This window comes from Kogia breviceps, chromosome 1 (genome assembly GCF_026419965.1).
Source record: "Kogia breviceps isolate mKogBre1 chromosome 1, mKogBre1 haplotype 1, whole genome shotgun sequence".
NCBI classification, from domain to species: domain Eukaryota; kingdom Metazoa; phylum Chordata; class Mammalia; order Artiodactyla; family Physeteridae; genus Kogia; species Kogia breviceps.
The window spans coordinates 8,356,994-8,478,889 of NC_081310.1; the positions used below are offsets into that span (position 1 = coordinate 8,356,994).

General features: G+C 38.1%; 2 protein-coding genes across 5 annotated transcripts; one reads left to right on the forward strand and one right to left on the reverse strand.

Annotated features, from left to right (window-relative positions):
* Window positions 1-27,463: 27,463 nt before the first annotated feature.
* CDC73 (cell division cycle 73) lies at window positions 27,464-119,224 on the reverse strand. Its single transcript, XM_059041488.2, has 17 exons — window positions 119,033-119,224; window positions 116,473-116,578; window positions 113,452-113,521; window positions 111,370-111,432; window positions 111,234-111,286; window positions 107,818-107,906; window positions 104,039-104,255; window positions 99,907-100,005; window positions 97,794-97,872; window positions 96,087-96,151; window positions 51,982-52,039; window positions 45,433-45,468; window positions 45,038-45,125; window positions 39,702-39,863; window positions 36,953-37,053; window positions 31,746-31,887; window positions 27,464-30,823 (listed from the first exon to the last, which is right to left on the reverse strand). Exons 1-17 carry the CDS (start codon window positions 119,161-119,163, stop codon window positions 30,787-30,789), a joined length of 1,596 nt encoding a protein of 531 aa, XP_058897471.1. The 5' UTR covers window positions 119,164-119,224; the 3' UTR covers window positions 27,464-30,786.
* On the forward strand, window positions 67,749-74,659 carry B3GALT2 (beta-1,3-galactosyltransferase 2). Of its 4 annotated transcripts, none has more exons than XM_059041514.2 (3): window positions 67,769-68,380; window positions 72,300-72,439; window positions 72,859-74,659. In XM_059041514.2, exon 3 carries the CDS (start codon window positions 72,980-72,982, stop codon window positions 74,246-74,248), a length of 1,269 nt encoding a protein of 422 aa, XP_058897497.1. In that variant the 5' UTR covers window positions 67,769-68,380; window positions 72,300-72,439; window positions 72,859-72,979; the 3' UTR covers window positions 74,249-74,659. The 4 variants fall into 4 exon arrangements, with proteins under 4 accessions (XP_058897488.1, XP_058897497.1, XP_058897483.1 ...); XM_059041500.2 differs by having other exon boundaries at window positions 67,779-68,380; window positions 72,269-72,439; XM_059041505.2 differs by lacking the exon at window positions 72,300-72,439 and having other exon boundaries at window positions 67,749-68,380.
* Window positions 119,225-121,896: the final 2,672 nt, after the last annotated feature.

Genomic DNA, 121,896 nt, shown 5'->3' on the forward strand with positions numbered 1-121,896 from the left:
CCGGTCCGGGAAGATCCCACATGCCGTGCAGCGGCTGGGCCCGTGAGCCATGGCCGCTGCGCCTGCACGTCCGGAGCCTGTGCTCCGCAACGGGAGAGGCCACAACAGAGAGAGGCCCGCGTACTGCAAAAACAAAAAAAAAAGAAACCATTCTTTCCAACATTACATAAAAGTAAAAGATGAAGGGCTTCCCTGGTGGCGCAGTGGTTGAGAGTCTGCCTGCCGATGCGGGGGACGCGGGTTCGTGCCCCGCCCGGGAAGACCCCACGTGCTGCGGAGCGACTGGGCCCGTGAGCCACGGCCGCTGCGCCTGCGCGTCCGGAGCCTGTGCTCCGCAATGGGAGGGGCCACAACAGAGAGAGGCCCGCGCACCGCAAAAAAAAAAAAAAAAAAGATGAAACACATGTTCTAAGTAATTTGACAGTGGTGGAAAAAAATGGTCAATTATTCTGGTGTATTTAAATTTAGACTTATTACTCTATTATAAAATCACCTAGATAAGAACCTTTATTCTTTCAAGAATAAAAAAATAAATCTCTGACATGCTTTCTTGTTTTGGTAAATTAAGGTGCACTTGAAAAATAAAGCTCTAAGAAAAAGAGTGTGTCTTTCAGCTTACCAGAGAGAAAGAAAAAATATGTCAGTGAGTCAGAAAGATTGTCCTGAGATATTTGCATACCCTGTTATAGACAAAATTGGTTGGAAAAGGAAAAAAAATTTTAGTAACTTCTGTGTGAAGTTGGCTATAATCTCATGGATCAATATCGCTTTATGTAAAATTTTATTAAAATGTATTCATTATTACAAAGCATACTTATTTATTATAGAATAAAATAGAAAATTAATTTGTTTAAGAAACCTATAGTTTCACCACCCAAAGGTTAACCTCTAATCCTTTGATTTTTTTTTTTTTTTTTTTGCGGTACGCGGGCCTCTCACTGCTGTGGCCTCTCCCGTTGCGGAGCACAGGCTCCGGACGCACAGGCGCAGCGGCCACGGCTCACGGGCCCAGCCGCTCCGCGGCACGTGGGATCTTCCCGGACCGGGGCGCGAACCCGCGTCCCCCGCATCGGCAGGCGGACTCTCAACCACTGCACCACTCAGGGAAGCCCATCCTTTGATTATTTATTACATACCTTCCACATAATTTTTTAGCCAAGATAGTATCAAGAGTTATACTATTTTACCCAGATTTTAACTTGCTTTTTAATTCAACAGTATTTTGCTAACACATTTCTTTGAGATAAATCTGTCGTCATTATCATTCTTGATGGCTGCGTTAGTATTTCACTCCATGGATGTACCGTACTTTGTTTAACCACTAGGTACTGTTGGCCATTATACTATCTTGTTAAGCAATCATGAAATAAACGTCCCTATTTGTAACATTTTTGAGTCCTTGCCAAATTCTTTCTTTAGCATACATTCCTAAAATTAGAATTTCAGGATCAATGGTATACATTTTAAGTGTTTTGATACACTCTAAATTTATCAAGGGAGAATTTCTTTCACCTTAAAGGACATTTTCAGGATCCTTCTTGTTATTTGATCACTGTACTTTGTAATATAGACATCTCTTATTTCCCACGCCAATGCCTATCTTGGATGACCACTAGAGATCATCTAGGAAATTAAATATCCTACCTGCGACTCAAATTTTTCAGAGGTTGACCTTTATGTAAATCAAAGAGAAAAATAGTCTTAATACTTGCTAACTAGAGTAATGTTATTAAAGCCAAATCTCTTTCCTTCCGCCATACCACCACCTGCTTAAAAAAAAAAAAAAATGACTATGTTTGTGGAAGACTCAGCAGCGTCAGATTGTATCTTCTTTGTGGTTGAGAGGTAGTTTATGACCTTATGCTTAACACGTTTCTTTTTCACAGACTTCCCTGTTCCTTTCACGTATTTTGCTCTTTTATACTTATTTGAATTAGTTTATGTCAAATAGTGAATCTAAGAAATCTTGGAATCAAAATGCCTGGTATAAGGTATTTTGATCCTGTTTTATTAAGGTGGCAGATAGTTTTGTTACCGTATTCTTCCTACCCCTCTGCCATGATGTAGATTATGCATGGATGTGCCAGAGTTTGCTTAGCAATTGGTATTGTTCTGTTAATATACTTTCATCTTGATGGCTATGTCATCATCATTTTCATTCTTGAAGGCTGTGTTGATTATACTTTTTAAACCATTTAGCATACAAATTAAAAAATTGAAAACAAATTTTGTTCTAATCATCCTCTACGATTACTTCGAAGACAGACTAGAGATGACAAACTCCCCTTCAATATACATGTTATATACAGAGGTATTACTTTGTATGCTGAATATTTAGGTAGCTACTTACGTATCAAGAACGTTGCCACACTGATCAAGTGAACCTCTTAATTTTTCTTCTCTGTCAGACTTAACTTTATTAGATTTATCTATATACTATCTATATCTATCTCTATCTCATAGTACGTAACGTATCCTGATATAATATACATTACATAAAGATTTCATCATGGTTACGTTTTTATTATACACGTACACGTGCAATTTTTTTTAAGTTAAAGGCTATCACAGTTTATGGTAAGCTAAGTGCTTCATCCTCTTTCAGTGTACTCTGGAAAGGATTCTTTGACAGTCTTTTACAATATGGACTCATTAAAACGCATGCACCAAAACGTGATAAAAGCATTCAGCTTCTCACGTTCTAACTCATACTTCACTCCAACACAGTTAAAAAAAAAAAAAATCACACGGTATCACCTGACAATAATCCCTTGGAAGGTCCTGCTTCATGGAAAAGTGGCTTCAGTTTGGGTGGATGCAGGGGTGAAAATGACACTGACTTTCAGGGTACCCAGAGAACTGTCAGGCTAAATTAGGTGCTCATTGAAAACCACTGTGGCAGCATGGATGGACCTGGTGATTGCCAGCCTGAGTTAAGTGGGTCAGACACAGAAAGACAGGTGGCTTGTGATGTTGCTTATATGTGGAATCTTTAAAAGAAAGGGTAAAGATGAACTTCTTTGTAAAACAGAGGTAGAGTCACGGATATAGAGAACAGACTTGTGGTGGCCAGGGGCTGGGGGTGGGAGGATAAGCTGGGAGCTTGGGATTGACATATGCATACTACTTTATATAAAATAGATAACTAATAAGAACCAGCTGTATAGCACGGGGAACTCTACTCAATGGGCTGTGGTGGTCTGTATGGGAAAAGAATCTAAAAAAATAAGTGGATATGTCTACGTGTGTAGGTGATTCGCTTTGCTGTGCACCTGAGGTTAATACAGCATTGTAAATCAACTATACGCCCTAAAAATTAAAAACAAAACACACATTTCTTGTATGATCTTGTTTTCTCCCCTATGCTCTTCTACCAACAGTAGCATAATATTATGAATGTTCTTCAAAGTTTTCAAAATTTTTTTCTTAGGATCTCTCTAGACTCTTAAAAATTATTGAGGCCCCCCCAAAAGCTTTTGTTTATGTGTATATTATGTCTAGAGATTTTTAGTGTATTCAAACTTATATCTGAGAAAACTTTTTAAATATAAGGATAATTTGGGCTTCCCTGGTGGCGCAGTGGTTGAGAATCCGCCTGCCGATGCAGGAGGCACGGGTTCGTGCCCTGGTCCGGGAAGATCCCACATGCCGCAGAGCAACTAAGCCCGTGAGCCATGGCCGCTGAGCCTGCGCGTCCGGAGCCTGTGCTCCGCAACGGGAGAGGCCACAACAGTGAGAGGCCCGCATACCGCAAAAAAAAAAAAAAAAAAAAAAAAAATAAGGATAATTTATTTTAAAATAACAAACCCATTACATGTCAACATAAATAACATTTTAACGAAAAATAATTTGGGGAATATTCTGGCGGTCCAGCGGTCAGGACTCTGAACTCTCACTGCTGAGGGCCCAGGTTCAATCCCTGGTTGGTCGGGAACTAAAATCCCACAAGCCGTGCAGTGCAGAAAAAAAAAAAAAAAAAAGAAAAAGAAAAAAATCTTATTTTCTAAAACTACAAAAGTAACTTTAGTGAGAAGAGTAACATTTTTTTTTGCAAGTTTCTTTAATGTCTGACTTAATGGAAGACAGCTGGATTCTTATATCTGCTTCTGTATTCACTCTGTTGTGACATCACAGGTCACGCAGCCTCTGGAAAACTTTACTGTGAGCTCATGAAGGAATGAGAATAAGAAGACAAGGAATGTCTTTTTTTTCATTATGAAAATAGTTTTGACCTGGTGGTCTCCCCGAAAAGATCTCGAGCACCCCCAGGAGTTCCCAGATCACACTTTGCGAACCACTGTGCCAAATGATAAAAATACAGGCATCCTTGTATGTACATCTTTCTTGTGGAATAAGCACATTTCTGGGAGCCGTGATGGCAGGCAGGGCGGTATTGGAAAGTTACAGACTAGGGTATGAAGAGCAGCTCTGCCGTTCAGCTGCTCTGCTGTCATACGAGAGCCACACTTCTCAACCTCCGTTTCCTCGTGTGAAAAATGAATATCGTAATGTTGACTTCATGGAGTTGCTTTCAAGGACAGGCATCTCAGCTACCTACTACCGCCTACGTTTTTTGCTATTACTGAGAACCTGGTGGGCTCTGGGTTCATTGATCAAGACCCCTTTCTGGTTCTGCAAAGTGGAAAACCTGGCTCTGTACTGTGGTAAATTCAGAGAACAATTGACTGGCTGGACGTGTGACACGGGGACATCTGCGTACAAAGCGAGTGCTGCTGCTGCTACCTGCGTTATCCCGTGTTGGCGGGAAGACGCACAGGGGTCGCGCCCCCGGGGCGGGGCCGGCGGCATTAGAGGTGGAAAGAGAGTCTGCAGCTCACCACCCTGCAGAGCTCCTCTAGCTAGCATTTTGATGTCATAACTTCAAATGCTGGAACCTGAATCTGGAGTTTGATTCTTGTCATTTTCCGAGTACATTTTACGTTATGGAAAAATTGTTAAAATTTTCGTCAATCACTGCTTTGTGTACTTATGGATATTGCTGTATTAACTTTCACTGTAATTGCTTTTTTTTTTTTTTTTTTTTTTTTTGCATCTGGTTTGATTTTGTCCGAATTTTATGTTACTGAACGTGTAGCTGTCTTCTCAGGATGTTCTCTCTATAGAGTGTCTCACCCTCGATTGTGTAAGGCATCATTTTCAGCATGATTATTGTCCAACCAATATGAGGTTTTTTTAATTTTTAAAAATTTATTTTATTTTTCTTCCATTTTTATTAAGATATAATTGACATACTCGATAAGTTTAAGGTGTACAGCATAATGATTTAATTTATATACATCAGGGAACGATTACCATTTTTAAATTTTTTAAAATCAATTTTTATTGGAGTATAGCTGCTTTACAATGTTGTATTAGTTTCTACTGTACAGCAAAATGAATCAGCTCTACGTATACATAGATCCCCTCTTTTTTGGATTTCCTTCCCATTTAGGTCACCATGAGCATTGAGCAGAGTTCCCTGTGCTCTACAGTATGTTCTCATCAGTTATCTATTTTATACATAGTATTAAGAGTGTTTATGTGTCAATCCCAAATGACTTTATTACTTTAAATAAAGAGAATGTTTTTCATTTGTTGGATTTCACGAATGAAATATCTCAAACATGTTTTCATTCATTTAAATTAATTTTTAACTGTACTGGACCACCCTATGGTATCAGTGACATCATTCTCCAAAGCAATTGACATTAGGGCAATAGGTTTAGTTTGGTTACCTCCAACATATATTCGATACAAAATTATATTTTTACATTTATGTAGCAATTACATGGCTAACTCAGACCTCAGTGTTAAGACAGAGTCAGATTAATCTTTTCTGATGAGTTTTCTTTCATCAGAGAAGAAACTTCTGTGCAGAGCTGGACTGTTAATATTAATTGTTTTTCTTGGATAAAACTATGTGGCACCATTTAGGTGATAGGTGCAATTTAATTTGCATTAATAAGGGTCATCATTGCCACCTGGACCGTAAGAGAAGGCCACCTCTTGAGGAAAGAAATGATCTAGTTGCTAAGCTCATTTTAAGAGTTTCCTTTTAACCACATTTATTTAATTATGACATTGAAGGGAAATTTCATTCTCTGAGAGGCAGTTTTAAAAATACTTCATAGTTAAAGTTGGCACAGACGCTATGAAATCACATCGCTCTGGCAGTTTTAAGAAAGCACTGAACAAAGTGTGAGAAGTTAGACATTGACCGCGGTTCCTGTGCTTGCCGGATCCCATGACTTAGAGAATTTCTGGCTCTCTTTGTCACCCCATCTCCTCTAAGCATTTTGCTTTTAATTTCTTTTTAACCCTGAACTTTCTAAGTCTCACCTCTCCAAGGTTTCTCATTGATCAAAGGCATCAACTGCTTTTTCCTCTTTTACTAATCCTCTCTAAAAACAGACAGACCCCTACCGGGCTGAGTCTATAAGGTTTCCGGATCATTTGTTGCATGTTTCCATTTCTCAATGCCGCACCCTTTCCTTCCCAGCTACCAGTCCGTCTCCATCCATAGTGCTGTAAGGAAGCATCCCCTTTTTGTGTTAAAATTAAAACCCCATTTTATAATGTAGTTTTTTTTTAAATTGCAGTTTGAAGTATAATTGTTGTTGTAAACAGTAATCCTTCTGGTGGCCCCCCAGTGAGGTGACATAAAATCTTATCTCTCAGCCTCCATAACTGGTAGAATAATTATATATCATTCGTATAATTCTGGGGATTAATAAATCAAACGTGATTTTAAACGATTTCAAATATAAGTGATTTTGAATAGGGCAGATCTAAACATTCAGCTTAAAGAAATATTGAAAAATCTCCCTCTGATGATTTGGTTTACATATTGGTGATTGGTTTTAATTTTAATAAATTATTTCAGCCCCAGACTAGACAGTAAGAAAGACAACACAGACTGCAGGAGACAGGAGACTGTGCAGATGAACAATATTTTTGATGTCCTGAAAGGATTACTCATTTTACACCTGGGAAAATGACTAAGGATTCTTAAAGATCTCTTTTCCCAGGAATAGCAAGAAGCATTGCCTTTAAAAGAGCCATGCGGAAGGCAGGGGTTTTAGGATTTCTCCACTGAAATCCCAAGGGGAAAAAGGACACTAAGCACAGTCTTCTAAAAGTTATAATGCAGGTACAAAAATCACATCTTAGATTAACACAGCCTCCCATGAGTGGGAGTCAATGTCTTTAGTGATTACAATTGCAAACAGTTTATTCTGTCAGATAAATGCATTTTGACAGGGTGAGGTGTACAACACACTTTTCCTTTGGGTGGCTCCTTAACTTGTCCTGATAGGTCTGAAGTAGGAAGGAAATGAGAATTGTCACATAAAGACTGAATGACTCAAATGCAGTCAGTATAGTTCCTCCTAAAATACTTCCAGATTCATAAACTCTTTTGAAGTACGAGAATATTCCAAAGGGTCCTTTCTTCATCTCCAGTCCAGACTGAATTGAGTACATCCTAGAAGGAAACATTGACTCATTTTGGGGAGGAAAAAGACATCTATTGTTGATTCATCAGTTAATCTATTCTTTCAATCAACAGCTATCTAGTGAAAACTTACTGTCTACCAGCCATTTTTCTAGTACTGGAAGATACAGTAGTGGGTAATAGACAATACCTCTGCCTTCTTTTGGCTTAGCTGAGGTGACTGGATGCTTGATGGGAGAAAGACAATTGCGTTCTTGCCAGTTTCTGACTTTAATAAATTTTGTTGCTATAAAAATTCTTGTATGCAGCTTTTGGTTAACATATATATACATACATCTCTTTGGGGATTATAATTAGGAGGAAATGTTCAGGATTGTGGAGAAGATGTATGTTTAGCTCTAGTCAAAGGTAAGATGTTCAGAAATTTCCTCTTCAGTGATGTCACATTGGTAGCTTGAAATTGGCTATGAGGGGAGTATTTACATCACAGGCAGTATTACAAACCAGCAGACCCCCAGGCCCTCCCAACACTCCCCTGAGAATCAGGTGTTCAGTATTTACTGGCATTCCACTAGCTTTAGTAGCTATTTTCTTACAGTTTTCCAAATTTGAATTTACCAGTTTACCAATTTATACTCCCGCAAACAATACAGAATTCATGTTGTTCTACGTTCTCACCAACATATATTATCTTGATTTTAGTTTTAGCATCCTGGTGGGTATGTAGTAGAATGGCAGTTTGAGTTTAATGACACTTGAAAAAGTTCTGAGTTATTTAAATTAGCCTGCTACCTGGATTTGTGAACCTAGACGTAACTTTTGTGGGCAGATGTTTCTCAATGAAAAAAGGAGAAGTTGAACAAATCGTTGAACAAACAAAGTTACCTGAAACTCATGCTATAGGAGAAATGCTTTTCTTCTACAGAAGGTTAGAAATGCTCCTTAAGCTTAGATAACTGTCATTCATTTAGTGAGATTTAAAACTTCATTTTAAACTTTCTCACTACTTCTTTTACTTAGAAACTTCTGGATTTTTATATCAAATGAAAGTTACAAATGCCCATTTAAAAACAAAAAAAAGGCATGGTGTGATGTCATTATAAAAGATGAGTTTCTTCTTTACTCCTACTTGTGTGGTCCAGTGGGGTGGCAGATGACCTGAACAACAGTGAGCTATGGGCAACCGCATTACATTGCGGCTGCCAAACCACGGGACCTCAACTTTTTCATGGGTGTTTTGGGGGGAGAGGGGACTTCTCAGCCTGTGTTACGGCTGCAAGCCGCCTTCTAACTGGGGACTTGTGGTGATGGCTCCAGCTGCTTTAGCTTTCTCTAAGTTATAAGTTCTTCCACACGAAGCAACTGACTGGTGGTAGCAGAATTTAAAATAACTCAGTGCATTTGGATTTGAAAAGTTAAAAACTCTTTTAAACTAAAACAGCATTTGCTACTATATTTGAAAATGATCTATCTATCCAGTTGGACAAACACAGCATATGCTTTGTGTTACATCCCCTATTATTTCTTTCTTAATTTAGTAATGGAAAGTAGATGAGGAGATATAGGAATATATAAATATACACATTTTCAAAGAAGGGACACATTCCACAAAGCACTGGGGATATTATATCCAAGAAAGAATTTGAATGTCACACTGATGCGAAAAGTGGAAGTGGCGTGGATGGAAAAATAAGTCCCAAGACCCTGGTAATATAATAAAAAGATACTGAGGAAGAACGTATGGAAAAGTATATGTAGCGATTCTGGATCTTGCCACTTTCGGTGGGGGACACCTTTCATTTATCTCTTGTCCTAAAACGTTTTGCTGACCACATTATGTCGTATAAATAAAATTGCAGGACGACTCTTAAAAAGAACACAAAACCTCTATTGATTGGCTGTGCCATCTTGGCAAACACTCGCGGATTCAGGAAAGTAAATGATTTACGTGGAATTCTTAGGGATCTTAAAGCAGATGGGATGTGTCAATGGTTTGAATCTAGAAACAGATTCAGGAGGTAAAGTGTAAATGAGCACGAAGGCATAGCTCAGCGATTCTGAGGTAAGGGGACGTGAGGGTGGTAGAGGACAGGGTTTTCGAAGCTTCTACCAGTAATTGCACACCTTGACCTGTGTCCACACGATCTTTTTTCCCATCTTGTCCCTCATATCCAATCTTTCGCTTGTGCTCTGGGCCCCATCCGTGCTTCTCATCAATAACTCCTCTCCCCTGGACCATTCCCAATCCCTATCAAAATACAAACATGCTCTGCTCTTTCCTGTCTTTGGGAAAGAAAACCCAAACCTTCTAGGTTTCCTCCACCAATCCCCCCCTCTTAGCTGAATTTGAGTGAGACAGAGATGTGTCTTTTTCCCTGCTGGCTTTCTCTCCTACTCATCCAAAGCGGGAGTCGATATGGACTCTTCTGTACTATTTTCCTGAAATTAGCTATAGCGAGCGACACCCATTACATCGCGGTTGCCAAACCACAGGACATCTTCTGCCCTCATTTTCCTCTGCTTTCTCTGCAGGATAGCACAAAAGGCCCTCACGGTCTGAGCCCCGTGTCTTTCTCCAGCTCATCCTTTGTTCTCTCCTCTTTGCTCACCAGGCTCCAGCCACACTTGTTTTCTCTTAGACCTTTGAACAAGTCTGGCTCTTTCCCTCCTCAGAGCCTATACGCTGCTTTCGTCTTGGCAGGAGAGAGCTTCTCTCCGCTCTGTGCATGATAAGTTCTCACTCTTAGCTCTGAGCTTTAATGCCGTCTTCTCAGAGATGCCTCCCTAACCATTCTATTTAAACCCATCCCCCTAACTCTTCTCTCTCTTGGCTACTTGTCTCTATGTGGCACTTACAATTTACTTTATTTACTTGTGTATTTATAGCCATGTGCTTACTTCTCATTTTCTCTATCTTCCTTACTAGGACGTAAACTCCATAAAGGCAGGAACCATACCTATGCGTTGTTCACAGTGGTATCTTTGTTACCTAGAACTGTGCTAGGGATTATCTATGAATGAGTAAAAATGGAGCCAAGTTAATTACAGTTTATATTATCACCATGCTTTCAGTCCAACAAATAGGTCTTGTTTTGAATTCAAATAGTTAAATGAAAGATGGCATTCGCGACCATTTTTTAAAAGTTTCATTTTTCTTATACATGATACTGTTATAAATAAACTGTCTTTTCACTGAATTTTCATCCAAAAAATTTGGGTAACATTTTAAAAGCTTTGGATTGCATCGTAACACCGCACTTAACTGAATCTGAGTGCCTTCAATTTAAATTAAGTAAAAGTGTGCACATTTATACACTATGAAAGACGCTAAGATCCCCTCACTCTCAAAGCCTCTCCTCTCCACTTGGTGGCTTTGACTTCTGCCTTCCTTCCGAGCTTTAACGCCACAGGATTTGGGCCACCCCCCTAAGTCTTCCTAGCTTGCAGTTCCCGGTGTAATTGCAGCCAGAAGTGCAGGGTAATTTGAATGCTTTTGACAGGAATAGCTTTGGATAATCTTTTATTCATGTAATTAGCTTGGCTTAATTAAGGGTCAAATCTGAGGGGCTTTTCCGACCATTGCTATTCTATATCCTGCTTTAAATGCTTTTACTCTTTCCCAGGGCAGCTCCATTCCAGGACGGATAAACCCCAGCAGGACGTTCTGATCTGGTTCTGTCCCCAGAACACACAAACAGATAAATTCAACTTCAGCTCCACAGTCTTGGTGTTTTTGACTTAATCTTTTCCAAGGCTGCATTGTAGAGACATTGCTTCTGTCCTGTTTTCATTTTATTCTCTCAACCCCTGATTTTCTCTCTCTCTCTTTTAGCGCTAAAATCAAAACATTATCTTCAAAAGCTATTGATAACTACATAATATGTCCAGGAGGAGAGGAAGACTGTCTGGGACACAGGGATTTTCCATTCCTCCTCTCCTTGGGCACAGAAATTCTTAGAGAAGAGCTTCTTATCGATTAGGACTCTTAGTACGCGTAGACAGTTACAGGATAGGAAACACATGAACGTGTCTTCACTGATAGAGGGAAAACTCGGGCTGCTGAGAAAAGGAGAGCCGGTTGAAAGACCATTGAGAACGAGAGTTTGAGAGCAGTAAATTAATAGGAACACTTGGAATAGAAGAGAAGGTGACTTGCTGTGTTGAAGTAAATAAGGAACATGTAATATACGCATTCTTAGAGTTTCTCTGTCTTCATTTGAGTCTTACCATATACCTATGACAGTGCGGACCATGTCCAGATTTGGTGGAGGACTTCCTTATTTACGGGGAGAAAGAGAAATGTATGATCCTGATGAAATACTCCTTTTGCCCTCCTGTCTTTTCCCCTCCAATTCATACTGTACCACGGTTACTAAAACATGCCTTTCATCACGTCACTTCACTATTTGAGAATCTATAATGGTTCCTGTTGCTTCTTGTATACAGTTTAGCCGTATCATCTCATACTTTAATCGCATCTAGCATTATTTCCCGCTGCTTTCCAAATATACTATCTCCCTTAGAATATTTCCAAATATGCCATCTCCCTTTCTCTGGACTATTTCTTGGCTTTGTATTTTTAACTTCATTGCTGTGTCACACATACATGTTTACTACCAACAATAAGACCACTGCTAACCTACAGTGGATGACACAAATATAAATAAGATATGTTTAATAATTTAGTGGGGGTAAAAGTCCTAAAACTACACAAGTAACTATTTTCATGTAGTTCTTTGCCTGGAAGATCTTTCCTTTCTATTTATTATCATTATAATGTGAATTCATAGTGTTGACAGTTTTTAATCCTTTATGTTGTATGGTCTGTGATGGTGCTTCTCAAGCTTCCGTATGGGTGAGAATCACCCGGAGAGCCTAAGAAAGAAGAAATTCCTGGACCTTACCTCTGAGGATTCTGGGTCAACATGTGTGGGTTGGGAACCTAGAATCTGGATTTCTAACAGGTTCCCAGGTGATGCTGCCGCTAAGGGTGCAGGGGCCATACTTTGAATCACTCTAGTTTATCCAGTGACACTACGAGGCAGCTGGTGTTATCTCCAATACACAAGTGGGAGCGAGGTGCTCAAAGAAGCACAGGTGACTAATCAGTGAGCCCGTGACTGGTGAATGACAACACTGGGACACAGGTACCCTGAGCTGCGATCAAGTGTTACATTCCAGCAATTTCTAACTCTTGCTACTGCATCCTACCGCCTAGGCACAGTTTACACGGCTTGGAAAACTTAACTCTTATTCAGCTAGGCAAAAAAGTAAAGACTTTTGTTTGTGATCATTTTATCATTTATGATACCTACTGCCTACATCAGTCGTCCTCAAAGGGCAATTCACAGCACCTGTGGGCCATGGAAACCCTTTCTGGGTGTCTTAGAGGGCAAAGCTCTAATAGTAATACTAAATAATACATAAGAGTACTAAAATATTATTTGACTTTTTCATAGGGCTGACACTTGCAAGCACGGTGGAAAAAAATGGTGAGTAAGAGTACTGGCACCTAAGCATGGATGCAGGCAGGGGTACCAAACTGTACTAGTAGTCATTGTCTTTTTAATTGCCTACACTGTGGTTAAAAAATGCCAGGTATGGGCTTCCCTGGTGGCGCAGTGGTTGAGAGTCCGCCTGCCGATGTAGGGGACACGGGTTCGTGCCCTGGTCCGGGAAGATCCCACATGCCGCGGAGCAACTGAGCCCCGTGAGCCATGGCCGCTGGGCCTGCGCGTCCGGAGCCTGTGCCCCACAGCGGGAGAGGCCACAGCAGTGAGAGGCCCGCGTACCGCAAAAAAAAAAAAAAAAAAAAAATGCCAGGTATGCCTAAGAATATCTTTATAGAGCAGTAAGGATGATTAATTTTATTAAATCTTGACCCTTGAGTGCACGTCATTTTAACATTCTGTGTGACAAAATGGGAAATAGGCATAAAATAATTTGTGCTCCACTCAGAGAAACAGACAGTAGATTGGTAGATGCCAAGGATGGGGGGAATGGATGGGGGAAATGGGTGAAGGTGGTCAAAAGGTACATGCTTCCAGTTATAAGATGAATAAGTTGTGGGGAGGTCATGTACAGCGTGAGGATAACGATAGTAGTTAACGACACTGTATTCTATATGAATAATTTGTGTGGGGGGGTAATGTACAGCCTGGCAACTGTAGTTAATGACACTGTATTCTATATGAATAAGTTGCTAAGAGAGTAGATCTTAAAAGTTCTCATCACACACACACATATTTTGTAAGTATGTGAGGTGATGGATGTGTTAACTAACCTGATTTTGGTAATCATTTTACAATATATACGTGTATTAAATTATTACACTGTACACCTTAAACTTATACAATGTTATATGTCAATTTATTTCAATGAAGCTGGAAAAACATAAAATACTTTGGTTGCATACTGAAGTATGATGGTTGTCTCGAAGAAAAGCACTTACGTGTGTTTGAGTTACCAGCTGAACGAGCTGCTTTTTTCATGGAGCATCCTTTTCACTTGCAGGAACAAGTGCCAGGCAAAAGAGCTATTCTGATTTATTAAGCAGGCATATTCTTGAAAATATATGAAATGAGTATCATTTTAAGAAGCAATTGACATTGTTGACAATGAAAAAATTTGAGGTTTCACACAAAAATTAGAAATTTAGAAAACTTGTATTCATCACCATTAGCTATAGTTTGCCAATTCCTAAAGATTTTTCTAATGAGACTGGTAGTGATATTAATGAATGTCATCTTTTGAAACTGAGTAATGAAATGAGTCAGCATTTGGAAGATCTGCATAGCTCAGTGAACCAGTACTTTTCAAGTGACTAATGCATTATGTTACCAAATCATGCACAGTTCTTGAAAAGGTCCATTCAAAGTACAAGATAGACCAATGACTTCTAGTGTAACAGAATAGAAAAAGTTCATGGATATGACTTCCAATTTCACATTTTGGTGTTGTGTCAAAGAAGAATTACCACAATTATCTGAAAAGGCTATTAAAATACTTCTTCCTTTTCTCACAATGTATCTGTGTGAGGGCACATTTTTACCCCTATATTTCCAAACAACATATCACAACAAACTGCATACAGAAGCAAACATAAGGAATGAACTGAATTCTATTAAAGCCAGATATTAAAGAGAATTGAAAAAGTGTTCAACAATGACACTCTTCTCACTGATGTATTTTGTTTTGGAAAATGTAGTTGTTTTAAAATAAAAATATGTTATTTATCACATACAGTGGGTTTATTACTGTTATTTAAAGTCAGTCAGTAAACAAATATTTTAAGCTCTTAATTTTTTTAATTTTATAAATATCATTAACTGAAACCTATAGACTTTTTAACAGTATAATGAGGTTTTTAGACCAAAAAAATTGAGAATTGCTAGCCAATTCTATGAATTTTGGTCATTAATTACATTCAATATGTTAGTAACAGGAAAGTAGAAATATCCAAACTTAAAAAAAAATCACTTAGATTTAGTCTTTGTGAAAATTAAAAGGAATTTTTGGTTGTAATGATAATGGTCTAGAAAAAAGAATCTATTATGTAAAATACTTTTAATCATTTTTAAGTTTGTCTTTTTAAATTAATAACACAAACACATAAATTTAAAAACTAAAATTATAATTTGAGTCCTGTCCTAATCTTTACTACTCCTAATTGCATTTTTTAAAGGAATTTAGTTAATTTTATTATGATATATACTTGTAATAAAATCCTATGCAGCCATTAATGTTTTTCCTGTAGGAAAAAAAAAAGGCAATTAGGCAACAAGTGTTTTGCCTATGTTTTCCTCTAAGAGTTTTATAGTGTCTGGCCTTATATTTTTAGGTCTTTAATCCATTTGGAGTTTATTTTTGTGCATGGTGTTAGGGAGTGTTCTAACTTCATTCTTTTACATGTAGCTGTCCAGTTTTCCCAGCACCACTTATTGAAGAGGCTGTCTTCTCTCAATTTTACATTCTTGCCTCCGTTGTCATAGATTAGCTGACCATAGGTGCATGAATTTATCTCTGGACTTTCTATCCTCTTCTATTGATCTTTCTGTTTTTGTGCCAGTACCATACTGTTTTGATCACTGTAGCTTTGCAGTATAGTCTGAAGTCAGGGTGCCTGATTCCTCCAGCTCTGTTTATCTTTCTCAAAAATCTTCAACAGAATACTGGCAAACTGAATCCAAAAACATATTAAAAGGATCATACACCAAGATCAAGTGGGATTTACCCCAGGGATGCAAGTGTTCTTCAAAATATGTAGATCAGTGTGATACACCACATTAACAAACTGAAGAATAAAAACCATATGATCATCTCAATAGATGCAGAAAAAGCTTTTCACAAAGTTCAACACCCATTTATGATAAAAACTCTACAGAAATGGGCATAGAGGGAACATGTCTCAACATAATAAAGGCCATATACAACAAACCCACAGCAAACATCCGTCTCAACTGTGAAAAACTGAAAATATTTCCAGTAAGATCAGGAACAAGACAAGGATGTCCACTTTCTCCCCTTTTATTCAACATAGTTTTGGAAGTCCTAGCCACAACAATCAGAGAAGAAAAAGAAATAAAAGGAATCCAAATTGGAAGAGAAGAAGTAAAACTGTCACTGTTTGCAGATGACATGATACTACACATGGAAAATCATAAAGATGCTACCAGAAATCTGCTAGAGCTCATCAATGAATTTGGTAAAGTTGCAGGTAAAGTTGTAATTTTATACAAAACTAATACACAGATATCTCTTGCATTCCTATACACTAACAACAAAAGATCAGAAAGAAAAATTAAGGAAACAATCCCATTTATCGTCACATCAAAAAGAATAAAATACCTAGGAATAAACCTACCTAAGGAGGCAAAAAACCTGTACTCAGAAAACTATAAGATACTGATGTAAGAAATCAAAGATGAGGGCTTCCCTGGTGGCGCAGTGGTTGAGAATCCGCCTGCCGATGCAGGAGACACGGGTTCGTGCCCTGGTCCGGGAAGATCCCACATGCCGCGGAGCAACTAAGCCCGTGGGCCATGGCCGCTGAGCCTGTGCGTCCGGAGCCTGTGCTCTGCAACGGGAGAGGCCACAACAGTGAGACGCCCGCATACCGAAAAAAAAAAAAAAAAAAAAAAAAAAAGAAATCAAAGATGACACAAACAGATTGAGAGATATAACACGTTCTTGGATTGGAAGAATTAATATTGTCAAAATGACTATACTACCCTAAGTAATCTACAGATTCAATGCAATCCCTATCAAATTACCAATGGCATTTTTCACAGAATTAGACCAAATAACCAACCCCTCAGGGAAAAACACATGAAAGGGTCTGTTTTCTGAGGAACCCAGGTTAAGACTCTCTGTATTTCTAAATAACTTGTTCAAACATATATCTCCTGATTTTTCAATTTAAGACATTATGAATTGACTTTGTCATGAAAGATGAGGACCTAGTGGTTTTACATTTTCATTCACCACCCAATGTATTTTTCCCCCACTATCCCCTCTATATGTTCCATATGAATATCAGTGTTTATATTATTATAATTACCTAAATATAATTCATAGATGAGTCATATAGTATATTAGAATATATTTCTTTTCTTTTTAGTTACTTAATTTTTATGTACCTATAACTAATTAAAACCCACATTCTCTGATAGAATATTAAAACTAATTTCAATAGAATCAAAAACACCAAGGAATCTATTAGCTCAATTTGTGTGTGTGGGTGGGGGGGCTCATCCTTTCTGGAAACTTTCATATCTTCTTGCTCAAGTCAGAACTTGCCTCTAGGTTTGCTGCTCAGCTGTCAGACTGGAGTATCTTTTCATCATTGTTATTAGAATTCATTTCACCCTTGTTTCTTAGATACTCTGTTTTCTGAATTTTATGTTGTCATCTTTCTTGGATTCTTCTCTTGCTTTTGTAGAGCACATTTCCAGTAACTTCCTGAGAAAGTATCTGGGAGGTAAGTCTTTTGAGATTGCACAAGTCTGCATAAGTCTATCTACATTTACATGTTGATGGTCTGGCTAGGTATAGACTCCTAGGTTGACCATCCAGAATTATGTAGGCTTTCCTCCATCATCTTTCTATATTCCTCTTGAGAAATTTGATGGCATTCTGATTACTGGTTCTTTGTGACTATTCTTCTCTCTCTGCAAGCTTTTAGAATCTGCTCTTTACCTCAGGTGATTTGAAATATGGGGGTATGGCTTAGTGTGTGACTAGCTGTCTACCAAAATCCGTTCTTCCCTTCCATGTATAGAGTCGAAGCTGCAAAGAGGCTGCTAGATGAGAAACCTCACTTTCCAGTTCTTTGTGAAACTAAGTGTGGCCATATGACTAATTCTCACTAATGTATATGTTAGCAGAAGTGATGTGTGCTGTCTGGGAGCCAAGGCTTTTATGAAATAGGTGTACTTTCCCTTTGATATGTCCTTCCTTTCCCATAGGCTGGATGCAGATGGCAGTGGTGAACTAGGGGACGGCAGAGCCACCAAATGGAATGACCATGGATTCCTGAATCACCCCATGGAGGAGACCTCCTCCCCCTCCTTGGCCTCCTATGTGACCAAGATATAAACTTCTATGTGTCTGAGCCATTACATACAAGGCTCAGAAACATACAGATGGTCCTTGACTTATGGTTCAACTTATGATTTTTTGACTTCACAATGCTGTGAAAGCGATACACATTCATTAGAAACTGTACTTCGAATTTTGACCTTTCTCCAGGTTAGTGATGTGTGATGCAATCCTCTCTCGTGATGCTGGGCAGGGGCAGCCGCGGGTCCCAGTCACACACGCAGTCACGAGGCTGATTAACCACTACACTGAACAGCCTCTCTGTTCCTCACTTTCTGTACAGTAGTCAATCAACGACATGAGGTGCTCAACACTTTATTATAAAATAGGCTTTGTGTTAGATGATTTTGCCCGACTGTAAGCTAATGTTTAAGTGTTCTCAGCACGTTCAGGTAGGCAAGGCTAAGTTGTGATGTTTGGTAGGTTAGGTGTATCCGATGCATTTTAGACTTACGATATTTTCACCTTAGGATGGGTTTATCAGGACCTAACCTCATCGTTAAGTCAAGGAAGATCCGTATGTATATTCAGTCCGGAGCTCTTCCTGGGCTACTCATTCTTCGTGAAAAAACTTTCTGTTAACTTCTCTGGAAAGTAACATTAAACTTTAAGATACTAAATTCTTCACTTAATCTATAGAATGTATCGCTCATATAAGTTGGAAACAAACTATGTGAATCAGAGCCATCACTAAATTAATTGCGGAAGCTCTCCTGCCAGTTGGAAAAACCTCACACTCCTGGACCTAGTTTTCCTCCTAATTCAAATTAAAGAAGAAGAATGTTGGCTGTAGTGGATTAGAACCCAAAACACAACTCGTCTTTGTCGTGTTCCACACACATGTCTTTTCTATTAATTCACATTAAGTTCCTCGAGGCAGAAGCTATGTTACATACTTCTTTTGAAGTATGTACCCTCTCACCCCTCCAGGAGTAGTTTTTGACGTTCTTTTCTATCCCATCAGCAACAGAATCTCCTGTCAAATATGCACATTTATTGAATCAGAATATCTGTGGAAGGGCCTTGGAATCAGACTTTTAAGGGTCATCCAAGGTGATTCTCATTACTCTAAAATTTGAAACCCACTGCCTTACAGGGTGCTAGGTAGTTTAGATACTTTTGAATCTTTGTTTAATTAAGTTAATGTTAATCCTAACATATATATCATTGAAATCTATTTATGTAAAAAGAATTATGACAATTAATAATCATTAGGCCTTGATAAGCAAGAGTCTTCCATGATGCCTAAGTAATGATTTATATAGCTTCAGAGAACATTCTTCAAAAATTGGGGCGGGACCATTTTATAAACGTGAATAATTGAATCTCGCTATTTCATGGTATCTGTTCTCACATTTAAAGTATTCAATATGAATGAGCCCGGTTCCTTCTTTCCTTTTGGACTATTTCCATGATTTCGTGGGTGTTGCTGCTCCAGCTATGTGTTGCTCTGTCATAAATCACCCCAAACTCAGTACACAGACAAGAGCCATCTCTCTAAGCTCACAGGTTCTAAGAGCAGGGATTTGGATACAGCACAGTGGGGTGGCTTTTCTTTGTGCCGCAGCTGAGGCCTCAGCTGGAAAGACTCAGAAACAGCAGGGGCTGAATCCGGTGGGGACTCCTTCACGCATATGGGAGAGCTGGGGAGGCCAGGAACCTGGGCTCAGCTGAGAGTACTGACCAGGGCTCTGGTCTCTGCATGCAGCTCAGGCTTCTGCCCCATGCGGCTAAGTTCTGAGGGGGGAGCTTCTCCAAGGGGAGGGCTTCAGAGGAACCAGGCAGAAAAGGCAGACCTTTTATGACAGAGCCTCATTTCTGCCCTTACTGTAGTTACAAGTCCACCCCCACCCAATCAAGGTGGCCACAGGGGACACAGACCCTGCCTTTTAAGGTTAAGAGTCTCAAAGAATTTGGGGGCCATGTTTTAAAAGTACCACAAAATTAAGAAGTACTTCTAATCATTTAATTTCTAAAATCCCTTCTCAGCCCTTTATTGGATCTCTATAATTTATATGAGTATTCCTCTGCTTTTCTCGTGGAGGCAAATAGAGCCAAACACTAAATCTATAGATCATATTTACATGTATAATTTTCACAACCACTTTAAAATGTTGATATTATCATTACCATTTAGCAAAGAAGACACCGAGGCGTTGCGAGGTTGAGTAGCTTGGCCAAGGTTACACAGTCAGGGAGGTTCTGAGTCCAGAGCAGTAACCCTTCATGATACCTAATTAGCTGCACTTTCATATTCATGTGAGATCCTCTCACAGTGAATCCAGGGGAAGCTTACATAATCCACATGTCCTTGGTGAGAGCTGAAACACATTTATAATCACACTCTACCAAAGAGCCTAAGCCTTTTAAAAAGTTGCTTTTGGCTAAATGATGGCTGGATCACAAACCTTATCGTCTTATGAAAGCACTCAGGGGCTACACATGTTTAAGGATTTCATTTCTTGTGGAAAAAAGAAAATGTTCTTAGTTGCACTCTGCTGCTGAATTTTGACCAGGGAGTAAGAGATGCCTTTCTCTGTGACAGGGTAGGACACTTTCGTTTGTTTTTCCCCGAGGGGTTGCCTATTTGGTCTAATATTTGTGATAAGCTGACTCAGGGTCAGGGAATGTCAGGAGTGCAAGAGGAAACAAAACCTTGGACACGCTGGCACGAGGTGGAGACCATAAACAGAACACCTGCCCAGGTAGGGTCAGACCCAGGCAACACAGAGTGAACTATCTTAAATCAGTTAGGACTCAGGTTCTGTACACCAAGTCGGGCCAAAATTTGGCGAATGAAGCTGAAGTCCTAATTGGAGATAAAAAGTTTAAGCTGAGGAAGCCGCAAAAGTCACCTTTTATAAGAAAAGTGAAGACGTGCCCGCTCACGCCTCCTCTTCTCCAAGGCCTGCTTGACAGCTGACGGAGGGAGAGGTGGGCGTCCACTCTGCTATGATTTGCCTACAATTCACAGACGTGAGAACAGCCAAGCCCTAAGGAGTTTGGAAGTAAGAAAACCAGGCAAAAACTCAAACTCATTCTAAAATTCCTTCTCTGTCTTTCTGTGGAGAGAAGATATCCTACTAATTCCTTCCTTAAGGATACGGGAGCAACTCTTCTTGACATTAGCATTTTCCCAAACCCACGAGTTATATGTTTACTTATTTCCCACTTCCCATATGTTGCTTAAATTTGCAGGATCAAATGATAGATAACTGTTAGCTAAACTTCGCTCTCATTCTGAGAAATCTACATAAGTATTACAAAGCTTCAAGTCAACCCATAATGTTTATTTAGCATCTATTTGACTAACTGCTGTACTGTACTTACTTCACACGTTACAAATTCTCTATCACAGAACACGGGTCTTTGTCCCTGGGGAGAAACGTTCTGTGGCTCCTCAAGATAAACAATCTTATTTGGGGAAGGGATTCTTAGCTGTAGTCATCCTCTAAAGCCTGGAGATGCGATTTCCCTTCTCCCTCTCTTTTTTTTTTTCCTTTATAAATTCCTCTCTTTACCCTGGAATTCAAGAATTTGAGTACCTTCTCCAGCCTGTCTGACCCGCATCCCAAAGTCAACATCCCAGTTAAGCCCGATTCCCTAGGCTTAACCGCTGCCGCCCCGCAACGCGACCCTCACACAGTCTGTCCGGTTCCAGGAAGGAGGAGCTCCGTGCTTTCCAGCTACTCAGGCAGAACCAAACAAGCAAGCAAACCCGTTGCCTCTATAACTATCACACACCACACCCAATCCATCTACTTTCAAACTATTCCCAGAATTTGACCGCTTGTCGCTCCTCCACCGACACCTCACTGCTCGAAGCCCTTGTTATTTCCTCATCTCAATTCTCGCGATATCCAGTGATCTGGTCTCGCCGCCTCTGCCCCTACTGCGTACAGAGCAGAGAGACGCTCTTGAACACGTAATTCACGTGGTGTCCCTCCTCTGCCCCCGAACCCTCCGGGCCTCCCGCGTGTGCCAAAGGCCTCCCACCTGCCTCCAGCGCCCTCTCAGGCCTGCCTGCGGCCGCGGGCCCCTCACCTCTGACCGTGCTCCGTGCCTCGTCTGCAGCCAAGCAGCCTCCGGGCCAGCCCTTCACAGAGCACGCAGGACGTTACCGCAGGGCTTTCCTGTTCGCCGTAAGGAGTGTTTCGCCCCAGATATTAGCAAGGCCAACTCCCTTGCTTCCTTCGGGGCGCTGCTCCCATGTTACTTTGCCTGAGACGTCTCCGAGCACTTGCACAAAATAGCACATCCTGCCGCTCCGGGATTACCCCAGCACGGCCTAGCCACGTCACTTCGCTTCCTTTCTTTTCCCCGTCCATCCCATCCCATTCGCTGAGGGATGGGCCCAGTGCTTTGTTCACCCTGTATTCCCTGTGACTGAAACCATGCCTGCCACTGGCACGAAGTAGATAATCAATATTTGACCGAAACGTCTGTCAAGTGTCTTTTACCCCCCCCCCCCCGATGTTGCCTGGAACCTACATAGTAAGAGCCCTTTCAAACTAGTGACATTTTCCTCTAGTATTTAGTGAGTGTGCCTTCCTGAGCCTGTTTCCATTTTCTTCCTTATGGCTCTTCACATTAAATATCCTAAACTTGTCTTCGAGGTGTTTGCATTTTTGCTACCATCTCCGTATCTTTGGGTTTTGCTTTTCCAAAGATAAATAACTACTACGACACATATTCCAGGCCACTAATCTGGTCCTCGAGAGGGGCCATTTCCCTCTTTCCTACCACACTTCAATGCGTCAGGCTTTTGTTTTAATTTCTGGAAAGTTTATCTTACACCGATTGAATTTCCTCACGTGCTTTTTCAAACTTGTCGTTGATCTCTACAGCAATTCTTTTTTTTACCACTACCCATTTCTGAGTGTTCCTTCTGTCTAGATACTGGCTACTTTTAAGTTTTATGTAGACTATTTTCCTTTGTCAACTCATTCACCCTTCGGCACAAGTCAAACTGGGATACTCCGAGTGCCGTAAACCTGTGAGCAATAGAAACCAGGGACCCGGGCTTCCGTGAGCTGATGGAGGGTCAGCCAGCAAGCTGCCAGCCCGGGGCAGAGGCAGGAGGTCAGTCTCCTCCAACTCGTCTCCTCCGTTTGCAAGAACCTCCTCCTCCCAGCCTCGCAGAAAGACATGCACGTGAGTCCGCCACGCAGCAGCCCAGCAGGGACTCGGGAGTGGAGTCTGCCTGGTGCCACCCGTGTGGACCACACCGCTTTCCAAGTCCAGGGAACTCTTGAGAGCGAGGCTCTCACATCTTCAAGCCCTACCCCTAGAACCGCCTTCACGTTGAAGATGAAAGGTGCAACCAAGTTTAAACGTGGGTGGCAAGGGGTTAAGTACAAGGTGACAGGATGAAAATGCAAACTCGGGAGTAAAGGGTACAACGCCAAACTCGCGACACTGGGGGAGGTTGTAGGAGAACACGTACGAATGGGCAGCTTCCCTGATGGGTGACAGGACGCTTAAACCATCGTTGACAGGAGGGAAGAAAAAAAAAAAAGGATGCTGATTATTGTGCCCACCTGTTTGTGAGCTACAGTCCCGGAAGTTCATGGCTTCTGCTTCCTCTATCAAGAACAGGTAGGGTCACTTCTGGGTAGAGACAATCAAGTAAAGCAGGGTCACAGCTGGATCATACTTAACAACTAAAGATTTGGTGGGAGAGTGAGGAAGGAGGAAAAACTTGCAATAATATCAAGAGAAGGCATAACACCTCATGCTAACAAAGAAACCGAGGAAACAAACAGATTCAGGCAAGATTTAGATTAGGCTCAAATGGGCATCGAACCCACTTCATTGCAGGAAAAGAAAGCTGACATCATTCGAAGAACCCTCGTCCAAAATCCATGACAAAGCGAACTGAGGAAATAAAGAGGCTCCCATAGGAAAAAAACAATGAAAACCCCTCAGGAATGAAAAACCGCTTCCAACCACGAGTACCCGCAGGGGTTCCTTCTCCCAGCACTCTGCCTACAGTTTGGGAACTGACCTCCGTGCTCTCCCTTAGTATGGAGCTGCCAGTACCACCGCAGGGGGTGAGGGTGGGGGTGGGGGTGACCTCGGAAGAGCGCAGAGCTCAGGTCTTCCAACAATGACTTTACCATGCTCAGGATTGCTGGGCTCCAGAAGAAGCTAGGAGAACTAGCCTCACAGGGGAGCAAAGAGGGAAGACAAGTAAGCCTGAGTAGGCAGGAAGGCCACGGGCAGAATTTGCACTTAGGAACATCAAAGCTCTCATCATCTGTGCTAATGGGACAAACACATAACATTTTTTTTAAAGCAACTTGGAGGGGGTGTTGAAATGATCTGTACCTTTTTATTTTAAATCTCAAAAAAAAAAAAAAAAAAAAAACCCTAAATGTACTTCACTGATGTCTTGATACAATGCGAAGGGTTTTCGTTTGCAGCGTGGATTCTTTAAAGCTCGTGCTATCTAGTCACGATCTTCTTGTCGCCATCAACGTGAGTCCCTAGCCTGTGGCTGTCCTCCCTGTCACCCCAATTCTTGTTGTCATTCTAGATTAGTTCAACACTCACATTAATAACCATTGCCTCACAGATCCTTGACTCTTTACCTCAAAGATCTCCTCCTAGCTCGGCCTCTTCTAAGGTCTTGACTTTTTCTCGTCAATATTCTAACACCTCTGAAATCGTGATTTCACACATCCCATCCTCTGGCCTTCTCATCTTCCAGGTTCACTTTTAGCCTCATTTCACTAAAGGTTTCAGTTCACGGTCGGTGCCACTTTCCCCAGTCCAACACCTCCTTTCCATCATTTATTCCTTGAAGGGCTTACTTAGATCCCATGTTCTGGTCCAATAATCATCAGCTTGTGAGCATCTTCAACTCCCTGGCCTGCTTTTACTCCCATCAAAAGTTGAAAATGTAACTATTTGCTTTCTCTACACCTGCAGGTAAATGCTGCTGGAGGGAGTTCCCCAATAATTTCTTCTTTCTCCTCAAATTCCTACATCAACTTGCTTTAAACTACATTAATGCTCAATTTATTTTATTTCATCATCAGTAACTCTTATTCTTCCTTTTTGTACTCAGTGGTGCATTATGGAATAAAAATAGATAACTAAGAATACAAATTCTTTAAAATCAAAACCACCATAAACATTAGCGATGCCCAACTGTACTGAAATAACTGAAGAAGCGCGAACAAGCTCATTTATCTCCCCAACCATCAACACTGACTTGACAAACCTTCACATTATTCCGTTTTTAAAGAGAAACATGTTCATATTATTTAACAAATTTAAAAAGGAAAATCGACGCCATCACCACATTTACATCTTTAACGCTGTGAACTGCAGGATGGCAGCTCTTCTGTGAGTATACATTACCATATTTTATCACAGTGAATGTTGTATGACCCAATGTGTTTCCATTTGGATTTTTTTGTAGCAAATGAAGCACAGCCCAATAAAATATCCAAATGTGATAAACAGAATCTCTCAGATGCCTTCTGTTTCATATGGCCTCAGCCCCACTGACATCAGTTACATGATATAAATCAACATTCTATAGATGAGGGTGAATTATAAACTATTAATAAATTCTATGCCAAAGGATCTTCAAATAATTATGAGACAGACTCAACAACACAGCCTCCTCCAGAGCTATTTTTAATGTTTTTTATGGTCCTTTAAGAAAACTGAGAGGAAAAGTCTAACCCACCATAAATGCTGATCATTATGCAATCAAATATAATAGGAAAAGTGTTTTAGAAAATGAGAGAAAAAAAGCTTATTTGGCAATGTGCTGTTATTTATATACTAGTACCTTTAAGCCCTAAAAAAGTTCAACATTTACAACTCAGGCTGTATCTATTTTAGTTATGTGAAAGCTCACCCAAGAGCAGATGATCAAAGGAACAGAGAGCAGAATAAAATACATATTTAGTGGGCACTTATGAATTGGATGGAAATTAAGCTCAAATATGGCCCATTAAACCCTTCATTAAAGAAATTTTGCTGCAGAAGATTCACACATTATTACTGGCACCACCAATATGCTGCTGCTGCTAATGATTTGATTATGTGGGAGTAGTTTGTTTTGAAACTATTAAATGTTAAAATCAGGATGCTCAAACTGTAAAGATAATGTAATTTAACAGGATACACTCTTAATTCTATGACAAGGATATAGGACATGTGACCATAACCAAGCTCTAAGTTCAGCCGAGCACACAGCTTGTTACCTTTACGAAGAACGAGTCTCTATGTTATTTAACTCATTAACAGAAAAGATGACTATAAATGTACTTAACTCAGTAGTTTTCAAAGTGAAAACTTATATACTGTATTTATTTCTGAAACAGAGGAATACTATGCCTGAAAAATCTAATGAATTATTTTATGTAAAGACTTTCATCCTCCACATCCTACCGCACAGTACAATCTCTGTCTTCTTGGCTGAATGTGATTTTTCTGGTGGGGCACGGGGGCGGGGGGTGGGGTAGTATTAAAGTACCATAAAATGTTTTATTCACAATTAAACCAGAGACTTAAAAATCCACTGATATTAAATCAGAATGAGTACAACACTTTATCAGGTTACACCACCCAAATTTAAACTCTACTCAAGAACCACTTTGCTTGAGAAGTAATAAAATTGGTGGCTAGAAAATAGTGCCTACACCATGTACATGAACCACATTACATATTAAAGCACTTTAATCAAACTTGGAGGTTAAGTAGCTTTTAGTAAATTTAAAGTGGATAGAAATGGCATTCAATGGCAAACAAAATTCTCAGAGAGATAGGTCATTTACTTAAATTTGACATAGTATCACCCCGCTTTTTTATTTTTGGCAATAAAACTGGTTTTATTTCATTAGCTTTACTCATTTAAATGGCACGTATTTATAACTCCCAAGATACTCGTATAAACACTACCTAAAATAATACATAAAAAACAGATCAATAACCTGAAAGTGTTATTACCTATTATGCATTTACTAAATATAATTCTTTATACATCTATTATACATTTTAAATTTTTCCTTAGCTATTATTCCAACATATTAATATAGAAACCATGCTGGGGTCAATATATATCCAAATGTGGCAATGAGTTGGCCAGAACATATAGGACATGGCATTTCAAAATTTCTAATGCAATTCTTATGTCAAATTCAGTCATTTCTCCCCTTTTTATTTCTAAAGTTAATATACCATGGTTAGAGTAATCAGTTGAATATCAAATCCAAGTGAACCATAAAAGTTCAGTCATGTAATATTAAGGCTAATGTGATTAACTTTATTTTTCATGTTTCCTTTAATTTTGACCAGCTTTTGTAATGGTTGCATTTGTAATACTATAAAATAAACTGTTGGTCTCAAAAAAATTTTATAAACGAATTAGTTTGACAACTAAGACTCATATAATAGTTATCTGGCAAAGTGGTACTTTATTCCTGGCCACATATGTATATCTTATCATCACTGTTCCTATTGTTAACATCAATAAAATGAAATTGTTATGTAGTAAGAAATATGGCAACTAAATACCCCCTCCCCACCCTCCAAAAAAGAACAATGTCATCACTTTAATTTTATTAGGAGTCACAAAATTTTTTATTTAGGAAAAATATTTCCTTCATGTTTATTAGATAATGAATCTTATTTAAATGAATAATTTACTTTTACTTTTCTGTGTAGACCAATTAAAAAGTATGCCTCTTTCCTTTCATAAGCAAATTCTATTTGTCTAATTCTGCATGGCAGATAAGAAATTAATACTTTATTTCCTTCTACCTTAAAAATTAATTATGAAATTTTCCTCATTATGAATTAGTTATTTCTTTATGGACTGTTGTCACGATGCTGTTAAAAAAAAAGTTAGAAAAGGATATGGACACATGGGAAACAAACCATAAACTATAACACTAGTTTATAAGGAAATATATTAAACATTGTTTAAATATTAAACAGCAAAATATTCGTATATTAAATAAATAAGACTTGAATTTGTCTTGTGGAACTATAGGCCAATACCACCAATAATGGGGATGGTCTAGTGCAAAAGGTGGCCACAAAAGAAAAAAAAAACAAAAACAAAAAAAGGAGGAGACGACACAACATTTAATACTGGCATTGTTTTCGTAACAAATTGAGCCAGTGATTTTCGATCCTTTCTGAACATAAAATACCTGAAGAACAACTTTTTAAAAATACTGATGAACAGGTCTCATCCCATACAAATTAAATCAGAAACAGGATTCAGGCAACGGAATTTTTTAAAGGCCCCCAAATGATTCTAACGTACAGTCACGGTTGAGAGCTGCTGACTAAAACCCACAAGCTTCTTACTGTTGCCTGACTCAGAAAAGGTGTCCTATGAATGAAGAAAAGGCGCTTTCTTTTACTGGTGGGACAAGACAAGGGTGTCTCCAGTTACTTATGGGTAAGTCAAACTTACTAATGCATACTTCCTTTCCACTAAAATATCTGCATAGGACTCTTCATTTCCTACAGGGAATTACAATTCTGTATTTTTAAACTCCAAGACCAAGTAGAGTCAAAGTACTTTTTTGTAATAAATCAGTTACACTGAGAATCCATCACTCATTCGTGCACATAAATATGTACTGAATGCCTACTGTGTGCAAGGCACTGTGACAGGTGCCGCTACAGGACCTGGAGCCATGAGAGGATGAAGAGTGATGGGCTGGAAGCTTTTTTCCTTAGAATTAATGGCTGTAAAATGAATTACATGGACCTAAATAAGGGAATGAAGGTAAAAAAAAAAAAGGAAAAGAAAAAGACAAAAAGTACATACTAAGGGTTTGATTTTCAAATACATGAAACAGCATATTTGTACTTTTCCTAATGTTATTTCCAGAGCCTCTGAATACACGTAAGGCAAATTCAAGATAGAAAAATAAACCCTGTTTAAAGTAGATGTTCCCAATTTTAACCACACTCTATAAATTTCATACATAAGTATAAATACTAAAAATCTTTATAGAAAGGTAGTTCATGTCCACTTGTAGTGGTCTTAACAAGTAACCTTACATGAAAATATTACAGATTCTAGTCCTTGACTATTTCATCACGGAGAAAGTTTATACAACACAATTTATTTTGAAAACAAGATTTATATGCTGAGAAATTCTAATGTCAACAAATTTAAGTTTTCTTTTCAAGAAGAGAGGATGCAGAGAAGGAAGAAAGGGGTGGGGGGCAGAGTCAGTTCAAACCTTATAAATATCCTAAAATCTAATAATTTAAAATGCTGACTGCTTTCTTCCTCAAGAACCTAGTGAATTCCACATGAATAAATACTTTTTCTGTTCATTATTGGCATGGACTTTTTTGGTTACTTAAAAAATAAATATTAAGTGCTTCTCATTTTTACGATAGCATTAAATTTCAAAATGAGGCTAGGTAATGTCAGCTTAACATAAGAAGGAGCTAAATGTATACATAAAATATGTTAACCTACGAGAGATTCCTGGGGTGGGAAATGACATAAGATGAATGATCAGCAACAATTCTAATGGCAAAAATTCTTTAGGGGAGTAAAGGTTCCAAGCTGCTTTTAAGTAATAAAAGATGGATCAAGACTCAAGAAAAATGCTCATTCATTGTACCTTGGATGCAACACTCTGTCTAAAGTACAGAAGTAGTAAAATATTTTACTAAGTTAAAATATAGGTTTTATATTTTATACGATATTGAATACGCACATAAAAATACCAGTGTTTTTAACTTGTTTCTGTTCAGACACTTAATTAAGCAAATATGTTCTTTGGTGTCTGGGAGAGTTTATCAATATTTAAAGATAATGGAAGATAAGAACATGCCTAGAAACAGAAGACTCAAAATCCTATACCATACAAAGAATCAAAGATGGACTTATGAGAAAAGACAGAGTTACACTGCAGTAGGACTAATACATTTCTTTCCCCCAAATCATACTCTGGCTCCCAAAATAAAAAGTACTATAGCCTATTAGGTTTTTAATCTGTGTTTTGAGATTTTTCAAGTGGAAAGATATCACAGATAGAAATATATCATTCTAAGTTTTAAAATTACCAAAGTCAGTGAGAAGAATGTACATTCATTAAATGTATTCATTGTAAGTAAAGAAGTCTTGAAAAGCCGAACAGTTCAACCAAAGGTGATGAATTGTTCTTGATTTTTCATTATTCCTTTTTAAATAAAGAGAAAGTACAGATATAGTACACATACAGGCTGACATTTTGATTCATTCAAAATAGTCACATCCCTTTGCTTGGTTTTGGAAGTTCCAGAGACTAAAATTAATACCATTCATAACACAGTATTTTCAATAAAAGGAATTATAGAGCAATGAAAAATCAGAAGCAACATGGCTTAGAGAGCCTTATAACCTCTACATATACACACTTTTGTAACCTGTATTTATTTTCTAAAGAAACAAATTTTAAGTAATGCTACTTTAACCAATGGAGAAAAAAATTCTATCAAAATATACAATTTCCATTACAGACTAGAAGGCTAATATTAAAAAAATAGTTGTAAGCCCAAAAGTTTGCTTATATGACAGGCATCATCCCTTTGAAGCATAAATCATCAAATAAGATTTTATAAAAGATCGATCTGTGACCTTCTTCATTTGTTAAGTTCTTGATAAATTCATAAAGCTTGAGTCCCAGTCTCTAGATCACGGTGTATCCATGCTTCTTAATCCAGATTTCCAGAAAAGTGGGAAAACAAGTAATTCAGAATCTCAAGTGGGATTTGTGCTTTACCATGTACCTGAAAAATAATATTATAATAGGTTATAATGATTATAAGAATTCTAGAATTTTTAGAATATAACATGTAAAAATAAGTTGACACTTTTTAAAACTTAAAATCAACACTGGAACAGGATGTTTTGCTTTCTAAAAAACGGATACTGTAACCTTTGGGAATATAAGGATTTCTGAAGTAAGCCAGAAAAAACATTCCTCTTATTAATTTCTATAATCTAAGAGCTTCTGGCTAGAATAATAAATGATTCTCTTTAACATATTATCAATTATAACCACTGGGTTAACTCAATCACCTATGACTTTGAGGAAACCATAATATTTGGTGAGAGACCAAGAAAGTTACAGATTTTACAGAGCACCTGAAATGAGAACCACAGATTCAGTCAGTGGTATTGTGATCACATGCTGCTGTTAAATTTCCAATTATAAAACTGGTATTATTGGAAAGGTCTTCAAGAACTCAATTTATACTAGTAATTAAGATCTATTCAAAAACTGAACTCCTTTCATGAGCAGCCAGCTACCCATAACTCAAGTCCAGAGTCAGAGACCTTTTGGTGCTGGCAAAAAACAAAGGGATCACTTACTTAGTCCAAGTTCCCTGGACAGACAGAAAACAAGGTTCAGAAAAGTCACACAGTTCATTAGAGCCAAAACACAAAATCAAGACTAAAATCTAGGTCTTTCTAACTCAGATTTAGTGCTCTTTCTACCAAGCTATAAGCCCTTTCTCCCTTTGTTCAAGTCAGTATAACAAAGATATTGGTTAATTATCTATTTTAGAGCAACAACAAGTTTGGCAATGTTTTAAAGGGGCTTTGGGGGATATGGTTCACAACTTTAAGGAACTTAAAATCCAATAAGGAGGCAGGAAAATTACTAGAATAAGGCAGAAGGTAAGTGCATTGTAGGATCCGGATTACCTATCCAGGGTTTCCCAGAACCGTAAGAAAACTGGTCTATCCAGATGGCGCTTGTGATAGCTGAGCTCTAATACTGTTACATCCCATTTCTGAACGTTTGGATCCAGACGAACTTCATCATATTTGAGATGGAAGGCTTTAACTACAGGGAGGAGAAATAATACTCTTGAGTCAAACTACAACCAAAATTATAAAAATATTTTATAAAAGAATAAAAATACCCAAACACAGACATTCATCAAAACAACTTAAAGAAAAAGTCAACCTTTCTTCCACCAACCAAACCTGTATTATAACCAAAGTGACCTTTGAAGCAGAGGCTGAGCACTGTAGTATCTCCCAAAACATTCAATTCAACAAAAATTTACTGAGGCTTATACATGCCAGCCACTGGGGATTCAAATAAAAAATGAGGTAAAATAAAATGCATATGATCCAGTGAAGGATAAGAATAAGAAAAAGACTACTCACGTACAGTATGATAAAGGTAGTAGAATATCACAGAAACACAAGAGAATAGTACCTTACCCACATCATGGAGTAAGAATTAGGCGAAACACAGAAAAGTGATCCAGTTAACAAAAAGAACACGCTCAAAGAGAAGAAGGTTTAGTCTAGGAACTAAAGAAATTTAACAAAATTGCATCATGCAAAGTAAGGCAGGGGAAAAAAAAAATAACATAGGGAATGAATAAAAGCTAAGACCACAGAGGTTCAGAGCAATGCCGGCCTTGTAGGCCATATCTAGAGGAGAAAGAGATTTGCTCTACTGGGGAGAAGATACACATATGACAAGAAAGAATCAAGAAAGATTCAAGAAATAATTGGCAAGTGAGAACTAATGGAACTTGGTGAGAAATGAAAAAGGAGGAAGAAACAACTGGAAGGTCTCTGGAGAAGGTTACCTGGAAGTAGATATTTACATGATATAAAAAGAGAGTCCAGCAAAGATCTAGAAGAGGAGGATTTCAGGCAGAGGGAAGAGCTGATACAAAGGCCCTTGGACAGAAGGAAGCGTGGAATGCCCTACAAACAAGAACAACTTTTGTAGGCAATGTCCTATATGCAGAACCTATTCGGTTATGATAAGAAATCTGAATTTTATTCCAAATGTGATAGTAAACCACTAGATTGGAGCAAGGAGGTGAATTACCTGATTTTCGTTTTGAAACGCCATCTCCGGTTGCTGAGGAGATCAAAGACTCTAGGACTAGACTTCCCAACCAGTGTCCGCTGCCAAACGCTAACAGTGACCATAAACACTGACTCTGAATCTTCTTCCTTGGTCATCCCGCTGGACCATCCTCACCAGTTTATTATTGTATTTTTGCAATCAGTTTATCAGCAGTGGAGTCTCAGTTTTACTTGTGCACATGGAAGATGTTTATCTTTTCTTTCCATTTTTTACTTTTTTTCTAACATATAAGATATGATCATTACTATCACCATTATCATCTACTATTAGGAGTTTCTAAAGAGAACATGATTGACTGTTAATTTTGTTAAGTAGCTAATTTATAGCTTGCTTGTTCCATACTGCTTGCAGACGTACTGGTTAACTAATCAAGGTCTAATTCCTTGATGCAAATAACAAAATAAACCATTTGTGCCCCCCCAAAACACATAAACATTACTTCTAAATTATTTGCTTTCATAAATAAAGGTCTCCTCATTGAGCACATTATTTATTTTGAATTTAATTCAAATTAATCAATTTAAACCTATTCATTAAAGGGACTAACCATTATGGATTCAGAAAACTCACTTTCAAAATAATTATTATTTATATGTGTAAAAAATATTTTTTAAGTTTCTTTAAACTTTTAAATTAAGTGAAGTCAATATTTGAATACTCTCTACTGTGCTTACTACATGTTTCTCTTTTCTAATGTTCTCAGTATGATTTGCTTTAAAAATCATTCTTAAAAATACATGAGTTATAAGTTTTAAAATGACTTATCTAAAGCCTTATATAGGGCTTCCTTGGTGGCACAGTGGTTAAGAATCCACCTGCCAATGCAGGGGACACAGGTTCAAGCCCTGGTGAGGAAAGATCCCACGTGCTGCGGAGCAACTAAGCCTGTGTGCCACAACTACTGAGCCTGCGCTCTAGAGCCTACGACTCACAACTACTGAAGCCTGCGCACCTAGAGCCCGTGCTCCGCAACAGATAAGCCACCTCAATGGGAAGCCTGTGCACTGCAATGAAGACCCAGTGCAGCCAAAATTAATTAATTAATTAATTAATTAAGCCTTATATAAAGGCCTATAATCCCCTTTACTAATTTCAATAGATTTAGTTTACACAGTATTTATTTTTCCAATAGAATACACAACTTTTTAAACTAAAACTGAATATCAGAGTCCAAAAAGGTTAAGTCACAAATGAGGAAACTATAAGGTTTCTCTCATCATACAAAGTATGTTATTAGCATGAAGCAATGGTGGCAAGCAAACTTACACCAAGACACCATAAAACATCTTTTTTTAAATTTTAAGGTTTTATTTAAGCTACTTTATCTAAAATGTATTTTGCCATGTAATCAATATAAAATTATTGATGAGCTATTTTATTTTTGTCCTGTGTAAGTCTCTGAAATCTGGTGTATATTTTACACTGACAGAACATTTCAATTTGGACCAGCCAAATGTGGCTGGTGGCTTCTGTTTTGGGCAGTGCAGGTGTAACCAACCGCAGCAAGAACTCAGCTGCCAGTTTAGGGAATTCCCCGGAGGAATTCCAGTTAAGTCCAGTGTTTCTTACTCATAAAAGACATAATTTTTAAGCCTCAGCAAAAATAGAGGAAACAAAGTTCTTTTTATAAGAAGCCAGGGGAAACAATGAAGCGAAATACTTCACACAATTCAGAATTGTTCACTTTTTGCAAACTGCATGAATGTTGTCAATGCTTTTTTGCAGGAACAAAGAAAGAAAAGAAATAGAAAGGTGCTCTTAAATAGTATTTCGGTAGATAAATGATGGCATGTCAAATGACAAAGGGACAACATAATACAGAAGACTATTAAATGAAAAAGTTTTCACAACGATAACTAAAAAATTTGAAGAAATCATCATTTAAAAATTCTGATCAACAAATGCACGTAACCATTTCAAGCATAAGAAATAATATTTTGGGGACTTCCCTGGTGGCATGGTGGTTAAGAATCCGCCTGCCGATGCGGGGGACACGGGTTCGTGCCCCGGTCCGGGAAGATCCCACGTGCCGCGGAGCGGCTGGGCCCGTGAGCCGTGGCCGCTGAGCCTGCGCGTCCGGAGCCTGTGCTCCGCGACGGGAGAGGCCACAGCAGTGAGAGGCCCGCGTACCGGGAAAAAAAAAAAAATTATCCAATATTTGGGTCACCGGTGAGTCTGGCGGGAACAGTTTAGCGGGCAAGCAAGAGAGCACAACTATAGCAGCCTGAGAATCAAACAGAAAGCGCGTGAGTAGAGACAATTCTTTCAAAGGCTTGGCTGTAAAAGAAAAGGAGAGCGAGCTAGAAGAAAAGGTGAGGTAAGAGGAAAGGGTTTTGTTTCCTTTTAAGAAGGAAGGGGCAAGAGTACTTTCATTGCAAATGCTGATAAGTAAGGAAGGAATGTTGAAGAGAAAGAATACTTCTTGTAAGAAAATTATTATTGTTAACTTAAAAAATCTCTAAGTTTCTATCTAAATTTCTGAAGACTAACAATCTGAACAAAACAATGACTTTAGAGAGCATTTATATCTTGAAGACATTCTAATCATTTTTTATTACAGTACTATTCAACAAGGGAAGCAAGCAGGTAAAACACAACAAAATTAGTGTTCACTGACATTGTGCTTTCATTAAAACTCCCATTCTTGGGCTTCCCTGGTGGCGCAGTGGTTGAGAGTCCGCCTGCCGATGCAGGGGACACGGGTTCGTGCCCTGGTCTGGGAGGATCCCACATGCCGCGGAGCGGCTGGGCCCGTGAGCCATGGCTGCTGAGCCTGCGCATCCAGAGCCTGTGCTCCGCAACGGGAGAGGCCACAACAGTGAGAGGCCCACATATCACAAAAAAAAAAAAAACACCTCCCATTCTCTCTGCATCTTTGACTTCTATTTATCAAACCTGTGCATTACTCAGGTTTCTGAAATAACATAAAAAGCTACCATCATATTAGAATTCATTTTTAAAACTGAATGAAGGCAGGAGAATAAGCCATTAAAAGCTTTCAAGCTTGGGCAGTTTCCCGCCTGGAAGAATGGTGGTACTACTAACAAAAAGTAAAATTGCTTTAAAAAAAAAAAAAAAGAAGCTGGGTTTCACAGTAGCATACTCTACATTCATAATAACTAAAGTTGTTATTTCTAACAAACATACCTGTTTCATGAGGATGCTTTTTAAAAAGTAATTTTACTAAATGTTACTAACTTAAATGGGTACTCAAATTAAATGATAACTAGAATATCCCTACCAATAAAAAGACAAGCTTAAATTCATCTACTTTTGGTAGATCAATACATACCAAAATATGGCCAATAAAAGACACAAGACCCACGCAAACTATCCATTTCACAGGTATCTACTGAATGCTGCCCAACGCCACGCTCTCTTCTGTGCTGATGACACAAGCGTGCACGAGGCAGATAAGGCTGCTCCCATCCTGGAACTGGCATTCTAGCCAGGGAAGACTTACAATACAGATATGAAAATAAGATACTGTCAGGCAACAGTGAGTGTTACCACTGCAGAAACTGGGAGGAAGTTAACGGCTACTTCCAGGGTGGTCAGAGAAGGGCTCCCTAAAGGACAGAGTACTTACTTGGCTGGGACCGAAATGAATAGAAAAAGGCCAGTCGTGCAGCAACCACTCCAGATAGTGGGAGTAGCAGGCAAAAGTCAACCCACTTAAAAACTGGCTAACAAAGTGAATAAAAGTGTAGGGACACGCAACAATATTAATGATTTATTAATGTTGAGGGATAGGCAATAATTCACTTTTAGATATAAGTACACAGAAAATATTAATGTTCCAAAAAGGCTTTAAAATATTTCACAGGTGCTTAAAAATTAAAATACGTACTTAACAGGAATCCTTTGGTATACGTATCTCATGTGCAGAGCCGTGCCGGAATGGAGGGGAGGGGAGGGGAGGGGAGGAAGGAAGGAAGAAAGGAAGGAAGGAAGGAAAGCAAGCAAAAGCATTTCTATATTAGATAAGCACTAAAAATAAAGAGACTCTTACTTTTAGCAAATATGTCGACTGGTGATCCATCAGGCAAAAGCCACGGCCAACCTTTGAACTGCCACGCAGGACCTTGCACAAAAACTGCTACAACCCGGTCCCTATAAATAGAAAAGAGGGAAGGGAAGAGTGGAGGCTGAGTATCTCAGATATTCTTGGTTACTATAATCCTTATGGAAAAAGCGTCATCATTATTCCTGCAATAGTCTCCTGTCAATACTTCTGTGAGGCAAACACAGTACTGCATTACCATAACTTTTCATTATAATGTTACCATTAGAGTACATAATGATTGCTACATTTCCCATGCGTTGTTTTTTACACCTAAGTCATTTAAACATAATTACATGCACAGTCCTATACGTGATCCTTTTAGCCTTTTATCTCTGCCCCTTCTGTTAATTAAAGGGCCCATTTTGCTTATGCAACAGGGAACAGTAGTATATCTGTTAACTGAAAAAGTTAGTTTTAAAAGAAAATCATTTAAAACTCAAATGTATCTTAAATATTTCACTTTAATTAAAAATGTTATAAATTAATAATAATTTGCTAACCATTTTATAAAGCTCAAAGGCCTTATTTTGAGTTCTTCTGATTATCTGGAAAATAATCTGAGTACAGAAATCACCTAAACTTTTAAACTTTTTCAATTGTTTTACAACTGTTTCACTCACCCTAAATTCTCTAAGTTTTTTCTAAAGCAACTTGTTTTTCCCAGCCATTCAACTTCATTTTCCTAAAAAGCACAAATCTTTTTCTAGGCCCTCAATATTTCATTAGCTTCCAGAAAATTTGATTAAACTGAGAAGTTATAATAAGTGCAAAAGCTGTAAACAGTTTAAGCCTACAACTAAAGAGGTGGGAACAAAATCATAACATCAACAATAATAACTAACACTCATTAGATTTACTACGAGCATTTACTATGTGCCAGTGCTAGTCTAAGCAGTTTACTTATGTTAACACATTTAACCTTCAAAACAACCCTGTGAGGTAAACTATTATTACCCCTGTTTTACAGAAATGCACAAGCATACTAGAGAACAGTCCACTTGCCAGAAGAGAGGAGGAGGGAGGGGAGGAGTGCAGAGAAGAGAGCAGAGTGGGAGAGAGGGAAGGCAAGCAATGATTGATCTCGTGCACTGGTTGTGCTACTGTCCTGTACGGGGGTGAAGAAACCACATGAATAGCCAACTCAGTGTTCCAATGGAAACAGTGTTGACCTTACAACTCCCTGAAAGGGTCCTGGGAATGCTCAGAGGTCCACAGATCACACTTTGATGATCACTGCATTAGATGGAGACTCTGTACACCCAACAGAACACTAAGCCAAAGTTACCTTCTATTCAAGTTGAAGACTTACAGCAGTGATCCAAGTTACTACGAAAAACCACAGCCTAAAATTCTTAACCTGCTCAAAATCTCTAAGGCTAAAGTTAAATCTTAAATTAAAAATTCCCTCCTTCATGGGATATATGCTCCATACTGCCTAAACCATCTTTGGTAATGGAGCACAGTATTAAATGGCCTCTTAATTTTATGATGTAACTTGCACCATACAATAGTTGAAGGTCCAAGGTACCTGCCAAAGTAAAGAGGATTTGCTAGACAGAGGTCCCCTAGATCCTAGTGTGTCTCGGTTAGCAGGGGAGCAGGATAATAAAAATACTATTCCCAGTGAACTCCTGAAAGGACAATTAACAGAGAATAGAAGACAGGTAAGGAAAATATTATCCCTAGGTTAGGAGACCAATGGCTAGCACCAAGCTAACACACACAAAGCAGTATAACATTAAGCACAGTGATGGCACTTGTATACACTGTGTGTATTATTGTTTTCTGTAAATAACTGCAAACATATAAATGATGTAACCTTCTACTTCCCCTAAGTTTTAAACTTGATATTTGAAATTCTCATCTTACACTTCATATATAACTCAAGGTATTTCTGTTAGGTACTAAAGGAGAATTCTAATACAAGAACCCTTGATTCTTTAGTAAATTTTTAACACACTAATATTCTCAATGGCTTGACTTCCTAACATCTGAAGACTAACGAGTACCTCAAATGTAAATTTCAGCTAATACATCAATGTGTTACACTATTATCAGAGAGATGCACATTAAGACTTTGTATTTTTACTCTGGCTTAGATTAATTAAATAATTCAAGGTAATTCATGTATCTGAATTTATACGTACTTTATATTACAAATATTGGGTTGGCCAAAAAGTTCATTTGGGTTTTCCGTAACATCTTACAGAAAAGCCCGAACGAACTTTTTGGCCAAACCAATAGCTTAATATTTTATTAAAGGACATTTTAATGCAATAAAAGAGCTGAACCAGGGTGATGTGACTATTTTTGTTACATTATTTCCTTACAATAAAAGTAACAATGCTTTCACTTATCATTTCTTACCAAAAAATTTGAATTCTCCAAATCAAAAATCTAAAACATAGGCCCTCTAAAGCAACATTAGTCTATTTGAAAATTTTGTTCTAAAAGCTGATCCAGAATAAATGGACAAGTGGAAAGAATTTTTACTCTCCAAGTTTTCCAGAAGTTTGTGTTTCTTCTTATAAGTAAAATAAAGTTTAGACATCCAAAATATATTACTTAGGTACTACTAGATTAGACATTAACACAGGTTTCAAGGATAGGTTCTATCTAGAACTCATGATAAAATTTGATACTCATTCATTACACAAAAAATTAATGACTATGTGAAAAATACAGATTAATTTACCAATCTTGAGGCATCAGTTTAAGGGGCTGGTCTACTACTCTGTAAGGAACTGTGACACTAATTGCAGTGCCCCCTGGTTGCATCTGGTCTTTTCTTCTCTGTATTAGAGTTTCATTTTCTCGTTGGCAGCCTTGTTTCTTCTTTTCATCTGATGGGACAAACCTTTCAAAAAACAGAAATGATTCCACAGGACTCGTTAAAAAGAAAAGAGATCGTATTTTGAAATGATTTTTAAAATAATGATAGTTTTAAACCCCAAACACATTATTCTTTGAAATAAACCCACTCTGCATGTACAGATCATAATGCTTGAAGAGTATGGGTCCTTATTTCCCATGCCAAGTAGAACTCAAGCTCACTTAGGACAGAAGTCAGTGTGTGTGTGTGTCAGTCTCAGACACAGACATGCCATTTATACTCCTTCATCTAGCACTGAGTATTCCTCAAGACTATATAAACAACCACACAAATCCTTGATTGCTCAAATGCTAGTAAGAGGGAAATTCTACTATAAATCAAAGGTCACTTGAAATGGAGCTGACGCGGCTAGCTAGATGACTCGGTCTACCCAGGAGCGTCAGCAAACGCCCCTTCCCACATGGTAACCACCACTCCCATCAGGATACAGAACATGTGCAACAGATCAGAAAAGTTTCCTCCTGTACCTTTCAGTAAATCCCCATCCTCCTCCCCCAACAGGCAACCACACAATTCTGCAATCCATCACCACAGACGAGCTTTGCCTGTCCTACGAAGTCATATATGCGGAATCATACAGGATTGTACTCTTCTTTGCCCAGCTTCTTTCATTCAATTTAATGTTTCTGACAGTCATCCACACTGAGGGGTATATTGGTAGTGAACTACCGATGAATTCTTTTTTACTGATGAATAAAATTCTATTGTATGAATATGCCACAATTTGTTTACACATTCTCCTGTGGTACATTTGGGTGGTTCCAAAATTGCGGTTATTACAAATAAAACTACTATAAATACTCTGGTGTAAGACTTTTTGTGGACGTATGTTTTCACTTCTGTTATATAAATACCTATGAGTGGAACTGTTGGGTCACTGGGTACGTTTAACTTTAAAAGAAACTGTCAGAAAGTTTTCCAAAGTGGGGTAAAGTATGAAGAACATTCTAAAGGCATCTCTGAGCTAGGTAGCAAGAAGTAAAGAACTCTTGGGCCAAAGACTGAGTAAAGAAGGGAACTCAAAGAGGTTAGAATAACACTGCAGATTTCTTTCCATCCACAGAAGGCACTGGCAAACTAATTGAACTTAAGCTTTGTCTTTTATTGACACTATATTTCACTAGATGCCTGGAAGAGGAAACAAAGCCCATATTCTGTTCAAGGTAGAGAATCTAACAGAAGTTCCTTCTTTCATAAAGCCAGGACTCTGGGGCTTAAGTTCAGTATAATATAAATAACGTAAACTAGAAATAAACCCACGGCCCACCTGTTTTCTTGCCTCCCATGCCCACCCCAGCCCTAACCAACACCCTGACAAGTGCAAGAACAAGCAAATCGCGGAACTGTAAACTGGACCTCACTTGGATTTAAAGCAAGAATTAACAACCCTGACCACAGTGACTGGTTCGGAAATACACGTGTTACACAAGCCAGGCAAATAAGACTTAATCCTGAGATTTTTGGTAACCTGGAGTTTCTGATGGTCACCATTGCCCCTGAAGCGGGAGAACCTGCTTAAGAGACAGAGAGACTAACTCCTGATCACTTCATTTAGCACTGAGTCCAGCTGTGTCAAAAGCTAGGACTACTTATATTGAGCTAATAAATTATTTTTTGATAAGGCTACTTTGAGTTGGTTTTTAATACTTAAAACAAAAAGTGCTCTAATGAATACAACCAGAAATGATGCACAACTGATTGGATGGATATTTGTGATTTGGAGAAATATTTTGATATCCACTGACTCATCCAATATTTGCTATTTATTTATTCCACTTTGCATTCCATGAGCGTGAAGGAGTATGGGTGATATGATTAAAGTCACTACTGTTTAAACAACAACAGTTCTAGTAAAATAATTTTCTTAGTATAAAATGCAAATGAATTGATATACCGAGGTAAGTTCCAGACTTTAAGTTTACATTATTTTGAAAAACAGAACAATCTTATGGATATTTCACAGATTAAAAACATAGTTTTCGGGAATTCCCTTGTGGTCCAATGGTGGTTAAGACTTCACCTTCCAATGCAGAGGTTGCAGGTTTGATCCCCGGTTGGAGAGCTAAGATCCCACATGCCTCAGGGCCAAAAAACCAAAACAGAAAACAGAAGCAATACTGTAACAAATTCAATAAAGACTTTAAAAATGGTCCACATCAAAAAAAAAAAATCTTAAAAAATATATATATAATAGTTCCTTTCTCCTAAATAAAAGAAGTTGAAATTGGAGCGGGGGGGGGAGCAATTAACAATAATTTCTGGATGTTAAACCTCAAACTGAGAATTTAACTTAAAGCAATGTTAGATTGGCTATGCTCCCAGGTGCTTAGCAGACACACACGCAAATCTTCATTCTGGAACTCAAAGAATTTCCACAAGAAAAAAATTCCAAGGAAAATGAACAGAAATTACTAAATGAAAACCATTAAATGAATAGTTAAAAGAAAAAAAAAACTAAACACACAAGGAAATGAGGTATAATGAATGAAACAATAATCAAAAGAAAATGATTAGTAAGGACTTCCAGTGATGCAGCTATCAAAGACCAAACCTGTAAAACAAGCCTACAAATACGTACATAGTTTTTTAAAAAAGAGAGAGAGACCAAAGATTTGAAAAAGAACTAAACAGAACCACTAAAATAGAAAAAATAAGGTATCTGAATTTTAAAATGAAATGACTAGACTAGGGGATGGCCAAAGAAACAGACTACAAGTTATACCTATAGAAATGATCAAGAATGCAGGTGACAGAGAAACAGATGGAAAGTAGAACTGTTTAAGAGACATGGATGATGAAATGAGAAAGTCTAAAGCATGTCTCATTTAAATCCCAGGAAGAAGAAAGAAAAAAGGGGAGATGAAGGGGGAACACACAGGTAATATCTACAGAGATAAGAGCCAGGACTTCCCAAACTGATGAAAACACAAAATCCATAGATTCAATTCTGAATCCCAAGGTGGGATATACAAGAAATCTACACCTAGGTACAGCAGATAAACAAATTTAAAATGATCTTTAAAATGACAAGATGAAGCAGATTTCCTTCAAAGGACTGATTACCGCAGCTGACCTCTCATCATCAACAAAGGAAGCTAGAAGGTAGTGCAATAATACCTTCAATGTAATAAGAAAAAAATTAACTCCTCTCTGGTTTTCCAGAGCGGTTGAATCATTCTGCGCTGCATGTGGCAGCAGGGAACATGAACTATTTATGGTCCAGCAGCCGTTCTGCCTGCTCTTCCCCCGTGAAGAGTGCTTCCCTCACGTGCGTGTGCTGAACAGTATTTGACTAATGCGAGGGGAACCCTCTGCCTACCTCTGGAACACTCTCTCAGTGCAATCTCTCCTCTTTGGAACTCTGCCCTGTGAGAGGACCATCGTGGCCAGAGTCACAAGTGCCATCCAATCAGTTTATTTTAAATAAACTTATGGTCCCAGTGGAACTTCTCTCAAGATCATGTTTATAAAATGTAAAATGTGCTTTTTCATACTTCCATGATACAACCTTAATTTTGTTATTTAAAATGTTAAAGGTGAAGGCAGGTTTTATTTTATTTTGTTTCATTTACTTAATTGAAGGGCTAGAAAACTGAAGAATCCTCAATTTTACATGAAACCAAACAGAATCTATGCCAACCTGAGCTATGGGTTACAGCCAGTACTATAATTGTGTGGAGGAGGTTTCAATTATGCATTAATTACATAGCAAAGCCTCCAGCTGACTCAAGCTGCAGGGGAGATGTCAGCTGCAATGAGGTGTTAAACAATGAAGGGAGTGTTTTAAACTGAGAAGAAAAATTAGGCATGATCTATCCAAAGAAGGTATAGTCTTGTTAAATTGTTTGGCTTCTCTGTAGTAAGGCTAAGGAGAAAGATGCTAAAATTTAGTTTCTGGTTTCCATGCACTACTTGCTATCTTTATTATAAAATAATATTTTATATTATTATCAGATCCATTTAAAGAGATGGGCCAAAATAATTATATTTCATATTCATCCAACTGTAGATTACTTGAGGAACTGCAGACTGTAGATTATCTGAGTAATCCACAACACTGTCAGAATACTAAACTTCACAAAAAAAGCCTAATAAAACATAAAAATATAAAACCTAAAAATTCCTTCTTTCCACACTGTTCTCAGGAAAAGGTTCACTGAAAATTTCACTCAAAAGTACTAAAGAAAAAATACTATACAAATACACTTGTATGTGCCAGTTACGTAGGTTTTTATACAGCTATTTAAGTCATAGGCATTCAAAATTCAATTCTGCATTTGGTAAAACCTGGAATTAGCAAGTATTACAACTTACTTTGCTACTCATTTTTAATTAGTCATAAGTTATTTAGAAGCAGCATGATTTTCTTTTGGAGGTGAGGTTGTTTTGTTTCTTTTTTAAGAATCATCATTTTACTGAGAAAGTTAAGCATCTGAAAATTTTAACACAGGATATAGATCTCCTCTTCACTTGTTCAACTATCTTTTACTGATGTCTAGGTTAAAAAAGTATGGTCCCTCCTCCTCCCTCTAGGAGGTATGTACATCTAATTATTTAAAGTTCATATTACTTTTCTGGTTCTTTAACCAGAATTTGGAAGTGAGGACAAGACAACCTGAATTTGTTTTAGAACCTCTTCAAGCTCTTCAGCTGGAGCAAAATAATTCACATTAAAAATTAATACAGGGCTTCCCTGGTGGCACAGTGGTTGAGAATCCGCCTGCCAATGCAGGGTACACGGGTTCGTGCCCCGGTCTGGGAAGATCCCACATGCCATGGAGCGGCTGGGCCCATGAGCCGTGGCCGCTGAGCCTGTGCGTCCGGAGCCTGTGCTCCGCAACGGGAGAGGCCACAACAGTGAGAGGCCCGCATACCACAAAAAAAAAAAAAAAAAAAAAATTAATACAATAGTACCCTCCCTCTTCGTTAAAACTTTTGTCAGAGTTTCTATAATTTTCCCCACAGGATTCAGATATAAAAGAATATACTGTTTTGAAAATTATATTTGAGACTGTCTGTAAAGCCTATAGCACTGAAACTGAATTTTTGCTTTCTCAAAATAAATACTGCATTAGTAACACTAATTCTCAACAATAGTTCCATGTCCTATGAAAAGAACAGTTTAACAAATTACTTACTTCAGGTCCTGTAGAAGGTCCTTTGCATTAAGCATGGTTATTAAAGAGGTGGTAGCTGCAGGAATTATGATAATGGGTGTTCGAGATCCTATAAGGATAAAATTTTAAAGGAGCAAATATGTTATTCAAAGGAATTATAGTTACTTTCCTAATTATAAGTTAAAAGTTTGTAAATTTGTAATTTTAACTCTTTCGAGCTAAAAAACATTTTAGTCAGCAGTAATACTCAGAATATTTAATGATCAGGATGACTTGAGCACTGACTACTCAGAACAGACACCAAACACAAACATTTGGTATAACTGCACAAGCATGCAATCAGCCCTGATTTTGTAAGCTAGCTTACTCACGTTTACTTTTTTAAAGTAAGTTTAGAGTCACAGGCACAACCTTACCTTTCTTCTGATTTGGGGGAGGTCTGGCTTGAGAAACTGTAAGAAAGAAAAAAATTCAAAATATTGTTATGAAAATCACATTCTTATTTTCAAACCGACAAAGTAAATAATGCCTAAAATATTTGTATTTACATATGACTAGTTGCAGAATTTTTAAATGTATTGCAATCTTCTTAAATACTATTAAGTTATTTCTCTGCTTCACAAAACCACTACAGAGCCTTAGCACTTCAACAATCAGTGGTCACAAGGAAAGGGGATATATGGGCACTGGTAGGCACTGAGTATCCACATTCATGGATGCTTGGATCTAGAAAAGGAAGCAAATAAATAACTTCTGAATTAACTGATTACACTGTAATAAATGCAAAAACAGAGTACTACAAGAGCATCTAACTCTGGGGGAAGGGTTGGGAGAGGGAAATGTACTTAACCGCTGTGGAGGAAAAACAAAGACATTACTGGGGACTAAGACCTAAAATATTTACCTTTTTCCTCTCTTTTTAAAATTTTTTGGGTTTTTATTAGCAGAAGAAAACATTATAGGCAATGAGTCATGTAAAGGTCTTTATTCTGGAATTGCCCGTATTATCAATAATTTTGAATACATGTTATAAAAACATGAATATTTGTTTCTTTTCGTTATTTGTATATACAATGGACTTTATAATACACAAAAATATTTGTTGGCATAATAATAGCAGTATTAGCCTAGTTCAAGATTAACATATTTCACGATAAAAAGTGCTGTATGTTCAATTTTCAGTATTTATTCATACAATAAATTTTTATTGACTGCCTTCTACATGCCATGTGCTGTGCTACAATTAATTTTTTTAATCACAAAAAAATAAAAATTCAACAATTTAAAATTCTAATTCAACATTAGTTCTTAGAGATACCACTTTTAAAGGAAAGCACACACATCTTTGGAATATGTTCCATTTTAAAAGCAGTAAAATGCTAAATTTTAACTAATACTTTGTACTCCTTTATATAGCTATTTCATTGTGAGAAAATATTATGTAGTCCAAAAGTATGATTCTTCTAGCCACAGAAAGCAGAGAAAGATATATACAAATACAAGTTCACACACATATTTATTATAGTGTTCTCATCTTTCTTCTTCCTGAGAAAAAAATTCTAAAACTTTCTTAAATTATTTTTAGAAACAGTACTCATGGATACATCTGACATGTATACATGGATACAGCTAGATAGTGTCATCTGGAATATAATACAATCTCAATAAATACTTAGAATTTGCTGGTGGGATGGACAGAGAGATGGATAAACTGGAGACGGGAGCTGCTGGGAGAATGACTAAAGAGAACAAAGAAATCTTCAACTGAACTACCACTGATTTGCTAAGGGAACCCACAATGGACTCTGGAATATAGGAAAAGATTCTCTAAAATCAAGGCTGAGAAGACTTAATGTAGCAAAAACACAAAATATGAAAGCTCACATATGAAAAATAAACTTGAGGTGTTTAGTAAAAAAAAAAAAAAATACAATTAAGGACCAAGACAGGGACATGAAGATGAACACGCTAATGATAAGCCTGATTTAAAGGGTGGGGGAGGGGCTTCCCTGGTGGCGCAGCAGTTGAGAGTCCGCCTGCCGATGCAGGGGACACGGGTTCGTGCCCCGGTCCGGGAACATCCCACGTGCCGCGGAGCGGCTGGGCCCGTGAGCCGTGGCCGCTGGGCCTGCGCGTCCGGAGCCTGTGCTCCACAACGGGAGAGGCCACAACAGAGAGAGGCCCGCGTGCCGCAAAAACAACAACAACAAAATAAAGGGTAGGGGAGGAAAGAGCAGAAAAATACGAGTCCACAAGGAGAGTGACGGAGAGCAAGAGGCTGTACTCAGAGGACCTCGATTCTCTCCCCACGGCGCCGCTTCGCCGCTTACCCCGGCACGCTAAGATGAACGCTGCTCAGCTTCAGTTGTCCCCAACCATACATCAGAGACAACAACTTCTACATCTTGATTCTGTTTTAAGAGTCTTAAAAACAACAAGGCAAGTTGTCCAGGTCCTGGGCCCTGGGCATATTTACCATTCACTAAACCTCACGGCCACCGCTGATGTAAACTGCTACTGCTTCTTAGGCCTCTACCACTACCACTGCCTTCCGCAAACGCAATGACCGATTGTTTACAAGCTGAGAAGAGGCAACTACTGTTATGATGCTTGATTTCAAATATAATTATATTCTTTACTTAAATATTTATTCACAGCCTATGTACACCACACTCTGCTAGGTTCTTATTTTTATGATGATAAATAAAACAGAAATAATCCCTGCCCTCAAAGACTTTTCAGTAAAGTAGGGGAACCAGACCATAACAAATAGGCAAACAAATACAAATAAACAAATTTGAATACATAATATTAAGGAGCAAAGAGAATGTACACTGATATTAAAGTGTCCTTTAGACAAAATGCTTAGAAAGCCTCTCAAAGGAAATGGCATTTAAGCTGAGGTTTGAAGGACAAAAAAGAGCCAACTTGCAAAGAACAAGTGAAAGAACAGTCTTGATAAGAGGTAGGAATGTGGGCAAATGCCAAAGGCAGGAAGAAACTGTCATGCTTATGGAACTGCAAATGTGCAGACAGACCATGTGGACAAAAGGAAGAGTGGCAGGAGATGAGGTTAAAAATACACGCAGGAGCCACTTTATGTAGGGCTTTCTACGCAACCTTAAGTTCGTTATTTAAGTGCCACTGGAAAACCCTGTAACTTTTAAGCCAGAAAGTGACATAATTTGATTTTCACGTCACACCTTCTGTAAGGGAAAAACAATAAATTTAGATAAGGGATCCAAAGGGGGGACAACCGTGAAAGCAGGAAGCTCAGTTAGGACTACCGCCAGTATTCTATAGTGGTGCTACCCAAATTATGTGCGCTTAAGCATAAGGTTTTTCTGTAAACTTTCCAAGGTCAACTGAATAAAATACAGTAACAATGAACAGGTAGAAAACTGGCCATGCACCTGGATGTTGTGCCAGTACTGTACCCTCATTTCCTCTCTGTATCTTGTTAGGGACCAGAACTAAACAGGTAATGGACTAATGTCAACACTTTAAGATGCACTAGTCGAGAGAAATGCTGGTGGCTTAGACTTGAGTTGTGGCAGTGGAGATAAAGAGAATAGATAAATCTGGAATACAGAAAAGGTAAATCTGACAGAACTCACTGACATATTAGATGAGAGGAATAAGCAAATGTGAAAAATAAAGAATAACTCCTAAATCTTGGACTTAAGAAACAGAGTTGATAGCGGTGTTATTTATTCATGAAGAAGCAGAAGAATGTGAAGTAAGACATCTTGGGAAAAATATCAAAGAGCAAAGGTTTTAAGGTTTAATCAGTTTTAAGATGCCTACGGCACATCCAAATGTTAAACAGTTAACAGATGATACCAGAGGCAGGAAGAATTAGGGACCCAAGCTTGAAAATCATCAGCACATAGACTTAAAACTATGGAATGAGGTAACCCAGCCAACATTGACCTAGGCTACAAAGTGGGTCACTGAGCAGGGCTAAGGCGAACTCTCTCTCTCAATCTCACGTGAGCAGATAAACTAGAGTTACACAGTCATGGGTACTCACCTACCCATTTCAGAAGACCTATGAAACAGAAGCAAAGAATGAAAGCTGGAGAAGTGAAGTACGTGATGTACACGCGTTAGAAAGAGGCAGCAAGAGCAGGGATGGATACGTGCAAGCGATTTAATGTGGCTATAAAAAGAAACAACATTAAGTTCCAGGACTGTAGCCTATCAAAGGCTTGTGTTGCTTAATTCACTGGAAAGCTTGTGCCTCTTATTAGTTCTATTCCCTAAATGAATGTTTAGAAGTTGGGAGTAACTGTAAACACTTTAAAATATTAAATTGGGGGCTTCCCTGGTGGCGCAGTGGTTGAGAGTCTGCCTGCTGATGCAGGGGACACAAGTTCGTGCCCCGGTCTGGGAAGATCCCACATGCCACAGAGCGGCTAGGCCTGTGAGCCATGACCGCTGAGCCTGCGCGTCCGGAGCCTGTGCTCCGCAACGGGAGAGGCCACGACAGTGAGAGGCCTGCTTACCGCAAAAAAATTTAAAAAAAATAAAATAAATAAAATAAAATATTAAATCGACCCACGGACTTGCCTGGCACAATTAGTGCTAAATAAACACTTGTTGAAAGAATAAATAAGAAAAAATGATCAAAAATGGAACACCATGGGACTTCCCTAGTGGCCCAGTGGTTAAGAATCCGCCTGCCAATACAGGGGGCACGGGTTCAATCCCTGGTTGGGGAACTAAGATCCCACATGCCTCGCAGCACAGCAAAAAAAAAAAAGGAACACCATCCTTGAGTTCCTTCACTGAAGGAAGAAAGAACAGGTAGTTCAGTCCCCTATTTCCAAATAATTCAAACTCTACCTAACAAATAACAGTATAGATCTATGCTGTCTCATGTATAACGTTACATTGCCAGAAATGTTTTGTGTGGGTTTTTTTTTTCAATTTTAAAAAGATAATCCAGGTGAACGTGCCATATATTGTGCAACATGCCTTCAAAATTGGGCATCACCCAATAAGCAAATACATTTAACAATCTGCAAAATGAAAATTCACTGATCAAGACAAATAAAGATAACAAACTGCTAACGCCCACTCAAGTCAGGTCTTACTGACAAATGAGCATTAAAAACTTATAAAATAATCACTGCTTTTGGAACGGTGGGTAAGGACTGTGGACCTATGGGAGTCAATCAGTGAGTGAAAGAAGAGGAGACCTCACATGGATGGGCATCAGTATTTGTTATGAGACATTAGATAAGATTAATTTCAACCATTTTAATCACCATGGCAGAACAACTGAAAAAGAAAGATGGACTGTTAGGAGCTGAAAAGACCCACAGGCTCCCTCCCTCACATGTGACCTTCCCCAGGATCGCGTAACTAACCAGCTGGTAGAACCCAGCTCCCTTCGCCTTACCACATGGCACATTTGAACAACTGGGTTTACTCAGGTATCAGTGCCACCCCTACCCCTTTCCTTTGTCTGCCAAATGATCTTGAGAAAATGTGAAATGGAGACAGTTATTTATCACACGGCACAAAACAGAGTTAGAATCCTCAGGTGGTGGTTTCTTCCTTTTTACACCATTTCTGAATTTCTCATGTGATCTCCTTTAGGCTGACCAACTACGGGCTGCCATCCCTCCCTTCCAAGGGAAAACAAATCATTCTGCACCTGTCATTCAACTGCCGCCACAATATCCCTCTACTCTGCAGGCTGTGTTCCTTGGGTCCAACTCAGCCTGCCCATTCCTATCTCCTTGACTTTTTTCTTCATTCCCGAAGAGAGCTCCTTTAGCTTCTCCTAGTTTCTGGCACTGAGTACATGGAAGGCATTCAAATATTTTATTAAATTTAATTGCTCTTCCTTATACTCTCATTAACAGCTTTTGGTATGGTCTTCTCTACCGAAAAACAGTGCCATGGTTCTGTCATCTGAAAGAAATTACATCCAATGTGCTCCAAATTTAACAAAGATTTCAAACAAACCCGTCATTTAAAAAAAAAGTAAATACTAGTCATGTCAAGACCCAGGTTTATGGATCCAAGACACAGTGAAAGAGCCTACAAAACCATCCCAATATAAACCTCTTAACATCATGCTTTTAAAGTGCTTCCAGAAATCTGAATACCTGTAATCTACATAATTTTAGAATTAGCCTATGTGCGAACATACTATGAATAAAAAGATATACAAATCTGCACTACTGACACTAACAAACTGAAAAGGAAGATCACCCAGCCAAATTCCTGACTGTGCCTTTTCAATTCTTTTCATTTTCTTCACAGCCACTTTTAACAGCACTGATACTATGCTAAATGCAAAGATAAAACAAACGAACACTAAAATCAAACCCAAAACACCTAAAATGAATATAGCGTTCATATCTACATGCATTTATAAAGATCGATCTTTTTAGGTACTAGGAAAAGGAAAAGAAAATACTGCTAACATACTGCGTTGCCAAAAAGTTCATTCAGGTTCTTCCATAAGATGTCACAAAAACCCGAACAAACTTTTTGACCAACCCAGTAACTTCAATACTACCCTTATTAACATAAACATTTTTAAAAATGAATATAGAACCTAATATGCTCAATAACACAGATATCTGAAAATCTAAACATCAAAGCTGCTTATCAGTCTATTAAAATTATGGTTCTATGCTTCTGTAGGAAAAAACAAAAATCACATCCACCATACTATCATGGAATTCAAAAAAGGAATTGATGGGGGAATGGGTACATAATAAAAAGCTTTTAAAATAATAGCATTTTTCTAAAATCTTAAAAACATTTTCTTAAAAATTTTCTTTAACTCTTCAACTATACTCATTTACTCAAGTAAATGTTCTTATACTAGTTTTGAAGTATTTTAAGTAAAATTTCAATTCCTTCAAAGCATTATACACTATCAAAAAATTTCAGTCATGATTATAGAAAAAAACAAAAATCAAAAAGTTTTATATTTTTACCTGGTCTTGGTACCGGCTGTGCTGCAGGAGTCTGCGTCTTACGGGCCGAGGCACCCTCCTTTAAAAGAATAAAAATGGGTATGTTAAAGTTCCTTGCATAATGAACACTTTCATTGAATTACTGCAAAGAAATTCTATATCTCTGTCTCTCTTTCAGTCACTCCACTTAAAAAAAAAAAAAAAGGAAAAACCTCCCCTTATCTTTTATGCTATTGGTTGTGAAGCAGTAAGAGAAATCTTTAGTGGAAATATATTTAAATTGTTACCATTCAGTGGTTATTGTAAGTAGGTAGTATTTTGCAAATACTCAATGATTTGCTTAATTGCTGACAATTATAATATTCTCAGAAATGTCATTACCAGTTTAAAAATCAAGTCAATCTTTTTTTCCCTTAAAGAGTCTCAAAATGAATAAATGATACATAATCTCACATTAGAAAGATGAAAGTGTTACTTTGAGTTCATTTTTAAAAAAAGTAAATATTTCAAATTAAATGCCTTTTAAAATATTCAGGGGAAATAATCCATTTATAAAGATGAGATTTGTTACATTTAAGAGTGGTTGAAAATACCTTAAAAACTGAATAACAAATCTCAACTAATTACTAAGCATGTAATATATACAAGGAAATATGCTATGTATTGAAGTACATCAATTATATACTCAAGAATAAATGTCTCTGAAATGCTTAAGATACTTCAAAAGTTATCTACATTTAGTGCGTTTCAATCATATTCACACTAAATTCTTCATTAAAACATTTTTCTTTATAGAAAGCTACAAGTGTAAATTTCAGAAACAACTAGTAACTCATGGAGATTTTATTCTAGTTGTATTCAAGTGAAGGAAATTTGATAAATATCACAGAAGTTACATAAATCCATAATAATAAAAATCACTACTACAACCACAGAAACATTTCTAAAGAAGTCCTGCTAGGGCTTCCCTGGTGGCGCAGTGGTTGAGAATCCGCCTGCCGATGCAGGGGACACGGGTTCGTGCCCCGGTCTGGGAAGATCCCACATGCCGCGGAGCGGCTGGGCCCGTGAGCCATGGCCGCTGAGCCTGCGCGTCCGGAGCCTGTGCTCCGCAAGGGAGAGGCCACAACAGTGAGGCCCGCATACCACAAAAAAAAAAAAAAAAAAAAAAAAAAAGTCCTGCTAAACAATGTTAATTTTAATTATATTAAATTTTCTTCAAAAATTTGGAATGGTAAAATCATTTGGAATGATAAGCTATCCCAAAGCATCTTTTTTAAAAATAATAATTATAAAAATTACTACCAACACAGACAATGTATTTCACTTGGAATTCAGTGGGATTCCTGGCATTCAGTTAAAAAGCCGAAGAAACCATTCTTTACTGCAAAAAATAATAGCAGCAAGAGGTAACTAGCAAAAACTTTTTGGGGAAACAAGGTACCCGAAGACAGCAGGACATCCTTTTCCAATATTTTCACTGTTATGCATTTAGTTATACATTGTGTGGTTGAAACCGAGTCACTCTGGATGCCGCTTTCATGGATGTGTTAAGTTTGTGAAAATTTGTCAAGCTTATTAATGGTATGGTCGTTACACTACAAGTAAATTATATTCAAGTAAAATTTTAAATGTAAAGAGAGTTATTATTAAGGTGGAGAGCATATTAAACATTTAACTTCATTTAACGTGCTGAAATTTCTGATTTATATTTTTCTCTAAGTTCGTGGTAGGGGACACAACAGCTTTTACTCATCTTTGTAAATCTAGTACCTAGAACACTCAACAAAGGTGTGTCGTATTGAACTGAGTCTAGACTTTTAAAAATCAGAAGCCAAGGGATAATCATTAAATAGAAATCAACTAGACATTATATAATAAAATAACAAGATTAAGCTTTAACCATATTACTTTTAAATCCTTACATGTAAATACAGACTCACTGGGTATGGTTTAAGTACACAGAGAAGGAAGAAAAACAAAGGAAATGAGACAGGAAAAGCAATGAACACACATATACGGAGACCTCTTTCCGTCTGCCTTTGACTATAAGGCTGCTTGAATCCAAATCAAAGCCCGCTTCACCGGAATAGAGGAGACTTAGATGAAAATCACTAGAATACAGCACTATGTGCATATTAAGAGAACTATCCAAACCAGAACTGATCCAGCTGACTACTAAAATATACCTACACTATATGAACAAACAGTATGGCTCTTACAGCATGGGTCAGCAAAGGGGCAAGCATATATATGTAATACGAAAAAAAAGTCTTTTCTATTACAAATTATTACCCTTAAGTATTTCTGTCTACAAAACTAGACCCCTTTAAATATCAACAATGGGCATTTTATGTTTACCAAGTAAGATATCTTTGCTTGGTGACCCTTTCCCGTTCCAAATCATTCCTTTTGGCAATAAGCCCCTGGTTCCTGGTCACTGGGCAAGACATATAGGTCTACTGAGAGTTCTTCTTCGATATGTGTTTTATAAACTGGAGCTCGCCAGTCACAAGGCTATAAGGAGGTTAAGTCTAAAATTACAGATAACCGTGTCTCTTGACTCATGGAGAAAACCCATCTGCAGAAGGACATAATGAAGTTACTGTTAGGGAAAACACTGACTGAAACCGCCCGCCCTGACCAGGCAAGGACAGTGACGATCTGCATGAGTTATTTTACGCCACCAACCGGAAGAATATGGGAAAGGTCAGAGGACAGAGGATGTCAGTCCACATGTCCTACCAACCTCCCAGAATCTTCCTCACTGGAATCCATCTCGGCTGAACGGTTCCGCGCGCGCCACCAGAAAGGACCCTGTGTCAGAATGATTGGCCAGAGACAACCTGGAAACTAATCCCATCACCATAAAGCCAGAGACTGCGAGTCACGTGGCAGGGCAGTCCTCCTGGGTCCCCTTACCCTCCTCTCTCCACCCGGCGCCCCTTCCCAATCAAGTCTCTGGCTTTGTCAGCACGCGCGTCTCCTCGGACAATTCATTTCCGAGTGTTAGACAAGAAGAGCCCGCTGTCGGGCCCTGGAAGGGGTCCCCCTTACTGCAACATTACCAGCATACAAGAAAACACGTGGAATACAATATACCTCATAATATCTATCCAGTTCTAATGGCCTGTAAGACCTATTCTCCCACTAACTCTTCTGATTCTAAGAGCCGTTAAAATCCCTCCTCTCACTCTATGCGCCCCACACAGACAATTTTCGTCTTAACTAACTGAGCAGAATCTGTTAATCGCAACCCGAAGAGTGTTATCGAATTTTGTCTTCTCCGATTCACTGAAAACTCTGAGTTGCCAAAAGTTACTACAGTGTAACTTTGCTTAATTCTGAAGTAAACACACAAAAATAAGCTCAAGCGCACACAAACATACACAGCTATGACACTTCAGTAGGCTGTGGGCTCCTGGAATGAAAACCAGGAGACTTTTGCTAATCACGTCATTAGTTCATGGCCATTTCTAGGACGCCCTAGCCAATACTAAGAGCTAAAAGCTCATTCTACTCTGACATGCATTATTTTGAAATAAATTTGTAGAAGTCATTGCGTAAAGGACCTCAGAAACCATATAGTCCAATCCCAGCACCCTTTACTCTCAAGATGAAGAGACAGAGGTGAAATAGTTTTTCAGAGGCTACATAGTGGTATATCTGGCATATATTAAGAAACAGAAATAATAACTGGAAGTAATGTGGAGTAAACCAACAGTTCTATATTTTTAAAGATATTTGGATTGGGGGGAAAATACTACTCAGCTGGGAAAAGAAAAGTATCAGCACAAAAACAACTAAAAGAGAGCTGACAAGTTGTGCTAATCGGAGAGGAAAACCTGCTTTCTCTTAAAAAGTCAGAATCATTACAATCTCACTAAGACTTGAGGCATTCTGGAAAAGAAGTAACTGATAAAATGGGACGGGGGAAATAGTGATAGAATCATATTTGCAAAATGTAACAAGACAAAAACAAAGTAAACTGTTTACAGTCCTCCCTTGCCTTCTTTTAGCAAATGCGATGACCTAAAATCTTCTGGTATTGGGAGACAGAAGAGTGGTATCTGCTGCTTAAACAACTAGAAAATAAAACCGTAATATAAAATATAATAAGAAAGAATATTTGTAACAAGTATCAGTATGCAAAATATACATTTAATTTTGAAAAATGCTATTTATATGAAATTTAATGAAATACTGAAACTGCTTAATGAGGAAAACATACAGAATACATATGCAGATTCTAGGAGTTTATAATCTACCTCTTTGACTACTGTATTTATGAGAGGAAAAGTAATATGTTTTAAAAAGTAAACAAATACTAATTTACAGTTGCCTGTTTTTTCTTTTAAAAAAGTAACTCATTCCCATGAAATCTGGATTTGATATTCAGAATTCCCAAGTATCAGGATTTTTTCCTTTCAGCAACTGAAATTTTAAGTTCACTGAGTGAGTCTTCAAGTATTTTGGAAAAACTATGTACAAAAAGGAAACTGCAACTCTGAGCAAATCACAATGAGGCTGAAGAGCACTAAAGGTTTCAGGAACAAAACACGTCAACACAAATTTTAAGTAGACCTGTCATAACCTGGGGGCATATGTATACAATGTCTGCCAATACAGAAAAGAGCTGATACCTTTCTAAAATATAGTATAGTATATCTACACAGGCAAGCCTCAGAGACACTGCAGGCTTGGTTCCGTACTACCGCAGGAAACTAACGTCACAATAAAGTGAGTCACACAAATTTTTCTGGTTTCCCAGTGCATATAAAAGTTATGTCGACACTATACTGTAGTCTATTAAGTGTGCAATAGCATTATGACTTTAAAAAATGTGCATGCCTTAATTTTAAAAACTTTATTGTTTAAAAATGCTAGCCATCCTCTGACAAGGCAGGGTTGCCACACCTTCAATTTATTGAAAAAAGAAAAACATGCAAAACCTGCAAAGCATGTAGTATAATAAAATGAGGTTTGCCTGTTAAATATACAGATTTGATACCTCTATCAACCTTCTCATTATGCTATATAATTACTTGTCTACTTCTTCCAACCAGACCATCAATTACTTGAGGTCAGGGACTGTCTATCACATGTCCAATGCCTGTTATAGAGAGCCTGATGCATGGTATATATGCTTAATAAATATACATTAAGTAATTAATTAAAACAAACCCATGCCTTAGCATTACTAATTCACTAGTGTTATACTGGTTAAACTGCTTTAATCTGTTAAATGAAGATGGTAAAAATATCATAAAAGATTACTGAGAGAAACAAAATTTATTTATTCATTCCACATACTTTCATCGAGAGCATCAAGTACCAAACAAGAAACTGGGAATGCAGCAGTATAAACAGAAGCCATGTGGTCCCTGTCCTTATGAGATTGGCAATCTAATGGAGGAAGCCAGTGACTGAATAAATGAATGAACAGAAGTTTAAAAATTAGGAATATAATTACATATGTATTTAATTATTCACAATGTGCATATATGTGTATTTGTCTGCAAGTGTGTATGTGTGTATATGTCTGTGTGTCCAGCTCACTGCCCAAAATAGAGACTAATAACTGTTAAACCATCTGCTTTCCACAAAGAGACATTCTCTATACAAAGCTAAAAAAGAACTAGCAAACCAAATTCAGCAGCATACTGAAAAGATTATACGCCATGACCAAATGGGATTTATTCCTGGAATACAAGGATGGCTCAACATATGGAACTCAATCAGTGTAATAAATCACATCAACAGAATGAAGGGAAAATAACCTCATGATAAAACTTCATGATCATCTCAATCAATGCAGAAAACGCATTTGACAAAAGTCAACATTCTTCCCCTAAGATCAGGAACAGGGACAAGATGTCCGCTTTGCCCACTTCTACTCAACATAGTACCTTAAGTTCTAGCCACAGCCATTAGTCAAAAAAAGAAATAAAAGACATCCAAAACCTGAAAGGAAGTGATAAAATTATCTCTTTGCAGATGACAAGATGTATATGTAGAAACCTAAAGATTCCCGGGGTGGGGAGGTTGCACAGGGAACAGACACCCTACCACAACTAATCAACTATTTCAGCAAAATTGCAGGGTGCAAAATCAACACACAAAAACCCACTGCGCTTCTATACGCTACCAACGAGCAATCTAAAAAAGAAACGAAGGAAACAATCCCATTTGTAATGGCTTTTAAAAAATCAAATACTCCAGAATAAATTTAACCAAGAAGCAAAAAAACCTGTATGCTGCAAACTACAAAGTGTTGCTGAAAGAAATTAAAGCCATAACTAAATGGAAAGACATCTATGTTCATGGACTGCTAGAATTAACTATATTAAGATTTCAATACTACCCAATGCAATCTACAGATTCAACACAATCCCTGTCAAAATCCCTAAGGTATTTTTGCAGAAAGAAAAACTCATCCTAGAATTTATACAGAATCTCAAGGAACCCCAAAGAGGCAAACTAATTTTGAAAAAGAACAAAGCTGGAGGACTAAAACTTCCAGATTTCCAAGCTTACTATACAGGTACAGTAATCAAAACACTGTAGTAAGGCATAAAGACAGACCTATAGACCAACGAAATAAGACAGCCCAGAAATAAACTTTCACATACATGAAAGGTGCTAAGTCCATACAATGGGGAAAGGACAGTCTTTTCAACAAATGATGCTGGGAAAACTGGATATGCACATGCAAAAGAATAAAGTTGGACCATTATCTTACATCATATACAAAAATTAACTCAAAATGGATCAGAAGCCTAAATTTAAGAGCTGAAACTTTAAGACTTATAGAAAAAATCAAAGAGAAAAAGCTTCATGACATTAGATTTGACATCAGTTTCATGGATATGATAGCAAAAAGTACAGGAAACAAAAGAAAAACAGATAAACTGGACTTCATCAAAATTAAAAGCTCTTATGCATCGAAGAGACACTATCAACAGAGTGCAAAGTCAACCCAAAGAACAGGAGGAAATACTTGCAAATCATTTATTTGATAAGTAATTAATATCCCAGATATTTGGTTACAATATTATTCTGGATGTGTCTGTGAAGATGTTTCTAGATAAGATTAACATTTTCATCAGCAGACTGAGCAAAGCAGATTGCCCTCCCCAAAGGAGATGGGCCTCAACCAATCCACTGAAGGGCTGAACAGAACAAAAAGGCAAAATAGAAGAGAGTTCACTCTGCCTGGCAGTGGTCAAGCTGGGACATGGGTACTCTCCTGCCTTAGCCTCAGACTGGAGCTTACACCACCGGCCCTCCTGGTTCTCAGTCCTTCATGCTCAGACTGAAGCTATACTATCCCATCAGCTTCCCTGGGTCACCAGCCTGACGACTGTAAATCCTGGGACTTCTCAGTCTCCCTAAGCACATGTACCAAGTCCTTATGATCAATCTATCTATCCTATTGATTGTTTCTCTGGAGAACCCAAACTAATACAGCAATAAAAATTTGGATCAAAAGAGAGGAAAAGAGAGTGAGACAGAACACAAAATCTTTAAAGAGGTATTCTTTCACACTGGGAAAATGTCAGGTTTTTAAAAATTATTTATCTGTAGATTAAAAAATTACATCCACATGAATGTAGATGAAATGTTAATCACAGCACTGCAATTAGAAACAAACCAAAGCATGTGTACTGATCTCCTTTAACACCAAAGTCTATAATGATCACATACCTTCTGGTACAAATGAACAATTCTTTCTGAGTTTTAATAAAAGCATTATCGTTCTCACTTAAAACTGGCAGAATTGTTTTTATAGTGGCAGAGGGATACGGGTAAGGTAGAAGGTCCACAGGCTCATTTGTGTAGCTTATGCATCCATGGACTAAAAACAAATACACTGATGTTAACTAGAGACAGAATAAATCAGTGCAAAAAAAAAGCTTGATTTACAAGTCTTGAGCTCTAGGTTCTAGCTTTGGCCCTGCCACATTAAGAGTAGACCTTTGAGAAAAATCACAACCTCTCAGGGTCTTAGTTACCTTGCCTGTAAAATGAGGAAACTAGATTTTTAGATGACCTCAAAGGTCCAATTCTGCTCTGAAATTCCATTATTCTAATGTAAGTAATACCTTTTCACCAGGAACAATGCCATTACAGTACAACCCGAAGGGTCCAATTAACTGATTAAGTTTGAAGACATAATTCAATGTGAGTTTTCTTCAAACCCATACAACTTATAATTTTGTTCTATAGCTTATGAATTTACCCTTCTTTTGTTTCGTATGAATAAATAATATTCTCCTGCCCAGCTCCCTCTATCAAAGGTTACACGTTTGGAATTATATTAATTTCGTTGTTTTGGGAACCAAAGATTATAGCTACTAGCAATATAGGTAGAAAGGGAAATAACAATATTGTAAGCTTTAAAAGGAAATATTCAATGTTTTACCATTTAATGATTCAAGAAACTGAGGAAGCTAAAATAAAACACAGACCTGTACATACTTAACTATCTGAAATCACACATACTAAGGCAACGGAAATGTCGTGAAACATTATAAATTCCAGAGATGTTAATAAATACAAATTCTGTGAAAAGTTACAGAGGAAATATAGATAAAACTCAAAGTCTACTATGAGGATATTTATGAAAAAGAAACATACTCAATATGTTAATTAATAAGTAATCAGGGAGACACTAAAAAAATGGAGGGTACGGGCTTCCCTGGTGGCGCAGTGGTTGAGAGTCCGCCTGCCAATGCAGGGGACACGGGTTCGTGCCCCAGTCCAGGAAGATCCCACATGCCACGGAGCGGCTGGGCCCGTGAGCCATGCCCGCCGAGCCTGCGCGTCCGGAGCCTGTGCTCCACAACGGGAGAGGCCACAACAGTGAGAGGCCCGCATACCGCAAAAAAAAATAATAATAATTAAAAATAAATAAATAAATAAATAAAATTTTAAAATGGAAGGTATAAACAGAAATATATAAGTTTTCATTTTTTAAAATTTAGTTTACTAAAACTCAGCAACTGTATTATCTGTGAGCCCTCTTTTTATTTATCAAAAGGGGATAAAATATTAGAAATACATAAAAATTAAACAGATAAAAATGTAACATAAAACCAACTACAGGGCTTCCCTGGTGGCACAGTGGTTAGGAAAACGCCTGCCAATGCAGGGGGACACAGTTCGTGCCCTGGTCCGGGAAGATCCCACATGCTTCGGAGCAACTAAACCCGTGTACCACAACTACTGAGCCTGCGCTCTAGAGCTCCGCGAGCCACGACTACTGAGCCCGTACACCGCAACTACTGAAGCCCGTGTGCCTAGAGCCCGTGCTCCACAAGAAAAGCCACCGCAATAAGAAGCCCGTGCACCTCAACGAAGAATAAACCCTGCTCGCCGCAACTAGAGGGAGCCCGTGCACAGCAACAGAGACCCCATGCAGCCAAAAATAAATAAATTTATTAAAAAAAAAAAAAAAAAAACTCCAATTGGGAAGATCAAAAGTATCAAAGCAGTGAAACTGAGTGAGACCACAGTGAATTGTACAAGACAAACTGTACCTGAAGAGAAAAACTGTAAATAACTATATAACATTTACTTCTAGTTATCTGTGCCATCTTTATAATGATTTGTGTACCCATCAAGTCTAGAAATCCCTTGAAAAAAAGGAACCTAAAGATGCAGTATCTCATACGCTCCTGTAATTTGTGTATATGCTTAATGTATTTGCTGAACATAAGTGAATCCGTTGGGCATCCTCTAAGAAATTAGGGAGAGGAAGAAATCAAACCCTAAAGTCAACCCTTACCCCTTCCTAATCCTATAACCTTTGCCTGTCTCTTTTGCAAAGTTTTGAAAACTTTGCAAAGTTTCTTTATACTAAAGTCCCTATTGCCAACCAGACCATAAACACTCATTCTGAAGACAGCTACGTACATGAATCTAGAATCAAGTATACTCAGTGCTCCCAGGTCACCTCAAAAAGGCCCTTTGGGGAAAACATTCTATTTAGTTACTTCAGACTTTTGCTTTCGTTCCTTATCTACTAAAGCTATTAAATAAGAAGCATTTTTCAATACTAATAATTTATATTTGGGTAACTATGCTTCTTTGTGAAGTTTTAGGGGATCTGTAAGTTCTAACATATTACATCTACCTGAATTTACAACCTGTCACACTTTGTAATGAATTAACAGTGTTAATATTTTTAAATACTCTTATGTGCTGGGGAGCAGGGAGTCAGGAGTAAGAGGCCTGAAATAATTTAAAGGTGCAGACCTAGTAGGCTTCACAACTCTATGTAATAAATATTTTACACTGACCACTCTAACAATCTAAAATTAAATGCACATGCACAGGTAACATTAACCTATGTATGTAAAATTTTTAATGGAAACCAATATCCTAGCAATATACTCTGTATTACATTTATGTTTTAGATTCATTTAAAGAAGGTCTCTCTCTCTCTCTCTCTCTCACACACACACACACACACACACACACACACACACACTGAGACACTCAGAAGGCCTTGCTGTTTCCAAAGATTGTCTCCCACACTTCAGAGTACCTTCCCCGGCCACACTCACTAAATGCCCTTCAATTATTTTGTCAGCCAAACACACCTTCCCTCGTAAACTTCTAGAACACCTCCTAGGAAAGTAGTATCAAGCCCAGTACTGCCTTCATTGATAACCCCAGCTCTAACCTCTAAGACTATTCCATGTGTGCCAAATAACAACTGAAAGATTCTAGGTGATTCATGCTAAAAAGAAACAGCTATGCTACTGAGAAACCAAAGAATATACAAGCAAAAAGGCATACCTCGTTTTATTGCACTTTGCAGATACATTTTTTTACAAATTGAAGGTTTATGGCAACCCCATGTTGTCAGATCATGGTTAGCATTTTTAAATTAAGACATGTACATTGTTTTTTTAGACATAATGCTATTATCACACAAAGTATACTGTAAACATAACTTTTCTACGCACTGGGAAACAAAAAATTCATGTGACTCACTTTATTGCTATTTCGCTTATTACAGTGGTCTGGAATTGCACCCCAAATATCTCTGAAGTATACCTTTACTATTTTTTTAAATTAATTAATTAATTTTGGGGGGGCTGCATTGGGTCTTTGTTTCTGCACGTGGGCTTCCTCTTGTTGCGGCGAGCGGGGGCTGCTCTTCGTTGCGGTGCGTGGGCTTCTCATCACCGTGGCTTCTCTTGTTGTGGAGCACGGGCTCTAGGCACGCGGGCTTCAGTAGTTATAGCACGTGGGCTCAGTAGTTGTGGCTCGCAGGCTCTAGAGCGCAGGCTCAGTAGCTATGGCACACAGGCTTAGTTGTTCCACAGCATGTGGGATCTACCCAGACCAGGGCTCGAACCCAAGCCCCCTGCATTGGCAGGCGGATTCTTAACCACTGAACCACCAGGGAAGTCCCTGCCTTTACTATTAAAGTACTTGCCAAATTACTGCTGATTTTAGATGCTTACATTTTCCCTTAGGATCATTAACAGTTTGTATGAATTAAACCAGATAAAGGTGTCTACAGTTAGTTTTGAAAGAGACTTTTAAATTTAGCTCTGCTTTCAAGTCTAAAGAAATTCTTAAACAATATGAGAAACTGCAGCACAAGCTTGTGAAAACTGAAGGAAAGAGTAAGGCAGGCAAACACTGACACTTGTGGTCATTCTGAGATTGCTAATTTGCAATCAGCTAATTCCTGCTTTGCGAGTTCAAAGAAAAGGGAAACTGGTTCGTAAATCTTATATTAACTTCAAAGGAAAATGCCACATTCTTAATAAACACAATAATTTTTTTCAAAAATGGAAAACTACTAATATTAAATAGCCAAAAATATGCTATTTGTCCAAATCTTTTATGTAATGAAAAAGATGTCATCTGATTTTGAGTCAAAACAGTCAAGAGATATAAACTCCAACCAAACACTGCTATGCAAAATTGCTGATTGATCTCAATAAAATTAAAATTGATATCTAAATAACTGTGTCAAATGGAATTTTTCAGAGTACTACGTTGGAAATTACACCTAATCCAAAACATTAAGATTTTTCTCCAGCACTGGAAAAAGACAGCTAGTTCTTCAGGTGAAATAAATGGCTTGCATTTAGGGGCCAAAGAGTCAGGCTAAAGCACGAACAGGACTGGAGACTCATACAGGGAAAGCCACATTCATGTCCCCCCCTCACGTTACTCACGGCTATTAGCTCATATCCTCAGTGAGCAGAAATCAGCCACCACGGTTGAAGTGTTCTCCCCACAACCCTTTCTCCCTTATTCTTCTTACCAAGGACACTTAGTTGAATTTATACAGATAGATGAATAGTATAATACTTGTCTTTCCTATTACATACTGAACAAATCTGTACCTGACTGATCATGTAATAATCACTCAGAAACTATTAACATGAATAAAAAAGTAATAATTATTTCTGTACCCAGTAGAAACTAAGAGTTAGGAGGCATAGCAAATCCTGCCTTTAAATTCTGACTCCTTAGGGGATGGGGATATTCTAGACATGCCCAGGAAGATCCTAAAATGAGCCTGGACAATGCTGGCCATAATGCATATATAACAGTAATATCCATCTATTTTTCCCACCAGGGATGTGTTCTAAAATTTAAAAACAGACCTATGCAAGTAAAAATTACAAGACATTTGTAACTATAAAACTTAACAAAATAGCTGCCAGTTTGTTGAGTCTGACAAAGAAATTTGTCACGTTTACTGAGAAAGTTTAACCATAGAAATCAGATGTTAAAAGAAATTAGACTAAAGGAAAAACTTCTACAAGCTTGCCTGTCATAAGATTTTTACCATTTCTCTTGGCTGGAAACATGCAGGTTGCTAGAAAAAGTCACTAAAGGAACTTTTATCTCACGTCTGCCGTTTTTCTGTAAAGTTCCTAACCAGCTTAACTTAAACATAAGAAACAGGATGCAGTTATACCCAGAAGTTTAAAGCAAATTCCGGTTCAGTACACAGGTACCCTTTCATTAGCTTTCAGGAGTCTCCTTTGCTGTGTAAACACTTTCCCCATCGCAAGCACAGTTGAGACAATAGTCCACTGGGAATTCAGGGGCTCCACCTAATACTGCAGGGAACCACTAACCAGCAGGTTACCTATGGAGTTCTCTTAATAATCAAGTTCCATAAGAAATCCAGTGGGCATCAAAAAGGAGTCCAATCAAAAGAACAGCCACAAATAACTGCTTTATCCTTCCTGGAGAAAGGGCAGGGAATGTAACTAAAACATCTTTGTACCCCTAACATTTAATAAGCTGTGCCTAACTGCAAATGCTGGCACACAGTAGTTGATCAGATACGTATTTGCTGACCAAGTGATTCAATCAAAAATACAAACATCCATTTGTACTGCTATGAATGATCTCTGGGTATGCTGTGCTAGTAACAGGAAAAGAGTCCCACAATTTCTCCAGCAGTACCATGCAGCATAATAGTTAAGAAGAGAGGATAAGGATTTAATCTTGCTTTAATTCCCAGCTGGACTCTTTCTCATCACTACTCATCTGATATTTGGGATAATTAGTTTACAACTCTAAACACTGGTTCCTCATCTTTAAAATGGGTATTACAATAATAAAACCATTATGTGAAAAATAGTCATTTATATAACAGCTCAAGTAGGCTTAGCACACAACATGAATTTAGTCACTGCTGCTAGGTGCACAGTCAAATCCTACGTCAGGAATTATTGATAAATAATGATCTACTACAAGCCACTTATACTTTTATAAAATAAGTTATTTTAAGTAAGCACTTAAGCATTACTCTGCCACCTAAGTTTAATTATAAAAAAAAAAAAAAAAAAAAAAAAAAGAGTAGTGTGGGCTTCCCTGGTGGAGCAGCAGTTAAGGATCCGCCTGCCGATGCAGGGGACAAGGGTTCAAACCCTGGTCCAGGAAGATCCCACATGCCATGGAGCAACTAAGCCCGTGCACCACAACTACTGAGCCTGTGCTCTAGAGCCAGTGAGCCACAACTACTGAGCCCACGCGCCACAACTACTGAAGTCCACATGCTTAGAGCCCGTGCTCCGCAACAAGAGAAGCTACCACAATGAGAAGCCTGCACACTGCAACGAAGAGTAGCCCTCGCTCACCACAACTAGAGAAAGCCTGTGCACAGCAATGAAGGCCCAATGCAGCCCAAAATGAATGAATGAATGAATGATTTTAAAAAGAGAGTAGTGAGCATGTAATATGGGTGGACTTAGGGACTAAATGCCAAGAAACCTGGGTTTTAGTTCTCTCCTTCACACTTAAGCAGAAAAAGTCAAAGCTCTAGGCCTTACATTTCCCATTTATAAAACTCTTACTGTTCCTTCTAATATTTCTAGGAAAATCACGTACACTCCTTTAAAAAAGTCTTAGGATTCCTAAAACTACAAAACACATTTCATCAGCTATACTAAAAAACATAATGAGGACAAAAAATTTTTAATATTAGAGAAAATGTAAATCTGTATTTGAAATAACACAAATTACTGAGGAAGACAGGTGGGATGAAAAATATATAACTCAAAATATACAGTGTAAGTTTCAAAATGATAAATTTCTATGAGTTAAGGTCCCTAAAGTATCAGATGAAAAACTGATAATTCAGGTTATTTAAAAAAAAAAAAAAAAAAAAAAGGACAATGCCCCAGTACTTGCAGAAAAAAAAGCAGCAAGGTGCCCAACAGACTAATCATGCAAAATATTTCAGAGTGAATACCTAGTGTTTATTGAAAAAACTGCTTGATGGCAAGTTACTAAACAATCCTGAAATATTAGGACAAATAAATATGATTAGTAAAACCTCATTACCCACCAAGAAGATCCTGTACAAATGTGCTTTATCCATTACATCATTTTGTTGAATTCCGCCATACATGTAATTTTAAAGAAAAAGAAAGGACTTCCCTGGTGGCGCAGTGGTTGGGAGCCCGCCTGCCGACGCAGGGGACACGGGTTCGTGCCCCGGTCCGGGAAGATCCCACATGCCGCCGAGTGGCTGGGCCCGTGAGCCGTGGCCACTAAGCCTGCGCGTCCGGAGCCTGTGCTCCGCAACGGGAGAGGCCATAACAGTAAGAGGCCTGCGTACCGCAAAAAAAAAAAAAAAAAAAAAAAGAAGAAAAAGAAAAAATTAATGCTGACATTAAAAAGTGATTAAAAATAAAGTTTTGCTGCCTTCAAGAACACTAGAAACCACACAAGAGTAAATAAGAAGTGGGCTATCACAGCATGTGTCAGTAAAGCAATCCACAGCAGCTGATTCACATAAATCCCAGAAAACGGGGGCGGGGGGGGGGGGGGAGAGGGGGGAACATGTCTTCGTTACTGATTAAAAATGGTCTACGAGCCGCAACTAGATACTAGTAAAACGAAAATCAGAACAATTTGAGGAAAAAAAACTTCAAGGGAAGGAGTGCACTGAAGGGGTTAAATTACACTAAGTTACATATCAAAGCTTATATTGCTTATGCCCTATAAAATCATGTAACATGAAAACCAACATTTAACACTGAAAACATTTAGAAAGCCCGTGCTTGAGCATAAAGTAAAACAAGAAAAAAAAAAAGGAAATAAGCTGGAAAAAAATAAAATTATAACCATTCATTTCATAATCATCCCATTTTTGTATTATCCACTCATCACTACACTTACACTGAATGTATATAATTTAGCACATGGAAGCAAATCTCTAGGCTTCTCCCTACCTTAGGTTTTTAGTCAAAATGAATGCAAACAATCACGTGGGATTCGGCCAAGCAGTGACGTTAAATTCTGCTCTGTCAGAGAGAGCATCTGTCAAGCCCACATTTAAACTGCTGCCTGCCTGTGCAGCAGCTGAGGAACCCTGGATTTCATATTACAGACTAAAACCCTGGTAAAACTGCTCAAAATCCTTCCTGCAGCTGCCAGGCAACAACGAAAGAGAGTTAAATCCTGTTCTTTTCCAATACAATCGAAGCACTCCATTCTAGCTCTGGCTGCTTTTGATTGCAGCTCCGTGTTCTTACTAGAAATATGGATACTGAGAAGAGAATACAGCACTGCATTGTCCGGCCAGGAAAACAGCAGATGTAAAAAGCTTCAATGTATCAACTGTCAGCAAGAGTCCACAGTGCTCCAAACAGAACGAACAACCACAGCTCTTTTGTTTAAAGAAAGAAAAAGAAAATGAAAGAAAGGAAAAACCTCAGAAGACTAGGACCCATATGAACACGAAGGGGAACTCGAAGACAAGCAGACAGATGGACACTCTGGCCACGGTGAAAAGCAATCGCAGGAGGCAGACTGCTGGGGGAGGTGCGTATGTTCGATAGCATCTTGGCTGAAGTGATGGCGTGCCAGAAGTATCTTCAGTGGGCATAATTCTCGCCACATAAATGCCTGACCAAGGAAGGTATGTCGATATCTTGTGTGTGATACTCATTTAAATGTCTGTTACTTTTTTATAGCCCTGGAGGCACTAATATCTAATAAACAAGTTCATACAGTTCACTGTCCTTGAAACTATGAAAGGGTTTCTAAATATATGATTTAAAAATCTGTCATTGTTTAGAAGACAAGCTGTCACTGCTTTATTCAAGTAAATATGTAGCTCGCAGTAATTATGGATTACCGAAAAGGCAAATAGTAACAAGATGTGCTTAAAGGCTTCTCTGAGAAATTAAACTTTAAAAAAAAATCTGAAGCCCTCTAAAGAAAACATAGCAATCCTCTATCAAATTAAGTCAAGTTGAATCCTTATCCAATAAATTAAAGTGCTCGCTTAAAAATGGCCATCAAAGAGGTCAATGCAGTGAAATTCATTAAATAGTATCAAAGATGATCTTAATATTAAGAGCTTTTTCAGTCCTTTTAAAACAAAATCTTAATATAGAACAGTTTTTAGTAACAAAATGTTGCCTCCCATACCCATCTCCCTAAATAAAGGTAACTTACCAACTCTGAGACTATCAACAAATTTTAAGTACCACTGAGCTGTAAGATACTGAAAGGAAAGCATTTGCACCGGATCACAGAAGGCAGTGTGCATTTACACACAGCACACCACCCCAGGAGACCTGCATGTTCTCGAATACAACTTTAAACAAAGAAATAGCAATACTTGCTAAAATTACCCCCTTTTAAAATAGTGAGCTTTTATTTTAAGCAACAGACTGATTCCAAATGATCAAAATATAAGACTGGTTTTGATTATCATTTTTAAAGTGAAACTCAAAAACATAATATGAAAATACTCTGTCATAAAAATATCCATGTAACAGCAATACAAGGTCAAAAAATTAAACTTAAATGTAGCCACTGTGCTTCCAGGCTATATAAATATGTAATGATGAACTAACTGGCATAGTATGTGTGTGCAGGGCAGAAATAAATCTAATAAACTATTTTAGTAACAATCATAGAATAGCAACTCATGGCTCAGGAACTCGGGTATTTCTAAAATTTTTTACAGATCGTCAAAGATCCTGATTTTTGCTCAATTTTACAGCACAACTCAACCTATTATTTAACAATCACAAAAGGCAAACATTTTTAAGACATATGTAGGGATTCCATTCTAAAGTTAAGATTAAACAAGTCTATCAGGCCCTATTACTATTAGAGCTCAGCATCAACTCTCACTCATAGTATGAATTTTTATTCCATTAAGGAATGAAACCAGATGGTATTAAACAACAACAAAAAATATGGTTGTAAAAAACCTCAAGTCTCTCTTAGTACCTTTATCTCTCAATGTTAAAGTCACCAATTAAACATTTTTATAAGCTAGCTATCTCAAGACAAGAGTGTAGAGTTTTTTATTCAAGCACCCCTTAAATCTAGAACTGTTTCCACAGACTAAAGATATCATCACTTTTAAAAGCCAAATAATAAAAACAGCATGTGTGTGTGTGCGTGTGTGTGTGAGAGAGGGAAAGAGAGAGGGAGAAGTAATGGAACATTTTATAGTAACATCCTCTCCATGAGCGTCAATCCATAAGATGTAAATACATATTAATAACTTGATAATATTACCGTAAAAACCCATAAGAGATAAATCAAAGCTATTTCTATGCTGAAAATGTATAAGTGCAAAACTATTTAGAATGTCAAAATATTTTAACTTTCTGGTCTTGTTCCCACTTCTTAAGAATTAATGTACAACAGTCAGTAACTGGAGAATAATTTTATCTTTTAATAAAAGAAGGAATAGTTACTTTAATTGTACTTTCTTTTTAACAGTAAAATTATGATAAGTATCTGGAAAATGTTTAATAAAGAATTTTTTTAAGGCTAGACACATGTACTACATTTACCAACGGGAGATTAAGAAATGAGTATATATGGATTTCAAGCCTGAGCAGCTGGATATTTACAAACATACAAATATCATGAATTTAAATTAAGATGCATCTCCATCACCTATGGCTACAAAAGCACATAGGACCATAAACTCCATGTATGCCAGATTACAATATATAATAATTTGCTGTTTTCTGTAACACTGAAATACTTTAGAAACATCACTTCAGGTATGATGTTTGCATAAAAATATAATTTACTAATATATTTACCTTCATTCATTTTTTCAGTCATTTATTCAAAGATGCATTCAAACATCTGCCCTTCTCTTTATTGTTTCTTAAACCATCAAATTTACACTTTTAAAAGCTCTAAATGATTAGACTTCAACCAGATTCCAAGCATTCTATATCAAGAGAAAGCTGACACATTTAATTCAGCTTTGGAATGTTTAAAATAGATTATCAAATAAATTTTAAAAGCAACTTTTGTTTCTTTTAAATTTACACACATAACCCTTATATCTACTGGCTTCTTTATGGGGTGGAGGGAGAATTATTACTATTTATCTAATATTTCATTTGAAAATAAAAGCTTAGAAAGAGTCTCCTCATCTAGACAGAATGGCCAACCATTTACAAGCATAAGGAGGAGAAAAGTGAGGTTCTAAACCAGAACACTCAGCTCTGTTATTTTCAACTGAGCTCACCACAGAACTATGTGTTACTGGTACGGTGAAGTGTCTTAGTCTTCATCAGAGTAATGTGAAATTAAAATTCAGGTAAATAAATTCTAATAAATAACTAGATTCTATTTTTTTTAATCTGAAAACTTAAGGGAAAAAAACACTGCTCCTATCTCACAAAATGATTAAATAATTTTTTACATTTGAGAAATACCATAACTTCTAAAAGCACTACATAATTTCAGATACTAGAAATTATCAAAAGCTGGTGCCTATACTATTACACTTTAGAAATGTTTGAACTCCCACCTACTTGCTCCCCCTAGTGGCTTTTGCTAGAACAACAGTCTAACACTTTCATCAAAATTTTCAAAATACTTCACATTATATGAGTGTTATTCTAGTTATTCAATTATATGAGGACTTCCATGTAAATGCCATTATTTTCCCCAAATAATTAAATTCCTTTCAAGGTTAAGCAAATTTCGTATTAACCATAAACCTTTCAATATCACAGGCTACATAAACACATTCACATATGTGTATATATAATTTCAAATAAATGCTCCTACAATAAATGTTTTTAATTGACCAGTTTTCTTTTACATAAAGAAATAATTTTCACAATAAAAAGTTGAAAAAATTAAAATTACACAAAAAGGTTTTTTTCTCTTTTAGTAGAATTCAAGCTACAGCTCCTTATCCATCCTTTACCCCCATGCCTTGATCCAGAAAAACTAAGAACTGAAAAAACATGAACAAATTTGTGCTATACACTAAAAAAACTTGTTCAAAGACCAATTCTTAATATGCAGCATCGTGAACTTCCAATATTGACATCTCATAAATTTTTTTTTCTAAATGTAGGGCTCTAAGTGTCATGTTAGCAGAAGTCCTAAAAATGTGAAAAATTCTCTACATGCAAATTTAGAACACAGCATAACTCAAAAATCTTTTAAGATGCATTCTGTGAAATTTAAAATTTTAAATAGTTGGGGATACAATAATACCTAGTGTCTATATTTTGCAAGAAATCTGCAAAGACTGTTCAAAGCAGTTCTTTGTTTAATTCTAACATGGAGATTCAACTGATACGTGATAGTACTCTGTGAAGTCCACAGATAATTAAAGATAATTAGTTGCTATATTATAAAAATCAATCTTAAGTCTAAATAAGGACAATGATCTCCTGAATACCTCATGTTTGAAGTGGAAGGTTAACATGAGAAAAGGGTACTTGCAAATGTCCATCATTTATTACTGTCTTAAAATCCTGCACTGAAGTTACTGAACCCTGAACATTAATTCTGACAGGTGCGTCTTCTCACTGACTTTCTCAACACAGTAGGGGCCAACGGAAACATGCCAAGCAGTGTACTGTGACTAACAAAACTCTGCCATAATCAACCTTCCACCGTCTGTCCCACAACTGATACATGACCATTTTACAAAAAAGGCCGCTGACTGTGCACCATACCACCAACGGTATGTCAAATCAATTTTAATTAATGCCAATAAATTTTCCATCTGCTCTCAGGCCTCCTTACATGGCCTCTCTCAGGGATCTAGCATTTTCCTCTTCTCCATGCATACAACTTTTAATCTTTAACTTAAGTCAACAAGTACAAATGACCAGAGCTACTGAGACAATGAAATAAGTGGAAGAAAATCAATCCATTCACCTCTCTTTAAGGTGGTCACTGTGCTCCAAAGGTGTATTTTTAAAGAAATTAATCCTGTTCTCAGGATGTTACGTTGTCAAGGGAAGAGAAATCATAAATGTTGTTCCTGGGTTATCCTATTTTCACAGCTTAGAAATTTCCATGTGCCCTAATTTTATTAGTCTCTTTCAAGCAGTTCTGTGATATCTCCGTTCTGTAAACGTTTATGCTTCATCTTTATAGAATGACTGCGAGGGAGACGACGTGACGGCATTAGAAAATGATTACCAAAGAACAGTACTGATTCAGGAGAAGAACCCATTCTCAGCCACCGATCTCTCATGCACTACTGGATATTTACAACATGCTTCAGTGGAGAAGAAGACACTGCTGCTTTGCAAAGATGAGCTGGAATGCCAAGAGGTCTCTGTTCCGTACCCATCTTATTGGTGTACTTTCTCTCGTGTTTCTTTTTGCTATGTTTTTGTTTTTCAATCATCATGACTGGCTGCCAGGCAGAACTGCATTCAAAGAAAACCCTGTGACATACACTTTCCGTGGATTTCGTTCTACAAAAAGTGAGACAAACCACAGCTCTCTTCGGAACATCTGGAAAGAAACAGTCCCGCAGACTCTGAGGCCTCAAACAGCAACTAACTCCAATAACACAGATTTGTCACCACAAGGAGTTACAGGGCTGGAGAATACACTCAGTGCCAACGGAAGTATTTACAATGAAAAAGGCACTGGACATCCAAATTCTTACCATTTCAAATACCTTATCAATGAACCTGAAAAATGCCAGGAGAAAAGCCCTTTTTTAATACTACTAATAGCTGCAGAACCTGGACAGATAGAAGCTAGAAGAGCTATTCGGCAAACGTGGGGCAATGAAAGTCTAGCACCTGGTATCCAAATCACACGAATTTTTTTGTTGGGTGTAAGTATTAAGTTAAATGGCTACCTTCAACGTGCAATACTGGAAGAAAGCAGACAATACCACGATATAATTCAACAGGAATATTTAGATACATACTATAATCTGACCATTAAAACACTAATGGGCATGAACTGGGTTGCCACATACTGTCCACATATTCCATATGTTATGAAAACTGACAGTGACATGTTTGTCAACACCGAATATTTAATACTTAAGTTACTGAAGCCAGACCTGCCTCCTAGACGTAACTATTTTACTGGTTACCTAATGAGGGGATACGCACCCAACCGAAACAAAGACAGCAAGTGGTACATGCCACCAGACCTCTACCCAAGTGAGCGCTATCCTGTCTTCTGCTCCGGGACTGGTTATGTCTTTTCTGGAGATCTGGCAGAGAAGATATTTAAAGTTTCTCTAAGCATCCGTCGTCTGCACTTGGAGGATGTGTATGTAGGGATCTGTCTTGCCAAGTTGAGAATTGATCCTGTCCCCCCTCCCAATGAGTTTGTATTCAATCACTGGCGAGTTTCTTATTCAAGCTGTAAATACAGCCATCTAATTACCTCTCATCAGTTCCAGCCTAGTGAACTGATAAAATACTGGAACCATTTACAACAAAATAAGCACAACGCTTGTGCCAACGCAGCAAAAGAAAAGGCAAGCAGGTATCGCCACCGCAAACTCCACTAGAAAAGACAACTTTTTTTTCTTCCCAAACGTGCGATCTGTAAAATATTGCTAAAAGCATGTATAGTTAAAACTGATTACATCCATAGGACAAGTTTTAGTTAAAACTCATCGCATAAAGGAATCCAAAAATATTTTTTTAATTTCTGAAAAAGGTAATTCTTAAAAATACAACATCATATAACAAAAAGGTATCCCAAACAATCTACTAAAAATCCACATAAGGGGATTCTGTGTATTAACATGCAATAACAGGCGGGCATACATCAATGGTTCAACTCTTACGTTAGGGGCCAAGAAGGTGTATTTGCATATGTTTTCCACATAAATTTTAATTTAAGAAATGGATATAGTCAAAAGACTTTGGATTCAGTTTTTCATTTCAATATATAATTAAATGTAAATAAAACATTATTGTCAATTTTAAGGAAACTTTATAATTGTGCAAAGGACAAATTTTGACCTATTCTAGGGTTCTAAAAACCATACTCCATGCAATAAGATTTAGTTGAATTATTCCATAAACATATTTATAAAGTTCAGATGTTTTATCAATGCAGTTCTCATCTAAGTATTTACTTTTTAAAAACAATTGAGATATTCATTTTCTTTTATCAATACACACATATACTGGGGGAATTTATTTTGACATGACGTGATAAAATGTGAAAAAAAAAATCAATGTGTCTCAGGCTCACGTTTTTATTTAAAAAAAAATTAAATGTTTCAAAATAGAACATCTGTTCCCTCGTTGGTGTTCAGGGCCAAGCTAGTACTTCAATGATTTACTCAATCAACCAGTTACTGTGCTCTCAAGGAGCATCACCACTTAACTTCAAGCATATCTGAAAAAATCTATCATTTTTCTCTAACTGAAGCAAAAGTGATTACTTACAGGCACAAAGAGGATGCACCGTTGAAAAAAGATAAAGGATAAAGAGTGCAGCGGCAGTTTCACTCAATACATTTTAAGATGCATGTCTGCCAAACTGCAACATATGGGAAGTTTATTTCCTGACAGCAGGTGTACACATGCCAATACTTAATCATTTTACGGCACCTACTTCTTTCTCTGAGTGCCAAGTTTACAAACGTGCAGTTTTTAATTTGGTGGATGACAAATATTCTGCACCACCAATTAAAAACTTTTTTGGGAGGGATGGGGGAAAACTACAAATGTTTGATGAACACTTGATTCTAGGATGAACAATGTATACAATGCACTTTTATCAAGTTTTTAATAAAAAAGGTAAACAAAAAACCTTTACCGAGTGTTATGGTCCAAATACCTCACAATAATTTTGTATGGCTCCATCACAAATTGTAAAATCAGGAAATACTAACCCATTTAAAATAGCGTTTTTACTTTAAACAAGTGTATAAATTTATCAATCTTGCTCAGTGAGGATGTCACTTATCCTAATTCTAATAACAATCATTTTTATCCTTGATTCTATTCTGAAGAGTCATCTACCAAAACAGAATTCTAACATGTTACAGTTCAGAATCACACAGACTGCTTCAGTACTTATCATTTAATGTGCTGAATTCTATTTATACTCAACTTATCTCCCACTTTCAGTTCAGTGTCTAAGTGTTCTATTCTACATAGAATAATTCTGAATGCTAAGCTAAATAACCCCCCAGCTCTTGGTAAGGTCTGTTTTTCACTTAATTTATTCTGTATGGTTATAAAAAGACTACAATTACTAAATAACAAAGTTACTAAACAAAGCTCACACATAAAAGGATAATACCAAATTAGATAAGTGTGATGAAAAACAAAAGGAATCCTTCCCTCCGTATAGAGTAATCCTCTCATTAATACTTCAGAAGTTTTATTTTTTTTAAAGTATATGTATATGCATGTGTGCATCCACAGGTATGTACTCAGAAACAATCCAAACACGATGTGTACAAATTACTATTACAGTGCAGTATCTTTAAAAGATAGTATTTTCCTTCCAGAAAAATTCAAGTCTAAAAAAGATGACTTGGAATCTCATGACACTCCAAGTTCTCAAAGAGCACTGAATCAAATAGCAAGTGTTTTAGTACTGCTGAAAATCTTTATTTTAAAATAAGTATTCTGCTATTAATTTACTTCTAACCTTCCATTCTGAATATGCAAGCTGATTGCAGCAAAATATGATTTTCAAATTCATATTATATTTAAAAATACAGTATTTAAACATCTCACCGAATATTAATTGTGCCTTATTCATGCCCAGTACTATGTAATTTTTACTATGCATGAAAATATAATTTTAAATGACAGCACTTGCATTTGGTCAAAGAAAAAAATTACAGGAACAACCATGTAATCTTTATGCTCGAAGTGTTACGAGATATTGTGGAAGATAAAAATACCAAAACTTTCAATACTTACACTAGTTTATTTTGATCAAGATTATATAGGTGATGAAATTCTAATTCAAGTAAAAAATTTTTCCTTTTTCACCTCTGATTATACAGTATAATCACAAAAAATCAACTGGAGTCTTATTAATATCTATTACCAAAACCCCTATAAAAATAATACCAACACAGCAGCAGGAACCATTTACTGACTGAGAGTACGCTGTGTGCCTGGTACCGTGTTAAAGAACTTTACTTACACACATATCTCGTATAATCCTTGTAAGTAACACTAAGAGATAAGACTGGTACAAGAGGTTAAATACCTAAGATCACACAGCTAGTAAAACAGCAGGGTTCCACTGCAAAGACTCTTAACCATTATGCTGTTCTGCTACATACTTCACATATGAGTCCTGCTAGAGGGTCTAAAAAGCTAAGCAAAGACGGCCTGTCCTCTCTTCTATTCCATGCTTATTCTTCACCTTTTGCTAGTATCTCCAGGCATCACAACTGTTTTCTCACACTGAAGGGATGCCTGATGTCAGGTGCAAATAAAGAGAAGGAGAGGAGAAGGAGAGGAAATCTGATCCCTCAGTTATTTTTTTCTTCTCCTTTTCAGTTGTTGATGTCTGGGGGCCAGAAACTCAGAAAAGCTAAGAATTACTGCTTATCTCTTGCTCCTTTGGGCACTGAGACACATCTGTAAACAACAGGCAGGTGGCACTTAGAAATTATGTAAAAGGTGCTTCTTTTGAAGTACAATTTGATCATTGTTAGTAGACAAAAGTAGCACCGCATTTACTCACTCTACTGGTTAGTCACCTACTGTTTTGTGATGAGGTGGTAAAACCGATTTATCCAGCTGGTTCAGGTTTGTTTTCAGTTTTTACTGCTTAACTACAAAATTTGACTATTAAATTAACACAGATTTAAGAAGCCCCCCCCCCAAAAAAAAATATCTCTACCATACCTACATTCTAACACACCTCACAGAGTATCAGTGTATCGCTTAACATGACTCTCGGAAGACGGGTAATGTGCATCAAATACTGACAGGGGCCATTCTAAGTCTCGGCCAGGAACCTGTGGCCACGCACTCCATCAGCACACACACGCGCACCCCCACCCCCCAAGCACGATGTAACTCTACACCTTACTACTTTCAAGATCCTATTGCCAGAGAAGGAAGAAAAACGTTTCTGTATTTACAGAAGTGTTTCCCCTCCCTCCACCAGCAAACGTCTGAGCTAAAGGACAACGAGGGTGAAAGCAACTGCCTCCATCTGTTTATTAATCTAATTATTTCAACTTCCCACTGAAGCCTATAGATTCTCAGTCTGAATTTCACTTGAGACAGTATCCTAAACATTGAAAAATGAAAATAAATCAACGGCATCACAAAAAATGTTAAATAACAGAAAGCTATAACATTATATGCAAAATCTTAAATTCATGCTTGTATAAGTTTTTAATTAAATGTTTAAAAGATACTAATTATACAATAAAACTAATAAGGGTTGTTTGCTCCACTGTCATACCTAAAATGCTAGTAAAAACATATATTTGAATATAGACAACAAACAGAATTAGCATGAGATTCTGATGGCAATGAGAATTTTCTAACATACTGGCAGATTTCCTTTGCGGAGCTACTCCACCCTCAAATAAGAAAGTTCTAGGAAAACTTTCAATCAAGACACCCTGCTTTGCACTGGCCAAGCTAAGATAACCAAAGACCCTCTCTTATTGCAATCTGAATCCTGAAGGAAACAAACACACGCACACAAACAAAGAAAATGACTGGAGTTGATTCACTTGAACTTCAGCACCCTGCAGAATTTACCCACTGATTCTTGTTCTCTAGATTCCAGAGCTGCTACGGTTCCTGTCCCTTCCAGCACTTGGTTCTTTAATTTTTTGAACTCACCTATAATATTCTGATACTTTTTTTTTTTTGGTTTCAGTCAGTCAGAGTCAATTTTTAACCAAAGAATCCTAAGTGACAGAAAACCTACCACTAGCAAATGCTGCAGTGATAAAGTCGTTCCTAGGTTCTATGACGACTTCAGAATGCTCTATAATACCAAGCCCTCTGTGTGCTTTGCCACCTGAACAAGTCAGGAGTGTAAAGGGATCCAAGAACAACTTTACTGTTAAAGAAAACAGGCTGAAAATTTTAGAGCTGTTCATAATCCATATTCATGGCCAGGCCTCACAAGAACAAAGTAGTTTTTGTGCATATAACATAATATAGCGGAGAGCATATTGCTATAGATACCTTATTACTGAAGAGGGATCAGGGAAACAGGCTTGGGAGCTGTGTTTTTACAGTCACACCACCATGGGGGAGAGGCAACGTGTCTCCCAAGTAACCACCAACAGGGAAGTAACCATCAGCACAGCTGCCTGAGCTCCCTGCACTCTAAAATGCTGTCTGAGCTTAGAAATGAATGAACAGAGAAGCCTGACCACACCTTCACATCTGCTGTTTAAAACTATTCCTTTATCAGAGATCTTTTCATCTCCTGATAAGGTTTAAAAAAAGAAAAAAAAGCTACAACCTTCTTCCTGGTAGATTTATGTAAAGGAGGGAAGAGAATGAATGACTCCTCTACACTGAAAAGAGAAAGCTAGTAACTGGGCCAAAAAGACAAGTAAAGTTAATTTTTACAAAAATAAAATGAATTTCTTAATCAAAGTTCATAAGCATAACCCCCAATTTAAAGTATTTTTATGTCTGAGTGTCTTTAAGTACACACATTTAACAGTATATTTAAATCCAGTTATCTTCTCTCATCTCCAAATTTTAAAACTTTAAAAATAACATTTCCTGTCTGACTGAATGGCTATACCCAGTGGCCACACGAAAATACTGAGTCACCCTCACCACTTCCTTCTCTTACTATCACCGGTATCACTCTATCCCCAAAACCTGGATTCATAGTGGAATCCACCCACTTTTCTTCATCTTACCGCTCTAGTAGTTCAAGTGAGCAAAACTTTTACAACTGTTCTTCACAGTCACCCAATCTGCTTCCCATACACTACTGCCAGAATGATACGTTCAAAATCACAAAACTATTCACATCATCCCAATGCTTCAATGGATTCCCAATGTTCTTAGGATAAATATCAAAATCCCTGAAATCCTTGGATAGTGGCAGGGCCCATGAATGACTCTCTTCCTTGCTAACGCTAATGTCTCTATCCAATCTTCTGATCTTACTGCTGCCTTTTACTTCACTCCATAATGTATCCTCTCTCTTCCTCGAGACTGATTTTAAAAGCAATCAACAAACAAAAAATCCTAGACTAGAAACAGTGAACTGAAATTTGACTCAATAAAACAGCCTCACCGTTTTGGTTTGCAGCATTCTCATCTCATTTGTAAGGAAACTTATTTTTAAGGTGTCAAAATCAATTTTTCTCTATAGTGAAAAACTGATTTTGATGCCTTAAAAATAAGTAAAACTCAACCACTGGCTTATATATGGGCTCACCCACACTGCAAATAAAGCAACATATAAATAAATATATGTTGACAAAAAGAAAGTACAAGTATTCTGGAAATAATTACTATAATCAGTTCCACAAATGTGAAGGTCCCTCACATGACAGTGCATTTCTAAGCAGGGAACATGATGCTGAAGAAGATCAAGAAGTGTTAACCTTCCTCAATAGAAATTCAACGTAGATGAAACCCCTAGGCATCATTTCCCAAACAGAGCAGTTTACCATGCTATATTCCAGAACTCTAACACTAGGTTAATAGAAATTCTTGAGTCCAGTCCTCCTTAGCGTCGAAAAAACATCCAAAAGTCCACTCACTTGATAAATATTTACTGAGAGCCCAGGCATTAAGACATGAGCTGTAGATACAATGATAAACAAAAACAATCATTAGGTTGCTGCCATGATACTCTTTGACAGAGAAAGCCGTGTATCAGATCTTCATACAAATAAGTGGAAAGGACAACTGTGATATCCGTCATGAAGGAAAGATACACAGTGCTTTGCAAGCATGTAACCGGAACTGACCTGACCTATGGTCAGAAAAGCCTTCTCAGAAGAAACGTTTGTTAATATCTAAGAAATAACTAGATGTTAATCAGGCAAAAGGGGAACAGTTCCAAGAAGGAGGAACAGCAGGTACAACGGTCCTGAGGCTGGAGTAAACCATGGCACAAAAATAAAGAGGAAGATTGGTAGGAGCTGATGCCAGAAATGTAAAAAGAGAGACAGGTAAACCCTCATGAAGACTTGTAGTACCTATTAAAATATGGCTTTTAATCCTAAGAGTAATAGGAAGCCATTGAAGATACAACAATACTTGGAAAATAGAAAAAAAAAAATTGAGGCTAGTGCATGCCTAACAGCTCCTCTCTTCTTCGGTGCTGGAGGCATCCTGGCTGCAACATGAGGACAGAATGAAGAGACGCATGAGTGATGCAAAAACACAAACTAGGAGACCACTGCATAATCCAGGGAAGATACAGAAATAGTTGGACCAGGAAGGACGGTAGTGATCCGGAGATAAGAATTCCAGAGATGTTAGCAAGTGAGGTCCACAGGCCTTCACGACATATGGATACTCGCGGTGAGGGAGAAGCATGAGTGGCAAGGCCTGAGATCCTGGCCTGGGCACTGAGGGCATGAGGAGAGAGAAGACGCTGTACGAGAACCTGAGTCACCAAGAATAACACAATAAAGAGCCACTGAAAAACGTACAGGATTGTCAAGTGGCACTGAGAGCCTATATATTACAAAGCTTCAGTAACAATAACAGGGCTTCCCTGGTGGCGCAGTGGTTGAGAGTCCGCCTGCCGATGCAGGGGACGCGGGTTTGTGTTCTGATCTGGGAAGATCTCACATGCCACAGAGCGGCTGGGCCCGTGAGCCGTGGCCGCTGAGCCTGTGCGTCCGGAGCCTGTGCTCTGCAACGGGAGAGGCCACAACAATGAGAGGCTCGCGTACCCCCCCCCCCCCACACACACACCAATAATAAATCTTAACTACCACTCTACATGCACATGAAAGGATGGAAAGTAACTAAAAATATACGGATAATATGAGCTTAAGAATCACTCATTCAGGGACTTTTCTGGTGGCGCAGTGGTTAAGAATCCGCCTGCCAATGCAGGGGACATGTGTTCGAGCCCTGGTCCGGGAAGATCCCACATGCCGCAGAGCAACTAAGCCTGTGCACCACAACTGCTGAGCCTGCGCCCCACAACTACTGAGCCCACGTGCCTAGAGCCCATGCTCTGCAACAATAGAAGCCACCGCAATGGGAAGCCCACGCACCACAACCAAGAGTAGCCCCCGTTTGCCACAAGTAGAGAAAGCCCACGTGCAGCAACAAAGACCCAACGCAGCCAAAAATAAATTAACTAATTATTATTATTTTTAAATCATTCATTCAATAAGTACTTCTCAAGCAACACCTATGTGCCCACTACCCTGTTCTCAGCACTGGGGAGATGGTGGAGGGCAACAAGATGAGTTGCCTACCTTCGGATCTTCATATTCAAAGAAAATCGCTAATGTAAACAAATAAGGTTACTAGCAGAAAAAACAGTGGGGGGGTCTTCCTGGAAAAGTAACCTTTAAACTGAGATCTGAATTTTGAGGAGCCAGTCTTATTAAGAGCAAGAGGAAGAATGATCCAGGCAAACAGAACTACAAAGACAACGGCCAGGAGGTTGAGAAGAACTTGACATGTCTGCAGAAAAACAGAAAAAAGCCAGTGAAGCGGAACTCTAGAGAAGAGAGCTGTGGATAGAAATCAGAGGGGCCCCTAATATGGATGGGAAAAAAATTCACAATTTTATTTTCACCAACCTCTAACAGAAATTGACATTTCCTTCTTTCATGAATGAAGGCAACAAACCACAGTACTATTAACAACAGTTCTGACTTTGTCACCAACAGAAATCAAGTATTTTCATATCACATTACTCTTTACAGATATCTTGAAATACTGTTATGGTCATACTTTAAAATTCTGGAATTCATTAGATTTGTCCCTAGATCTTGTTATATAATGCATTAGTAAAAGCAACACGAAGTACAATACCATGTCATAAAGTTATGTTTCTCAAAATTTTGATAATTTTATTTCAATACAATTGGTTTTGTTATCTTATGTATTTTATTTTATGCATTAAAAACATTATTCAGAGAGAGGAATCATAGGATTCGCCAGTCTACTAAATATGGGTTCATGGCACCAAAAAAAAAATATTATCAACTTCTAATCTAGAATAAAAGACATATAAGACTCTTATCAACTAAGTGCAACTCTTGGTGCTTGTTTGGATCCTATTTCCAACAAATGAACTACAAAAAAAGATTTTTCAGAAAAATCAAAGAAACTGGAAAATGAACTGGGTATTAGATGATACCAACAATTAATGTTTATTTTGTTATATGCAGTAATGCCTACATTAAAAAAAAAAGTCCATGTTTTTTAGAAGTGCAGAGCAAGTAGGAACGAAGTGTCAGCGTCTGGGTTTTGCTTCACAGTACTTCAGGAAAAAAGGGAGCTGTGGAACAGCTGAAGTAAAAGTGGTTAAAAAATAATTATAGAATCTGTGTGATGGGCAGATTTTTAAAATCATACACTATTTTCTCTAATTATATTTATGTTTGAAATTTTTCATAATTAAGAAAAATGGGGGGTGGAATTCAGTAACTGCTTTGCAAAACAGAGCCCCTTAGAGGGGAAAAAATTGCAAAGGGGCACTGTCTGTTGGAAGAAAATTAGAGAAAGATGCTCCTTTCTCTGGGCTAATGATGTCCTAGACCAGGCCACCTAACTTGGGGAGGGTGCAAGCTATCTAAGGGGTTTTCCTCTTTCTTCCCCAATTATGTTCAGGGAAGACAGTATTCATTATTCATCTTGGGAAGATGCACCACCTGTCTAATGGCATTTATTTCAAAGAAAAAATAACCTATTTCCCATTATATCAACTGTCCATGTCCAGGCCTAGAAAATTAGCCTTTGCTCAAACTAGCACATCCTGACATTAGAAACAGTGATGGTTTAGGAAAAATAATAAGTTATAGTCTTAAGCTAACGAGCACTGATTGTGTTTAGTTTTCATACTCAGGAGAACCTGACGATTCAGAAGAACAGGGTGGGGGAAAGGAGAGGGAAGCTAGGTAGTTGCAACTGCACGTAAACGATGCGGGCCAGGCTACTGTCTTTTTCACGTCTGGTAAAAAGTTAAAAAATCTGGACGGGGGTGGTGAGGGAATGCTGTACATATTTAAGCAATTGGACCATGCAAGATCGTTCCCAGGTTGTCAAAAAAATGACTGTAACCAAAAAGACGCCCTCTCCATGTGTGTAATATTAAGAAGTAGACTGTACACCTCTCCAGCTTAGCGTATGTAACGTAGGCTCTGCATCAGCAGGAAGGTGGGCTTGCTAATCTCTTCTTGGCAAGCCCATTCCACTGTCCTGCTATCCTCACCTGTCACCTTACTCAGCACTCCCTCAGCAACTGCTCCCCTGTCTTAGCAGAAGTGTTTTCTCAGCCTGACAGACAGATAAAAAGCCTTAAAACTGTTTCCCTTTGTATGGCCGAGTAATATTCCATTGTATACATGTGCCACATCTTCTTTATCCATTCATCTGTTGATGGACACTTAGGTTGCTTCCATCTCCTGGCTATTGTAAATAGAGCTGCAATGAACATTTGAGTACATGACTCTTTTTGAATTATGGTTTTCCCAGGGTATGTGCCCAGTAGCGGGATTGCTGGGTCGTATGGTAGTTCTATTTGTAGTTTTTTAAGGAACCTCCATACTGTTCTCCATAGTGGCTGTATCAATTTACATTCCCACCAGCAGTGCAAGAGGGTTCCCTTTTCTCCACACCCTCTCCAGCATTTATTGTTTCTAGATTTTTTGATGATGGCCATTCTGACTGGTGTGAGATGATATCTCATTATAGTTCTGATTTGCATTTCTCTAAAGATTAGTGATGTTGAGCATTCTTTCATGTGTTTGTTGGCAATCTGTATATCTTCTTTGGAGAAATGTCTGTTTAGGTGTTCTGCCCATTTTTGGATTGGGTTGTTTGTTTTTTTGTTATTGAGCTGCATGAGCTGCTTGTAAATTTCAGAGATTAATCCTTTGTCAGTTGCTTCATTTGCAAATATTTTCTCCCATTCTGAGGGTTGTCTTTTGGTCTTGTTTATGGTTTCCTTTGCTGTGCAAAAGCTTTTAAGTTTCATTAGGTCCCATTTGTTTATTTTTGTTTTTATTTCCATTTCTCTAGGAGGTGGGTCAAAAAGGATCTTGCTGTGATTTTGTCATAGGGTGTTCTGCTTACGTTTTCCTCTAAGAGTTTGATAGTGGCTGGCCTTACATTTAGGTCTTTAACCCATTTTGAGCCTATGTGTAGTGAGGTGGATGGACCTAGAGTCTGTCATACAGAGTGAAGTAAGTCAGAAAGAGAAAAACAAATACTGCATGCTAACACATATATATGGAATCTAAGAAAAAAAAAGGTCATGAAGAACCTAGGAGCAAGACGGGAATAAAGACACAGACCTACTAGAGCATGGACTTGCAGATATGGGGAGGGGGAAGGGTAAGCTGTGACAAAGTGAGAGAGTGGCATGGACATATATACACTGCCAAATGTAAAATAGATAGCTAGTGAGAAGCAGCCGCATAGCACAGGGAGATCAGCTCAGGGCTTTGTGACCACCTAGAGGAGTGGGATAGGGAGGGTTGGAGGGAGGGAGACACAACAGGGAAGAGATATAGGAACATATGTATATGTATAACTGATTCACTTTGTTATAAAGCAGAAACTAACACACTATTGTAAAGCAATTATACTCCAATCAAGATGTAGTATAATATAAAAAATTATGCAAAAAAAAATCTGTTTCCCAAATATCATATGCTGTCACAAACCAGGAGATGTCTTAGCAAAAACTGATACGTTCATTCATTAAGAGAAATTTTCTTTAAAAAAAATATCAAATGTCCATTCTATTTGGCTTTTAGCAATCAAAAGTTCCTGATTACGGGGGCTTCTCTGGCGGCACAGTGGTTGAGAATCCGCCTGCCAAGGCAGTGGACACGGGTTCGAGCCCTGGTCCAGGCAGATCCCACATGCCACGGAGCAACTAAGCCCGTGCACCACAACTACTGAGCCTGCGCTCTAGAGCCTGAGAGCCACAACTACTGAAGCCCGTGTGCCTAGAGCCCATGCTCTGCAACAAGAGAAGCCACCACGACGAGAAGCCCGCGCATCACAACGAAGAGTAGCCCCCGTTTGCCACAACTAGAGAAAGCCTATGTGCAGCAATAAAGACCCAACACAGCCAACAATAAATAAAATAAATAAATTTTTTTTAAAAAGTTCCTGATTACTAAAGTTTTATTAATAAAATTTAATTCTTCCTGTACTAGAAGATATATCTTACAGTTTCTCACTGCTGTCAGTCTAAAATCCAAATCCATCAGTAATAGTTTTCATTTAATATTCCTGCATTTCCTAAGATAAATAGAAATAATAGTTTTAACTATAGTACACAGGCAATGGCCACTAGGCAAATGTCTCCAACATTTTAAAAATAAGACAAACGCAACAGAATGAGATGTTAGTCCTAAAGCTGAATCAGTCATCTGTCCATCTGAAGAACTACATCATATCCACTCGGAGACAGATTAGTCAGACACGCCAATAGGAAGAGAAGTCACAATGGCAAAGCCTATCTAAGCAGTGACCAAGACTAAAGGTTCCCTGGCCTTTGCAGTACATCTTCCCTTACTGAAGAGATGCAAATATCATTATCTCTGATCTCCAAGTAGCTTCTCTGCTGGGAGAATGTGTACGTGCTGGATAGAGGAAATGAGTGCCCACTGGCCTTGGCAATTACATTTCTCACTCGAAATTAATCAATCAGCATTTAGCACTTCAAATGTTACTGTTTCATAAGCTTGAACAATGAATCAGTCTCTCCTGGTAGATTAATATTACGCAGTTTCTCAGCCTTTCTCTGGGCCACGGCAAACTACTAAGGAAATGCCACCCTATTGGGCAACCTGGGGCCCACACGGCTGGTCTCTGCAGGGGAGAACAACGCTCAGCGCATTGAGCGGGTGCTCAACACCAGCTTTGATCTGCTACATCACAACGACGGCGGTGAGCATTCTTCAGGCACTTAGAACCAGACTGTCTGTTTAGCTAGGGACTGGGCTTCAGTGATCTACAAGAGGGTTCCAATGTAAAATGTAAGTGTAATACTACCAGTGTGCCATATTGAAGCATGTTTTTGTAAAATCTACTAACCTATGACCTTTACACTGACATTTAAAGCTTAAAAAAAAAAAAAAACTATACAAACTTTTCAAAAATACTAATAATGACTCAGGAAGTTTAGAAATAAATGTGTATCACAGGTCTCCCCAAAATTGGCATCTATTACCTTATTAGATGGTATTAAATCAATTATATCTATTACATTTAATCCAGATAAAGAAAGAATGTTCCCCCAAACAATTGAAATAGTTAAGCTTTTAACATTTATTTTTCCTGTTAAAGTAACTTTGGGATGGGGGGAGGGGAGGATATCATAATATGTACTAAAGTTATTGATGAATTATAATGTACCCACAAATTTACTATCAGAATGGTTGGTTATTATAACGTAGCTCTCCATGTTAAAAGCCAACAATTCCTAAGGACACTATGAAGTATTTTGTATAGCCTTTTAAAATAAATTATAATATTCCAATCATATCAGAAGCTGAATTTTTTTTTGGGGGGTGGCGCTTATAAACAAAACTAAAAGCCTTCTACATAATAGAAGTTAAAATTCTTCTGAAAGGTCAAAGAGCTGCTTAATTTTAATTCTCAAACTTGGTATATTAAAATATATAAGGAACTGAATTTCAGGATGTTTATGACAACACACATATAAGATAGAAATGACAAAAAGACACTGCAAGAAGACTGAAGCACCTATCTAAAATATCAAAATTAGGGGAGATAAATGATTAGTTTGATAGTGTCTAGAATTCACTGTTTGTAGATGACAAAAATTACTGAATCAACTCTTTCTGACTTAAATGGTAATCTGTAAAAATGTTAAATTGACTTGATTTCAAAATAATTTTGTGTTTGATCTTATATACTTCTGCACAAACCTAAATGTTAAGGAACAAATGCTTTTTCAAAGACAACATAAAATATGACGTCAACAACGAGACAATTACCTGAGTTCTATGGTATGACTTTTGTCTCCAATTAAAACAAAAATAAAAATCTTAATTCCTTAGCATTTCAAATAAGTATGTCTTCAACTTATTCACAGTAAAGCACCATTCTGAAATTTCAAAAAAAACACATTAGTTCTAAACAGTAAGATTTGTCTGGACCAGAAGCAACTAAGAGTCTTTAAAAAACAGATATTTAAAATAAACGTGGGAACAGTCACTCACAGAGGAACATGAGAAGCAGGAAAGACAAGGAGAACAACACTAAAAGAAACATCCATCAAGAAAAAGACCTGGAAAAGAAACCAAAACTTAGAATTAAAGATCTAATGAGGTTGGCAAGGTGTGGGACAGAGGGGAGGGGAAGGGATGAACTAACTAGACAATCCAATGAGTATTAAGAGAAAAGCACTAAGACACTAAGAAAATAAAATGTGAATGTGGGATTTATACAAAAGATCAGAAATACACTGAAAATTTAAATCAACTTATGAAGACCTAGAAATTGACAGAGCAAACTAAAACTCAGCCAACAACAGCCAACAGAAAAGTACCCAACAAGAAAATATCTAAATACCCAATTACAGTATGTAATTAATATGCTGTTTTTTATTATGAATGAACTGATTCAAATCATGTCATGATATTAAATATTAATCTTTTTTCCTCAAATTAATGAAGAAAAATATATAAAATAAAATCATGTCTAAGTTAAGCAGTGGTTAGTCTAAAAATACACTGAGAAGTCAGAATTTAAAAGTGATGAAATATGTTCAATACTGATACTAATTTTGTTAAAACTGAATAATACTATAGTGATGAAGGTAAATAGAAATTAGGATAAAAGACTATATTGTAGTATGTCCAAGAGAGAATATTAAATTTAACGAAAATTAAAGTTTGCTTTTGTGCACACCTGAGTCGTGTATATAACTGCAGCATTACATATGGAACTAAAGTGAAAAGAATTTAAATAATCAAGCTGAAATTTCATAGTATAAATTTTTATCATATTAACAAAATACCATTATATTTCCAAACTGGCTTCTGTTTTCTCCTGTTCTCACAATAACCAATATAACACTTTGAAACAAAGTGATGTTAACATTATTATTAAAAATTATACAATGGTTTTCTAAATTACTTCCAACATACGTGTCAAGAATAACTTCGTCTATGCTTCTTTCAAAGTAAGTCTCAGAAATTGTGTGATCATGGCATTAAATATATGGTCACTGGTAGAATAATTTTAAAAGGTATGTTACAGGCATTATTAAAATTTTAAGGCATTTTGGATAAACTGATAATTATTCTTTAATGAAATGCAAAGCTAAATTAATGTAGTTTAACTGTATAGGCTTACACCAAAAGCACCATCCATTGTGCAATGGATTTTCAATAAATCTCAACAAGATACATAAACTGAAAGCAACAGTATAAAAAGGTAATACTATAAAAATAACTTTTACTTTATAGGCATTAAAATTCCCTGACAATTATTAACATGATCTGTGCTATTATTCATTTTTTCTAAGTATATCAGCATCAAAATGCTGATCATATGCTGACAAAATATTAATGTAAAATGAGATTTTAATACCTTTAAGAAGGTATCAATGTAAGGAGATTAATACCCACCCAAATAAGTGTTCACTCTACATACCACCCAATTGTTATTTTCTAATTAATTTTTTTAAATTTTTATTGGACTATAATTGATTTACAATGTTGTGTTAGTTTCAGGTGTACAGCAAAGTGAATCAGTTATACCTATACATATATCCACTCTTTTCTTTTTTTTTTTTTTAAGATTCTTTTCCCATAAAGCCCATTACAGAGTATTGAGTTCCCTGTGCTATACAGCAGGTTCTTACTAGTTATCTATTTTATATATAGTAGTGGGTACATGTCAATTCCAATCTCCCAATTTATCCCTCCCCCCACTTATCCACCCAACTAGTTTTAAAAAGTGTGGGTGAACAGGGGCTCTGTATTATTCGGTGTAAAAAGTTCATAACTACAATTAATTCAGTACTACAAACAGCACTGAAAGAACGATGCTAAACTAGGTACACCTGTGCACATTTCAAACCCTGAAGATCTCAGAGGAGGTTATTATAACACCACTTTTCAGATGAGAAAACCGATGCCTAATTTGCTGCAACAGGCAAAGAAATCACAGTATTGTAGAAGACTCTTCTTCTGTCTCCCTTACATGGAGGTATGAGCCAAATCTACAACAAGCACAACATTATAAAAAAAATTTTTTTAACCCAAAACTCTGGAAAAACCACTTGGGGAAAACTACTATAAAAGGGATAGAGGGGAAGTTTTGAGCACAGAGAAAACAACATTGTTCAGTTTAGTGATGAAATCTTAGAAAAGTCTATGAAAATGCAGATATAATAAAAAATAAACTATGTACAAAATACTAATATGTTAACAGTTAAGTATTACTTCATGTAACAGACAGTAAAAGTATAAAGTTGACTTTCAAAAGCTTAAGACATATAACGAGTTAACTGACAGAAAACACACAATGTTTGGTTTGTTTAGGGGGCACACCTTTATGCTGGTCAGGCTGACACAGGACAGAACCACCCCAGTTCCCTGAAACAGCAAGAGAGGCAACAAGTTCTGAAAACTATTTCAAGTGTAATATAATATTCTTGAGCAAAATAATATGCCAATCTAAATGTAGAATGCAGCAAATTATAAATTATAGAAGTAATATTCCTACTTATAATTCTGTGACCATATATTAAAATCTCAACACTTACATACTTTTTGGATCAAAGCAAATAATTTAAATCTAAGTAAATGACGTTTCTTCCTACATATGAGCCCTAACAGGTAAATGGAAAAGCCTAACTAGCTAAGCTGTCACACACTTAAAACGACAATGTCGGGCTTCCCTGGTGGCGCAGTGGTTGAGAGTCCGCCTGCCGATGCAGGAGACACAGGTTCGTGCCCTGGTCCGGGAGGATCCCACATGCCGCGGAGCAACTAAGCCCGTGAGCCATGGCCGCTAGGCCTGCGTGTCCGGGGCCTGTGCTCCGCAACGGGAGAGGCCACAACAGTGAGAGGCCCGCATACCACAAAAAAAAAAAAAAAAAAAAAAAAAACGACAATGTCTTTGTAGCAATTTTCTCTCAAAGGATAGAGAACTTTACCGTAAGATAAACACACACAGCTAGAGTAAAAATATCCCAGTTACTGGAGAAGAAAAGGGTTCTCATAATGTTTAAGTAAACTAGTCTTCATAGCTTTGAGTGAAAGTTGTATCATTAAACATGTAATATTAAGTTCGTCACTGAAGCTACAGTTGCCTACATCTACACATATGACAAGCTGAGATTATACATAAAATTACAAATGCATAATAAAGGTAGCCATCATTTATCTGTTGAGTCCTTTTTGTGTTAAGCACTTTACACAGTGCCTGTTTCACTCACCAATAATACTGTAATGTAAATTCTAATGTCTTTATTATAAAATAAAAACAAGACCACTGATAGAAAGGTTACATAACCTTCTCAACTTCGTTAGTGGTGGAATGAGTGGAAGAGCTGAGATTCAAAGCCAGGACTGACTTCAAAGCCTTAAATTTGTGTTTCCAACTGACTGACTTCTCTTTAACAAGCTAGCATTGCCTTTATTTAGCGCAGGAATTTCATACTGAAAAGCCAACAGGGCCTAAGAAGGTGGTGTAAGTCAGTGGAGAAGGCGACAGAAAAGACCGCAGTGGCGAGGCCTGAGGCTCCCCGGGGAACACGTCCCAGGGGAGGAAGGTGTCCTGCTCGGGGGATGTGGGTCTGCCACGCCGGACTGCGGGCCCAGCGCCCAGCCATGCCGGAGGCCTCTCAAAAGAAGCTGGAAACCCAGCCTGCTTACGTGACATACTCGGATTCTTTAAGTGTTAGGGAGTAAAATAAACCCTGGAGTTACTACTGCGGTAAGCGTGCGGCCACATTCAGACTTGCACAACGCATGGCCCCAGAAGCGTGCGGAGAGGCCCTGGCACACACAGACAGGCAGGCTGTACCTAACTCCGGAAGGAAACTTTCCCAGAGGCACCCTTCGAACCCACACAATCACCAGTCTCCTTCCAAATCTGTCTAAGGGCCACGCTCTTCCCACCAGGGTGTCTGCTCCTGCCTTCCGTTCACTCTCCCTAAAGTGCGCTTTCCTGCCATCTTCAAGTCAGCTCCTACTCAAACCTCTGGATCTTACTTCAAGCACTACCTCCTCAATGAAGTGTTCCGACTCCCACAGAAAATCCTCCGACTTTAGGTTCTCACAGCACAATGCGTCTGCACTCACGTGGCACAGTCATAATTTCACATCTGAGTGACTGACTGATGTGTCTCTCCTCCAACAGACCATTAAAAAAAGCCCATACGCATATGTCTGGTTTTCTTCATCTTCTATGTCCCTGCACCTAGCATAGTACATGGCCTACAAAAGCACTCAACAAGTATTTGCTGAAGGAAGAGGAGCGGGAGGGAAGGGAAGAACAGTCTTGAGTAAGAAAGTCTTAATCAGCTACGTCCACCTTCTCCTGGGCCCGGCTCTAGACCCACCTCCAGAGCGCTGGCGCTAGCGCACCCCCGTTACACTTCAAGCAGAGATGAACACGTAACTGACTCCCAAACGAGAACGAAGCAAGCTTTATAGAACAGGGAACGGGGCGGTTACTGATGTGTGCATTCCTGCCTAAGAATGTAACTTTGAGGAGACTGGGATTCTGGATCCTTCTCACAAGTGAAAGTTGACAGTGATAATATTAGACCTCTAACACAGATACTGAAAATCCACCCAAGTTTACTTACTATCAAAACAATCCCCAAAAAAGAGATCTAAGAACTACAATGCCTGTTGGAGTCTCTTCAAATAACGACCTTCAAGGGAAGCTTTTGATCTGTGTGATTTCAGAGTGCAAAAGGTTTCCTCAAAAATGAAGACACCAAGGTTATCAAGAGCCAATGATAGTAAGAACAGAGGAAAGAATAAACAGGGGCTAGAATACGTGGCCTTTCCACGTGAACATGAACAAGCTAGATTGGGAGATTAAAATAAAGTAGTTCTCGATAAAGGATTTCCAAACCTTTATAAATAATAATAATGAACTGTGATCATATCTTTCTTATTCTCTCTCCGGTGGAACCACAGATAAGTTCCTTGCTACTACCTAACAAAAAAAGGTCTTCATCATCTCCTTTATTTACTATACAATGAAAAGCATTATCAAGTGGCATTTTCTTAGTCTAAAACGGCCCCGTTCACTGAAGGAATACATGAAAATATATTCTGATGTCCCCCATGCTGAATGGTTTCTACTCCCAAACCACGACTCCTAAGATAGCTTCAATTAAACCAATTCTCTGCAACTCTGGTTCTTTGCAATATTCTCAACAGAAGGGAGGAGAGGGGCAAACTTGGGGGGTAAGCAAGCTTGGGAAAGAGTCCATACTCCTGTGTTCCAATTAAGAGATTTACACATTTAAAACGATGAGATTCCTGTACCACAAAATCTGTTTAATCCAGTATTTCTTAAACATTATAGAATCCAAGTGACGCATTTTGGGGGAAGTGTCCCAACCCAGGAAATTCTTCAAGAGGTGGTGTGCCTCTGTATTTCTTGGCACAATTCAAAAGCTACACTATACAAACTTGTAACTTTAAGGCACCTGAGCTTCTGTTCCTATAATAAACTTCGACAAATTATTATCTTTACAAAGTGTTACAAAATATACTGCCTGGGCCCTAATTTCTATAGATTTCAATAACTTATGATTCTTATGAAATATTATCAAAACACATACCCCTTCCTTCTCTTTAACAGATACAGAAAAAAACTCATTTGTATGAAAGTCTTCTAGTCTGTATAATGTGACTTATTAATTTAGTCTAACATCTAAGAGAACTCTGGTGTCTTGAACTTAAAAGACATGCAGATCAACCCTAATGCAGATTGAAACTAATCTTGGTAACTTTGTACATCAACCAGGCATATCAAAACCCTGAAGAACAATGGTAGCAAAGCTGCACATAAATTAGAAAGGAAGTCACATCTGTGCAACAAAGCCTTTAACATACTCTTAACTGCTTGGTATGTCTGCGTGGATCTCATAACAAACTCTCCTAACTGCAATAAGGTAGAAAGTTGGTGAAACTTGGAAGCTCACAAACAGGTAATAATTTCAAAAGAAAAAAAGAGGAGGAAAACACATTACATTGAAAGGATAAGTTTGAGACTCAACTAAAAAGAAACAATTATCAGAGTAATTTCAAAGCTTTCAGGTTCAAAGTTCTCAATAACAACTGCTAAATGAATCAGGTCACAAGCAGCACAGAGATTCAAACTGGGCATTAAAATATTGGAAGTACTAACAATTTGACCATTTCTAATCTTTCTGCTGCATTCCTACACATGTCTTTTTGTGATTCGTTCTGTAAAATCACACACCATAGAACTGTTCACCTCTTATAAGTATATTTAGGAACAAAGACTTTGATAAGGAAGTAGAGCCTTATCATTCGCACATTGTTTAATTAAGAAGTTGTCCTTGGATTTCAGAAAAACTGTTCTGTAAAAAGCATCTATTAAAAACTATCACTGGGATTCCCTGGTGGTGCAGTGGTTGAGAGTCTGCCTGCTGATGCGGGAGACACGGGTTCGTGCCCCAGTCTGGGAAGATCCCACATGCCACGGAGCAGCTGGGCCCGTGAGCCATGGCCGCTGAGCCTGCGCGTCCGGACCCTGTGCTCCGCAACAGGAGACGCCACAACAGTGAGAGGCACGTGTACAGCAAAAAACAAAAACAAAAACAAAAAAACTATCACTGATTTTACCGCGTGCATGGAAGCTCAGTAATGAAATCAATTTAATGGCATTTTAGATGAGACAAAAGTAAAACCAACAGCAGCAACAGTTAACCACAAAAAAACTTATTTTGATGGCTACACAAAAGCAACAACATCAGTTCCATAATTCACTTGGGGAATGGTGAGGAGGCAAGTTCTGTCCCCAGGAAAAGGTCAATAAATAAATCTTTTAGAATTTAACTTAAATCTTACAGCTATGAGTTACCTTTTGAAGTCAGGAAGACCTAGGCAGATCTCATAAAATGGGTGTACCTAACCTTTTACCACCTTCCCCTCACCCACTAGACTCTGGAGACACTGGGCTGCGTGCTGCTGTATGGGCCTCAATCCGGACCCTCTGTGTCTTTCATGGAATGCTCGTCACCAGGCTCTGGCTCAACTGTCACCTCCTCAGAGAGGCCTCTCTCACTCCTTTCTGTAAAGAGTCCTATCTGGCTTACTCACAGTAACAACCCCAGCAACCAGAACACGGTCTGACACAAGTACATAAGCACATGTTGAATGACGAATGCGTCCACATACAATTTCAATAATACAAAAACAAATCTGATGACAGTTTAAAAATAAGTGTTTTAGCAAAATACATATAAAGACAAATATCAGTCCAGAAACTAAAAAAAAAAAAAAAAAAAAAAAAAACCGAACAAAGACTCACAGATAACAAAGATTATTGCATAGATTGGTGGTTACCAAAGGGATAGGTAGTAGGGAGGTGAGCGAAGTGGGTGAAGGGGTCAGTTGTGTGGTATATGGTAACTAGACTGGTGGTGGTGATCACTCTGTAGCATACACAGATGTTAAATTACAATGTTGTACGACTGAAACTTATTTTAAAAAAAACATGGGCCTTGGTCAGATCACCTAGAAATAACCATCTTTAGAACATTAAAAAATAAAAAAGAAAGTTTGCTAAAAGTGAGCTGAAGGCTTATCATCATGGACGTCAAGTATTTGGCTGTGTCAAGTATGCAACTTGCAGCATGACATCAACCACTGCAATCTGCCTTTTTAGAGCATAAAGCGTTACATTTTAATAACATGAGATATTATGGCAAAGAACTCTCTCAAATTGAACCTCGTAACTCCTCACTGACTTTAAATTCTCTAACCAGGTAGCATCCAATCTACTTGCAAGTTAATCAAAACAGCTTTTCTTTACACTCAGTTTAAAAAAAAAAAAAAAGACGCCCATGAATCAAATAACCACCCCACAGCTCTGGCAGCACAACCGGTCATGAAAGATAAATGTATGAAATTGAAAATGTTGGAAAACAAAGATTTCCTTCAACATCTGCTACTCACATGAAATGACTGGAACAAAAGAACCTCTGCAGCCAGAGTGACTTACCGTTACAGACTTCAGCGTCATACCATGGTAGGTGCCCATAGTGTCGATTTTGAAGCCTTCCGTTTCTATAAAGAAAGGGAGGTTACCATAGACTTTACATATTTCATGATAAACAACAAATCTAAAGTAATAATCTACATTATATCTGACAGTTCAACAGAATAACAAAGCCTTGAATGTACTATAGATAAAAAGTTAAATTACATACTTGTGAAGTTAGAAACTTTAAATGGAGTACTGGTCTCCAGAATAAATTCAATACACACCAATGAGCCCAAAGTGTAGAAGCTGGTTAGGACTATCTCTAAAACCGTGTTCAACGGTCATATAGTTGGTTGGAAATATCAAAAATTAGATTGAATAAAATACTTTATAACCCCCAAATTATTTAGTCCTAATATTCAACTACAGCACCACTAAAAGCATCTAATACCATGAGACCTCCTTTAACTTATAAAAAGCTGTGCTCCAAAATTACAATCATCAGCATATGTTATGTAATTCATAGAAAAGCAACATTGTAAATAGCGACAGGGACGCCAGGACAGACCCCCAATATACCTTTCTGTGATGGGTCACATATTAAATATTTTACACACTGCAAGCCACATAGTCTCTGTCACGACTCTTGAATTTTGCAGTTGTGGTGCAAAAGCAGGAGGAACAACATATGTAAACAAATGAGCACAGACTGATTTGGCCCAAGAAGGTCCCGATTTGGTCTGTGGGCTCTAATTTGTCAACCCCTACTTTATATAATTCATCCCAAAAGAAAAACATTGCAGTGGATAAAAGAACACCCTACTGTCTTTCTACACCATGGATTCAGTACATGCCTTTATCCAGCAAATGAAACCAGCACACAGAATTCACTGTATAAAGACAACAAACCCTTTAATAAACTTAAATGGAGATTTCAGATTATGTAGGAAAAAATCATAAATGATAAACTTCTAGTTGCCTCTATCCCATTTTTTCACGAATGAAGTCAAGATAAATGAAGATCCCAAGAGAAGTTGCACTGACATCAGTCGCCCCTCACTAGCTACCTTACTGATGCGGAAATGGTTCACCACGGAATTAGTCATGCAGCTATCACAAAACAAGTCCTCACATGCTTACTCTATAATCTATGCTTCCCAAGTTCTCAATGTATACTTTTACAAATGGGGAAATATGATTTTTGATATATAGAATTTCCCCTCTAAAATAAACTTCTGAGAAAAAGAATTAAGGCTAATAGCAGTAAATATTTATAGATAGCTTATTATATATACCAGTTACTGTTCTGTGGACTTCATTAACTAGTTTAATCCCCACAATAACACTAAAAGATAGGGAGTACTACTAACGCTGCTATTGGTATCGTAATGACACACAGGAGGAAACTGAGAGACACTACACTTAAGGTAACTTATCAAAATTATTCTGTAAAATACTGGACAGTATTTTTAGGCTTTGCAGGCCACACGATCTCTGTTGCAATTCAAACTGCTGTCACAGCACTAAAGGAGCCACAGGTAACACAAAAATGAATGAGTGTGGCTGTGTTCCAACAATACTTTATTCACGAAAACACGTACGTGGGTGGCACAGACTTGGCCTGCAGACGTTAGTTTGCCAACCCCTGCCCCTAACACCAGGCCACACTGCCTCACAAGTTCAGCACAGCCACAGTAAGGGGAAGACCAAAATTAAGTAACTTGCCTTCTTTTCCTTTGAATCTTTCCTGGTCGTACCTATTGTAGGCAGCTGGAATAGGCTGCTTGGTACGCAAGGTGGGATCCTGTAGAAAAATATATAATAATTATGAGTTACATGTCAATATTGTTTAAATTGTTACTTAATAGTCATAATAAAAAACCACAATAAGGGTATTGTTTTCTAAGCCTTCTTCTTCTCAATATCTGATCCAGTAAGATAAAAGTGAGGAGTAGACCAAAGTGGGGAATCATCTGAAGCTGATTTTCAAGATACTGTTTACTGCTAGAAAATTACCATCCCTGCCAGGGACAAGGCAAAGGAGCCCACGTAAACGTGCATGGAGGCACAAAGCAAAATTCTTAGACACTGCAGAAATAAAATTGGTGTACTTAGTAATTTCATTCTAATTACTTAAATTTCTTCACAAATTAATAAACTGTCTCCAGTCATGAATTATGTTTCTTTAACAAAAAAAACCTTTTAATGCAAAGCATTAAGCCTATTGAGCTGACACCTTGGAGCTTCTTAACTGAATTATTCCAATTATTAATCCTTAAATAAATAACAATGACAATAAACCCATGTATCAATGTACAGTGTAAAACTGAAGCTAACAAAGGTGTTTTTTTTTGTTTGTTTGTTTGTTTTTTGTTTTTTTTTGTTTTTTTTTTTTTGTTTTTTTTTGTGGTATGCGGGCCTCTCACTATTGTGGCCTCTCCCGTTGCGGAGCACAGGCTCCGGACGCGCAGGCCTAGCGGCCATGGCTCACGGGCTTAGTTGCTCCGCGGCATGTGGGATCTTCCCGGACCAGGGCACGAACCCGTGTCTCCTGCATCGGCAGGCGGATTCTCAACCACTGCGCCACCAGGGAAGCCCAACAAAGGTGTTTTTTTAAATACGTAGAAAAACTTGCTAATCTAATGATGTATAATTTAATTCACAAATACTTTATATAAAACTCAGTCTGTAATAATCTAAAGAAGCAGATTTAAAGAATATTCCCAAAATTGCTTGGGAAATTCATGGTATTCATAAAGACTGAAATATGCTTCATTTTGTTACAACAGGATGCTATCGCTATTATTATTCCAAATAAAAGATACTCATTCAAGACTGTCACTAGGTATACACTTCTATCATGAAATGCTAAACATTAAAATTTTCAAGTATTTTAATGATTACGGAAACACAGCGAATATTCAGTCACGAAGATAATGGCCGAACTGTTTTAAAATTTGACATAAGTTTCATGCCAGCTGCTATTCAAGATGTCAACCAATTCATGACCATAAGTGCCCTGTGTTTCACCATAACGGCACCTGCCCCACTACCTGTCTGACTCATCTGTATGTCCCGCTAGACTACAAGCTCAAAGGGGCTTTCATTCTTGTCCCTCTTGTATCCTTGTCAGCAAACTGCCTGACAAATAAGAGGCACTTAAAAACTTGCCAGAAAGTCACCTCAAGTGTTCGTCTAAATACCAGCAAAAATTCACTATCTCTATTAGGGTAAACACCAAGGATTTCATGAACAAATAAAACTACTACTTCTTGCAAAAACTGCATTGGTACTCTACCAAATTTCGACATACTTTCAAAAATTCTATATAAAAAGATTTTATTTGCATATTATTTTTCCTTTGCTGAACCTTATGAAACTGGCTTCATAGATTTGACTTATATGTGGACTCTAAAAAAGAAAACAAATCAACAAACCAAACAAAACAGAAACAGACTCACAGATGTAGAGAACAAGCTGGTGGTCACCAAAGGGGTTGGGGGGAGTTGAGGCAAAATACGTAAAAGGGATTAAGAGGTACAAAATTCCAATTACAAAATATTTAAGTCACAGGGATGCAATATACAGCATAGGGAATACAGTCATTAATACTGCAATAACGGTGTATGGTAACAGATGGTTACTTGGCTTACGACTCTGATCAATTTGTAATATATATAAATGTCGAATCACTACGTTGTGTACCTGAAACTAATATAACATTGTATGTCAACTATACAATAAAGAAGCAAATAAATACTTCAAGATGTTTTCAAAATTACAATATGGAATAATCGCTTTCATTAAAATTACTAAATAAGCAACAAAACATTCTTACCACAGGTGCCGCATTTGGGGCCGGTCGCTGTTCAGGTGCACGCCCTTCTTCTCTGGCTTTTACTGATTGAAGAATTGCAAAAATATTCTTGGAAAAATTCTGAAACAAATGGATTTTAATTATTGTCTGCTTAAAATTAAATATCCAAAAACAGTAAGTTTACTTAACAAACAATTTCAGACTCAGTTTTTTTCCTATCGATTCTTCCCTACTACATCATAATGAGGTATGATTACTACACACGTAAGTAAGACTCAACTGCTACGAGGAAGTTCATCCAAACACCAATTATTATAAACCCCGTGTTACTCACTTATTTTCACTTTACTTAAAGTGCATAACTGGTTATAAATGCATTCATATTCTTCATGTATTCAAATACGTAACAAGGAAACAAGTTAACGTTAAAAAAAATAAAAATATGGCAGATTTGTTGCCAAGGGGGCTTCTTAATTCTAGAAGAAATTAACCCTTCTGAAAGAAATCGACTACTATATTCTCTTCTAGGTATAAAAAACCCCAGTGCTAATTTCAGACTGCTGTGACTTTTATGAGATGCCGGAAGTTTTCAGATACTGTCTGTTGAGACTCAACACGCACTCCTCTAAGTTTTTAAGTTGGAAAAAGCAATTTGAAAATGTAACTTAACTTTTGCACGAACAACCTTAGCAACACTGAACAAAGCTGACGGATCTGACTCCTCCTTCCTTCGTGAAATATTCTCCTTTTACCTGAGTCTCTCCCTCAGGTCCCTTGGGCATCTTCTAATTCTGCCTGTCAATCACTTATCATTTTAAGCAACGTGTTATTACTATAAGCCAAACACCTTGCTTGGCACTCAGATACAATGATGACTAAGAGAGACGTCGTCCCTGTCCTCATGAACCTCAAACAATTTCTCTTCTCTAGACAGTTAAGAATACTGTCTTTGGCTTGGACAGCTTGTCCCTCCTAATTACTTGTTACTCTTTAGGTATCATTCTCTCCTCTTTGTTCTAGACCAAGTTAGCTGCCCTTCTTGGGTAGCATCCCTATAATGTCATATGTCACAATTACTGCTTATTTAATTTTCTCTCTCCTATTAAGGAATAAAACCTTGTGAAAGCCAGGACCAGTGCAGCTCTAGTGAGTGCCCACCACGTGCCTGGCGGGTAGATGTTGAATAAATACCACACAAATAAACACGTATACAAAAGGAGAGACAGCCTGAAACATAACTTTAACCATTGCCCCACTAATAGTACTTACAAGTTCCTATAATTTTTTAGGACAGCAAACAAATGTCTCACAAACCCCTTCTCACTCCTGAGAATTATGGCACACCCCAAAGAGTTTTATTATATAGGTTATAATATTTATCACATTAGAAATTTAAACTGAAATATTTTTAAAATATTAATGCCTACAAAAATGAGGGAAAAAACTATTCCACGTAAAAATAACTTGTTTTTATGAAAAAGTATTTTCCAAAATGCACAAAAAGTAATGACAAGGAAGAGTGGCACATGTTAAATTTAGGCAACTGTTAAGGTCTCAGTAGCAAAAAGAAACGTCCCAAATTCTAATTTTCTCATGAAAGTTCGCATTTTATTACTGGCAACAAATACTGTCAGTTCCATTTCCTGAAGGAACAGGCTTTCTTCCCTCACTTTCAAAAAAATGTCAAATGCACAAGTGCTCTTTGTGGAGACAATCATCACATTTTGGGATGCAGGAGTGCTTTGTATGCTCCGATTTCATCACAGAAAATACTAGAAAGACATATACTTAAAGATTAAGATTTAATAAAATTAGTAAATTTTCAAATTTCACCAAGGACATCATTAGTAGGTGAAGAACAAAACGGCTACTAGCAAAGTTTGGTGCCAATGCTTTGATTCATGCCAAGATGCCAGCAGTTAACCAACCACTGCTTTTGCACCAGCAGTGAGAAGGTCAACACAGTGACATATGCAAATAAAATCTTAATCCTATTATGCAAATAGGTGGAAATATGAAAGTCAAATTTCTTTACTTTAAAAATAATAAAGCATTTCATACGAGACACAAACTCTAAAAGAATCGATCACAATGTCACCGGCTGTTTTTGTGTGGCAGAATTATAGGGGATTATTACCTTCCTTCTAGTGGTCTCTTTTTATCAATCTTTCAAAGATGAACATATACTAGTATATGTGAGTTTAAAAGTATGTTTTAAATAGTATTATAAAATCAGGCTGCCTTTTTGTAGGGTGTTTGCAGTGGTAATATGACGACAAAAGTATGTAGTTACATTTTTCATGGAATTTTAAACCTGTCTTTTATTCTGGAAACTCAGAAAATAAGAAAGCCCTGATACCTGGTAATAATGAAGATCTGTCAAAAGTCACAGGGCCTTTCAGGGCTATAGGTACCTAAAAAGGTTTTTTTAGAGGGTTTTTTTAGAGTTTTGCAGATGAGAACAGTACACAGAGAGGCTATCAGTTAAAATCGTTGCTTTTGACTTTTGAAAATGTTCGTACTCATAGAAGCAAACCTAGCTACCAAACAGTTCTTCTAGTATTAACTTATTTTTTAAATTACACATTGGTGCCAACAACACTAAATTATATTAGAACACTATGTTTTGAAATGATGGTACAATCCTGCCACCTAGAGCTCAAAGAAAATTGTTCATTTCAAAAATTACAATGAACGTTAGTAGAACAATATGAGTAACAATATTTAACTATCAGCCATACTAGGCAGTAAAAATGAGTATCAACAGATCACTTTATGTTAAATACAAAAATGAAAATTTACTCATGTTCTCAAATTTCTCTATAATTCTAAGCTCTGGAGAATGATTCTTAACCTTGACCTCAAGTACTTTGTAAAACAAGTCAAAGTACAAAAGAAAAAGAATTCTTTCCTTCATATATTCTTTTTTAGTAGCTTTATTCCTACTAAAATGGCACAGTAAACTTAAAAGTCAGAATCCAAAAAGAACTGCAAAGAAAACCAGTCTGCCTGGACCAATGTTAAAGTTCACTTTCATCACTAATCTCATAACTTCTATAAACCTTCTCACCAAATGAACTGGGCATCAGTGAAGAATTAACATTTAAGGGAAAATTCGGATGTGTGGGAGGAAAAGACAGGTGAAAAGAGGTAAGTGAAACAGAATCAACACAACCTTTTTGGAGATCTATTAAGATACTGAACATCCAGTATCTTTCAAAATTTAAAGTACATATCTCCTTCAATCAGCAATTCACTTCTAGGAATTAATCCTTTTGCTGTACAGACATAAATGCACAAAGGTGTATGTACAAGGATGTTTTTTAATGCAGTTGTTTGTAATCATGAACAGGAAGGGAAGGAGACAGGGAGAAGGGGAGGAGGATGGAGGAAAGAAGGAGAAAGGGAAGGAAGAAAACCCACAATCCTGTAGCAAAAAACAAAACAACTCCATTAATAAGGAATAAACATCCACCCAACAGACTATAACGTATCAAATACACTCAATAAATGTTTGCTGACTGATTTTTGTTAAGTTCTCTACTTTGTGAGGAAAAAGTTAATAATGGTATTAATGACCAGAGAGCTTGCCATCAATATTCCTTGCTCATTAAGTTTAAGCAAAAATCTCATCAACAAGAAAACTGTAGGGCTTCCCTGGTGGCGCAGTGGTTGAGAGTCCGCCTGCTGATGCAGGGGACGCGGGTTCGTGCCCCGGTCCGGGAGGATCCCACATGCCGCGGAGCGGCTGGGCCTGTGAGCCATGGCCGCTGGGCCTGTGCGTCCGGAGCCTGTGCTCCGCAACGGGAGAGGCCGCGACAGTGAGAGGCCCGCGTACCACAAAAAAATAAAATAAAATAAAAAAAAAAAAAAAAAAAGAAAACTGTAAATCACTTTGGATTTACAAATGAGGTGAAAATAAAGGGACTCACACTTTGAATCAGACTTTTTCATCAGCTTCTCTGGTGACCAACAACCAACCACATGCTAGAACAGAATGGTAAATACGGCCCCTTAGAAGTCTACATTATTATTGATCTGTGAGATATAAACTTGAAACTTCCTACCCTGGGAAACTTTAACCAGTTTTATAACCAATCGTAGATGAAACACACACACTGACTCTCACGAACAAATAAAATATTTCAATTACCTTTCCTGTGCTCTGTAAGATAGTTGTTCGCGTCCTCCACACCCTTTCTCTGCTGACAATATCTCGGGTCACGTCTACTTCAGCATCCACAAAACTCCTCTGTTTTAGGGCAGTTATATCATCATCTAAGTCAGTCTTGATGGTAGATCTTTTCTTAGCCATAATTTTGGCTTTGATTGCAGCAATTTTTTCCACTGACATAGCTTCAGACAAAGATCTGAAAGCAATTTCTTTCTTAATATTCACAGCAAGGATCTCTTGAGCACATCATAAAATATTTTGTGACATTTTTAAGTTCCTGGTAATAACACTATTAAGTGCCAATAATTAAGCTTCCCTTCTTATATATAAAACTGACATGCTTGATAACTTATAACCATGTAAGAAAGAGACCCTATAGAAATATTGCACTATAAGCAAATTCGTAATTTCTTAGAAGGAACAATGCAAAAAATTTTTCACATTTTTTTTTAACCTCTTGCCCTCCCAATCAGAGAACTTTGCACAAGTTGATCACATACCCTGGGACACCCCTCCCTCACCCTGCCTTTAAAGCTACTTTGCTGAAACCCTTCGGATTGTTTGGGTTTTTTGAGCACAAGCCACCCGTTCTCCTTGCTTGGCCCTGCAATAAACCTTTCTCTGCACTTTCCCGCACCCCCCAAAAAAGCCCTTTTCTATGAGACTTTTACTTGCTAACCCTCCCTCCCACCCATGCAAATCATACAAACACACACACATATGTGAGCATGTGCATGCACCACCCTGGAATGGGGGTAAAAATTTTTCATTCTGTAGAAGAATTCACAGTTTAGGTTTTCCTTGAAACTTATTTCAAGGTTTCAAATCTATATGTTACAATGTACAACATATCAATTTTATAGATGACAGAGGCTTTTATATGCCACATAAACATATACTCCTTTTAAAGTCTAGAAAATAAAACAATATTTTGAAATTTTCTTTTTCTTTCCTTTATTTTCAAATAACATGTGAAATAGCAAACAGAGCCTATGCTTTCAGAACTATTTAGAAAACAAAAAAGACAACAATGAAAGTATAGATTTCATTAAGATGACAATCTTAAGCTTAGTGTCATTTTTCAAAATGTAAAACAAGAAAAAGAGTTTGGATACCTTAACAACAGTTGATAAAATTATTAGTCTAATCACAAGATGACAATCTTGAAATACGTTTAAACAACATGTGGGAAAAGGACAGGAATTCCTGCAGGTTTAAACATGATAGTATTATATAGTATGTATTTTATTTACAGTAGGTATGAAAGTACTTGCTCAAAGCATATGCTCAATATGCATTAGTATTCGACTCATTTTACATAATACTACACAATTTTCCCTTAAAATCTAAAGCATACCAGCATACCTTGAGCCAAATTCAAATACTTTTCTAAATTATAATCAAACGTGCACTGGACATTCAATCATTGGACTTTTACTTCCAGCCAAGATGAAGTAACAGGGACTGGATTAACCCTCCTGTCTTGAAACAACCAGTCAAAATACATGAAACAATAGTTTACACAATACATGATATCAAGCAATGAAAAGACAGGGATCTCTGACAAATGAAAACGAAATAAGTAATTCCTATGAAAGCTGCAGTTTATGGCCTTGAAAGTTTCCAACATGGCAGAGGGAGGAGAACCCAGGCAAAACAGTGTATTTCCTGATCTGAAAAAACGGTGCTGGGATTCCAGCAAGAACAAGGCATATGGAAACTCACAGGCCAGAGTACCTGAGAAGAGAGAGCTGCACAGAAGGTCCCCCTCGAGTATTCCAGCAGAATACTGATTAGCACATAAGCAAGTGGAAACTAAAGCTCGGAACAGAACCACCAAGAGTATTAGCGGGAACAGTATCCAGCACTCGCTCAGGATGAATGGTAATACCTGTTGCCACCAGCCAGACTGAAAACCTCACATTCCTGGGGCATCAGGTAGAGCATGCAGAGCGGTCCTGCCTTTGCAACGGTGGGGAACAACTACCCTAAATTAACACTGTTCAAATAACAAACCTTAAAATCAAGACTCAAAAGGAACAAACTATTTCCAAGTGATTGAACCGTGTCCCCAAACAAAACTAAAGAAAATTTAGAAGAACACCAAAACATCTAGCACTCAACAACAAAAAATGCAAAATGTCTGGTATCCAAAGATTATAAGGCATAAAAAGGAACAGGAAAATACAAGCCAAAATGAGGTGAAATCTAAACCCAAAACACTATAAATTGACAGAGACGTAGGACTAGCAAACAAAGACATTAAAATAATTAATGCAACTATTCCATATGCTCAACAAGTAAAGACATGGACTGCATATTTAACCACCTTGTAAAGATAAAAAATACGATGTTGGAGACTACAAATGTAATGTGAATATAATTACAGAAGAAAATATTAGTGAACTATAGAAATTATACAAAATGAACAGAAAAAAGAATCCAAAAAAAGAAAAGAACCCAAGTGAGCTGTAGGACAGCTTCCAGCAGAATACGAGTGATTAGGCCAGAAAGAGGGGAAAAAGAAAAAAAATTTTAAGAAGTAATACCAAAAAATTTCTAAATTCAATGAAAATTATAAACCCAAAAATCCCCTCAAAAAGCTCAATGGACCTCAAGCACAATAAAGATGAAGAACACTCCTCCAAGTCATGTGAGAATTACATAGCTCAAAACCTGCAATACAGAAAATTTTTAAAGTAGTCAGAGAAAAAAGGGCACATTTAAAGAAACAAAAATAAGGATGACAGATTTCTAATCAGAAACAATGCAATCAAGAAGGCAGCAGTACAACATCTTTAAAGTACTTTAAAAAGATGTAGCTTGGAATTCCAGATCCAGTGAAAATTTAAAAAAAAAATAGGGGAAATAAATTTTCAGAAATAAAAATTAAGTTGAAAGAATCACTAGCAGACCTGCACAAAAAAGAAATGTTAGAAGAAGTCTTCTGAGGGGTAGGGTGAGAAGTCTTTCAGGCAGAAGGAAAAAAATGGGTACACAGGTCTACAACAGGAGAGAAGAGGCGTGGAAAGGGCATATAAAATGTTCTTCTCACTTAAATCCCTTTAAAAGATAGCTGCGTAAACAAGAATAAGAACGATGCATATTGGTGTTTATAACACACGTATGAGTAAACTGTATGACAACGGTATCACGAAGGCCAAGAGGAGAGAGCGGGGAGTGCCTTCTAGCTGAGGCTCCCGTGCTTACTCACAAGGCGATGGAGCACTGAAGGCCTGTGACCTTAGCAACCGCTCCAAGAGGACAACAGCACAAACTAACCAGCCAACAAAAAAGACAGAAAGGAATTACAGCATGTATTCATCTAATCCAAAATTAAATGAATTTCCTTTTTGGGGGACAAAATTTTAGTCCCCCAGAAAGGAAAAGGAACAAAGAGACAAACAGAAAACAATAACAAATTAAAACTAGAATTAGGCATAACAATAATCATGTTAAATGTAAATATTTAACACATGGTACTTTACAGAAAAAGTTTGCTAATCACTGCTAAAAACCAACAAAAGATTTCACGATAAACGAGTGGCTTGGATTATAGAGTAATTTTTAAAAAGGAAAGATCAATACGGTGACAGAATCAAGAAGCTTCCAGACCCTCCCATCATAAAACATGCTCAAGCATCTTCTGAACTGAAGGCAATGAAGAACACATGCAGACAGCATACTAATATCCCTTTTTCCCATACATACTTACATATACCTATAGACTGCTCAGTTTCTACTAAGGAAACCCTCACCTGATCTGCTCAGTCTGTACAATCCCTTCTTTGTGACCCTCCAAGCGAGCGGCCAATCTCTCTTTATCAAGGCGTACACACTCTTCATCCTGAAAATAATCACTCAGTGAATCCTTTAAATTTTTATTTAACTTGTAGAACAACAACAAACACTGCACATAACTTTTCTTTACCCAAGTTCCCACATATAAAGTCCCAGGCATCACCGGCCTTTGGTCCATTTAAAAATATTTTTAGTTACATAAAGACAACAATAATAAATATACGTTGGATCACATAAGATTAAAACTGACTAAAAGCTTACAAATAAACTTTAGTAAGTTTTTTCTATGATTAAGTGTTCTTCCTATAACATATCATAGCTACTTTTATTCAGAAAGATAACATACAACAAATAAATTCCTTCCCTTCAGGAAAGTTTATAACTAAATTTTACGAGAAGGCTTCACCACAGTCAAAAATTTCATTTTGGGTCTAGATTTTTTTCATCTGTTGCCCCAGGTCCTGAATCTATCAGCACAGAACAAAACACCACAAGTGAAACTTTAATGGTTTTCAAAGTATGTTCCTCAGAACATCAGGAGCTTCCTACAAAGTGCCCATGAGGCACTTATCTGAACTCAACTTTGGAAGCTCGACTTTCACCTCATTTAGATATTAGAATCTCTGGTAAAAGTCAGTCTGAAAAGTGTTCGGTTACTTAAAAACAAAACTTACTAATTCTGATCTAGTTCAATGCCCACATTCAACAAACAAGAAAACTGAGAACCAGCGTCAGTGTCTATGGCTAACAAATATGAAACTGTATAAAAGCCATCAGTACATTCAAGAGGTCCAGAGAGATGTGCTCCAATTGTGTTCTAACCATGTAAAACTTGAAACAGGCATATTGCTGAGATGAATGCAAAGATTAATATGTTAACAAGCACATTAAATTCTTTCCATTTGTAACAACGATTTAACACGTATTACTCAAGTTCCTTAGGAAACTGATTTTTTTTTTTTTTTTTTTTTTTTTGGCCGTGCCATGCGCCTTGTGGAGATCTTAGTTCCCCAACCAGGGATCGAACACGGGCCCTCAGCAGTGAAAGCAAGGAGTCCTAACCACTGACTGCACTGCCACGGAAGTCTCAGGAGTCTGATTTTAGAGACAACTGCAGCCTAGGTTTTAACCAGATCCTAAGGTTTCTCTCTGCTAGCATAGTGCCCAGCAGGTCCTCAATATAGATCTGCTGAACTGAAAACTGTTTATGTAATATATCAATAGCTATTTATGCAATTCATTTTAACCCTACAAATGCTCTGGAAAGCATTTTATGATGCTATTTCTTGCTGGTTTCTAAAGTTACCAGATCCTAGCAATTTTGCATTTCTGATATGTTCAATTTTTTTTCAAATAATTAAACCATGAAGTTCGTGTTTTTCCAACTAAATGGTATCTCTAAATTCACTCCCCCCCCTTCGGTACACAGGCCTCTCACTGTTGTGGCCTCTCCCATTGAGGAGCACAGGCTCCCGACGCACAGGCTCAGGGCCATGGCTCACAGGCCCAGCCGCTCCGTGGCATGTGGGATCTTCCCGGACCGGGGCACGAACCCATGTCCCCTGCATCGGCAGGCGGACTCTCAACCACTGCACCACCAGGGAAGCCCGAAATTCACTTTTTAAAAAAATTTTATTTATTTATTTTATTTTTGCCTGCGTTGGGTCTTCGTTGCTGCATGGGCTTTCTCTAGTTGCGGCGAGTGGGGGCTACTCTTCGTTGCGGTGCACGGGCTTCTCATTGCGGTGGCTTCTCTTATTGCAGAGCATGGGCTCTAGGTGTGCGGGTTTCAGTAGTTGTGGGTCACAGGCTCTAGAATGCAGGCTCATTAGTTGCGGCACACGGGCTTAGTTGCTCCGCGGCATGTGGGATCTTCCCGGACCAGGGCTTGAAGCCGTGTCCCCTGCATTGGCAGGCGGATTCTTAACCACTGCGCCACCAGAGAAGTCCTAAATTCACTCACTTTGTACAGAGTGGGTTATAACTTCCTTACACACAAAGAGAGTTGGGGAAAATTTCAGTTTTACTGCCACAAAATTTGTACCCAGCATAGTGGACTAGGTAGGAGCCACACTGCCTGGGCTCTAATCCCAGTTTTGTGCACCTCAGCAAGTCACTTGTCTCCGAGCCTGTTTGCTAACAGATGACATGCACAGTACTGCCGACTTCAGGTGGTGGTGGTGAGGATTACATGAGTTAATGATATACATAAAGTACATACAGTATCACCTAGCACAGAATAACAACGAGCTAATTATCACTATCATCTGAAAAACATCGCGTCCATGTCTCAGGGTATCCTTAAGTAAAATTATGTAATCTTAGCATCAAATTTTGTCAGTGATTCTACCGTATGTACTTACCAACCAACCCTGTCCCTTTAAGTTACCTTTCTTATCCTTAATCGTGGATGCTTTCCTGTTCATGAAGCAGGCAAAAGGTACAACTATTTGATTTTTATATAAGTGTGAAATGACAAAACTTAAGTTTCTAGTAACGTTAACACTGCTGGTGACTACAAGTGTTATTCCCATACTGGTCATTTCTCAGATTTTAAGTGGCCTCTAATACACGATCCTCCATTTTCAGAGGGTTTATATGCAACTGATCTGGGGCTTGTTACAAATTTAAATAAACAGTATTGTACTCATACAATTTAAACTCCTAAAGCTTTATTGTCTTACGCAGTATACGAGCTGGCCAACAAATTTTCTTTTCAACCTTAACTGCACTACTTACAGGATTCTATTTAACATGAACTATCCTTGTTTACCAATACTAACATTCCACTTGCTGGCTATAAAATGCTACCAAAAAAACATATAACCTGGTATGTCAATATTGGAAGAAGTAACTGGAATAAGCACTTCATGTTCCCAGCTCTTCCGAGTGCAGTAAACTCCTACACCACCTTGTTCCAGAGGTAGGCACACCACAACACAAAGGCCGTCTGTTTCATAAAGTTTTATTGGGATACAGCCTCGCCTGTTCATTAAAGCACCGCCTACGCCTGCCTTCACACTGCAGTGGCAGAGCGGAGGAGCTGGACAAAGACTACAAGGCCCAAAAAGCCTGAAGGAGCTACTATCTGGCCCTTTACAGAAAGTCTTCGGAGCACTCATCTAGGCCAACACTTTCATCATAAGGATATAAAGGCAAAGAAAATAAAGTGATTTGTCCATCACACAGCTTGTATGTGAGAGATCTTACACGATAGCTCAAGCTACTTATTAATCAACTGTTCATTCTAATATAACCACTTTTCCAAGAAAATAAAAGTTCTTAGGACTACTGTGAGCAAAGAATTCTTACTACTACATGATTCCAATCTCCATAAGAAAACCGAATCACTTTAAAAATAAAGTTCCATTACCTCAATTCGCGGTTTTTTTGCTTCTGCCAAAACTTCATCTGCAGCTCGTTTGACTGTAAGGAAAAAAGAAGTAAATAAACATATAGTTTGGGGACTGGTGTTTGAAAGTTCAATATAAACATGCAACAAGACATACCTTGAGTAGATCTCTGCAGACCTATTTCTAGAGGGGCACTTCTGTCTATACTGGCCGATGTTGCTGAAGATTTAAAAAGATTTCTGTGAGAAGATAAATATTTGAACACACGTATTGGATATAATTACAAGTGAATGCTCAAGATTTGTTGTATTTCTTACTTTATATATGGTTATTTCCCTTAAAAAACATTTTAAAGCAGGCTTGTAAAAGCATTTTATTATAAAAGATTAATCTGTATTAGAAAGTCTGTAAGAGGACAAACTATTTTTGACCATTTAACTTATAAACTGAAATAACCTGACTGAAATCAACTTCAAAGAATATACTCCAGTCCTTCCCTGGTGGCACTGTGGTTGAGAGTCCGCCTGCCAATGCAGGGGACACGGGTTCGTGCCCCGGTCTGGGAAGATCCCACGTGCCGCGGAGCGGCTGGGCCCGTGAGCCATGGCCGCTGAGCCTGCGCGTCCGGAGCCTGTGCTCCGCAACGGGAGAGGCCACAACAGAGAGAGGCCCGCGTACCACACAAAAAAACCCAATATACTCCAATATCAACACATGTACGTAAAAGTGTATGTAAACATAAATAAAAACATAAATGTATATATATATATAAGGGAACAACATCAGAGCACAGCTCTGAATGGGGTGGTGAGAAGTGAGTCACGTGACAACGCAGAGAAACAAAATGTAACACAGAGGGAACAGCAAGTGCAAAGACTCTGAGGTTAGAAAAGCTAAAAGAACCAGGAAGACTGGACTTCTGTGCGCAGAGGAAGACTGGGAGAGGATGAGGGCACAGAGACAGGCAGAAGCACAATTGCGAAGCTCAGGGAAGGAGGATGAGCTGTACTCTAACTGTGACGGGAAGCCACAGGATGGCCTTGAGCAGGTGGGTGACACAATCAAGTTCCGATGCTTTTTCAAAAACAGGTCCCTCTGAGTGGTGAGCAGAGGCTACACTGCAGGAAACAGTGGAGCGAGGACCTTCAGGAGGGCTGCACAATGGTCTAAAGAGGAAGGTGGAGCGGGGTGGGTGTATGAAGGTAAGAAGCTGTCATACTTTCAAAGGTAAAGAAAGGCCTTGCTGATGGAATGGACGTGAGCTGTGAGAGAAGAGAAATCAAAGATTTCTCTAGGGCTGGTGGCCTAAGCAACTGTATGAATGGGGTACCATTTACTGAGACGAGAACACTGGGAGAACAGACTTGCTGCTTCCGTTCTGTCGGCAGGGAGAAGGGAAGGAAGGGCTCGGCACTCTATTTTGGATATGTTACACTTCAGACACCTGTTAAACATCCAAGGGAAGACGCTGACAGTGAACTTGTAAATGTGAAGCGCAGGAACACGTCAGTGTTGGAGATAAGGAAGCCAGAAAGAAAAGTGGGGTGGACAGTGAGCAGAAGCCGAACCCCAAGAGTCTGGGGCCCCAAATGCCAAGTCAAGAAAGGCTTTTCCAAAAGGGAGCAAGCAGAGTCATCGGTATCACCGGCTGAGAGGTCAAGTTAGCTGTGAAGCGGAGAGACCGAAGGATCTGCAGGTCCTTACGTCAGTGCTGAGCTCGTAAGGGTGATTTGAGTGAGGTGCTGAGGAATAAAGTCAGACTGGAGTAGATTCAAGAGAGAATCAGAGCTAAAGAGGAGGCAGTGACACCACACAACCCTTGCAAAGAATTCTGTGATGAAAAGAAAAAGACCAATGTACCAGTAGAGAGTAGGAAGGTGGGGGACAGGGGAGCTCAAAGAACTTTTTTTAATGACAGAGACCACTGTGTATGTACTAAAGGGAATGGTACAGAAGAAAGAGAACTGACGACGTAAGACAGAGCAGCAATGTGCAAAGGCAGAGTCTCTGAGAGTGTGAAAGGAGATGAAACCCACATGCAGGGAAGGGGTGACTGGCCCCAAGAGTCAAGTGCATCCACTATAACAGGAAGGAGAAGACAGCATGCGGACACAGCTGCAGGTAGGGGAAGTTTTTAGTGGGAATCCACAATCTCTTCCCACTAACTCTTATTTCACAGGGGAAAAAAAAAAGCAACAATGTCTATTTAAGAGTGAGAGCAATTAAAAAATTACTCACATGCTTCACCATTGAGATATCCAAGTAGATCTTTTCGGTCAGGTCTTCTAACCACCGGAATATTTTCAGTCTAAAGTCAAAATTTTAAAATAGATATCAAATCAATAACAATTATAAGAAACTTGGTAAAGATCAACATCCTGTAACATCTGAATTTTATTCCAACATATCTTGATAACATATATTTAGAATCATGTTTTTTAGAAAATAATTAGGCTGAAAGAACCTAATAAAATCTTGACAATTTTTAAGCATATTAATTTTTGGTAACTTTATCCTCAAAATTCCAGTAAGATATACAAAAGATAAGCATTAGAAATGAAACAATAACCCTATCCTCTTTGAAATACTGATTACAGTCTTTTTTGTCCCTTGGCTTATTCTAAGTATTTATTTTTTAATTTTACTCATGATGTTTTGCTTTTCGGGACAAATATCTTTTTAGTCCCATTGCTTGCTCATTTTATTCAAGGTTTCCAAAATGCTTTCTTTTCTCACACCCAAACCAGACCTCCTCCAAATATGGTAACTGAACTGTTTCAAATAAACTAAATGAGTCACTAAAGCTATATTTTCATAATTAACAATAAGTACACGTTCCAACAACATATACTGAGGAAAGGACAGGCTTTTCAATAAATGGTCCTGGGAAAACTGGACAACTACATGCAAAAGAATCAAACTGAACCACTTTCTTATACCAAATACAAACATAAACTCAAATGGATTAAAGACTTAAATGTAAGAATTAAGAAACAATAAAACTCTTAGGAGAAAACATAGGCAGTGTGTTCTTTGATATGAGTCTTATCAATATTTTTTTGGATTTGTCTCCTCAGGCAAGGGCAACAAGATAAAAAAATGGACTACATCAAACTAAAAAGCTTTTGCACCATGAAGGAAACCATGAACAAAATGATAAAGCAAGCTTCTGAATGGGAGAAGATGCTTGCAAACAATATATCCAATGAGGGATTAATATCCAAAATATATAGAGAACTCACACAACTCAACATCAAAAAAGCAAACAATCCAATTATGAAATAACTAAGTTATGGGAATGTAATGTACAGCACAAGAAATATAATCGATAATACTGCAAAAACTCTGTATGATGACAGAAGGTTACTAGACTTATTGTGGTGATTAATTCACAGTGTACATAAATGTTGAATCACTATGTTATACACCTGAAAATACTTTAATTACTGAATATCGACTACATTTTAACTAAAAAAAAGAAAAAAGAAAATGATTTTTAAAATAGGTATGTGTTGCTTAGGCACAGGGAAAAAATCAAGAGATTATACAGAAAAATGTTAATGACAGTTGTTTACTTTCTACACTATGTATCTCTTTTCTTATCCTTGAGTGTGTATAAATTTTGTAAGCGGGGGGGGGGATTGAAAAATTAAATCTGGAAAATATATCTATTGTGCTACATGAGTAGTTTTCCTTTAATCTCCTATATTAGCAATTTGTAAAGAGGGAAGCAAAACAAATAAAACTGTATACTTTAGGCACCAAGTCATCCTTGGGCCATGAATTCAATGAATTCTATCATTACCACAATTTTCACTACCATTTTTATAATGTAAACTAAGGACAAAGAGTACGGGAAAAACATATGGTTACAGGATTATACAGTTATAAACCCTTTGTTACTTTATATAAGCAACAATGAACAAGAAGCCTTACTATCTCTGGCTAATTATCTTATGTTGAGTACTGACTATACTTCACTGCAGCATTCTCCACATGCTCCTCAATGATAGAGATGAACTATATTTAATCACTTAAAATCAATCTGTTTTTTAAAAGTTAGTTTAAAATTTAATTTCTGCTGAAGAGTATAAACAAGAGCCCACCAATTTTTTTTGTGCTTGATTTTAAAAACTAGTCTACATGGAATATCATAAATAGTTAAAATAACTGAATTGATTTTATTTAAATTACTGTGTCTAAGTATTGTAACATACTTCATTACTTGGTTACTAATGAATTATATATACGTTATCACCAACAAAAAAAAGTATGAGTCTATTCACATTAAAATAGGGGCTACGAGTAGGAAAAACTCATTTCAGAAATGGTCTGCTCACAAGAAAGAGCAAATAACACAAAGGAGTTAGGAGAAAACAAAATTTGTAGAACCCTAGACTTTTAGAATTCTGCCCTTTCAATCTGTCAAATATTTAAGAAATATAATAGTTAAATCTTATGTGACCAAAGGTCCTAAGGCCCACAGTTAACAATTACAGAATCAGTTATGTACTACAGCCATTCCCCAGAGACATAATCTAAACCTAAACCAAGTGTCTGGACTATCTTTATTGCCCCCAAATGAATGGACTTATCCAACAAAACATTCTAATTAGTGCCTAATTCAGTTTTTAAAGATCTAATATAAGCTAACATAGCTTTATAAAGCGAGATGCTGATATTTTATCCCACTATTTCCAAAGTCTTAAATAGTTTCACCCTACATATTACTTTTTTCAATACATACTTGACACTAAATATATATTTCTTGTTCAGAAAAGCAGTGTTCATACACTCAGATGCAGAAAGCAGGCATCTTTCAAGCATCTGAAAACAAATGAATTTATCAATTAAGTATGAAAAAAGTTTATAGAATTGATTAAAAATTCATTTAAAAAAGCTGTCTACTAAACTTGGTTCTTTTTGATGCCAAAAAAAATTTTTTTCCTTGCAATTAAACTAGATTTCTGAATATCAAGGTCCTTCCATAGGCTCATAAATTTTTTAAAACATCCCTACAAACAGCTTTGAAACTTCTGTTGTTATAAACATTACCCACGTCTTACATGTAAAAGAATCACAGATTTAAAAAATATGCATAAATCACAGTGATCTATCTAATTTTGACCCACCAGGAGACTTTCATATAGATACAAACAAACTTTTCATTCTTCTGATCGAAAACCCATGATGGAAGTTATCCACACCAAATGATACCAACTATCAAATCAAAAGAGTTTTTAAATGAATTCTACTTACAGCTGCACGTCGTACATAAACAGGATGAGACAGGTGCACGTTATTCAGTAGAAATAAGATAGAATCCAATGTGTAGTACTCTCTGGGTTGGCCTTCCTTCCCAGTCCTGAAATGATTAAGACAAGATTTTTACTCACAATTCTAATACAACTCCTTCGGCTTAATCATGTGTATTAATTTATCTACACTCACTTTGCTATCCAACGACGGATTTAACATAGCTAACAAAGATACACGTAGAGTATGAAATTTAGTAAGTGGAACTGTCATTTGGGCAAAAGGAACACAAACGTAGATAGTGACAAAAAGCAAGAAGTAAGGAAAGCACACCATATTCATACTTTATTACTACACTTTTTAGAATTTGGCCCAATTAGGTTCTGGGCTTTGTCAATAGAGAGAGAAACCGAATCAGTTAAAGAGGATCCATAAGAAAAAACAATCAAACTGATTAAAAGAAGCACAACTGCGACTGGTGCTAAACTTCCAAGAAATGTATCCTGTCTCCTAAGTAAGATACTGCTGAACAACTTTCTTAAACACAACAATTAATTTCAGACATTTGAGTCTTATGACATCCCTCAAACTAAACCAATGACGTAAAACCAAAACTAATTCTACCTGTAATAAAACAATGTCGTCTAGGGGTGCAAGCTCTATCATTGGAAGCACATACTATTATTTGCTCAACAAATGTTAGTGTCCAATCCCACCCTCCTTATTACATTCTCTCCATCTAGAAATATCAACGTGTTATTTAAATTCATCTGAATACCGCCCAACACAAACAGCCCCAAACCTACTTTTCTAGCCTGTTTCCACTTTTCCTCTAAATCAATATATTTCAAACCACACACCACTCATCAATCATTGTACTGTGAAGTATAATATATGAGTCACAACCTGGTATTTCTTTATGATATATAAAAACAAAAAAGAGAATGCACTGAATTCAATAAGGGTAAACTGTTTAATGTTATGTACATGTGTGTATTTACATGTGCACAGAGAATAACAGTAAATGAAAATGTTTGTATTTGTGTGATACACTGCTGTGAAAGTTTGAAATCTACTATTCTAAGCACTCCTTTCTCACTACTTGCTTCAATGAATGGCTGTCAACATTTCCTTTCCAGCTCTCATGCCTTTAACCACACAGTTCCCTCATCCTGGAACACCAAACCCACCATTTCACCCTCAGAATTCCTATCCGTTCCTTAACGCTTATTCATGAGTTCATTCACTTATTCAAGAAAAATCTGTAGCATGTCTACATGCCAAGCACACATCCATGAAACCGTTCCTAACACCCCCAGGTAGAAGTGACTGCTCTTTTAAGAGCGAGAATGAGATTCTTATCAAGTTATGTCTTATCTCCTCTACTCTCATCGAGGTAACCTCCTCTGAGGCAACGACCCAGCTCCTCACAATTTTTCCTAGTTCTCAGTTTGAACAGCCTCAAGTACACAACCATTTTTCAAAGAAAAGCCAATCAGTTAAAAACCCAATCAGCCCCTAGCTCTTATGGGCGGGGCAGAGGGCTCCTAACCTCTTCTAGATTGGCACTGCCCAAATCAAGTTCTTTTCGCCAAGCTCTTAAAAGTTGTTTTTAAAACCCAATCGAATGCAATTCTGCCTGGGCAAATTCCTTTGGAAGAGAAAAAACACAGAAAACTCAGAATGAGTTCTCCATCAACATTTCACAAAGCTAATTAAATCGTAAGCCCTCGAATCCAAAAGATAAAAAATAAAAACCAACCAACTAAACGTCCCCTAGCTTTTCATCAACTCTTCCTAAAGCTCACTGCTTCCACTCCATCAAACAAAATGAGTATGGAAGTTCTGGCCCAGGATTCTAGCTATCCAAATGATACACCACGGAGAGAGACATCACTCAAAAGGCCCCCAACGATTATCAGACATCTCTTCCTCTCTCTATCTTTTTTTTTCGTAATACATATGTATATATCTATTCTTTTTCAGAGTCTTTTCCCATTTACTTTTTCCATTACTCCCTTTCAGCAGTAACTTTCTCCCTGAGGAAACTCCTGCCTTCACCTCCAAAAGATTCTGACTCCTCTTCCAAAGTCACCGAATCTCTTTCCCGTCCTAACTTCAGAGTTGGTTCCCTTCTCTCTGCTTGAGGGAATCGGGAAAGGAAAAGGAACAGATCAGGAGCTGCAAGGGGCCAGCAGAGATAGTTACAGAGCAGCGCGTAGAGAAAGGAAAAACTAAAGAACAAAAAAAAAAGACTTCAGGGCACCCGGCGGTGCGCTCCTTTCTGCACCTATGCACGCAGCCAGCACTCGGCACACAGGGGCAGAAACAAACCCCCACGGCACCCTCCCCCGACGCTCAGAGGATAGACCGCAGCAGACACCTCTCCTCCTGCTCCCTCCTCACCTATAAGTGCAACTTCTGCTCCCGGGAAAACTTTTTCCCCGGAGCACCGGTTTTCCTCCATCCCCAAAGGGAACGGGGGGAGGGGTTCGGAAAGAGGGGGCCCGGGGGCGCCCAACTCTGCCCCGCCGCCCCCCGGCCCCGGCCGCGCCAGACTCACCCCCAAACCACGTAGTTGGTCTTCACATTCTTGGGCCAGGAAAACTCGCCGAAGATCACTTCATCCCCTTTCACCACAATCTCCTTCTTCTGAATGTTGTACTGTCGCAGGACGCTGAGCACGTCCGCCATCTTCGCCCCCCTCGCTGCCGCCCGCCCCGGGCTCCGCCGCCGCCGCGCCCGCCGCCCTCTTCGCCTGTCGCCTCAACCCCCGCCTCGGCCGCCGCCGCCGCCGCCGCGAGCCAACTGCAGCCGCACTGGCAGCGGTCCGCGCCTACGACAGCAGCTGAGGAAGGAGCCACCCAGGCCGCCAAGGACCCCGCGCTAGCAGGCAAGGCCCCGCCGCGGGCTGCCCGCGGAGAACGCCTGATCTCACGCCGCCAGGGCCCCCAGCGCCGCTGCCTGCCGCCAGGAGGCGCCGCGCCCGCCCGGGAAACGCCCCTCCCAGACTCCCACTCGGCGCGGGGCCGAATCCCGTCCAGAAACTCGGAGCGCGGGGACGCCGTGCTCACGTACGGCGCACGTACAGGGAGCACTGCCAGGCGCACGCGCGCGGGGCACGTAACTCATCCTCATCCCCCCGCCCCGCGCGGTGCCTACGCGGCAGGCGACAGGTGCGCGCGCACCTGCGCCGAGGGTCCGGAATCTTCATCCCTAGAGCGCGCACTGGATGCTCCACGACCCACCTGAAGGGTGGCCAGTGGCTCTCGGGTCTCTCCTTTAGCCAGGATGGAGTTTGGCGAGAGATTTACAGAACCGGGATTACCTTCCCAACTAGATCTGACCCGCCTAGCAAATGGTCTCTAGGTCTTAGTGATTAAGCCCCCTTTGAAGGGACGGGTTTAGGGGGAGGGGTTGCTTTGGGGTTGTTTTTTATTACGTGTTTTTGGTAGACTCGCATAGTGAAAAGACCACGTCCAGTGGAGATCAATCCCGGGCACTGGTGTTTGTTAGCTGACTTTTGACCTTGGTCAAGTTACGCACCTTCTTGCAGCATCAGTTGGTTAATGGAGAAAAGGTGAAAGCACCTAGCAAATCATCTAAATATCATAAATGTTGGATCTTCCCTCTCAATTCCTTAGGTGGTGACTTTTTCCATCCTGTCCCCTTTTCCCCGCCAACCCCAAAGGGCTACATTTAAATGGCTCTGTTCCAAGATGCTGATAGAAAAGTTAGAGAACACGAACTCAATTTATTGATAGAAATTCAATAAACTGTGGCCTGTTTACCTTAATTGAAACATATCCCATAGGCCTTTTTAAAAAATTTCTCTTATTATAAGAGAAAGGAAAAGAAGGCAACTTTGTGATTGATGTAACCAAATTCTGTTACCTGCTTTGAAAAGACTCAATTCTCGTTATCTGCCCTGCAGAGACATACATAGAAGAATGTGGTTCATTTTTCTATACACTCTCTAGCCATTTTGCAACTGAATTTGAGAAATTTTGGCTATTCTGCAAATGTTCTCGTTACTATGGTATTTTCCTAAACTTTACCCCAAACACTCAGGTTAAAAAGAATGTTTTTGAGGCTTCCCTGGTGGCGCAGTGTTTGAGAGCCCGCCTGCCGGTGCAGGGGACACGGGTTCTTGCCCCGGTCCGGGAGGATCCCACATCCCACATCCCACATCCCACATCCCACATGCCGTGGAGCGGCTGGGCCCGTGAGCCATGGCCGCTGAGCCTGAGCGTCCGGAGCCTGCGCTCCGCAACGGGAGCGGCCACAGCAGTGAGAGACCCGCGTACCGGAAAAAAAAAAAAAAAAAGTTTTTATTTATCCCCAGCACCATCTACTCTATTTATACTTAGTATCAGAGCACCCAGTACTACTTGACTGCCTCTCCTACAAAACTAAATGACAATAGACCTGTGTCATCCTATCAGAGTGTCTTGCACATTATTTGCCACGTTGTTGGCCCCTTAAAAAAATGTTAAATCAATAAATGTATAGATGAGTTCAAGGAAGTCAAAGTTTTATGATAGATTAGGAGAGTCAACTTCAGTCCCCTCAGAAGATGCTTAATTTTATTCCATAAACAAACAACGATTATCTTACTCCATTCAGGCTGCTATAAGAGAATACTATAGACTAGATGGCTTATAAACAAATTTATTTCTGATAGCTCTGAAGGCTAGGAAGTCCAAGAGCAAGGCGTCTGCAGACTCAGTCAGTGTCTGGTGAGAGCCTGCTTCCTGGTTCATAGACCTTGGTCTTCACATTGCATCCTCACCTGGTGGAAAGAAGAAGGGAGCTCTCTGGAGCCTTTTTTTTATATATAAGTTCCTAGTCAGCCCTCCAAAGGCCTCACTCTTGGTACCATCACCCTGGAGTTAGAATTCCAACATAGGAATTGGTGGACGGGCGTGGGGACGCAAACATTCAGTTTTATAGCAGTGACCAAACAGTCTCTCTTTGGGGATAAATCATGGTTTTTGGAGGGTAATGATTCTATTTTTTTCTTTTCCATTATAGTTTATTATGAGATGTTGAATATAGTTTCCTGTGCTATGCTGTAGGAACTTGTTTATTTTATATATAGTAGTTTGTATCTGCAAATCCCAGACTCCTAATTTATCCCTCCCCCCCTCCCCCTTTGGGAACCATAAGTGTTTTCTATGTCTGTGAGTCTGTTTCTGTATTGTAAATAAGTTCATTTGTATCATATTTTAGATTCCACATGTAAGTGGTATCATATACTGTCTTTCTCTGACTTCCTTCATTTGCAACAAATGGCATTATTTCATTATTTTTTATGGCTGAGTAGTATTCCATTGTATATATCAATATACATACCACACCTTCTTTAGCCATTCATTTAGGTTGCTTCCATGTCTTGGCTATTGTAAACAGTGCTGCTATGAATCT

What these genes read in the sequence shown, in the direction of transcription:
- CDC73 (XM_059041488.2), bottom strand. Translation starts at nt 119,163, where the DNA reads ATGGCGGACGTGCTCAGCGTCCTGCGACAGTACAACATTCAGAAGAAG. An exon ending in CAAAAAAACCGCGAATTGAG is followed by an intron (nt 107,907 to 111,233) that starts GTAATGGAACTT and finishes GATTATTTTCAG; the next exon opens with GATGAAGAGTGTGTACGCCT. An exon ending in TGACGCTGAAGTCTGTAACG is followed by an intron (nt 52,040 to 96,086) that starts GTAAGTCACTCT and finishes ATTCTTTTAAAG; the next exon opens with GAGGGTGCCTCGGCCCGTAA.
- B3GALT2 (XM_059041505.2), top strand. Translation starts at nt 72,980, where the DNA reads ATGCTTCAGTGGAGAAGAAGACACTGCTGCTTTGCAAAGATGAGCTGG.